Source organism: Capra hircus, chromosome 13, assembly GCF_001704415.2.
Source record: "Capra hircus breed San Clemente chromosome 13, ASM170441v1, whole genome shotgun sequence".
Lineage (NCBI taxonomy): Eukaryota > Metazoa > Chordata > Mammalia > Artiodactyla > Bovidae > Capra > Capra hircus.
In genome coordinates, this window is record NC_030820.1 from 60,007,838 (window position 1) to 60,144,212 (window position 136,375).

The following is a 136,375-nucleotide window of genomic DNA, read 5'->3' on the forward strand; positions in this document are numbered from 1 at the left end:
GCACTTCACTAGGAGACAGAAACCAAAATTTAGGGCCCTGTCTCTGACCCAGGCTGTTTGAAGGCCCTTTACAAGTTGCTTCTGCACCTTTGCCCTAATATCCCTCCTCTGGACAGTGGAGTAATACAATTTATGGAGCACCATGTTAAATGCCTCTCACCTCAAACTTTACTCTGAAGCAGGTGCTATTATCATCCCCATGTCACATAAATGGAAAAAAAGAGTCAGGGTGTAGTTAATGTGCTCAGGGGCACACAGGTACTCAGCAGTGCTATCAGGCTTTGGGCCCAGACATTGTGGCTCAACCCTGATCCTTTTTTTAAATTTTTAATTGAAAGATAATTGCTTTTACAGTATTGTGTTGGTTTCTAACAAATATCAACATGAGTCAGCCATGGTCAACCCTGATTCTTAATCTTTATTAAGGTCAGGGTCAAACTGATGCCCTTGGAACCAGGTGTGCCTACACAAGTGTTTCACTTGGTCCCTAAGGATTTAAAAAATATATCTGAACCAACTTTCATTTTGAAATTGAGATGTTCACAGAAACATCCAGATTTACATCTTCTCTTGAAAAATTTAGCCCCCTGGGCACAGTGGGCTGCACTCCCACAGGGTCACAACTGGCAGGAGGTGAGCCATTGCTCCCCTTGAAGTGGGTCATGAAGCCAGTGTCCACCCAGACTCTCATTCATTCATGTCACCTGCCTGGCCTCTGTAGGGACAAGCCTGCCATCCTTAATGAAGACCAGGAGTCCTGAGACAGGGGGAGCAGAGAGACCTAGAGGGGCCAGGTGCCTCCTTGCCTGGAACCTCGAGCTCTTCCTGCATGGTGCTAAGTCACAGGGACTTGAATCTGTCAGACTGTTTGGGGAGGGTTGAGGAAAGGCAAAGACATGTAGAACCACAGGGCGAGATGGGGCAAATACACTTTATTCAGTCCTGGCGTAAGTCCTGCTGTGGGTGCCAGTGCCCCAGATCAGAGGGACCCCTCCCCTCAGCTACGAGACTAGTTCTCCAAGACCACAGACAGTGACATCTCTTCACTCACATGACGTTTTCTGGGATTTTTCATTGTCTTTTTTTGTTGTTATTTTTCTTTAAAAAAAAAAAAGAGAGAGAGAGAGAGAAAGAGAGAAAGAGCGCGCGCAAAAAGGCCCAGAGCCGGAGCACCAAGCTTAAAGGAGGCAGCTGGTGGCTTTGTCAGCGACGGGAACGCGTGGGGCAGAGCCCTGCAGAGACCCTGGGCAGGGGTCCCGGAGGACTCTGGGACCGTTTGTTCCTGAGATTTGTGTGTGTGAATGAGAGTGTGTGCACACCCGGGAGGGTGAACACACGCCGGTGAGATACAGGTAGTGAGGGTAAAGGGGGCATGGGGAGGCCGGAGGGGCGGAGCTTGAGCGGGGAGTTGGAGGGAGAAGTTAACAGCATCAGGGGCAGGGTTTCCCAAGGCACCCCAAACTGGACAGAGTAGCAGCTGGGCGCCAACAGCACACCACTACTCTGAACCTCCCTTCAGTCTCACTGGCCCAGGTGATGGTCTCTTAAGCCAGCTGCTGAGAAGGGGGGTCTTTTCTTGCTTCTTCATCTGCTATCATGCCTCAGTCTCAACCCCCTAGTTGAGTACCGACGTGTTTGTTTCTCCCACTGAATACTGTCACTGTAGGCAAAGGGATCTGGATGACAGGAAGGGGCGGTGGGCTTAGGAGGGAGTCCAGGCTGGGAGTGTGCCCTGAGGTGATAAGGGCACTTGGGGAGGGGGTGGGGCGGACAAAAGGACCCTGTCCCCACACAAACGACTACATGTCTTGATTCTGAGTTTTCTTTTTCTCTCCTGAAGGATTTCCAGAGAAAAACCCTGCCCCCCAATTCCCAGGTGGGGGAAAGAAAGGTTGGCTTCTTGGAACCAAGACAGGCTGTCGAGGCAGTCAAGCAGTCGGTGTGGGGGGTGGGGGGTTGTGGGGGTGCATATGGGCTGGGCGACCCCGTAAGGGGAAAGGGGCTATGCCACTTGGGAGTTCCAAGCTCCACACCAACCCTTCCGGGCTGGCTAGTCTTTCTCCCCCTTCCGACTGCTCCTCCCATTTAAGGCAGTGACGCCCCGTCGGGTTGAACGGAAGCCGTGGCTCCTGGATCAAACGATTTCTCAGGATCGCTCTATATCCGCCCCCCTTCTTCCCAGAGCGGCTGACCGAGGCTAGTGGTTCAGCAGGGACCAGCCCCCTCCTCCCAAGAAGCATTAAGCATGCGCAAGAAGGGGGCGGGGTCCCAGTGCTCCCGGGGGAAAAGGAGCATGCCCCTCCCCCTCCCCGGGAGGGAAGGGCAAGGGAGGAGGGCGCAGGGCCGCCCAGCTGCAGCGCCCCCCTACACGAGACAGAAGGCGGGCTGGGAGCAGGCGGAGGGAGTCTAGAGCCAAGGGCAGGGGCGTGTCCTCCGGCCAAGAGGAGGGGCGTGTGCAAAATGGGGGAGGGGTACAGGTCTCTCGGAGAGGATGGGAGGTGTATCGGAGGGGGGGGCTGGCTGCTGGTGGCTCGCGGGAGGGGGCAAGATGGGGAAAGGCTCGGATGTCGGAGAAAGGGTGGGGGTTGGGCTGTCTTGGGGTGTGTCTGCGGGGGAAGGGCTTGTCTGGATTTGAAGGGGGATGGGCACGTCTAGGAGGGGGGAGGCTGTGCGGGAGATGGGGTGCCAGCCTCGGCCTCCGAGGGGCCCCAATACCTGATTCCTGTATGTAAACAGCTGGTTTGGGGGCGTGCGCGCCCCGCTGACGATGGGCTCAGTAGGTGAAAACCAGGTCGGCGATGCTAGACGGGCGCCAGTCCCCTGCGATCATCTCGGTAACCTCGGGGGTGCAGTAGTCCGGGAACTCGAAGTGCGACGTGCCCGAGGGGGGCGGCAGGTCCGGATCGCGGTCCAGGGCGCTGCAGTCCAGGCCCGCGGGGCCGGGGGGCCCCCTGGACAGAAAGCCCAACGGCTCCTCCCCCGACGCCACCTTCTCCTCCTCGCCTTCCTCGGCCGCCGCCGCCTCCTCCTCCTCTTCCTCCGGCTCCTCGTCCTCCGACGGAGTTGGGGAGGCGGCGGTGACAGCCGCCCCCTCGCCCGACGGCCCTTGGGCACGCTCGGCTGGTCCTCTGGCGGCCCGCCCCGCCGGGACCATCCTCCACAGCTCGCGTCCGGGGGTCTCCACCAGGCGCACTTCCAGCAGCTCCTCGTCGTCTTCGTCGTCGTCGTCCTCGGGCGCCGCCGCGCCGCCCCCTAAAGGCCCTCCCGCCGCTCGGCGGCCCCCGCGGCCAGGCAGTTGCGGCCCGGGCTTGAGCCTGCTACCGCCGCCGCCGCCGCCGGGGGGGCGGGGCCGCGCCTTGGCGGGCGCCCCCTTGCTCTTTTTGCGCGGCCGGTACTTGTAGTCCGGGTAGTCCGCCATGTGCTTGAGGCGCAGCCGCTCCGCCTCCCGCACGAACGGGATCTTCTCCGAGTCCTGCAGCAGCTGCCAGCGGCGGCCCAGGCGCTTGGAGATCTCGGCGTTGTGCATGTCGGGCCACTGGTCCATGATCTTCCGCCGTTCGTGCTGCGACCACACCATGAACGCGTTCATCGGTCTCTTAATGTGGCCGCTCGGGGTCTTGCACCAGCCGGGCTCACGCGCCCCCTCCTCGGCCGGCCCGGGCCCCGGGGGCGGTGGCCCGCCGTCCCGCTTGGCCCTCGCGCCCCGCTGCTGCACCATCGCGCCTGGGCCCGGGGCCGCTAGACGCCGCCGGGGGCCGTCCGCATCCTCCGCGGCTGGGGGTGGGGCAGGAGGCAGCAGCGACGGAGGGGCGGCCCCGCCCCGCAGCTCAGCCCGGCCCCCGCGAGCTAGGGAGCGAAGAGCTGGGCGCTCCGGCCCAACGGACGGCGGGGGGGAGAAGGTCAGCGGCGCGGTCTCAGGCGGGCTCAGCGCGCCCCCGCCGCCTCCGGCAAGTTGTGCCCCGCAGCGCGCCACACATTGTTTTGCGGGGGGCGGAGGAACGGCACCCCTCAGGCCCCGGCGGGCTCTTCTTGCAGCCTCCTGCTCGGCTGCGGCCCGCGCGCGCCGCTCCCCACCCTGCCGCCTTCCAGTGTCTTTCTCCCCGCGCGGCCCCGCCGGCGCGCGCGCCACCCCTCCCCCTCGCCGTCTGCGGGCCGCTGCGGCGCGCGCGGGGCCGCCCCGTGTAAACACCGAGGTGCCCGCTCGGGCTACGGCCGGGCCACGCCTCGCGCTCGGGCTGCGCGTCACCCGTTGCTGGGCAGAGAACCTGGTATTTGCATCTCCCAATCGCTGGCTGCCGAAGCGGGGCGGGGCTCGGGCTGCCAGGCTGGGCGGTCTGGTGGCTGGGATTGGGGGTGTCGGATGAAGTCGGTTTCTTTTCTTAGGCTGGGGACTAGCGGGAGGGTGAGGGGACGCCGAGCAGGCTTCCCATCTGGCTCCCAAAGTCAGTCCCCGCCCCGCGTTGCCTTTGAAATTTTAGCTTACTCAGTGACACCTGCCGCCAGGTAGGACCTCGGCTCCCTCCTTTTTAGGGGGCGTCTTTTTGAACCGTCCCAGAGCAGAAGGTGAGGAGACGTAGGCTCAGGAAAGCTCTTTAAGGGGACAACCTCATCGTGTCATTGATGTAACCCTTGCCTAGTATCCAGCCACATAGGGGCTCAACAAATGTTTTGGGTCCGATGAACCAAACCTCTTCACATTTTTCTCCTCCTTTGAGGCACCACGCGAGTCCTGAGAAAGAAGGGCACATGCCGCCCACTTTCCAGGTACAAAACACCAAAGATCTGCAGATTAGGACTCATCCTAGGCTCGCGGTCCCAGCTCTCTCTTCCCTGCTCAGCGCACGAAGGGGCCGGGACACCTCGCCTACCAACCGAGGGTCCTGAGTAGGGCGAACTTCCCGCTTTTCACAATTCTTAGGCGAGGTTTGAAGATACGTGGGTGCCCCATTCTCAGGTCCCACACCCACATCGCGGCCAGCCGGGTGCCAGACTGGGGCGCGATTGCCCCTCCCGAGTCTGGAAAAGCGTGCGCGGGCACGGGGGCGGAGCCCGGCCAAGGGGCGTGTACGAGGCGCACGCTCGAGGCGCGTGGCGGGGAGGGGCTGCGCGCTCCCATCTCACCACGTGTGAGCCAGCTCGGGCACTGCGGGGCGTGTGCTGCCCCTGGGGGAGGTCACCTTCACCGCGCGCACGTGGGCCCGGCGATGGGATGGGGCGCTGAAGCGTCGCTCCACGGAGTCGAGAGCTGGGAGGGGTCGGGGTGAGGGTCTGTAGGGTAGCATTTTGCTGGGGGCATAGTGGGCAGTATCCAGGCTGGAAGGTGCGGGTCTCAGGCTGTAGACCTCACCCACCCCTGGACGGGCAGGGGCTGAGAGCGCAGCCGGAAAGTCTGGGGTGGGGAGGAAGGGTCGGGGTGCGGCTCCGCAGATGCTGGGGGGCGGGGTGATGCTCTGGGTGCCCGGGAGGGAAACTGGAGCTTCGGTGGCGGGAGGGGGCGACTCTTAAAGGCACAGGGCACTCGGAAGGAAAAGGTTCTACACCCAGCCAAACTGTTCTTCCGGCCTTTTATTGGAAGCTGAGATCTGACGATCCCCGAGTTTAAACCTTCACAACGGTAGCCTGGACGGTTCAGTGCTCGATGGAGTCAGGACTCCTGTATTCATATCTCAATGCCTCCTTTTGCTTGCCCTTAAAATAGAAAAAAGCAGTTTCTTCCTCATATGGTTATTTTACAGATTAAATGGGCTATAGATATTAGAATTTCAAGTACTTGTCTCCTGAATATTCCTCAAACACAGAAGGCTTGGACCAACCTCAGGGCCTTTATAGACGCTGTCTCTTCAGCCTAGAAAATTCTTCTCCCCCATCCCCACATGGCGGGTCCATCTCATTCTAGCCTCAGTTCACATTGACTCCGGAGATGGCCTGCCCTGACCACTCTCTGCTGTTGCCCACCCATTCCCGTGTCTCAGCTACACAGAATTGTAGGTCTGTGACAGTTTTATCATTGCCCATGATTGGTTGGGGTCATGGTTGTATATACTTATTTGTATATAATACAGTAAAACCTGGTGACATCAGCAGCTCAACACAAGAACTGGAACATGGATAACAACCTACCTTCTCCTGTGAACTCCTTTCCCATCCCATCCCCTGCTTCTTCTCACCTGATGTAATGTTTATCCTAAATCTTCTCTTATACTTAAAAAAAGATGAGCAGCTTTATTAAGATATAATTTATATACTAGACTATTTACTCATTTAAAATATACAATTCAATGAGATATTAATTGAGCTATGCATCCATCACCACAATCAGTTTTAGAATATTTTCATCATTCCCAAAAGAAACTCTACTCATTAACTCCTCCATCTCTTCCTCTTCTGTAACCCCCAGCTCTAGGCAACCATAAATCTACTTTCTGTCTCAATAGATTTGCTGCCCCATTTTACATTCCTGTCAGCAGTGTATGAGGGTTTCAATTTCTCCTTTCTCTTTTTAAAATGTTTTCTTAAAAATACATTATCTTGCCTTTAGTTTTAGCATAAAGGTATGCTGTATGTAATGCAGGAGACCTGGGTTGGGAAGATCCCCTGGAGAAGGGTAAGGCTACCCACTCCAGCATTCTGGCCTGGAGAATTCCATGGACTGTATAGTCCATGGGGTCGCAAAGAGTCAGACATGACTGAGCAATTTTCCCATGCTGTATGTAATACTCTGCTATTTACTTTCTAATTATTATAGTGGTAAGATTCATCTGAATGATTGCACCTGTGTAGGGTTCATTCATTTTTCCATTGCAGGGATGTACTACAATTTTTCTATCTAGTGTCCTATTCCTGGACATTTGTGTTATTGCCAGGTTTTTGGTCTTATGAAGAATGTTCCTGTTAACAATCTTAAATGTGTTCCTGGTGTTCAAGTGCTGGAAGGTCTCCCAGGTATCTTATGGGAAGTGTGGTGGCTGCCTCTGAAATATATCAATGCTGTACCAGATTACTTTTCCACCAACAACATAGAAGAGATCCTCTTCATCTGGACATCTTGTCCAAAGTTTGGTATCTTTAATTTTTGCTTGCATTATTCTAACTCCTCACCCTTTCTCTTTGCTTTATACCACTCACCACATTTCAGAATATTTTATTTGTTCAATTGTTTTTTGCCCATCTCCCCTCCACTGGACTGCCAGCTCCAAGAGAGCAGAGATTTTTGTCTTTTGTTTCCTGCTCTGTCCCTAGGAGAGTGCCTGGTGCACAGTGGGTACTCAATACATATTTATTAAATGAATCACAGTCAGTGGTCAGATTCCTCTGGGAGCCAAGGGAGGGAAGTGAAATTTTGAAACCCAAACCCCAAAACTCCTGGCTGCCACTGAGATGTGGTATTTATCTGTGCACACAGATTACCCTAAATCATTTCACATAGGAGTCCCAGAGTCTAAACCTTGCAGGCCACAGGAGTTCAAGGTCGGGCTCACCACTGAACTGTTTAATCCAGACTGTGGCAGGTAGATGCTAAAATTCTCAGACAGGGTTTTCCCTGGTGGCTCAGTGGTAAGAATCCACCTGCCAGTGCAGAAGACATGGGTTCGATTCCTGTCTGGGAAGATCCCGTGTGCTGAGGAGCAACTAAGTCCATGCACCACAGCTGTTGAGCCTGTGTTCCAGAGCCCGGGAACTGCAACTACTGAAGCCCCCAAGCTCTAGAGCCCTGGTCCATCCGAAGAAAAGCCACCGCAGTGAGAAGCTCCAGCACCACAACTAGAGAGCTGTCCCCACTCATGGCAACTAGAGAAAAGCCTGCACGCAGCAATGAGGATGCAGTGCAGCCCCCCAAAAAAATTATTCTTAAAAAAATCTTTAAAAAGATTCTCAGAGAGATGCTCACCACCACTGCCCTACTAGACCGCCATCATCTCTTATCTGGTACCTGTCCAGCCTCCTTTCTGGTCCCTGTACCCAGCATGTCTCCTTGCATTCCATTCTCCTCCCTGAAGCTAGAAGGATGTTGTTTTTCAGTCACAAAACTGCTTGTGCATCTTCCCTTCTTAAAACCCATCAGTGGTTTTCCCATTACTCTCAAGATAAACACTGGACTTTCACGTAGGCCAAGCATGATCTGACCCTTGCTCACCTATCTGACTCTCCTCTTTGAGTTTCTCAGTCTTGAGTCACCTTCAATTTGTGGAAAAGGCTGAGCTGGCTCCCCACACAGGGTGCTAGGAAGTCCGTTCTCTCGCCTTTCCAGCACTCCTGGCTCGTGTCTGCCTCTTTAGAGCTCTCCTAACCCCATGTTCCTTTTCTTCAGAGCACCAGTGACCTGCCTAGCTCGTCTGATACTTTAACAGAAAATTTAAAAATTAAAAAAAAATTTTTATTTGGCTATGCTGGGTCTTAGTTGTGGCGCACGGGCTCTTTGTTGTGTGCCTGGGCTTTCTCTAGTTGTAGGAAGTGGGGACTCCTCTCTAGTTCGCGTGCTCAGGTTTGGGTTTTTATTTATTTACTTGTTGCCGCTTGTGGGCTCAGTAGTTGAGGTGCATGTCGTTGCCCCAAGGCATGTGAGATCTTAATTCCCTGACTAGGTATCGAACCCTGTCCCCTGTATTGCAAGATGTATCTTTTACCACTGGACCACAAGGCAAGTCCCAGAACAGATAATTTTTTAACACCCACTTTTGTTAAATGACGGTATTTTCAATAAGCATGAAACACAATGAATAATACTAATGGTAATGGCCAGATAAGAAATGTGGATGGTGAAAATATTCCTTTATTAAACTTTGTATATGTAGTCATGTCAGTAAAAGTAAACATTATAGTACAAAAAAAGGGAAAGAGTATTTGATCCATACTTTCCAATTACTTTATTTCCTTGCAAAGAAAAGAAAATAAAAAAACGTACCCACATAGCAGTCTGTTGCAATAATTCCATTACATTAATTACATGAAAATTAAAAAACAAATAAAATACTTTAAAAATAATAATCAACTTTAATGTTAAATATATGATTCAAATTTGGTAAAACATAATTTTTCTAAATAATAATATTGTATATAATACTGTTTTACTAAATAATAAAATTTGCAGTTACCACACTCTGCAGTTCACTGTTTCACTGTTTTGAATTTTAAATACAAAAGCTTCAAGTGGTCACATAGAATGGCAGAATTGAAGCAACTCAAGTTCTGGTTCTTCAGCTTCCTAATCACTGGGCTATCATTGTTTATTTTCAATCTATTGTTTAAACACAGCCATATGTTGTACCAAAGGGGCTAGAGACACAAGTACTCAGGAAGCGAGCTTGAACAATTCTGGACTGTTATGAACTTATTCTCAAAACTAACACGTATAACTGGCTTGGTGTGTGTTAGGGGCTGAATGTATAGCTGGGAGTGTTGTGATATAAATCCCTGGTGGGTGATACTGTCGACTAGTGTACAAGTGATTAAAATATGCCAATTCAAAGCTTATAAATATATCATTAGGACTCAGGTTAGACCAACTACTTGATTTACAGGGAGGAATGTCTTAATCAGTGGCATGGTTTAGAATTGTGGGCACATGGCAATAATAAAATGCAGACAGACATTCAATCAGTTTTATTGTTTTCAGATTCTCTGCAGACAATACACCCTCTCATTGCCTGCAAGGTCCTACTTGGTACACCATGGTAGCGCAGGAGCTCCATGGGCTCAGAGGACCCACCTGATTTCCACTTTCCCCAGCACCTAGCACATCTTGGGACAGCGCAGCCTGTTAATATCCATGCAGTGAAAGGAGGAAGGCGCCAACTCGACTGTGGGCATGGCTGTTACAGCACCATGCAACTCTCCCCACCCTCAGTCTAGTTCTAAAACATCAGTCTTTGAACTGGCATGGTCCTCAAAGACATTCATAATAAAGAGAGAAAGCAATAGGAACAAGGGAATTCATTTTTTGATTCATCTAAATGTCTTCTCTGAAAAATTCAACGATGATGATCATATGTGAATGTGTGTATATATTCCAGGGCTCTTTTACTGACTAACAGGAAAGAACTGCACATGGGAGAACTGCATTGCTCTCGAGCACTTAAATACAGCTCCTGCAAATTGAAATGTGCTCAGTACAAAATTATCACTGGTTTTCAGATAGCACAAAAAATGTAAACTATCGTGTTAATATTTTTGAGATTATAACATTTTGGATATATTGGGTTAAATCAAATATATTAAATTAATTTCACCTGTCTATTTATTTGTGGTTTTTCCTGGTTGCTCAGTGGTAAAGAATTTGCTTGCCATCACAGCTGACACAGGTTCAATCCTTGGGTTGGGAAGATCCCCTTGGAGAAGGAAATGGCAACCCACTCCAGTATTCCTGCCTGGAAAATTCCATGGACAGAGGAGCTTGGTGGGTTACAGTTTGTGGGGTCACAAAAGAGTAGGATACGACTTACCAGCTAAACAACAAAAACTTTATTTTACCTTTTAAAACGTGGTTTCTGGGGTCTTCCCTGGTGGTCCAGTTGTTAAGATTCCAGGCTGTCAGTGCAGAGGGTGCAGGTTCCGTCCCTGGTCAGGGAACTAAGATTCCACATGCCATGTGGCATGGCCAAAAAAAAAAAAAAAAAAAAAGATGAAATGTGGCTTCTGGAAAATTTAAAATAACACTTAGAGCTTGTATTATATTTCTAATAGGCAGTACGAATACAAAAGATGGAGGTTTCCCTGATTTTTACTTGGCAAAATAAAAAGCTGGCAATCTTTTGTCCATCTCCAAATTTTAAAGTAAGTAGTTTTTTTCAAGGGAGGGAGGATTTTATTTTATTTACTTCTCTGTGAAATCACCCAAATCTTAAAGATCCTAATGGAATTATGGGTTGCCAGTCCATGAGATACAGTTTGAAATTCAGAGAAGCACGAGGCAGAGAGGAAAGACCAGAACAGGGAGCATGTTCATGCGAAGAGGATAGCATCAGAGGCATTTCAGTAACACCAACAGGACTGGTGGACTTGGGGAATAATCAGATTGGGAGGAGGAAGGGGAAGGAGACTAGATGAGGAGCTGACTTTATTTGGATATCTGGCACACCCCATTGGCACACTTCCACTTCTCCTAGAATATAATTCTTACTCCTACAACCTGACTCTGAAATTCATTAGATTTTTCCTTTGGAGGTGACCATATTTTTTTTATCATTTTTATATTACTAATTATGCTGGAACAACAGAGATAAACTGAGAGTGCCTGGGTAAACTGGGAAATAAGTCATTCTCCTCTTATTGGCTATATATAGAGGACTCCCATAGATGACTGAGAAGTCAAGCATGGACATACTGGGGCTTTAAACAATCAAAGCATCCAGGATCTGAAGTCAAACTTTGTTCAATATTATGAGATTTTACAAAGTTACTTCAACTCATGTGCCTCAGTTTTCTCATCTGCAAAATGGGAGAGCATAATAGTTTAGGACATGGGACATGGTAAACAGTGAGTTGTAACATGAGCAACAACCAAAATACTCTATTGTGTGTATTCCCTTAAAAAAAAAAAAAAGGTACAGAAAGACAAAATATAGAGATAGCAAAAAGATCTAATGGTTGTCAGGGTTTTGGGGGAGAGAGGGTTGAAAAGGTGAAGCACAGAGAAATTTTTAGGGTGGTAAAACTCTTCTATTAATATATAGTATAACTGTGGATACAAGACCTTACGCATTTGTCAAAACTCATGGAACTATACAATAGAAAGAGCAAATCTTAATGCATGAAAAATTATAAAAAATAATTTAGAACATAGGGAGAATCCCAAAATGGAAGGCAGAATGTGACAAAGCAATGAAACTGTATCACAAACATATGAAACAACCCCACTAAAGGCAGGGGTGAGGTGGGGGTTGGGGGGTGGGGGAGGACCCTGATTTAAGTAATTTTAGAAACGAGCAGAGTCTGTAAAACTAAAAGCAAAAGAAAGTGTACAGAAAGTTGATAACTTTTCCCACAGGGGTATGGGTTAACAATACTGATACTGATATACATATATACTAGAATTAAACAATTAAGTAAATGGCTGGTGGATGATGGGAGCCAGATTTCTCATTGTTGGAGTGGGAATTTACAGATAAGCAAGGGGAGGAGGTTAGAATGATTCATGTGGTAATAGATTAGAGTTGAAAATATAAATAGAACCTCATAACTAATAGCTTAATGTAGATGGTTACATACAGAACTATTCATAGATATGTGTATGTACACAGGTTAGCATATATAAATTTATTTCTTTGTTTTGTTAGTTGGGAAGGCTTAAAAGAAACATCTGAGTAGCAATAAGCACACTTAGGGTCGAAATTTTGGTTTCTAATGCCATTCTCTAATAGGAGGAATCTGGGTTTTTGAGAAACAGCTAATTTAGGACTGGGGCAGGGAATATACGAGATGAGTCTGAGATAACATATACTACCAGAAAGTAAGTAAGTGCTCAACAACAACAAAAAGACACACACAAAGATAGGAATATATCAGAGGGACTCAGGAGCCAACTAAAAAGGCTCCCAAAGGCCAAATCTAGACCAATTTGAGCGACAAAATTAAATAGTACTGGATTATAATCTAAAGTATGAAATAAACATCTGTGAGTCCACTGATGTAAATAATGACTGAATAAATAGAGGAAAAGAAACACACCTTCAGTGCAGAAAATTTTCAAATAACTGAAGTATAATAGATACTCCGATAGAACATTCCTCCTTACTATTTAGTGTGGGCTAAACATAGCTACTTTCTTCCAAAGAGGAGAGCAAGGAAAGGGGTAAAAGAAGAGTAACTTTAAGGTAGAGAAACCTAACAGACACTACTTTAGTCAGGGCATCAAGGTCAATTATCAATTGTGATAAGTCCTGTTGATGTCTGACAAATGGGCACAGCCAAGAAGAATCTAAGGGGACATGAAATAAATGCAATGTGCCATCCTAAATGGGATCCCCGGACAGAAAAAGGACATAAAGTAAAAACTAAGGAAATTGGCATCAGCTATGAGATTTAGTTAATAATGCACCAATGTTGATTTATTAATGGTAACAAATACACCATATTAATATAAGTGAAAGTCACTCATTCGTGTCCCACTCTTTGCAGCCCCATGGACTATACAGTTCTCCAGGCCAGAATACTGGAGTGGGTAGCCTTTCCCTTCTCCAGGGGATCTTCCCAACCCAAGGATGGAACCCAGGTCTCCCACATTGCAGGCGGATTCTTTACCAACTGAGCTATCAGGGAAGCCCATATTAATGTAAGATGTTAATAACAGAGGAAACCGGATGAGTGGAGGATATAGGAACTTTGTATTATCTTCTAACAATTTTTCTGTAAATCTGAAACTGTTCTCAAAAATAAAGTTTGTTTTAAAAAAGATGGCTTAAGGTTTTAGAAACACGTTTAGTTTATTTAGACTTTAGCGTGTTAATTACACAGCTTGCCTTAAAAATGGAATTTCTTCAATGGATTAAAAGAAATATTCATTTATCCTACAGTTTCAGTATGTTTTGTCCAGTAAAAGTCGACTATCATTGCTTAGGTCAATGTCTCAGAACTCAGTAACAAACCTCAGCGTCTTTCATTTGTATGCATTTGAAATACAAAGAAAGAAAGATGACTAGCTTCTTGATCATTTTAAATTAAATGAAAATACCTATAAAGAAAGACATCCACATAGAGATGATATCAACCCCACTGCCTAAATTTTCATTGCCTAAAATTGTTTTAGTAGAGAACAACATATACTGTGTAATTGGAACACTTTTGTTCTCCTTCAATAAAACAGCAGCCAAAGATTATTCAGGCTGCAACTGACAGAGGCGTTACTTCTAGTTCCTTCTAATTTGGAGAATTCCTTCTTTTGAAAAATCGAGTCTGTTGCTACATTGAATCAGGAGGGAGCAGGATCGAAGCTCACTGGTGGTATCCTTAAGCGGAAGGCAGGACTCTAAGCCAAGAGGCCTGCCCATTGGTGGGTTGCTGGGCAGCGCCTGGATGGAGCTCGTGGCCCATTGGCTGCGTCGCTGAGGATGGTATAAAGGACCGCCAAGGCCTGTGCAGCCGGTTTCTACGGCAACGGAGGCTTGAAAGAGCCACTCATATTTCGGCGTTCGTTCCCAACTCCCCCCTTCCGGAGGGGGATGGGCGTCCTGGATTTGAGGGCTGGTGGAGGAGGCGTGGGGGCTGGGAGTTAAGGGGACAGGGCCTTCTTCCGACCAAACCAACCTAGCCAAGCAGCATTTGAACTGGGTTCGAGAAACCTGGCCTGCGTGCTCACTGGAAAAAAAATAATAAATCAAACAGCCCGTTAAAGATGTAAGAGAAAAATGACGAATAATTCCATCCTCCCTTGACCTTTCATTGATAACATTCAGTATGTGAACGAACACAAAGCCTAGCAGACTAGGAAAGCGATACTTAAGTAGGGAGGAAGGAAGAGGACAGAAGGAGGGAGGATCCCTGATGTGGGATGCAACGTGGGTGTGCAACGTGGCGTGAGACACAGCGCCCTGCCGTTGGGGAGGAAAGTCCAAAGACAGACCCGAAGGGGTGTAAGAGCCTGGAGTTGAGCTTGGAGGAGAGAGGGCTGGCCGGTACACTGGAAGGACGGAGGGGGCGGCAGACAGGATCGTGACTAGGCATTTGGGAGACCTGTCTGCAGTAAGACCCTCGGATTCTCATTCCCGCTGGCCCTACCACCTACCAGATGTCAATGCTTCGACTCTCCAGCTCCCAGTGTCTTTGTGTTTGGAGGATGATAAACAGCACCCACTTCGTTAAGTCGGTGTCAGAACTGAGTTGAGATAATGCCTGGCAACCTCTTAATACGGTGCTGGAAACACAGTAAACTGTAGTCACCAGCAGCTATTCCTGTAATTGAAGAAGGGACTGGATTTGGCTAGGTGGAGAGAATAGGAGGTTATCAGTTCATAGGTAACAAGGGAGGAGGAAAGAGCAGTGTGGAAATCTTACATAAGAAACCAGTTTGGATGTCACCTAGAAAATCTTGAGAGATTGAAAAAAAAAAAAATCATGGGAGATGATAGCCAGAGGGCAAAAAGGAAAAAATAACGATGATAGCTACTGTTTACTGAGGGCCTGGCACTCTGCCAAACCCTTTATATGAATCTTTATTTCAATTTCTTATCAGCCCTGATAAGGCAGTTACCATTAAACCCATTTTTCTGGTAAGGAAATGGCTTGTCTGAGCTAAGAAACGACACCACCAAACAGGGATATTTGTAGTGCCCAGGACAAGTGTGCAACTGGAGGCCCATATACCATGTGTCTCTATAGTTAGAAGTGATCCATCAATTTAATGTGTTAAGTTAAATATGGTATCTTCTCCTCCTTGAGGGATCTATTTTCACCACCACCTGGAAGGGCCAGGTTCAAATTAGAATTCCAGGACCCTTGAAGATCAGAGCAGGGATGTGTCTGCCCAGGGAGGGCTTCCCTCTGGATCCTGTTTCTAATCCTTGTCCTGCTACCTCCCACCCCATCAGCTAGAGACCCAGCATGCATGAGTGAATACCCCAGCCCCCACATCCATCTGACTCTTACAAACAGCTACTCTGAGACCTAAGCCTCAGGTCTGTAAGCGGTGTATCAGGCTGCACTGCCCTCAGCTGAGATGAACCCAGGGATGAGGCCATGGAGGCTCTAAATGACCGTAGGGATATTTTGGAAGGGACTTCTGAGACTTCAGAGAATGGTCTGGAAAAGGAGGGCACAGACTCTGGGTGGGCAGTTCCTCTTGTGCCCACAGTTTCCCACCCCAACCCCTGAGGAGGGGCAGGGCTCAGGGCCAGAGCTACTCTTGCCAGGGGTAAGGAAGTGTTTTGTTAAAGCTAGGCATTCACAATCCACTGGGCCTCATAGTGTGGGAGCCATGCAGGCTTAAGTGTCAATGATATGCCTTCAGAGGAATGGGGAGAATGGTCTGACCTTCAGGCTGAAGGAAACTCTTACCAAAGGTGAGAAGACCGAAGAAGTGAATTGCTTTTTTTAAAAAATTATTATTATTTTAAAATTGAAATGTAGTTGATTTGCAGTGATTCAGATATACAGCAAAGAACTCAATTACATATATATATATATATACATACATATATATATAGAGAGAGAGAGAGAGAGAACTTTTCAGATTCCTTTCCATTGGAGGTTATTATAAGTTACTACCCCTTGTGCTGCACAGTAGGTCCTTGTTGTCTGTTGTATATATAGTAGTGTGTATTTGTTAATCTCAAAATTTGCATTTGCTTTTCAAAGATGAATGAATAAGCCCTTATTCAGTAGAGTCAGCAACAGGTGTGCTAAGGGATATTTTGAATGTCATGTACATAGAACAAGGAAGATTACAGACTACTGTATATAAAATAAACAACAAGGACCTACTGTACAGGGAAGTACATTCAGTATCTTATAATAGTTATAATGGAAAATAATCTGAAAAAGAATATATATGTAAAGCTAAAGTCATTTTGCTGTACAACTGAAACTAACACAACACTGTAAATCAACTATACTTCAATTTAAAAAAAGGTAAAAAAAAAAAGATAAGGAGTTACATATCCTGATCTGTAACTGTAGCCAAGTAATATCTAGATTATCCATGCAATAAATATTTATTGGACTTTTACTATATGCCAGGTACAGTACAGATGTTGGAACTAAAACCAAGGGCAAAAAAAAAAGTCATGTTCTTTGCCCTAGGGAACTCAAGGCAGATATTAATCAAACCACAGTGTAAATAAACATATTGTACCTGCAATGACCACAAAAAGGAGGGGAGAGTGTAAGAGGGTTTGGTCTAGGTTAGAGAAGGCTGTTGTTAAGTAGCATTAGCGCTGAGCACCAGGGAAGTCAAAGAGTTAACCATGGGTCTAGAAGGGTGGATTCCTGGAATGATTGTTGGGAGCCCAGCCACGGGGGAGCGGGGGAGGCCCAGAGGAGGCTGGGCAGCCAGGCAAGGCCTGGGGGCACCCCCCAACCCAGGACACAGAGTCTTTGAAGGTCCTTAAGCTGGGCCTTACTGTGATCAAATTTCACCTGGGGGACAGTTTTCCTGGGTGGAAGGAGGCGAAGCTTGGAAGTAGGGAGACAGTGAGTTGGCTGTTCTAGAGTCTTAAACTTTCATATCAAAATGTCTTATTTCTAAAGAGAGAGAAAATGGACTCCTGTTTCTAAGGATTCCACAAGAATTTCTTTCAAGCCTTGTGTTGCCTTTTGCATTTTGTTTTTGTTAATTTTTTTTTTTTTGCCAGAGATAATACATGAAATAGAAACAACCTCCCACAGCCCCTACCAGGGATATACTGTGGAAAATGTTTTCCTTCCATCCCAAATCCTGAATAGTAGGTTCTTCTCAGAGGCCTGGTGTGCTGCAATTCACGGGGTCGCAAAGAGTCGGACACGACTGAGCGACTGAACTGAATTGAACTGAACTCAGAAGCTACAATAGTTATCAATTTCACTAATATCCTTCCAGATTATCTATACATAAATAAGCATGTGTATGTATTTATTCCACCATTTTAACATGTAATATGTATATCAGTTATCATATTGTATACTTTAAATAACTTACAATTTTGTTAATTATACCTCAACAAAGCTGAAAAAAGTAAAATTGAAATGTAAACAGAAGCATACCATATCTTGCTTTGTTCACTTTAAAATGTGTCTTAGGTGGTTTTTAATAGCTGTTCCTTTTAACAACTTCCTAGTTACAGTATTTGAATGTACCATAGCCTATCTAACTGCTATTGATAGGTAATTGATAATCAGGTTGTTTCCAGTCCTTGGTACTCCAAATAATACATCAGTGAATGTCATGATACATAACATCTTTGTGTCCAAGTTTAGCTATATATTCATCTTCTATAAATGACTGCTGTGTTAAAGATTATGTGAATTTAAAGTTTTATAGTGCCACACAAACTGCTTTCCAAAGATGTTGGTCCATGTTTTATTTTACAACTCCGCAAAGTTTGCATTCTCCTCCATAATGTATCTGTTTACTTTTGCAAAACATATCCTCCCCCAAATATTCTTAGTCACACTGACAAGCCAGCAAGTGGTGCTGTATAGATCCACTGGCCTTGCCCAAGGCTGATAATGCTCTCATGGAAGTCTACCTTCAACTTGGTTTGATGAGACCCCTGGTCACCCTTAGCTTCCTCTTGTACCATTCCATACTTCATCATACTGAACTCCTGGTAGCTCTTTGTCAGCCATACCTGGAGTTGACAAAGAATAAGGTAATGGGCACTCTGGCTAAGAACAAGGTTCCAAAGGGGCCCAGAAGCCTTTCGAAAGAGTTGTATGCTAGGCTGACTCCAAGAGCAACAGGGAGTAAAAGAGTTAGAGTGCTAGACTGCATTATAGGAAGATTATTAGTTCCTTAGTCCACCTCTTTCTCACAACACTCTAAAATGCCTTCACCAATAACCTTTATATTATTCAATCCAATGGGTATCCATTCAACAAATATGTGGGTCATGTAAGCATTTATAAAAGAATGAAGCAATAAAAAGATGAGTGCATCACCACCCACAGAGATAATATTCTTTCTATACTTTTTCATTTAAGTATACACATGTATATGTTGGATGGCTGCAATGTAAAATGTATATCCTTCTGTGGAATGTGGGTAAAGAGTTTGAAAACCATTGCTATAGGACACTTGTGTTTATTTCTCAAGCCCGAGATCTGGTTACAATTTAAGACCTGTGGATATTGAACCACACGTTCCACACCTTTTAGACATCCTCTACAGAGACCTCAGACTCAACACAGCCAAAATCAGACTCAAGACCTTCATCTGAAACTTGGATTTTCTCCTCTGTTCTCCATCGCAGGGAATGGCCCCACTATCTATCCACGTGCAGAGGCTGGAAGCTGGGGTGTCATCCTTGATACTTCTCCTCCAGCCCATGTCTAAGTCCTGTTGACTTAACAACTTCTAGAAATCCTGCCTGCTTTTCTGTTTGCATTACCCGGGTCCAAGGTGCCCTGATCTGTCACCTTGGTGGACTTTTTTTACACTTGGGCTTCCCTCTGTCCCATTCTCTACAAAGTATCCTGGATGGTCTTTTAAAAATATAACCCTGAACATGTCACTTCCTTGTTTAAAAATCTTTCAATGGCACCTCATCATTCTTAGACTCAAATTCTAAACGTGGCTGACCAGACCTCCGCAAGAGATCTGCAGTCTTATTTTGCACCATCACCCCCTGCCCCCTCTCTGCCTTATTGCCACACTGGTTGTGCCAGATGTGGTTGGTTAGCAGATAGCTCCCATTCCGACTGTTTAGGTGCCTTCTGTGCTACACGTGCTGGAAAGCGAAAGCATTTCCTGATTCCACTGAAGCTAGGGCTCCAACAATTAGGTATGCTAGCATGAGGTTCAGAAGGTGGAAATAGGCAGAAGTCAAACAATGTTGGCTGTTTTTGCTTGGAAGTAAGGTTGTGGAGACTCTAGGATATGGTTTCTGGCTTCAAGTCTTGACATTTCACTGCTCTAGCAGTAGCACTGGCAGTGACATCTTGTCCTTGGGTAGCAGCTTTTCAATCTTTTCAGTGATGGCCTCCTGGCTCCTTCCTGTGAGAGGTAGTAGCTCCCCTGGTATGTCAGTTCTGTGGTGTTCTAGGAATTCTTCCTAATATCCAGCCCAGAGCCCATTACTTTCCTCAATGTCTAGAGTGGTCTGTTTCTAAACACTGGACTTCACTTGGTTTCTAGAATCTGCCATGCCTCCTCCCACTATAGGGTTGTTATACTTGTTATCCTAATGGAAACCTAGGCTCATATCCTTATGCCACTTAATCTCCAACCCCATCTCTCAACTCCTTATATAGTCTTTTGATCTCAGTTCAAACATTTTGTTTGGGAAGGTATCCCTCATCCTCAAGAACAGATCAATATTCCTTATTAAACATATCACTCTTATAATTACATATTTGCAGGACTCTAGAATTCGAGCCCCAAAGGACTTGACTTTTTTGCTGTAATCCATTGCCTTGAAAGAGTTGGGTGTGTTAAATGAACAGAATGAAGGAGGCCAGAGTGGAGGGTGTTAGGACAAAATCAAGCCTCTTCTAACACTGACAAGCCCTGTGTCACTTCCTCTGGGCTTTTCCCAACCACATCTTCCCGTGACTCTACAGCCAGCCTGAACACACCTTGTGCTCTAGTCTCCAGGTCTTTGCATAGACTGCTTCTGTTGCCTGAATCTCTCTTCCTTTTTCACCTGACTCTTCATCTTGCAGGTTTCAGTCCAGACATCATCATTTCTTCTGCCAGACCTGTTCCTGAGGCAACTCTATACTCAACACAAAAAATACTTAATATTATTTTAAAAATTGCTTATTTATCTATAGCTCCCTCTGCAAGTGCACTTATTCACAGGTGTATAAAAGCACCTTGTTTGGGGCCTTGCGCTAATGGCCTTCAGTACTGTTGAAAGTTGAAGAAATGAATGTCAGCTAGCCCGTCAGCCTCAGTCTGGGGATCTGGACACCCTCCCCAGGAGCCCATGAACAGGTCAGCCTCAATCTGGGGATCTGGACACCCTCCCCAGGAGCCCATGAACAGTGAGGGATTGTTAATTTGGGGACTGTTAGATCAGGAGAGGAAGTCGGGGGAGGTTTGTTCTGTTCCAGCCCATGGCCCAGTCCGGACACCGCCAGGCAGGAGGCCCTGGAGCAGATCCTGGTGGGGGCGCAGGGGGTGGGGAGCATGGGCAGGGAAACAGATTGTTCCTCTGCTCCCTCCAGTTACGGGGGAGGAGCAGAGAGAGGGAAGATTCCTTCCAAGGAGGCTCCTTGGCCCAGAGCCTGCTAGGAGGAAGGGGGAGGGGACTATGATGAATGCAGGCTTTTACCCCCATCAGGCCTCCAGCACTGTGAGGGAGGGAAACCTGTGGCAGAGCAGAAGAGGGGGGTGGGGGAGAGGACAGAGGGAGGGAGGGATGGAGGAGGGAAGAGCGTGTTTGCCTTGGGAGACAGGAAGGGAAGAAGGGCTGAGCTGGCTCTGAAACTCATGATTCCCAAAAGCCATCCAGGCCTCAACTGCACCAGATCAGCTCTGGAAATACCCTCAAATCACTGAGTCAGAGAATCAATACGCTGGGAACAATAATTCTCAGGATCAGATCATCTCATCATCTCAGAGACAGAAATTCTTTCAGAAGGCTGTGTCTAGAGTCTCCAGGGAGGCTTGGAGGAGTTCTATGGGAAGTTTCCTGGACTTTCTTCCTCCCTTATAGCTGGAAGAGACAGCATTTTATTTTTAAGCCCCTGAACAATCTGTATCCAATTTAGTACAATTACAATAACTGTAAGATGTGAAATTGACACCTTACCTTTGTCTACCCCACTGGTTTGTAATCTCCAGAGAGCAGAGTCCCTCTCATTCCTGTTAGTACTATTCAGAACTGTGGTCTCAAACTTGGCTGCCCATCAAGAGTTGCTTGGGGTGCTTATTAAACATATTTCCACTCACTCCAGTGATTCTGATTCCTTGGAGGTAAGGACTTCACACTTTAATTTTATATACTAAGTGATTCTGATGCAGAGGTTTAGGTAACAACTCCCAAGGGCCTGGGACAACATTTGTTGTTGTTCAGTCGCAGCACACCAGGCTCCTCTGTCCTCCACTCCCCCAGAGTTCCCTCAAATTCATGTTCATTGAGTCAGTAATGCTATCTAACCATGTCATCCTCTGCTGCCCCCTTTTCCTTTTGCCTGCAATCTTTCCCAGCATCAGGGGACAACATAGTAGGTGTAAAATGTTGCCTGTGGACCTGGACATGTATTTGCAAGGTAAACAAAGGGTGTGTGGCAAGCCTTGGTTGAACTAGGGCCTGTGAACCTCTGCAGCCAATATTTTGAAAGGAAATAGTGCAGCAGCATTAGCAATACAAAAGATAAATATTTATTCAGAACAAAACTTTAAACAAATCAATTTTACATTCTAAGCCACAAGGAAATAGCAAAACATAAAGCAAAGACAAAAACAGTAAGAAAAGCAGTGTACTGTCTTTTCTACTTTAACTCGGTAACACTTAGTAGACCCAATGCCCTCTCGCTTGGCCTATTTAACAAGTACATTTTAGAGTTAACAGCTCACGTAGAATTCCATTTTCTCCTGTGAGCCAGGAGGTTGCAGATGAGCTCCAGGTAGCTGCTTCTCTAGGGGCTCTGGCTACTGAAGCTAAGGTGCAAACGTAAACCTTTCTTTACTCAGGAGGGCTTCTACTTCTCACTGATGGTGATGACTGGGGAGGGGAAAGGTCACAAAGACCTGGACCACTTTAATCCAGATGTGGTACCCGGGCATCAGAGTGCACCCTGGATTGTGTTCCTTTGTCCCTTCCATATCTCCCAAGTGTTCTGAAGCCCCTGCCAAATCTTTTGCTTCCTCCCCCAGATGATGTCTTAGCATTCCCCTGGGCTCATTCTGGAAAGAGCAGACTTTCTGGGCCCTCAAGTGTTGAGGAAAATGTTGTGAAGTGTGAGAGGTAGTGGAATGAGCACCGGGCTTGGGGTCAGGGAACTCTACTCTAGGCTAGCTCTGGCACCAGACAGCTATGTGATTTCGACCCAGTCATATAACCTCTCTGTTACTGTTTCATCTGTTGGAAAACCAGGGGATTGGTCTTAACCAACTTTTAGGTCCTTTTCAGCAGGAAAACTAGATTCCATGATTCTGTGAAGAATGGCTTCTGAGCCACTGAAAGCGCTGTCACAAAGTCCATGCATTCTAATGCCATAGGAGAGGCCCGTGGCCACCATTCAGAGCTTATTGACTCAGGTTACATACACTTCTAACAACACTGGTTTCACAAAATTCTCAGACCACATAGATTAGAAGCAGCAAATTAAAAGGGACGGGATGAACTGCAAAAGATAAACACCCTGACAGAAGCCAGAGTCAACGATGTTCTCAATTCAACAAACACTGATGGAGTGCCTACCATGTGCTGGGCCCCTACCTAGCACTGGGGCATAAAGATGAGCAAGGCAGCTCCAAAGGTAAAAACCAAGGGAGAAGACAAGGCGTAGGAAGTAAAAAAGTACCAGAAAAAAAAAAATCTCCGAATACAAAAATGAAAATAAAATTTTAAAAAGGGCAGGGCAACATATCTGCACACTACAGTTCTCGGTAGTCATTACTGATGACAAGAGTCACCAAATTCAGGAAAGGCCGAAAGGAGTAAACTCGATTTAGGAAGGCAGAGTGAGATGTCTCTTGTAGGTTTAAGAAGATCTCCTTCAAAAAACTATAAAAAATGGTTTAAAAAAAAGTTTTGGCACTTAAGAGGGCTAAGCTGGCTTTGTGTTCACCCTGGCTGGTAGGCGGGTGTTCAGTGCCCGGCCACGCCGGTTAGCTGAGCTCCCACGGAATTGTGAACCGCTTTGGGACATTGGGCAAAGGCGTGTCCTCGCTTGCCACAGAGGTTACACACGATGCCCTTCCGGCAGTAAGGGCTCAGGTGCCCCTCCTCCCCGCACCTGAAGCACCTGTCCTGTGTGCAGCTGCCGCTCATGTGGGTCCGGGAACCACATTTAAAGCACGTCTTGGGCTGCCCCTTGTACCAGCTGTAGCCCCTCTCGGCCCCCAGGAAAAAGGCTCCCGGCAGGTGCCTGACCCCTCCCTCCCCCTGGCGCAGCTCAATCTCGCACTTGTACTCCCCGGTCCAGATCCCAAACCTGTCGGTCACTTTCACGGGCACGGCCAGCACATCGCAGTGGCGTTTGAGCCAGGTCACGATGTCCTCCACGTCCACCGTCTCGTTCCGGAAGAGAATGAAGAGCGTCTTCAGGCTGGACTTGCTCCGCCCCAGCACCACAAAGTTCTCCCAGCAGTCCTCCTGCTCGCGCTTCTCCTCGTAGACACGCAGGAACAGGGCTAGCTTCTCCGCCGAACGGAAGCTCACGTCGAACTCGCGACTGCCCGGGATCTGAATGACCGCGTAGATGTCGCTCGGGTCCATACCGATGGAACGCAGGATGAGAGCGCCCACTACGAAGTCCCTGGTTGGGCAGGCGCCCTCGTCTCCCTGGAAACAGATGCGCACGAGGAAGCGGCCCTTTCCCGGGCCCGCAGCGGGGCCAGCCGCCGTAGCCTGCTCGTCCTGGGGGGGCCGGTCGGCTGCGTCCTCGGCCGCGTCGGGCCTCGCCGGGGTCGCCATGGCTGCCGCCTCAGCCTTCTTCCTCCTGCCCGCCTCGGCTGCACCCTTTTTCTTGCGGGAGTCCGCCGCCTCTCCAGCTGGGTCTCTCCGGCGGCCCTTCGGGTCCCCGCGGCCGGCTGGGGGGAAGTCGCCGAGGCTCGGCGCCGCCAGACCCGCGGGAGCACTAAGCCCGCCTCCCGCGCCGCTGCCGCTTTCTTCCTCCCGCCGCGGCGGCCGCGACTCACGGAATTCGCCCTTCTTCTCGGCCAGGTTCTTCACCACTTGGGCCCAGCCCATCTTCTCGCGGCCGCCCTCGGCCTCCTCGGCCCTGGTCGACGGGCGCGCGGGGCCCAGGAGCTGTGGCCGCCCCCGCTTCCTCTCCTCCTCCGCGCCGCCGCCGGTGGCCATTTTACCTCCTTCCCAGCATCCTCCACTCGCTCCCGCAGCCAAAGTGCGCCCATCGCGCGCGCCCGCCCGCCCGGGGTTGTGGGGGTTTGGGCTTTTTTTTTTTTTTGAAATTCGATGCTTCTCTTCCCCGCCCCGCCAAAGTATTTACTTGAGGCGCTCGGGCGTCCTGCGGCTGCGGGCCGGGAACCCCCTGGTAAGGGGTGGACCGCGTTTCCGCTAGTGCTCGCTCCAACCCCACCTCCTCGGCCCCGAAGCGGGATGGGGATCTTGGAGCGCGTCCCTGTCCGTCGCGAGGGTTTGGCAGCTTTGCCCTCGCTCTCGAGGATTTGGTGTTTCGCAAGCGGTCCTCGATGATTTCATTCAAGTGGCTTTGCTAACGGCCCACAGTCCGAAGGCGGGACAGAGTTGAGGAAGATTTCGCCCATTTTGTTTTCGTTTTTTGTACCTTTTCGATTAAAAAAAAAAAAAAAAACAGACAAAACTTAGCTCTCCCTCCTCCCAAAGCAGATCACGATGCATTATTTTTGCAACATTGGATTATGGACATTTTCAAACACGCAGAAAGTAGAATTTTGCGGCGAACATTTTACCTTTAACATTTAAACTGTTTTAACTTTCTGTCATTAAAATTTTGCTATACCATATCACGCTACACCTCTATCCGTCACTCATTTTTTGAGACACTTCCAAGTAAGTGACATTGCATTATTATTTTTTTTTAAAAAAGACCTCCATCGTATTCGTGATGGCAATTATATTGAGGGCTTAAATGTCCAATATTGTTCTAAGCACATCGCAAGCTTTATCACATGGAACCTTCCAAAACGGTACTGTAAGTACACCCATTATATAGGAAGCAGGGGGTTGGAGATAGGAGTTAAATCACTTGGCCAAGTGGCAGAGTTAACAGGCAGCTCCACGCAAAGGTGGCTTGTATTTCTTCCACTTTTTTGCTTCTGACATTGTGGAAAAAGGACTCTTTGGATTATAGTCCCTAGAAAACCTCCTTCACACAGATTCCCTAACTAAAGCTAGCACGGGACACAATCTGTTATTCCTCCCTGTTCTGTCTCAACTCGTGTTTGGAAGCAGTGATAAAATTTGAGTGCTGGAAGCCAATGGGTTTAATATCTTTTGTCATCTTGTTTTCTTTACCATAACTGCTTGTATTTCAGGGTGCTTCAGTGATCTTTCTGGGTTTAGTGAAAGAAAAGATGATTTGTGGAGTCAGGGAGACCCTAGTTTGAATCTGACTGCTTTCAATCTCAGCTTTGTCACGTGGGGACAGTGACCTTGGTTTTCAAAGCTCAGTTTGCTCATTCATAGCAAAGGGTACATTAATATCTACTCTCAGAGGACTAAAGTGGGGTTTCTAGGAGATAATCTGTGTCAAAGAGGTTAGTCCACCGTGGGTTTCCAGAAAAGATTATTTTTCCTTTCTGCCAGTATTGGATTCTTTCCTATTTCTCTTGCAGTTCTACCTACCATCTGGGAATCCCTGTGAGTTCTTTAAGAGGGTTCCCTTTACTCCACTTCCAGTACTGGTCTCAGGATCCAACACATGTGCTTCCTATTCCTTCACTTTATAACTCCTGACCTGGTTTCCTCCATCCCTTCTCTGCCACAAATGCCCAGGATCATATGTATTGGGATCATTAACCGGAAGTATCAAAATCTTAGATCCACACACTCCACCTTTTATTCTTTCTGCTTGCCTGCTCATATCTTTTTCATGGTGAGGATATTTACATAACCAAATAAACCTATGTATTTTATTTTTTTTTAAGTTTTTCTTTTTTGGATGTGGACCATTAAAAAAAAAATCTTTATTGAATTTGTTACAACACTGCGTCTTTTTTTTTTTTTTTTTTTTTAAATGTTTGGTGTTTTTGGCCTTGAGGCATGTGGGATCTTAGCTTCCCTCCCAGGGATCAGACCCTGCACCCACAGGATTAGAAAGTGAAGTCTTAACCACTGGACTTCTAGGAAAGTCCTAGAACCTATTCATTTTTAATAATTTCTTTTGTACCTCTTACCCTAACTCCCCACCCCAGGTAACTAGCACACAATAATTTATCTACAAGGCAGGTACTTTAAATAAAGAAATGGGGGAGCTGGAGGGCTCATAGTCTATCTGAAGGGGCAGCTGATAGTCAACTCCAGCTAATTACTGCTCCCACTGTGGCCAGATCTTCCTGTTTTTAAAGTGAAGCCTAACTCTAGTTTCTTTTTTTAAATGGCAAACATTCTTCTTTCTCTTTTTTCTTTGAGGTTGTCTCAGCTATATTTGGATCCTCTGTATAAATTTTAGAACTAGCTTAGTAAATTCCAGGAAACCACTTTTGGGAATTTTAATTGGGTTTACATTGCATTTATACAGAATTACCATATTATAATACTGAGTCTCCCCATTTATGACCCTCTGGGATTCCTCATTTATGTAAGTCTTATTTTATGAATTTCAATAGCAAGTTATGGTTTTCTTCATAAAGATCTTGTATAATTTTGGGAGGGATTTATTCTAAGGCACCTTGGTTGCTATTGTAAATGGTATCTTTTGAGATCACATATTTGATGTTGGTGTTTAAAGGGAACACATTTGAATTTTTTTGTATTGAACTCATATCTGCCAACAATACTGAAATCTTAAGGTTTCCAATGGCTTTTAGAATCAATTTCCTTTTCTTTGTTGACAGTCATATTGTCTGTAAATAATGAACATCTTTCTGTTCAGATCTTAACACTTTTTTCTTGTTTTACTGTACTAGACAGGACCCCTCATGGAATCAAGATATACTGGGCATTTTTGTTTTGTTTCTGACTACTGAGAGATCTGTTTGTATTTTGAAAAGATTTGATCTGTGGACTGGGGTCTGGCTACTTCTCAGTTTTACTAATAGTTATCTTCTTCTGTCATAAGATTTTGCTGGTATGGGTAAAGGCACTTTCCATCAGTGCCTTTTTTCTCGTCAACTTTTGCAGATCCAAGTTTTCTCTATTCTCTTTTGGTCATTTTTAGGTTTTTTTCTTGATGATCACTATCAGCACTGTGAATTGGATAAAAGGCTAAACATTTATATTGATTTCTCACTGAATTTATTAAAAAACTGTCAACCATTCCCCTCAGCACTGTCCAGTAGTCAGCTTGGTCTGACTGTAGACCAAGTCTATAGTCAGAGATCGCTGAAGATGGTAGAGATCGCTGAACCAGAAGCTGTGGGGCCAGGCAGGTATCCTGTGAGCAAAACAGTCCAGATGGGCACCAAAGCCATCTGAAGAGGGCAGCCCTTACTCATTCCTGGCAGATTATCGCCAGAGAGGGTTAGCAGAATTGGTAAGTTTGGCATCTCAGTCTGGATTTTAACGGACAGAATTTTGGAATTTGCACTATTATTAAAAGGCTAGTTAGGAGACTGTGGGGGAGGTGTGATTTGAGATGGCCTTTGAAAAAAGAAGCAGGTTTTGGAGAACAAAAGAGAAAAAAAATCTGTGACTTAGAATTACTGTTCCTATGCACAGATGAGGAAAGTAGGCTCAGTCATGGAAGTGAATTGCCCAGTGTCACAAAGCTTGTAGTAGTTTGAGTGAGTGATAGTCGCTCAGTTGTGTCCAACTCTTTGTGATTCCATGGACTGTCCCCTGCCAGGTTCCTCTGTCCATGGAATTCTCCAGGCAAGAATACTGGAGTGGGTTGCCATTTCCTTCTCCAGGGGATCTTCCCCACCCAGGCACTGAACATGGGTTTCCTGCATTGCAGGGAGATTCTTTACCATCTGAACCACCAGGGAAGCCTACTATTAAGAGACACTTCTAAGTATAAACACAGGGAGGCCTGGAGTGCTGCAGTCCATGGGATCACAGTTGGACAAGACTGAGCGACTGAACTGAAGTAAAAAGACAGATCAAACAAAACAAAACAGGTCATCTTAAAAAGTATCAGCAGATACATGCTTAACTTTATCTTATAATCTACAGAATATGGAATGAATCCATACTCCTTTTCCAAAGGAATGCCTGACAGGAGTAGCAATAAAGTTATAAATGACAATCATCAATCAGATGTAATAATTCAGATGAAGCTTATTTCTCTGGAAGCAAGTGGGTAAGTGGTCAGGAAGGAAATATAATGTGCTTTTAACTTTGTATGAAAAATAATGTTCAGTTCCATGTTGTTTAACATAGTTCTGTTTTTTCGATTGTCAAAATCTGTGCCCCCATCAACTATATAAGCTCCAAAGCTTATATGGTTATTCTCTTATGTACTTCTGCCACATGTCTGTGAAATGGAGATAACGATGCCTACATCAAGGTTACTGTTTACCGACAACTTACATTCATGGTTCTATCAGCACACAAGCTGAGGCTCTTTATTTTCCCAGGTGCTTATTAACATTGTTTAATTAATTAACAATGCAGCAATTTTAACAGGGTAACGTGGTCCAGAGAAAACTGTTACATTACGCACTTGACATTTCATTAAAAATTTTTCCTTAAAACTGAAAGGTTTCATTGTGAGATACATTTCAAATGTACTTTATTAAATCTGATAGCTAATTAGAGCCTAAGCAATCATAAAAAAAATTACACAATAATATTCAATCAAAAGTTATTTTTCTGGGCATATTGACATATGAATATAGTTTTCTTTAAAAAAGTTAATCTCCAGCAAAAGCAGATATTTGTTTGCTTTCTAGGAGAGATCTAGGAGGACAGGAAAGAATGAGGAGTGTTTATAAGAATAGACCAGTAGCTCTTTCCATCAGGGAGGTGGTGCTCATCAATATTGAGTCTCAATACTCAGATGACTTTCTGGTTAAAATCATTTGTTAAGATAGGTGATAATTGGGCTATTTTTATCTTGACAACTGAGATAAAACTATAAACCCGTCAATGTTTAGGGACCCAGAACCAATTTATTATTATTTTAGCATGATTATCCTTTCAAGTTATCATAATGTGTTACTGGCTTCTTGTCTAAGAATATACAGGGCCTTAAGGTGAGAGGTTTTGGGGTAAATGACTAGCAAATAAAAATCAAAGACTGCCTTCAGGAGACCAAAGCCAAACCCACTGCCTGATGGACAGGATTACCTATTAACCCCATCATTTTGGAGTCTGCCTAACACCAGAAAGTCCTTTAAGTTCTGATAGCCACCTGCAGACAAGAAGGGCTGTTGAAATTTATTTAGTTAGGCACATTGAGTTACTATTGCTGTTTGGAGTCTGTTTCTGAAGACTTTCCATTATAGCTTAGTATAATTTTTTTCAGGTAAGAAACTTGGTTTCAACTGTTTCTTGTAGTCCTAAAAGTATTTCCTCTGGGATTTTCTCCACATAGAGAAGTTATCCATATAACTTTTTTTAAACAGTCTTCCTAGCTTTGGGAAGACTTTGCCCTCCCTCCAACACACACACACACACACACACACACACACACACACACACACACACACACCCCCATATGAACATAACCAAATCAGCTGTAAAGTACAGCACACAGAAATGACTGTCAGCCTCCTGTGAGGACACTGAGTGCCATCTCTCCCATAAGTCAGTCAGCAATCTGCATCTATTCCTGAGGAGAAATCAACTGAGTCCCTCTGCTCTTGTGGTTTCTCCAAAGACAGCCCTTCCCATAACAGCTATTCTGGACTTTATCCACCGTGTTCATCTCATCTGCATTTCAATGCTTCCTCCCACTCAACAGTCAATCCAGGAGTTCTTCAGAGGGACTTCCCTAGTGGTCCAATGGCTAGAACTCTGCACTCCCAATGTAAGGGGCCCAGGTTCCATCCTTGGTCAGGGAACTAGATCCCACATGCTGCAACTAAGACCCTAAGACCCAGTGCTGACAAATATTTTTTTAAAAAGAGTTCCTGGGAATTGTTGGAAATACTGATTGCATTTTACTTTGAAAGTCTTTCATCTGCTTCAAAGTTGTGAAGATGAAATAATCTGCTATATCTAAATGTCTGGTACAATGTATTATGAACTCCCAAAGTTTTCCAGATGTGAAGCTGATCACAGCAACCCCACACCATGCATAAAGTGAGCCCCACCCCAGGGCTCGAAAGGTAAGGGAATACCTACACTCCAGTAAGAATGCGTGGCCTTGTTGAGCCATTTAGGACTTTGTCTCTTAGCCAAGGATAATGTTGTAACAAATCCAGCTAGCATTCCTATTGCAGCATCAGTACCAAGGAGAATTCCACCTTTAACCAGGAAAAGCCAGTCATCAGTGGATACTAGAGCCTCCAGCTGGCAGGACAGCTCTGTGATCCCAGTGCCTTCTGTCTCCATGTTTATCTAGTCTCCTTTCCTTTTAAGGGCATGACCAAAAACTGCACGTTTCTTCTGCTCACATTTGCCAAAACCTAATCACATGGCCTCATGTAGCTACAAGGGAGGTTGGGAAATGAGATCTTTATTTTTATTTATATTTTCTTTACTATTTATTTATTGAAGTATAGTTAATTTACAATATTGTGTGCTTTTTGCCATAGCAGTCTCTTCTGTTGACCACAGGGTGCAGTGCTATTTAAAACATTTTCCTGTGATTTTTAAGAGGGGGAGAAAGTTGGGAGCTCTGGCTGGCCTAGTGTTCTCTCACAGAGTGAAGTAAGCCAGAAAGAAAAACACCAATACAGTATACTAACACATATATATGGAATTTAGGAAGATGGCAATGACGACCCTGTATGCAAGACAGGAAAAAAGACACAGATGTGTATAACGGACTTTTGGACTCAGAGGGAGAGGGAGAGGGTGGGATGATTTGGGAGAATGGGAATTCTAACAGGTATACTATCATGTAAGAATTGAATCGCCAGTCCATGTCTGACGTAGGGTGCTGCATGCTTGGGGCTGGTGCATGGGGATGACCCAGAGAGATGCTGTGGGGAGGGAGGTGGGAGGGGGGTTCATGTTTGGGAACGCATGTAAGAATTAAAGATTTTAAAATTTAAAAAATAAAAAAAAAATTAAAAATAAAAATAAAAGAGAATTATAGAGACAAAAAAATAAAATAGATTTTTAAACATATAGAATGATAGGTTTAAACAATTTTATTTATTTTATTTATTTATTTTGGCTATGTTGGGTCTTAGTTACAAGATGCAGGATCTTTTGTTGTGGTGCATGGAGTCTTTAGTTGAGTTATGCAGGCCCCAGAGCATGCAGGATTCAGTAGTTGCTGCACGTAGGCTTCTCTAGTTGCAGCTTGTGGGTTCTCTAGTTGCTCCTTGGCATGTGGGATCTTAGTTCCCTGACCAGGGAGCGAACCCGAATCTCCTGCATTGCAAGGCAGGTTCTTAATTGCTGGATCATCAAGCCTTGCGTTCTATGGAAACATTCCCCTGTTGAAGTGTGACTGATTTCAAATTATTTTCTCCTTCCAAATTATTTTTTAAAACAGGAATGCACTTTTAAATCTGTGCTCTGTCTATCAAAACTGAGGTGTGGAGAGAGAACTGGAGTGGGGTAAGGGTGGGAGCTGGTACTTGTAAGTCTTGGAGTGAGGGGGAAAATGGGGTGTTTGTTTGTATGGGTGGTGGTGGGAGTAAGCAGTCGGACTCTACATTACTTTGAAGGTATTGCTGACAGATTTGGATGTGGGATGAGAGATGAGTCAAAAGATGAGTTAAGAATGACTCCAGGGGAATTCCCTGGCAGTTCAGTGGTTAGAGCTCCGCACTTTCACTACAGGCCACGAGCCTTCCTGCATGTGGCAAAAAAAAAAAAAAAAAGACTCCAGGAAGAGGGTGTCCTGCCACTTTGAGTTGGTTCTGGAGAAATATTGAGTGTTAGTTGCCTCTCAGGTACCCAAATGGAGATGCTGAGTAGGCAGTTGGATGTATGTGACTGGACGAAGATGGAGAGGCTGGAGATGTGAGTTTAGGAGGCACCTGGGTAAAGATGGCATCTGAAGTCACAAGACTGAAAGGGAGCACGAATGGATAGAAAAGAAGAGAGGGCTGAGTCCGAGTCCTGGGGCAACCTGGGCGTAAAGGGAGAAAAAGAGAAACCAGGAAAAGAGAAGAAAATGAGGTGGGAAGCAGCTCTAGAGAGTGGTTTCCAGGACACCATGTTAAGAAAGTGTGTCAAGGAGGGAGTGATCCATTGTGTCAAATGCTGCAAATAGGCTGAGGAAGATGTATACAGAGAAGTTTAGCAAAATGGAGCTCACTGGCAGTGCTGACAGTGGCAGTTTCAGTGGAGAGGGGGAGAAAGCCTGATTGAAGAGGCAAAAAGGAACGGGAAACAGTAGGCAAACCTCTTTAGAAGTTTTGCTTTAAAGTGAAGCAGAAATGGGAGGGTAGCTGGATGGGAACTGTTCGCTTTTCTTAACAGAAGAAATTAAAATATGTTGGTAAAGCAGTGAGAATAATACAGAGAAGAGGGTGATGGAGAAAATGGGGGAAAGTCCTGGGGGAAAGTCCTAGAGAAAATGAGAAAGGACAGATTTCAGTGCACAACAGTAGGAATCGAGGTCAGCAGGCAGTTTACAGAGTCTCAGGAGGGAGGCATGTGGGTGGGTGAATGAGGTGATGTGAACCTGAGTTTACTGATTCCCATGATTTTCCCGGTGAAACAGGAAGCAACGTAATTAGCCAAGAGTAACAATGGAGAAGGACTTGATGGAGGTTTGTTGAGAGGAGGAATATGACATAATTCTTTAGCATGATAGGCGGGGCCAGCTGAGGGGAATTTGAAACCGCGATGCGTGGAATGTGGAGAGAGCTACTTTTTCCAGTGCGATATTGGTCCCTCTAGGCGCTCGGTAGTCTGCGTCCGTTTCCTTGGAGACCGAGACAAGAGAGAAAGCATCAGGTCTCTCTGGAAAGTTTGAGTGGCCTTGGTTACCGCGCGATCCACGCTGAGACAAGGAAGTTGGAGAAGCCGAAGAAACAGGCATCCCCCAAAATCGGGGCCCCAAAGCCTCGGGACTCTTCTTCCATTCTCCCAAATGGCGCGCGACTTTCCAAAGTATGTGAAAAGGGTACGGAGGGCGGTGGAGTGCGCATGCGTGGCCCCCAACCCAGCGCTGGCTGGATCCTCTCCGGGTGTCATCCCGCTCTTTTGACCCCGCCCTCTCCCCCTCCCTTATCTCCCTAGCCTCGGCTCTCTTGCGTGTTCTCCGGCTCCCGCTAGGCTTCTGTCCTTAGTGACTGAGGTTTCGGGTTCGAGACCCCATCCCAGTTTCACGCTTGCTGCTTGCATCCTCATGGGTTGGGACTAATGGGAGTATTTTCCCGCCCCAACACTCTGCAGACGCAGCCACTCTGGGATCGGCTCCACAGTCCCCCAGTTCCAGGTTCCGGTGAGTCCAAGAGGGCGAGGGTCGGTGTGGGGGTGGGGCTTGCTGACCCGGGGCGTGCCTCAGAACCTCAGTTTTCTCACCGTCTTATCAGGAGGTAAGGATATATTATGCTGCTGTATTCTTTATCTCTGATTGCATATCTGCTTTCCTATCGGGTCTTTTCCATGCCTTCTGTTTCTCACAGTTCTTAGCACCTCCCCGCCTGGATATGCTTAGTAAATTCTGGCTGGCTGATGCAAACTTGATAACATTTAGGGAGCACTTACCACATGCTTTACAAATATCTTTTGGAATGTTTGTACCAACCTATGGAGGTCGGTTTTTAAATTCGGTCCAGTTTACAGATGAGAAAATTGAGGCTCAGAGAGGTAAACCCGCTTGGTCAAGGTTACAGATATCAGTAAGGGGTGAAGCTGGGATTTGAGCCCATGAACTGTGTGACTTATTTGTGTTGTGTCTGGTAGGATTATGTTCCATGGCAGCGGTCCAAACAGAGAGCCAGGCCATCTACTCTGCCTCCAATCCCACAGACTGTGAAAAGCAAAAGGAAGACCTGGTCTACCGTCCAGCCAGGTGGGCAGAGGTCCTTGGGCTCTGGAGAAGAAGGTGGGGGCAGGATGGGGTAGAGGTTCTTGGCCCTTGGTGACAGCATTTATATCAGGGCAGGCTAACTGCTATAACAGTCCCTAGATTTGAAGTATTAATATAGATGTTTGTTTCTCATTTATGTCAAAGTACATTTGTGGATCTGGGGGAAGGGGATAATCTTTTTCACATGGTCATTCTGGGGTCTAGGCTCCTTCACCTTGTGACTAGGACATCTTGTAAGGTCCTGAAGTCCTCTGTTGGGTCCTTTTGCATCCAGCAGAAAGAAGAAAGTGAGCAAGAATATGGATGATCTTGTGGACAGTTCTTTTTCAGGGCCTAGACTTGAAGGGACACATATCATGCCCACTCATATTCCAGTGTCCTTAACTCAGCCACATGCCCACCCTTAACCCTAAGGAAGGAAAAGAAAACAGTTTGGTGAACTTGGGATAATCTCTGCCACATCACTGTCATGCCTTCCAGGGGAGTTCTGAGGCCTTGGCTTAGGCAGATATGGATTCAGATCTTGGTTCTCTCATTTACTCTCTTGGGAAAGTCATTCATCTGTCTAAGTTTCTGTTTCCTCATTTTTAAAATGAGGACACTAATACTTACCTGATATGTTTGTTGTGAGAATTAAATGAGAAGATCCATGTAAAGCCCATTGTTATTCAACCTTATGAGACTCAGCACTCCTTTTAATGACACATATTTTATAATATTCCTTTAGTATCCTGAAATAAACTTCACAGATAATATAATCTACCTATATATAATTTAAAAGTTAATATAATGCCCTAACTGTAAAGTAAAGAAAAAATACAAAAAGAAATGAAAATACCAAGAAAAAGAAATGGAAAAAGGCAAAACGGTTGTCTGAGGAGGCCTAACAAATAGCTGAGAAAAGAAGAGAAGCTAAAGGCAAAGGAGAAAATGAAAGATATACCCACTTGAATGCAGAGTTCCAAAGAATAGCAAGGAGAGATAAGAAAGACTTCCTCAGTGATCAATGCAAAGAAATAGAGGAAAACAATAGAATGGGAAAGACTAGAGATCTCTTCAAGAAAATTAGAGACACCAAGGGAACATTTCATGCAAAGATGGGCAAAATAAAGGACAGAAATGGTATGGACCTAACAGAAGCAGAAGATATTAAGAGGTGGCAAGAATACCCAGAAGAACTATACAAAAAAGATCTTCATGACCCATATAACCACGATGGTGTGATCACTCACCTAGAGCCAGACATCCTGGAATCCGAAGTCAAGTAGGCCTTAAGAAGCATCACTGTGAACAAAGCTAGTGGAGGTGATGGAATTCCAGTTGAGCTATTTCAAATCCTGAAAGATGATGCTGTGAAAGTGCTGCACTCAATATGTCAGCAACTTTGGAAAACTCAGCAGTGGCCACAGGACTGGAAAAGGTCAGTTTTCATTCCAATCTCAAAGAAAGGCAATGACAAAGAATGCTCAAACTACTGCACAATTGCACTCATCTCACATGCTAGCAAAGTAATACTCAAAATTCTCCACGCCAGGTTTCAACAGTACATGAACAGTGAACTTCCAGATATTCAAGCTGGATTTAGAAAAGGCAGAGGAACCAGAGATCAAATGCCAGCATCTGTTGGATCATCGAAAACGCAAGAGAGTTCCAGAAAAACATCTACTTCTGCTTTATTGACTATGCCAAAGCCGTTGACTATGGATCACAACCAAATGTGGAAAATTCTTAAAGAGATGGGAATACCAGACCACCTTACCTGCCTCCTGAGAAATCTGTATGCAGATCAAGAAGCAACAATTAAAACTGGACATAGACTAACAGACTGGTTGCAAATCAGAAAAGGAGTACATCAATGCTATATATTGTCATCCTGCTTATTTAACTTATATGCAGAGTACATCATGCGAAATGCTGGGATGCATGAAGCACAAGCTGGAATCAAGATTGCTGGGAGAAATATCAGTAACCTCAGATATGCAGATGATACCACCCTTATGGCAGAAAGTGAAGAAGAACCAAAGAGCTTCTTGATGAAAGTGAAAGTGGAGAGTGAAAAAGTTGGCTTAAAGCTCAACATTCAGAAAACTAAGATCATGGCATCCAGTCCCATCACTGCATGGCAAATACATGAGGAAACAATGGAAACAGTGACACACTTTATTTTGGGGGGCTCAAAAATGACTGCAGATGGTGACTGAAGCCATGAAATTCAAAGACGCTTGATCCTTGGAAGAAAAGCTATGACCAACCTGGATAGCATATTGAAAAGCAGAGACACTACTTTGCCAACAAAGGCCCGTAGTCAATCTATGGTTTTTCCAGTAGTCATGTATGGATGTGAGAGTTGGACTATAAAGAAAGCTGAGTGCTGAAAAGTTGATGCTTTTGAACTGTGGTGTTGGAGAAGACTCTTGAGAGTCCCTCGACTGCTTGGAGATTCAGCCAGTCCATTCTAAAGGAAATCAGTCCTGAATGTTCATTGGAAGGACTGATGCTGAAGCTGAAACTCCAATACTTTGGCTACCTGATGTGAAGAACTGGGTCACTGGAAAAGACCCTGGTGCTGGGAAAGATTGACAGCAGGAGGAGAAAGGGACGACAAAGGATGAGATGGTTGGATGGCATCACCAACTTGATGGACATGAGTTTGAGCAAGCTCTGGGAGTTGGTGATGGACAGGGAAGCCTGGCATGCTGCAGTCCATGGGGTGGCAAAGAGTCAGACACGACTGAGTGACTGAACTGAACTGAACTGAAGGGAACTGTAAAGTAAAGGAAAAGGCAAGTTATTTATATTTAAATAGCATAGGTTTCAGTATGTAAATGTTCAGGATGGAGCCCACTGGAAGACATGAGCAAGTCATCAGAAGCTTACTCATAGATGCGGCGTCATGGTGAATGTAACAGTTGCAAATGCTGACTGACAGACGATGGAAATTGGGGACTCAAATACCAAGGGGGATTTTTCATTGCAACCCGATTTCCAAAGTTGTGTTATCTCTTACTAAAGTTCTAAACAAAACAAGGCACAATCTTCCCCTGATTGTAGCTGCTTCGTTGGAAAATTCAGCATTATGTTGTTGTTTAGTTGCTAAGTTGTGAATGACTCTTTGTGACCCCATGGACTGCAGCACCAGGCTTCCCTGTCCTTCACCATCTCCCAGAGTTTGCTCAAACTCATGTCCATTGAGTCAGTGATGCCATCCAACCATCTCATCTTCTGTCACTCCCTTCTCCTCCTGCCTTCAATCTTTCCCAGCATCAGGGTCTTTTCCAGTAATTTGGCTCTTTGCATCAGGTGGCTATAGTATTGGAGCTTCAGCTTCAGCATCAGTCCTTCCAGTGAGTATTCAGGGTTGATTTCCTTTAGGACTGACTGGTTTGATCTCCTTGCAATCCAAGGGACTACTGGTAATCTTCAATAGCACCGCAATTTGAAAGCATCAATTCTTCGGCGCTCAGCCTTCTTTATGGTCCATCTCTCACATCTGTACATGACTACTGGAAAAACCATAGCTTTGACTATATGACCCTTTGTGGGCAAAGTGATGTCTCTACTTTTTAATATGCTGTCTAGGTTTGTCATAGCTTTCCTTCCAGGGAGCAAGCATCTTTTAATTTCTTGGCTGCAATCACTGTCTGCAGTGATTTTGGAGCCCAGGAAAATAAAATCTGTCATTGTTTTTGCTTTTTTCCATTTTTATAGTTACATGTAAAACAAAATCAGGTTCTGGGATCAGATCATAATCGGATTTTACCTATGTCAGTATCTAGTAGGACTTAGAAAAGTTAAACAAGATAGGAGAATTTTATGTTCTATGGGGTTGTCCTGTCTGGGAGATGTTGGACCCTTAGTATTTATGTGCACCACAGATTCCCCCAGCAGTATATGTAAATACCCCTGTTGAGCTGTTGAGAGTCACTGATGTAAAGTGATGAGCACACGACATTGTGATAGTGACAGAATTTTTGTCTTTGGCCCTAGACCCTATTCAAACAGCATCTACAAGGAAACGCTTGCCCTTTCCTTTCACTGGGAAAGCAGTGAGGTATGTAATAGACACAACCACAACCAGAACAAGAGCAATTAACATATGCCAAGGACATATGTGCTAGATACTATCTGAGCAATTTACGCATATCACTTCATTTAATCTTCCCAATAGCCCTATGAGGTGGGTGCTGATGTTATCACCTCCTCTTACAGATGAGGAACCTGAAGCACAGACAGGTGCAACTCCCAAGGTCACACAGGTAGGAGGGGGCACAGCCAGGCTGTGATATTTGGCAGTTTGGCTCCAGGACCCAGAGTCAACCACTGGAGAAATGTAGACCTAAGCTGGTGTTCCAGTGTCCCTTCTTGCTAGCAATTCTATTTAAGTTACTGATCCCAGCCTCAGTTTCCTTCCCTGTGGAAATGGGCACAAAGATTCCTGCCTTATTCAAGTGTAATCTATGTAAATAACAACAGTTAGCATTTGCTGAGGACTCATTTTGCGTCAGGCTCTATTGTCGAGGCCTTATTTGTTCATTCATCCATTCAGCCACTCACTCATTCATTCATAGGTCCATTCAGCAGCAGCAATTTGCTGAGCCCCCGGTGTACACAGCATTGGGCTGAGTGTTGTTGACTTAGGAGAAAGATTGGTTTCTAGCCGTGGAGAGTTCATAGTCCCAACCTCACACATGTAGTTACACAAAACTTTAAATACACTTGTAGGGACTTCCATGGTGGTCCAGTGGTAAAGAATCTGCTTTCCAATGCAGGGGACTTGGGTTTGATCCCTGGTGGGGGAACTAAGGTCCCAATGCCTTGGGGCAACTAAATCTGCTGTGCTGCAATGCTGCAACTAGAGAGCCCACGAGTCACAGCAAAGGGCAGCTAAAAAGAAAAAAAAAATACACTTATAATCGAAGGAGGTCATGATCTCATTCATGGGCTTCCCTGGTGGCTCAGTGGTAAAGAATCCGCCTACAATGCAGGAGACGCAAATGACCAGGGTTCAGTCCCTGGGTCAGGAACATCCTCTGGATGAGGCATTGGCAACCCACTTCAACATTCTTGCCTGGGAAATCCCATGGACAGAGAAGCCTGGTGGGCTACAGTCTCTGGGGTTGCAAAGAGCCAGACACGACTGAGCAACTGAGCACGTACGCATGATCTCATTCACTTCTGGAAATGGTGTCATCACCATTTTACAAATAAGGACACTGAAGCTTGGGTTGGTAGCATGTCTTGTGGAAAGTCATGTCCTTGAGGGTAGCTTTTGAGTATTAAAGAAAGATAAACCTGCTGATTCCACCAAGATGGAGTAGCCCCATTCCTTCCTGGTCCTCCCTTTTGCAACTAAAAATCTCTGGACACTACACAACAGAGAGAGGCTCTGAAACCTGTAAAGAAAAAAGTGGGCTGCTAGAATGGGGAGCATACACCATCATCTGGCCTTCATGCTGAATTTCAACAGGAGATTGTCTGCTAAAAAGAAGATGAAATAGGATCCAGAGCAGTATCTAAAACATCCAAGATACAATCAGAATCACCCGTCATACCAAGAATGAGAAAAATCACAACATGAATGAGAAAAGACAGACACCAACACTGAGATGAATCAGATAGAATTATTGGACTGTTCTTATTTATAGATGACATGACTGTCTACATAAAAAATCTTAAGGAATCTACTATATCTAAAAAGAAACTAGAAGTAATGAGTTGACCCAGGTTGCAAGATATTAGCACAACACATGAAAACCCATCACATTTCTATGTACTAATAATAAATATATAGAAATCAAAATAAAAAATGCAATACATTTAGTCATACCAAAGAAAATGAAATATTTAGGCATAAACTTAACAAAACACATATAGGATCTGTAAGCTGAAATCTATATAATGCTGATGTAAGAATCAAAGAAGACCTAAGTAAATGGAGAAACATACTGTGTTCATGGATTAGAAGACTCAACATCGTAAAGATGTCAGTTCTCAGACTGATTCATGTTTAATGCAATTCCAGTCAAAATCCCAGCAAACTTTTTTGTAGACATAGACAGGTTTATTCTAAAATTTATACAGAAAAGCAAGGTCCTAGGATAGATGAGACAATTTAAAGTGAACAACATTGGAAGAATCACTTTACCTGATATTAATGCCTACTACTTGGTTATAGTAATCAAAACAGCATCATATTGATAGAGAAACACATAGATCAATAGAACAGAATAAAAAACCAGAAACAGCCACACAAATACCCAAGCAATTTTTGACAAAGGTGCAAAAACAGTGGAGAAAAGAAAGCCTTTTCCACAAATGGTGCTAGAGCAGATGGACATCCACAGATGAAAAAATGAACTTCTATTGAAGTCTCACAACTTATACAAAAATTAACCCAAAATGTAAATTTAAAATGAAATCAAAATTAAACGTAAAACAGTAAAACTTTTAGAAAAAACATGAGAGAAAAATCTTTGGGACTCATGGCAAGTGAAGAGTTCTTTGTTTTCGTACCAACAGCGGATTCATAAAAGAAAAATGGAATAAATGGACAGGTAGGATTTCATAAAAATGTATGACTTCTGTTCTTTTCACAGTCTTAACAGAGATTAAGTATGAAGCTATGTACTTGGATAAAATGTTTGCAAACCACATACCTGACAAAGGACTGCTTTGTAGAATATATTGGGAATCCTCAAACTCAGCAGAAAAACAATTCAGTTAAAGAGTTAAAGGCAAAAGACTTGAAGAGACATTTCGCCAGAAGAGGAAATACATATGGTAAATAAGCACAGGAAAAGATGTTCAACATCATTGTCCACTGCTGCTGCTGCTGCTGCTAAGTCGCTTCAGTCGTGTCCGACTCTGTGCGACCCCATCGACGGCAGCCCATCAGGCCCCCGTCCCTGGGATTCTGCAGGCAAGAACACTGGAGTGGGTTGCCATTTCCTTCTCCAATCATTATCCACTAGGACTATGCAAATTAAACCAAAATGGGGTGTCACTGAACATCTATCAGAATGACCAAAATGAAAAATAGTTATAATGTCAAGTGTTGGCAACAACGAGAGATTGGGTCATTCGTTTCTAATGAAACCAAGCACACATTTCCCATAATGATCCAACAGTTGCACTCTCGGGCATTTATTCCAGAGAAGTGAAAACTTACAGTCACACAAAAACCAAACTGTTGGGCTTTTATTCCAGAGACGTGAAAACTTACGGTCACACAAAAACCAGTGCATGACAATTTCACTGTAGCCTGATTCATAATACCCTCAAACTGGAAACAATCCAGATGTCCTTTAATGAGTGAGTAGTTAAAGAAACTATGGTGCATTCCATACCACATAATACTATTCAGAAGGAAAAGGAAAGAACTTTTGATACATTCACTAACTTCGATGACTCTCCAGTGAATTACGCTGAGTGAAAAAAGCCAATCTTAGAAGCATCATATTGTTAGATTCCATTTGTATAACATTCTGGGAATGACAGAACTGTAGAAATGGAGAACAGATTCATGATTGCCAGCAGTGGGAGGAGGATGGAAGGAGAGGGAAATGAGTATGGCAATACAAGGCCCCAGGAGCAATCCTTTGCGTTTGTGGAACTGTTCTGTAACATGCTGGCTTTCAGTGTCCTGGTTGTGATACTGTGCTTAGTTTTATAAGATGTTACCACTGGGAGTAACAGTTGAGGAAATATAAGATTTCTTTGTATTATTTCTTAAAACTGCATGTAATCTGAATTTATTTCAAAATTAAAAGTTTAATTAAAAAAAGATAAATCAGGGCTACCACCACTAATGAAAAGAAATACTCGTTATTAAACTGACAAATCTTCCTAAGTATTTAAGTTCAACCTACAAATGTGATTTTTAAAAACCCTCATAAAGGAGTTTTTGGAACTTGGTTAATTAAATTCCCTTAAACTGTTTAAGCTACGTTTAAAATTTAATATATACATTTTCACTTTCAAAAAGTTCACTTGTTCTGATTAACAAAACCATTGGGCATGTAATGTAATTCTTGTATATCGTATAAATAAACTTCTAAATGTGAGTAATCTTATGTTCTCTTAAAAGTTGTGGTAATTTATATACATTTAATAAGATTGTATTAAACCTTGCAACTTAAATCTAAATCAAAATCTCATTGATGTATTTTGAATTAGAATCACAAGGGACTTCTCTTGGTGGTCCAGTGGCTAAGACTGAATGTAAGGGGCCCGTGTTCCATCCCTGGCCAGGGAACTAGATCCCACATGCCACAACTGAAGATCCTGCATGCCTCAACAAAGATCAAAGATCCCACATGCTGCAACTAAGACCTGGTGCAGCCAAATAAATAAATATAAATACAAAAAAATTAGAATTTCAAGAGTAATGTATTAATCACTCCATCTCTCAAACTGTTTCAAGTAAATATCAGATAATTCATAACTTTAACTCAAAATTACTCTAATTTGCTTTGTCACCTCTGTACTTAATACTAAATTATGGATATAAATCCATTAAAGAAATAATATTTTTCAAAATGAACTGAGTTGCACCTCTAACAGGGCCTTTGAGGGCAGCATCTGTGATGGTTTGTGTGATTTGCCTCACGCCGGTGCAGGACATGCCAAGAGGAATCAGGGATTCTTGGAACATGCCCTCTGAGTGTCTTCTGCTCTGAATTATTTTCATATACTTCATATCTGGCAGGACCACAGGTTTTACAGGTATTTCAGAGACAGTGTTTTGCTTGGCTTCTATCTTCTCAGGTCGCTGGTAATAACAGTGACAACTGGTAATTTATATTTGCCCTGAATATGTGTTAAGCATTATTCCAAACACTTTAAAGGACAGTAACTTCTTATTTAGTCTTCACGACAATCCTGTGAGGTAGTCATGATGATGATTCTTGTATTATAGAGTAACGGGGAAGTGAGGGGCAGAGAGGTCGTGTGAGCTGCCAGATTCAAACCCAGGCTATCTAGCTCATTAGTTATTGCTTTTAACCTCTTTCCCTCCTGAGCTTACCATTGGCCAGCTTGATGGGAGAGATGAGGGTGTCTGGCCATCTCCCGCTGCTACCCCTCACTGCCCCTCTGTTCAGCCGCACAGTCTGTGTGGTATGTGGAAGTTCCCTGGGCTTCGCTGTCCTTTATAACAAGGACCTGAGCAAGGCCTGGGAGCTTATGGATGGATGTAAGCTTTGGCCTCTGTCTCGCTGTCATACACTATAAGGCCATGAGTGGATGCATTTGGGGCCTGGGCTGTCTGACTCTCTCTTTCTCCTGACTCTCTCTCTGTCCTTTCCCATGCCCTAGGGTGGCAATCCAAGCCTACCTTGTGGATGACAAGCCAGCCGAGGAATCCAGTAGAGCTGCGCAGAGGAAAGCTGGACTCTGGGAAGACACAGGCCACAATCCGACTAATGAGGGTATGAGCATCTCCCACAGGCGCGGGGCCGGGGGTGGGGGATGGTGACAGCAAACATGCCCTGAGCGCTTCGTGGGTGCCTGTCTGCAGTCTTGCTCTCACAGCAACCCCATGGGCATGCTTATCATCAGCCCTATTTTACAGAAGGGAAAACTGAGGTGCATGGAGATAAATGACTTGCGCCAGATCACACAGTTAGAAAATGCAATACCAGGGGTCAAAGCCAGTTAGGCAAAGATTTGCCTTTGTGTTTTAGATTCAGGAAAATGATTGGAATCATATTATTTCACTGCATTAGGAATACAATCTAGTGGCTTGTTCATTTAAAAACTCCGGGAAATTAACCTTTCATGAAATACAGTGCATCTTGAAGCAAGACTTAGGAGCTTCCTATTAAAACTTTTCACATCAACTGACAGAACTTTTGATCATTCATTTTCTCAAAATCTATTGTTTATTGTGGCTTCTGAACAATGTTTCAAAGTACTTGAAATGAACTAGAAGAAGTGGGGGCATTAGTGTCCATAGCAGAAAGTAACATACCAAATACTATAACTACTACAAAATATTATAGAAGAGTTCCTAACTTCTTCAGGAAGGTTTTTAATAGCTCAGTGAACAATGACTGATAAAGAAATAGGGAGAAATGTATTTGCCTTGAAATCATTTTTTCCCTTTAACCTTCAATTTTGCAAAAATGAGTTATTAGAGGCAGCCCAGTATTCTTAAAGGAGGAACTCATATTTCTGGTGTTATTTTTATCCTGACTTTAGAAGGGTTATGTGTTTTTGTTTGGTATGAAACATGAACCTGGATAACTGGCTCTAAAACCTGTGCTCCTAACCAGTTCCTAATACTCTTATAATCATTCATTTGTTTAGTCAACAAATATTTGAGCATCTACTGTGTCCCAGACCCTGTTCTAAGTGTGGGAATTCACCAGTGATGTGGCCTCTGACCTTAGGGAGCTTCCAGTCTACTAAGGGAGACAGATAACAGACAAGATAGATAAAAATATGATATGTGTAGTGAAGATAAGAGCTATGAAGAAGTATAAAATAAGGTTTGGGGGCTAAAGGGGCACAGAGGAGGGGGTAGCCATGACCATTTTAGGAGGGTGGTCAGGGAAGGCTGTCAGGGTGGTGACATCTGAGGCAGGAATGCTCCAGGCAGAAGAACTGAACTGCAAAGGCCCTGAGGTTCATAGGAGTCCCGGGGCTGCTGTTGCTGTGTGCAGAATGGGCTGTGGGGACAAGGGGGAAACAGTGCAAGAACGCAGAACCGACCCAGTTGGTTTGTTCTTGGGGTTGGAGTAGGATTCTGTCTCTGGCCGTCAGCTTCAGGACAGTTTTTTATTCAAGCAACAACTCCTGAGAGGGCCAGCGATGTGTCAGGCACCAAGCTGGGTGCTGGGGAGATAGCCATGAACATGACCCCAGAATCTGTGCTATGATGGAGCTTATACTTTAGTGCGGAGACGCATAACAAATTAAAAAACCTCCAAAGAATATTTACTCATCAGTTGATTTAGCCCACCCTTATGGAGCTCTAGGCACTGTTCTGTGTGTGTGCTGGAGATAACAGCTGTGACAAGACAACCAAAGCCCCTGCCCTCCTGGCTGTAAAATTCTAGTTGGGAAGACAGACAAGAAAGAAGAAAATAAGAAAAATATGCTTAGTGGTCCAGCGGTTAAGACTTCTTTCAATGCAAAGAGGGTTTCCCTGGTGACTCAGGGTAAAGAATTCGCCCGCGATGCGGGAGACCATGATTCCATCCCTGGGTCGGGAAGTTCCCCTGGAGAAGGGAATGGCAACCCACTCCGGTATTCTTGTCTGGAGAATCCCATGGACGGAGGACCCTGGCGGGCTACAAGTCCATTGGGTCGCAAAGAGTCAGATACAACTCAGCGACTAACACACACACATAGATTCACTGATTCTAAGAAGCCACTGGTAATAAGGCGCACCTTTATCTTAATAACTAATTAAATATTTTTCAACTAGACTGTAACACGCCACCAGCTGTAAGATACAGCTCCACCCCAGAGTATGAAATTATGGGAAAATGGGTGTTTCAGAAAGGATGAAATAATTCAAGGTGCTCTGACCCGCAGACAATAGAGAACAGCCGCCCAGCTCGGGTGGCATTTATCAGTCGGGGCCACAAGGGGGCGGATTGCGGCGGGAGGGAAGTGGTCCCTGGGCTCCCCGAGGTGCCGGCCGGCCCCGCGCACCGCCGCCTCCTTTCCTTGTCTCTCCGCCCGCAGACAATGCTCCGGAACCGGCGAACCTCGTACCAGGAGCTCTGCGACCACGAGGACTTCCTCACCAAGCTCTCTGGGGAACTGATCAAGACCATCCAGGACACAGAGGACGGCGCGGCCCTGAAAGTGCGCATGTTGCTGCAGCAGCAGGACGTCTACACGGTGATTCTCCCCGCCTTGGCCCCGCAGCCCCGCCTTGGCCCCGCAGCCCCGCCTCCGCCCTGAGCCGCCGTCCAGCCCGCGACACCGCCCCTGCCGAGCCCTCGGGCGCCCTCTCCTGCTTTCTCCCGGCCTCTCCCGGCCGGTTGCATAAGCTCCTTCCTCCGTCTGGAAGATAGCATCTTTTACACACTCCGCTCTCCCCGCCCCCCGCACCCCTACCTGGTCCTTGGAATCAGACTGGGGGTAGGGTGGGGGCTCATCCCAGTTCAGCACTAGTTAGCTGGAAGGCTCTGAGTCAACCTCTGAGCCCCATACAAGTGGGGCACAACGGAGTTGCACCTGGCACACAGGAGGTGTGGGCCCCAGTGTGGGGTTGGGTCTGGGGACTCCTCTGAGGAAGTACTGAATTCTCTGACAGTCCTTGCTTTGGCAGCACCAGTGGAAGCGAGGGTGGTGGGGTGGCAGTGGTGGTGAGCTAACCACCCCCGCTCCCCACCCCCCACCCCCCACCCCCCACCCCCCGCAACTTCCACAGACCATCACTGACATCTTGGAGTACTCCAACAAGAAGAAGCTGCACCAGATGAAGTGTGAGCTCCAGGAATGGGAGGAGAAGGAGGAATCCAAGATCCACAGTAAGAATATCTCCGCGGATTAGTTGACCCTCACCTGGCTCTCTAGGGGAAGCCATCAGGCCCACCACCTCGCTTCTGAGGCACAAGCCGACTGCTAAGATGGACAGCGACAGCTTGCTTATCACTTAGCATTTGCAGGCCCTATGTGCTTTGTTTTTATGGGCATACTTTCAGTCCTTACAACTCCCTATGAGGCAGGGGAGTTTTTCTTTTCTCTCATTTTACGGATGAGGAAACTGAGGCTAACGGAAGTGAAGTAGCCTGCTGAAAGTTATACAGCTAGGAGCCAGCATCCAATCCCAGCCTGTCTGTTTCCTGCCAAGGTTCCTCTGGGAGTTGGTGGCTAGGCAGGTCACTGGTCACAGATTTGTTGAGCCTGTGGTTTTTTTCCCCCTGGTGTGTCAGGCAGCTTCAGACACTTGGGATCCCCTCTGTGGAGGGTGGCAGGATAGACTGCCTTTTTTTTGGCTGCTCAGGGTCTTTGTTGCAGCTCGTGGTCTTTCTCTAGTTGCAGAGCACAGACTCTGGAGTGCACAGGGCTCAGTAGTTGCAGTTAGGAGGCTTCTCTAGTTGTGGTGTGTGGGCTTAGTTGCTCTACAGCATGTGGGATTTTAGTTTCCCGACCAGGGATCAAACCCTCATCCTTGCAGATTCTTAACCACTGGACCACCAGGGAAGTCCCAGGATAGGCTGTCTTAATCCTGCCCTGTCACCCCATCTCCCCAGGCTTGGTGCCGAGGATTGGGCACCGGGATAGTTTGTTTCCTCTTTTGGGTAGGTTGTTGCTTCTTCTCCTGTGAAGGCAAAGCTCTTTCTGGGGGCTTACCCATCCATCACCTCCCAGCTGTGTTTGGGCTCGTTTCAGCCCAGACCCCCAACCTGATGAGATCAGGAGCGTTCAGGGTGGTACAGCCGTAGACCCAGACCCCAATCCACTGGCTAAGGAGAGCTTTGCTTCTCGGGTGGCCCTGGAGCTGTCCTTGAGGGACAATCCTGCCTTCTGTCCCTCCTGATCTCGTCAGACCTAGAGCAGCAGGTGGAGCAGCTGGATGCCCAGATCAAGAAGGTCCGTGAGCAGGTGAGCTTTGTGAGCACATACAAGGACCACGAGTACCCCATCAAGTTGGTACAGGTGGCCAATCTCGTGCGCCAGCTGCAGCAGGTGAAGGACAGCCAGTTGGTAGGTGAGCCCCTGGTTTTGCCTCACCTGACCTTGTGCGAGGCAGGATTGGTGGCCAACACCTTCCTGCCGACCCCTAGGATGAGCTAGATGAACTCAGTGAGATGTGCAGAATGGTCCTGGCGTCTATGTCCAACCAGATTCAGAATAAGAAAAAAAACCTTCTGAGGTCTTTGGTGGTGGTGAGTAGCCAGCCACTGTGGCAGGTATCCGGGTCCTGCCCCCAGCCCTGCTTTCTTAACCCTTTCCTCTGCCCTCAGGCCCACCACATGCCCATCTGCTACCCAGGGCAGGGGTAGACACTGGGGCCAGTCTAGGGGGCCAGACTTCTAGGGGGCCCCTTCTAGGGGGCCAGAAGAAGATTTTCCTTCTTCCACAGAAAATCCAGCGTGCCAATCAGGAGACTCTCCTGCAGAAGACCTGGAATACCCAGGTTATACTGAAATACATGGACAAGTTCCGAGAAGTGAGTGGGTGGCGATGGTGGTGGTCCCCCCTGTGCGAGAGCAGGGGGAGTGGGTGGTCCCCAGGACCCTGGGCGGGGTCAGGCTTGTGCTGATCTGGGGCTCACAAGGTCTCTGGTGTTAGTCTTCCTCCTTGGCTGTGCCATTAATGCCACTCATCTTCCATCTGAGAAGAGAGTTTGTCCTGGACTAGGCCTTGCCTCATTAACCAACACCACCAGCCGTGACCCATCGGCAGCATCACCAAGCTTCACCCACACAACCATCACTTTACTATCACTACCCACTCCTTGTCTTCACCTCTTCATTCTCGACATTGACCATCACTCAAGACCATGTTAATGAATTCCATGATCACCACCCTCTCACGGTAATTTTTGTTATCTTGCACCTTTGTCAGTTGTCTGCGTGAATGACCTTCATCACCTCCACCAGCCCCCACTAATTCTCACTGTTGAGCACTGCCACCCCCTTGCAGCCTGTCTCCCTCACCTTTTTCAGCACCATCAAACGTTGTCAGTAACTCATGAGCCAGCCCTGCCCTGCAAGGAGAGAGCCCTGCTTTGAAGTCCAGAAGTCCCAATGACAAAGCCCAGGCCATTTCCCTAGATGTTCTTATTCACGCATTTTGTCCTTTTCTTCTATTGGTTGGGGGATGTTTGGTTTCTCACTTTCCCCTGCTTTCCTCAGTTTATAGACCGTTTTGAGGAGGAAATACCCAGATTAAGGGCTGAGATGGAACAGCTGGAATTTCAGATCTGGGAACCCCGAGAGATCGTGTTTGCGGACGTTCTACTTCGGAGATCCAAGTAGGTGGTCCTTGAGCAGCGCCTCTTGCACTAGACATGCTCTGGGCTTGAGCAAGCTCTCTGTTCTTGGGGGCAGCCTAGGGGAGAAGGCAGGACCTGTGCAGGGGTGCAGGAGACTGGGTGTTTGCCACTGACCATGTGGCAGCTGTGACCTTCTGCCATCTCTTGGCCTGAGTGTCCATCTGCACATAGCAGGCTGAGTTAGGTAATCTCCCTGGCCCCTTCCAGTTCCAGATTCCGTGTCTCAACCAAGTGGGTGCACCACTGAGCTCCCAGGCTGTTTAGGAAGACGGTGTTGAGTAGGGTGGTTAGCTCCAGGGAAAAATGGGCTGGAAGGCACCCTGCGAGGAGAGAATGGTGTTCTCTCTGTGGGGCAGACTTCTGGGACCCAGAGGAAGAACTTCCTTCCAAAATCAGTTCCCTGCCCGAGCTCCTAGAGGGCAGCCCCTCCCTGTTTGAGCGTGGGGATCCCACCAGGCCATGCCTCTCCAGGTGGGGCAGTTCCTGCCATCTGCCAATTATTTTCCTTCTCCTTAGCTTCTGTGTCTGTTTCCTTCTCTTCCTCTCCCTTCCCTTCTTCCTCCCCTACCTCTTCATTCTTCTCTTCAGTTCAGTTCAGTTGCTCAGTCGTGTCCAACTCTTTGCGACCCCATGAATCGCAGCACGCCAGGCCTCCCTGCCATCACCATCTCCCGGAGTTCACTCGGACTCACGTCCATCGAGTCCGTGATGCCATCCTTCTCTTAAATTTCCTTAAAAAGTGCTGTCAGATCTACGACGGGCCTATGGAGCACCAGGCATGGTGAGGGCAAGCAGTCCTTGGCTGTGCCACCGCAGAGCCGAAGACAGGACCAGACATAATTGATAATGAGCCACAGATAAATGTTGTAGCTGAGATGAGAGCTGCTGAAGAAGAGGTGTGGATGTGGTGACAGGAGAGCGTGGCCTGGACAGAGAGGTGTCTGGAGTGGCAAAGAGGTCTCCCTAAAAATGTGACCTTTTTTTTTTTTTGACTGTGCTGAGTCTCCATTGTGGTGCACGGGCTTCCCTAGTTGTGGTGCGTGGGCTTAGTTGCCCCATAGCACGTGGGATCTTAGTTCCCAGAACAGGGATCGAACCTGCATCCCCTGTATTGGCAGGCAGATTCTTCACCACTGGACCACCAGGGAAGTCCTGAGAATGTGACGTTTTTAAACTAAAGTCTGAGGGATTATTCCTAGAAGTTCACTGGGCGAAGGGGGCTGAAGGGGAAACTGAAGGAAGAGCATTTCTAGGTAGTGGTGTTGGCATCTCGAGATGTGCTACGTAGGCTCCATTGTCCCTACCTGAGCTCTGGACACACTGAAATAAGAATGAAAGGGGCAAGGGTGACATGGGCCAGACTCTCACTTTTATCTGATAGAGCTGATTTTAGAGAATGTAGCTTATATCTCCAGGCATGTTTGCTTCTGAATACTAACGCAGAATTAGGCAAATGGAGTTCTGTGGTCAGCTGCATGGAAGCAAAGGAGACTGTAGTCCTTGCAGGCTGCTCATTACTGAGAGAGAATTGGGCAGGGCTACCCAGGTCCCATTCCTCTCTCTAGACTCTGTTCTGGTTGTTATACCTCCTTCCCGGGCAGAGTGAGTAAAGAGATGGAGAGAAGCCAGGAGCAGTATGCCCACTGATGATGTATGCCCATTGATGACAGTATGCCCATTGATGCCCTTCCATGGACAGGGAGACGCCAGGAGTGGGAAGACGCTGTCTCCTCCTAGAATATGGGAATGGCACGCTGCTAAGTAGAACTTTTCCATCCAAAACATGCACTGGAATCACCTGGAGATCTTGTTGAAAAGCAGATTTTGAATCAATAGGTCTGGAATGGGGCTCAAGAGTCTACATTTCTAAGAAGCTCCTGGGAGATGCTGAGGTGCCAATCCCTGGATCACAGGCTGAGCAGTGAGGCTGTAGATGTGTGTTGGAGGGAAGTTGGTGTTTATGGGGAGCTGAGTGAGGTTGGACTGCAGAGTGATGGGGAGAGTAATGACAGGCCCACCCTTCCATGCAGGGCCCTGTAGACCAAAGCTATTTGATCCTGAAAGCAAAGAACTTTTTTTTTTTTTGCCCATACTACTTGGCATACAGGATCTTAGTTCTCCAACCAGGGATTAAACCTGTGCTCCCTGCAGTGGATGTGTGGAGTCTTAACCACTGGCCCACCAGGGAAGGCCTAAGTAAAGACTTTTCAAGCTCAGTGATGACATCAGATTTGCATTCCAAGAAAAGACACTTTGAAAAGAATATGGAGAAGATATTGGAGAGGCCATGTTGAGAGTCCAGTTGGTGGTGATGGCGGTTGTGTGTGGAGGGGGTGGTTGGGAGTGACTTGGCTAAGATGGGTGGCAGAAGAGAGAAGAGAGATGGACGGAGTGGAGAAATATTTAAGAAGGTAAATCTGTAGGACTTGGTGATATTTGGATATGGGAAGCACAGTACAGGGAGGTGTCAAGAATGACCCTTGGGTTCCTAGCTTTTGTAACAGGGTGGGTAGTGGTACCAAACCCAGAGAGAGGGAAGACTGGGACTAGGGGTGAAGGATGCATATGTAGCTCAATCAGCAGTTGATTTGGACATTGAGTCTAAGTTATGGAGACCTGAGCATGGAGCTGACAGGTAGGGAGCTGAGGGTATAAGTGTAGATCTCAGAAGACAGACTTTGGCTGGAAATGGAAATTTTGGCAATGCCAGTACAAGCTGGAATAACCTCAGATAGGTAGATGACACCACCCTTATGGCAGAAAGTAAAGAGGACCTAAAGAGCCTCTTGATGAAGGTGAAAGAGGAGAGTAAAAAAGCTGGCTTAAAACTCAGCATTCAGAAAATAAAGATCATGGCATCCAGTCCCATCACTTCTTGGCAAATAGATGGGGAAACAATGAAAACAGTGACATTTTATCTTCCTGGGCTCCAGAATCACTGCAGACAGTGACTACAGCCATGAAATTAAAAGATGCTTGCTCCCTGGAAGAAAAGCTATGACAAACCTAGACAGCATATTCAAAAGCAGAGATATCACTTTGCCGACAAAGGTTCATATAGTGAAAGCTATGGTTTTTCCAGTAGTCATGTATGGATGTGAGAGTTGGACCTTAAAGAGGGCTGAGTGCCGAAGAATTGACACTTTTGAACTATTACTGAGTGACTGAACAACAGTGCAGAGATGCTTTTTTTTGAGCGATTTCCAATGTATAGAACAATTGAGAGAATACTATGAGGAGTACCCAGTTACCCATCTAGATTTAGAATTTGTTATGTTTTGGCCATATCGTCTTCATCTTCATTTCTTCCAGACCCTCCCCATTTGCCAGGTGAGGAAACAGAGGCTTGCCTGGGGTCTGTCCCCAGTGAAGGCGGGAGGCTCAGAGAGGAAAAGCAGTGTTTGAGGCGACACAGAGCCAGGCTTCCAAAACCGTCATTCTGACTCCAGAGGGAGCGCTCATCCTGAAGGGCCCCAGCGCTTGAGAGCTGAGCTCCTGCTCCCTGTTCACCTCAGACCTCTGTAGCGGAACACGAGTCCTGCCAAACCAATTCCTGTTTCATTTTGATGTGCGTGTGTGTGCGCGCGCACAGGTTGTTTTGGAATGGGGCTCCCCAGTACAAGTGTTCTAAAGAGCAGGGTTCCCCTGAGGCCATGCTCCCCTACCTGCAGCTCTAGTGCCTGGCCTCTTACACCCCCGCTTTGCTCTTCCCTACAGGTGCACCCCCGACATGGACGTCGTCCTCAACATCCCTGTGGAAGAGCCGCTGCCCTTCTAGATGGCGGGGCTGGGGGCCAACCCTCCTTCCCCGGTCTCTTCCCCTTCCCCGGAGCCTTGAGTTCTCCCCTAAGGCCACGTCCCCATTCAGGTCCCCTCTTCCTCCTCCCCGGAGCCTTGAGTTCTCCCCTAAGGCCACGTCCCCATTCAGGTGCCAGTCTGCAGTTCCTCCCCTCCTCACTCCCTCCCTCTTTCCCCCCTTTCTTTCCCTCTCTCCCTTCCTTTCTTCTTTCCTCTCCTGCCCCGCATTCTTTCAGAGCTGCTACTTGGGCCAGGTAGGAATTCCTAGGCGAGTCCTTTTTACCAATAAAGTTGGGCTTTCCCTGGTCTTTGCCAGTGCCTGGGGCTTCCTAAGGCATGGTAGGAATAGATTTTGTCTTAAGAGGTGGATAACTGTGCTGCCTGCATCTGGGGCTCAGAACTTCTCAACAAGTGCTGGAGGGACCCCCTGCCTGAGGCTCCATGGTTCTGTGGCTCCAGCCGCCCCCTCCCTGGTGCAGTGGGAGCCCAGTTTTCCCCCTGATTTGTGCCCAGATCTTTTGAGACCAGTGCCCAGGTGGAGGGGGGACGCCTGGAGTTTGATACCCCTGGGAACTTGTTGAATCTTCACTGCTGCCTGTCCATCTCTCTTACAGTCCAGTTGTCTGTCTGTCTACCGCCTGTATTCTCACTGTACGTGGACATGAACACCAACTCACCCTCGGGTGCCCGGTAGGGCACCATTCCCCATCACATGGGCTTCCAAGGTGGACTTAGAGGGGTGATGCTTGGACCCCCTTCAAGCAAGGGCTTGTTGCTGGGGTTACTGGGAGGGGCATTGGCAGGTATCCTCCAGCTGCCAGTCCCATCAGTGTTTGTGTGAGGTGGAGAGAGCCCCGGCCCCTTCCCACTTCTGATGATGCTCAATGTGCAAACACCAAAGGCGCCTCTGGCTCCACAGCTCCCTGGAGGGTTGGCAGAAACTGCCCCTGGGTCTGCACTGTAGCTCAACTTCCTTGTCTTCCCAGCCCTGCCTAGCCCTCTCTTCTCTCCCTCAGCTGATCCCCAGGACATGCAGTAATCAAAGCTTGTACCTTGCGCTGTCTCAGAGTTGGCCTCCCTGGGGACCTAGTCTACCTCCTACTCCCAAGAACCTCTGACTACTCACAGATCCACTCTGTGTTGGGAGATTTGGGGTTACAGGCGACAGAACACCCAAGTCAAATTGGCCTAAACAGTGAAGGGCTCAGGTACATATTTCTAGATGAGGTGAGGCTTTAACCAGAAATCAAGTGATGACACCAAGGACCTGGTCTCCTTTTTTCTCGTTTGTTTTCCACGTGTTTCCCCTTGCTGAGGTCGGCACTCCCTGTGGTCCCAGAATGGCTGCCAGCATCTCCTAGGGGGTTATGATTCTTTGTTCATGTCCTGCTAGAAAAAGAGAGTGTCTGTATCCCAGAATTTTCAGCCAATGTCTTTAAGATTCACTATGGCTGGATCAGATCACAAGCCCACCAGGAATCAGCCTAGGAGGTGAACACCTGCTAGTTTAGTCTAGACCCCTGGAGCAGGGGAAGGTGTGGACGGGCTGGGCACATGACCCAGGCTAAGCCAACAGGCGCCCCCAGAAGCTCATGGATCTCCAAACAGAAATGGACAGTGTTGAACATCATCATAGCAAATGCTTAACTGGAACTTCTTACATCTGTCAGCTTATCATATCGTCACAAGAACAACCCTAGGAGGTGGGTATTGTGAGCATTTTCATTGTTACAGAGGAAGAACCCAAAGCATAAAGCTGTTCAGTGGATTTTTCGAGGTCACCAGGCTGAAAGTGGTAGAGGCAGTTCACTTTTAATCAGTGCACTGTCAGGAGCAGAGCCACCAGGTGTCATAGGAGCAGAGCCACCAGGTGTCATAGGAGCCAATTAAGTCCAGGACTTCCCTGGTGGTCTAGTGGTTAAGAATCCTCCTGCCAGTGCAGTGGACACAGGTTCGATCCCTGGTCTGGGAAGATCCCATATGCTGGGGGGAGACTAAGCCGGTCAGCCACAGCTACTGAAGCCCGCATGCCTAGAGCCCCATGCTTCACAACACAAGGAGCCACCACAGTGAGAAGCCCGTGCACAGCAGGGAAGACCCAGCACAGCCAAAAAAAGGGTCCAAATGAAAGTAACGGTCCAGCTTCAATTGCTCACTTCTGTAGCATAAGGAAGAGGCTGCTAAACTGGAGAAGCTCTGGCATCGCTCCCTTGAGTTTTCTGCTTGGGATGAATGGTGCCATTGGGTGGGGTGGGTCAGTACCAGGGTGTTCTCACTGCTGGGGCCCTGTGAACCTGGGGGCCGGAGCTGGGGATTGGGGTGGGGGTGGGTGAAGTGGGGAAGGGAGTGTAGGGATGGCTAGGAGCAGGAAGGTCCTGAGTCCTCAGTCAGAGTGGAGACAAGTGTCTTCAAGGTTTCTCCTCTACCCCTGATAAGGGGGAGGCACCTGAGGAGGGCCTTGGGCAAAGGCTACCCCCTCCCTTGCTGAAGGTCTCCGAAGGAAGCTGGGCTAAGAATGTAGGATGGGCCAGGGGCTTGAGTTCTTGGCTGTGACCCCTCAGAGACTGCGTGCACTGCAGGGGAACCACGCTGGTGTGTGGGGGGCAGGCAGACTTCCCCACCAGGCCTGCTGGGGAGAGCCTTTGTAACGGCCTGTGGTTGTGCCTGAGAAGTTACAGGTATGCACTTCTCTATGGGGCTTCCATGGTGGCTCAGCATAAAGAATCGGCCTGCAGTGCAGGAGAGGAGGATTCAGTCCCTGGGTTGGGAAGACCCCCTGGAGGAGGGCATGGCAACCCACTCCAGTATTCTTGCCTGGAAAACTCCATGGACAGAGGAGCCTGGTGGGCTACAGTCCATAGGTCGCAGAGTTGGACAGGACCGAAGTGACTGAACATACACACATAGATATGCATGTGCACACACACACACACACACACACACACCTGTGGGCTTTCCCTGGTGGTGCTAGTGGTAACACACACACACACACTGACACACACACACACACACACACTGTGGGCTTTCCCTGGTGGTGCTAGTGGTAACACACACACACTGTGGGCTTTCCCTGGTGGTGCTAGTGGTAACACACACACACACACTGACACACACACACACACACTGTGGGCTTTCCCTGGTGGTGCTAGTGGTAACACACACACACACTGTCACACACACACAGTAGGCTTTCCCTGGTGGTGCTAGTGGTAACACACACACACACACACAGTCACACACACACTGTCACACACACACTGTAGGCTTTCCCTGGTGGTGCTAGTGGTAACACACACACACACTGTCTCACACACACACACACACACACACACACACACACACACACACTGTAGGCTTTCCCTGGTGGTGCTAGTGGTAAAAACCCACCCGCCAATGCTAGAGACATAAGAAAAGTAGGTTAGATCCCTGGGTCAGGAACATCCCCTGGAGGGGGGCATGGAAACTCCCTCCAGTATTCTTGCCTGGAGAATCCCATGGACAGAGGAGCCTGGTGGGCTACAGTCATGGGGTCCCAGAGTCAGACACGACTGAGGCGACAGCACACACACACACACACGCACACACGCACACTCTATAAAAATAGATGAACGACAAAGACCTACCCTATAGTACAGGGAACTATATTCAATATCTCCTAGCAACGTTCGATGGAAAAGAACCTGATACCTATAAATATCATATATATATATATACACACATACACATATATATGCATGCATATATATATATATCTCACTTGGCTGTACACCAGATACTAATACAACATTGTAAATCAACTATACTTCAATCAAAAAAAATACTTTAAAAAAGTCAGGCATAAGTTTTTGGCCAGAAGCTAGATTCTTTGTAGTGAGGGGATGAATGAGTTTTGAGGGGGAAAACCAAGAAAGGACGACTGACCACATGGATTCCCTGACGTCACGCACAGCTGTGGTGCCTTCAGTTGTGACAGAGAGTGACCCCATACGTGCACAGGTCTATGTGGATGTTCTCTCACTTTACAGAGCTTCACATGGGTGGATCCTCATGTGCACATGTGCACACAGATACACACCAGGACTGCCCTTATCAATAAAAGGACCGATTGTGTGTCTTGTCTAGAACTCTCTGTTAGTCAGCTTTGTCCCCATTAGCATGGCTGCATGAGAAGCACCTGCAGAACTCAGTGGATGGCGGCAATGCAAGTTTATCCTCTACTCAAGGGCCTCAGGTCGACTGCACTTTGGCTGAACCCAGCTGGGCTGGTTGGGCAGCTGTGCTTCAGGTTGTGGGTCAGCTGGGTTTGGCTCCAGACTGTGGATCAGGATACTCGATCTTGGGTGTGCTTTTCTCAAGGAGGATCCCCGGAGCAAATGAGTCAGGTCTTCACTTAAGACCTCTGCTTTCGAATGTTCGAGCATTTCACTGGGCAAAGGAGGTCGCAGGTCCAGGGCCCAAATGACTTAGGGAGGGAGGTAGATCTCTCCCCCACCACCTCCCTTCACCTACCCATGGGAGGGTAAGGGGAATGGATGTGTGCTGAACTGTAAACTAGACGGTCATGCTTTTCTCCCTATAGAGCCAGGGACTGAGCTCCTGGCATTAGTTTTCTGTTGCTGTTGTAATGGATTGTTGCAATCTTAAATAAGGCACCACAAATTTATTATCTGACCTATCTGTAGGTCCGAAGTCTGACACAGATCTCAGAAGGGTAAAATCTAGGGGTCATCAGGGCTGTCTTCTTTCCTAGAGGCGCTAGAGGAGAATCTATTTTCTTACCTCTTCCAGTTTCTAGAGTCCACCTGTGTTCCTTGGCTTGTGGGTCCTTCCTCCGTCTTCAAAACCAGTAACAGCAGGTTGAGTCCTTCGCCCATCACATCACTCTGGCCTCCTCTTCTGCCCTTTCTTCTACTTTTAAGGACTCTATGATGACACCAGGCCCACCAGGATAATGCAGAGTAATCTGTCCATTATAAGGTCATTGGCAAGCTTAGCTTTATCTGCAATCATAATTCCTCTTTGCCATGTAGCATAACTCACTCCCAGATTCTGGGGATAGTATGTGGACATCTTTAAGGGGCTATTTTTGGCTCAGCTGGCAAAGAATCTGCCTGCGCTGCGGGAGACTTGGGTTTGATCCCTGGTTGGGGAAGATCCCCTGGAGAAGGGAAAGGCTACCCACTCTAGTATTCTGGCCTAGAGAATTCCACGGACTGTATAGTCCATGGGGTCTCAAAGAGTCGGACATGACTGAGCGACTTTCACTTTAGGGGGTTATTATTCCTCCTACCCCAAAGATTCATGTCTATCCTACAGGCAAAGTATACATTCACCGCTTCCCAAAGTCTCATCCTGTTATTGCATCAACTCAAAGGAAAAGCATCTCATCTAAAACCCATTAGTTCAAAAGTCCTAAATATCATTTAAACCAGGTAAAGGGAGGCTCTGAAAAGACTTTATTCATCCCTGGACACAATTCCTTCCCATCTGTGAACCCGTGAAACTAAAAAAACAAGTTATTTGCTCACAAAATGCAGTGGTGGGGTAGACATTAGATAAGAGTTACAGACTTTCTCATTCAAAAGGGAGAAAATGAAAGGAAAAAAGGAGTCACTGGTCACAAGCGATTTCAAAATTCAACTGCTTTCTAGGCCTGGGAATAATCCTCTAGGCTTGTATCATCACAGAGTCCTTAAAAATGGAAGAAGGGGAAGGAGGAGAAGCTGGAGTGTTTTGGGGAGGCCATGCGGGGGCAGGGCAGTGGTTGACAGTCAAGCGGTCCTTGATAGCATGCAAAGAATGGAGGGTAGAGGGGCAAAAGTCATGGAAATTTTTAATTTTTGGAAATCATCCACCCAGGAGACAGTCGCCACTGATTTGCTCTTCAAAGGGTGGGGTTGATCTAGATTATTCACAACAGTCCCCAGCCTTTTTGGAATGAAAGCTCGGTTTCGTGGAAGACGGTTTTTCCACGGATGATGTTTCTGGATGATCCAAGCACATTACGTTTACTTTGCAGCTGCTCCCCAGCACTAGCATCATGACCTTGGCTCCACCTCAGATCACCAGGCATTATGTGCTCATAAGGAGCACACAACCTAGATCCCTCGTAAGCACAGTTCACACATATGAGACTCTAATGCTGCTGATCCTACAGGAGGCGGACTCAGGAGGTAGTGTGAGCATTGAAGAGATTATGAATACAATTGCCTGTCGCTTGCCTCCTGCTGTATACCGCCCCCCCCCACCGTCCGCATTCAATATGGATCAGTTGCCCAGGGGTTGGGGACCCCTGATCTAGAGAATCTACCTCTGCCTCCAAACATTTAAAAGCCCTCAGATCTTGTGGGGTAGATTTATGAAACAGGTTTGTGTAAAGCTCTCTAGCAGGGAGTTGTCAGCCCGAGTGGGTCTGCTTCGTCCATTTTCCTCTCTGCCTGGGGACTGCTGTGTTCACGGAGGGGTCCATCAGAAAATTCAGGATTTTGCACAGAAGAGATTAGCTTACTCTGGGTGGGTAGGCAGACACATATTCAGAGGCTAAGTGCAGAAGCCAAAGCTTAAATACACTGGTCCAGTGCATCAAAGTTTCACTACTGATCTGAGGCAGCAGGGCTGGTGGCCAGTTGTGCCTGGATTCTGCTTGTCTTAACTGAATGTGTTTATGCTGGGGTGTGTTGGGGGCCATTCACCATCATCAGAGATGTGAGACCCGCCTAGATTGGTTGAGAACAATGCTGGGGCGGTCTCAGTGCTGCAGTGGTCCCAGGGTGTCATCTGGTGAGCAAACCCAACAAGAGGAAAGACAGAGTTTGCATGGGGCTCACGTGAGGCAGGGTCTGTTCTGTGCCAAGGTTGAAATTAGGGTCCCAGCTCATGGTGGTGTCCTAGGCAATGCTGTCTCCCGTGGAGTCTTCTGAAGGGGTGATGCCACCTTAGGTGAAATCCTGTGGAGAGGCGATGTCCTCTCATCTGCTCAGGTGAAAGAGGGGAGACACCCTGAATTGAGGCCATTAGGGCCTGGTTGAGTCCAGAGTGTAGTTATAATGGGAAATTGGCCTCTGAAACAACCTTGAGACAGAGCCTTGTTGGGCGGAGGTGGGGGTGGTCGCAGATCCATTAATATTTACTCCATAGGTTAGTGTCCCTATTTGACTGGGGGTGGGGGTGGGGCTTCCTTGATAGCTCAGTTGGTAAGGAATCTACCTGCAATGCAGGAGGCCCCGGTTCGATTCCTGGGTCAGAAAGATCTGCTGGAGAACGGATAGACTACTCACTCCAGTATTCTTGGGCTTCCCTTGTCGCTCAGCCGGTAAAGAATCCACCTGCAATGTGGGAGACCTGCGTTTAATCCCTGGATTGAGAAGATCCCCTGGAGATCTTAACTGTGGTCAGGTGCGTGGGAAGGGGCCAGGGGCCAGGGCAGTCACCCTGGGCTCAGCACAAGTACATCCTGAGTGACACCACTTGTGGGGTTTCCAGACCATATTATTTGACTAGCTATACCATATTGTCTGCGGGGCATTACCTCCTCTTCCTGTTGAAGTTCATAGTTATTACTGGCTTGAGTTGGCCCTTGTATCCTGAATTTAGGGAAAGCTTCTGTCTTAAGCTGATTAGGATTCCAAATCAGCATACTTGGGGCCGTGGGTTGGGGGAGGTGGAGCACTCCATAATGAAAGAATCCCACCCTATTGTCTGTCCATCATCCTTTCCTGGAGTATTGGAAGGTGGCAGGAGCGAGAGCGGATGTGTATGAGGAACCAGGGGAGGGGAAAAACCTAGGTATCACCTTTGACGACAAGAACAGACCATTGGGGGTGTCTTCTGAGAGTTTTGCTGGGTGTCTCCGAAGGGGGAGAATTTAACAAGGTGAGAATTGTGGGCAGGCATGAACCAGATGCTAAAATATTAGATGACCAGGCACTGTTTTTAAGTTTTAGTAGGGGTTGTTTGAAAAGCCTATTCTGGTACTCAGTGGGGCCAGCTAATTGGACAACAGGAAGTTTCCTGTTTGTTTGTTTTTTAAAATTATTTATTTATTTGGCTGCACTGGGTCTTAGTTGCGGCATGTGAGAGACCTCATTCCCTGACCAGGGATCAAACTCAGGCACCCTGCATTGGGAACAGTCTTGATCACTGGACCATCAGCGAAGTTCCAGAAGTTTCCTGTTTAAAGGCCCATCTCTGTGTATATTGTAAAGTGCATTGTGAGCTTTGATCTGAATCTAGTTTAAGGCACATGTGGAAATTAGAGGGGCCCCAGAGCAGTGGTGAATGTCAGATTATCCCCACAATAAACCCGTGTGTTGACCATGGCATGTATATACTGAATATCGCCAGCAGATGGCGGTACAGGCCCAATAAAATGAACCTGTGGCCAACTACAAGGGCGTGATCGGAGAGAACGGCAGAGTATATCACCGGAAATGCTGGATTGAATAACTCACAAGCTGGAATCAAGATTGCCAGAAGAATTATCAACAATCTCAGATATGCAGATGATACCCCTTTAATGGTAGAAAGTGAAGAGGAACTAAAGAGCCTCTTGATGAAGGTGAAAGAGGAGAGTGGAAAAGATGACTTAAAACTCAACATTAATAAAACTAAGATCATGGCATCCGGTCCCATCACTTCATGGCAAATAGATGAGGAAAAAATGGAAACAGTGGCAGATTTTATTTTCTTGGGCTCCAAAATCACTGTGGATGGTGACTGCAGCCATGAAATTAAAACACGCTTGCCCCTTGGGAGAAAAGTTATGACAAACCTAGACAGTGTATTCAAAAGCAGAGACATCACTTTGCTGACAAAGGTGCATATAGTCAAAGCTATGGATTTTCCAGTTGTCATGCACGGATGTGAGAGCTGGACAGTAAAAAAGGCTGAGTGCTGAAGAATTGTTTTTGAACTGTGGTGCTGGAGAAGACTCTTGAGAGTCCCTCGGACAGCAAGGAGATCAAACCAGTCAATGCTAAAGAAAATCAACCCTGAATATCCATTGGAAGGACTGATGCTGAAGTTTCAATACTTTAGCCACTTGATGCAAAGAACTGATTCACTGGAAAAGACTCTGATGCTGGGAAAGATTGAAGGCAGGAGAAGGGGATGACAGAAGATGGGATGGTTGGATGGCATTACCAACTCAGTAGACATGAATTTGAGCAAACGCCAGGAGATAGTGAAGGACAGGGAAGGCTGTTGTGCTGCAGCCCATGGGATTGCAGAGTCAGACACGACTGAGTGACTGAACAAGTTAAAGATTTTAAGGCTTTCCTACATATGGGAAAATGCAATAATCTAAGCCTGCTGATAGCATTCCTTTCATATGCATCTCAGCTATCTAGGGCCAGTGCTTACAGTCACCATGCGAATGGCTAATGGCTGCCAGATAGATGGCATTGTTCTCCCTGGGTGCCCTCTGGGCTCAGAAATTCACTTTTGGAGAGCCTGAATCGCAGATGGCTATGACATCCTCCTTGTTTATTGATATGGCAGTAAATAACTCCGTTTCATGGGGGCTTCCCTGGCTCAGTGGTAAAGAATCCGCCTGCAATGGAGGAGCCACAGAAGAGGTGGGTTCAGTCCCTGGGTCAGGAGGATACCCTGGAGGAGGCTATGGCAACCCATTTCAGGATTCTTGCCTGGAGAATCCCCTTGGCAGAGGAGCCTGGCTACTTAGCATGCATACATGCACTCCGTTTCATCATCCTCAGGAATCCAAGACAGAGTAGGGGAATGGTAGAAAACCGGAGGACATGTGGCCAATTTGAGTTGTGGTATGCTTTATAATTATTGTGCCTCTGTTAGAATATTACTTTTTCCTGTTAATGTGTTTACTGTAGAAAAGTTATACATATAAGTTATCAATAAAAAACACTATTCATAATTCCATATCTTTGTATCACTTTAGGGCCTCTTGCTATCAGAAATGCATTTATATGATAATGTATTTATAATGCATGCTCTTTTCTAAAAAGATTAAATGCTATGAAAGGTTATTGTTTGCTGATCTAGTTATGAATATAAGGATGTGACTAGGAGAAGCAGAGAGAGGGCAAAATGGCAAAAGAAGGGGAGAATCTGATGGGGTGGGGGTACCGAGTGGAGAAGTAGAGTGACTTCAAGACCTAGGGTCCATGGGCCGAGATGTCAGTGGCTAAAAAGAACTTGAAAAAAAAAAAACAACAAAAAAGCCAAGAAACTTGAAAGGGAATTGTTATGAAATTTTGTTGGGTAGGGGTGATGTAAAATTTCTCCCACATCTCCCCATGGCATCTTCAGTACAACTTGTATTTCTCATGACTCTATTATTGTGGACCTGAATCTATTTTGGGATACCCTGTATTTCATCTCTGAGGAGGGTGTGGAGCAAAAACTAGCTGTTGAGAGCATCCCACTGTTTTGGGTACTGGTTTGCATGTGTGCTTGAGTTTTTGTTGTAAAATGGGATCAACCTATACATATGATTTTTTAAACTGCTCTTTAATAGCACATCAAAGTTATTCTCTATGACTGAAGAGAACTCTAAACTTATCCTTTAAGAAAAAAATTGTTTCTTATTTATTTGGCTCATCAGGTCTTAGTTGCTTCATGAAGGCTCAGTAATTGCCCCACAGTGTGTGGGATCTTAGTTCCCTGACCAGGGATCAAACCTGCATTTCCTGCCTTGCAAAGTGGGATTCTTAACCACTGGACCACCAGGAAAGTCCCTAAACTTATCCTTTTTAAGAGGTGCATAGTATCCACATTATGAATCTATAGCTATTTACTTCACATTTCCCTCATCCCTGGGCATTTAGGCAGCTTCCGGTTTTTCATTATTTTAAACTATGTTGTTAAGATTATGCCTGTTCACGCATTTTTATTTTACATTTATTTGGTTGCACCGGAATCTTAGTTGCAGCCTGTGGGATCTAGTTCTACATTGGGAGCATGAAGTTTTAACCAATGGACCCCCAGGGAAGTCACCATCCATCATTTTTAAACACGGATTCTGGTTATTTCCTCAGAATACAGTCATTCCTAAAATTAGAGTCTCTCAGCCAAAGAACATGAACAAGGTTTAAGGTTTTGAACTTTTAAAACATTTTTTAGAAAGGACATAGATTTCCAGAAGTAGCATTAACTGGTTTAAATGAATAAAAGACTTGTTTCTTTGTACTTGTTTTTGCTCGGCCTTCTGATAGGATTATGCCAACTTTACATGATATGGCTATCACTGACTCGACGGATATGAGTTTGAACATGCTCTGGGAGTTGGTGGTGGACAGGGAAGCCTGGTATGCTGCAGTCCATGGGGCTGCAGGGTTGGACACAACTGAGCGACTGAACTGAATTGATATGATATATATATGATATGGCTGGGCACATTCAAGTCACTAGCATCATTGCCTTGCTTTCAGATACTGCTACCAATGTCAGATCTATGTATTTTGTCCATTTCATTATGCAAATGAGTACCTCATCTGTCGATCCACATGGAGGCCAAGTATCCACATTCAGCTCCTTTCCCTCCCATGCTTTGTGGCAGGCATGGGGTGCCACACTCAGATCTCCTGTCAGGAGAATTGCCTTGAAGATATAGTTGGTGGAGAGCCTTCAGCTGCCATATTTCCAGATGGGTGGTAGCATTCTCCCCAAGGTTGTGTTCTCCAGGGCCTGCCCCCAGCCAGTGACTGAACCCAGTGCCTAGCCATCCCTGTCCTGGGTAGGGCTCCTTTGAGGAGCAGTTCTTCTTCTGGGGCCTTGATGGTCTTGGCTGAGACTTTTCTTCAATCTTCAGCCTCAGGCTCCTTCTAGCCAGTCCCCTGTCTGTCCATCTTTCCTTTTACAGGTATCAGACCAGTAATGTAGTATGAGGACTCTCCCTGTCTGCTCCTTCTCACTGCCTTGTGTCACCGGTATTCCCCCTTAATAAATGGTTTTGTGTCTAATTCTGTCTTGGCATTGGCTCTTGGAAGACCCAAGCTGACGCACACCCCATGGATGAGTCCACAGAGCAGCCGTTCCTGTAGGATAGATACAAACTCCAAACTCTTTACTGAGTGAAAGATGGAGAGATAGAGAAAACAGGAGCTTTAAGTCATGATAGTCCTTCGGCTTCTTGAAGATTCTATTGTCTTACCCATTGGTCCTCGGTTTAGCCAACTGTGTATTTTCTGTATGGTTTGTTAGGTTTCTGGGTGGGTGGTTGCATCATGGGCTTTGCTATGAAGAGGCCTTTGACACAACACTGTTTGTACCTGTCACACATGAATACCGTTTTTTCCAGGGAGCCGCATTCCAGCTTGCAGTGTCCCGCGATCTTACGCCCACAAATTGTCCCGCCTCCTTTGGCTGCAAGGGAGAAGAAAAGATGGAGAATCCAAGGTTAGAAACGATTGAGGGACTGCCAAGGAGTTGGGGCTTTTTTTTTTCCCCACTATGGCCATGTGGGATCCTGAACTCTGACCAAGAATAGAACCCTCACCCCACTAGACTGCCAGGGAAGTCCCTAAAGGGGACTTTTTATCCTCAAATGTATGCTTGAGATATCAGTCTTGAGAAGGACTCAGGAGGAGACAGAATTTCCCCTGATGGATGGCCTCTGGGAATGTAGAAGAACTCTTTGTCTTTGTCAGCATCTACATCTTTGCAACAGCTAAAGCCTCTCATTTTTGCTGTAGTTGGTACCACAGAATGTCTGAATAAAAAAGGGACTGGGGAGCCAGGTCTTCATTGTCAGGGAGGCATTTGAACACTCCGAGGGGAACTTGTGGCTGTTCTTACTCATCCCACATCTCCTTTTTTTTTAAAAAAAAAATTTAATATATTTTAATTGGAGGCTAATTACTTTATAATATTGCAGTGTTTTTTGCCATACATTGACATGAATCAGCCATGGGTGTACATGTGTCCCCCGTCCTGAACCCCCCTCTCACCTCCCTCCCCATCCTATCCCTCAGGGTTGTCCCAGTGCACCCCACATTTCCTTTTAAAGGTGTTCCTGCCTCACTTGTTCTTAGGGAATATGAACTTGTCAATATCAATCAACCCAGAGTGGGGGAAAAAAAGTTGAATCATTCTCCAGAAGCATTAAAGAGAAAATAATGGTTGCTATGACAGGCTATTTTGCATTACCAAGTACAACCTTCTCATCAAACCTGAGGGCTTCGTCTCTGTGCTCTGTCCACCATGGGCCCACAGCCCAGGCATCTGCTGAGAGGCTTCTCCTCTGGTTCTTCACACCCATTGCCTGGCTCTCTGAATTTTCTCTCTGGCTCTTCAGTTTCTTCCCCCAGGGTTTGAGCTGAGCACCTCGTTTGACATTTTATTAAGTAAACTTACCTTCTTAAGAGGTCTCCTGTTCTCCCTGCCAGCCCTCTTGGGTGTAGGCAGGTGCTCCTGAATTTCTTACCCCAGGGCTTGGTCTCTCCTCTGAGCACAAACCTGGGTCTGATCTCAGAGGATGCAAATGTGGAAGAGAGACACCTTCTCAGCGATTTAGGAGCTTAGATGTAGAGAGCTTATGTAAAGGGAAAAGGGAGATATTTTGAACCAGGTTGGGGCTGACTCTTGTTTTATAATGGGAAAAAATTGGGGTGGATTGGTTTTGGTATAGGGTTATAGAAAGCAATGGGTGGATAAGGGGTATTGGGGCCAGTGGTGGATGCTGGGAGACCCCCACTTCAGGTCAGAGCTCAGTGGGCTGAGCCCTGCCTACTTCCAACCTGGCTTGTCTGTCACCAGAGCAACCAGATCTGCTGGTGTTCCTGGCCCCTAGTCCCTTCACTCTTCTCCATCCAGTTTACCTGGGGTCACCAGGAATCCCAGGGCTGTAAAGACGAGGAGCAGGAGCTTCATAGCTGAAGGGCAGCCTGGGGAGTAGGTGGTGGTTGAGTGGGGTCAGGGCCCTCTACTGTCATATGCTTGGAGCTACTGCCTTTATAAGGTCTACACAATGCCAGGCTCCTGGGCAGTGAACCAGGAGAAGTCTCTGAAATCCAGAACAGACAGGTTAGATCAGAGTGTCTAATAGACTATAGCCTGGATTGATTTATTGAGCACCTGTATTCTAGGCTATTAGCAGGGAGAGAGAAACAGATCAAAGAGCACCCAAAGAGAAACTTGTGTTCTCTCGAAATGTTGCTGGGAGTTTTGCTTTTGTAGAGCAATTTGGCATCAGAAGTCTTAAAAATAATGCATTTGTTTTGACTCAGAGACTCTGTTCCTTGGACTTCTGTCTGATGAAATAATTAAACAAGTACACAGAGAGGTTTATCTCAACGTTGTTCACAGTAGCAGAAAACCAAAAGCAACCTAACTGATGGTAAAAAAAAAAAACAAAAAACAAAAAAAAACTATGGAAACAAAATACATATCTAGTATGATTTACCTATAGGAATATTACTTTTTGCCTGTTTCAATATGAATACATGTGTGCTTAGTCACGTCTGATTCTTTGTGACCCTGTGGATAGTAGCCTGCCAGGCTCCTCTGTCCATGTAAGTTTTCCAGGCAGGAATACTGGAGTGGGTTGCCATTTCCTACACCAGGGGAATCTTCCCGACCTGGGGATAGAACTGGCTTCTCTTGCATCCCTTGCTTTGGCAGGCAAATTCTTTACTACTGAGTCACCTGGGAAACCCCTTCAATATGAATACTCTCATTGAAACTGAGCAGGGCCCTGAGGGGCCCTCTCAGATACAAAGCCCCTCTATCCCCTGCTTCTTATAAAAACATAGCTTTAGTGTCCTAGCCTTTCCTGAGTTCCAAAGAGCAGGCACAGGCCATCTACTACTCAGGGAAAGGAGGGAATGCAGAAAACACAGGAAAAGCAAGAAAACAAGAAATGTAATGACAATAATTTAGCAATTACAGAGTCCTAGTTCCTCCTCAAGGGATATACATAATAATCTAATACATATCTTTGTGCAGTTCTTTGAGAACTAAGATAGACTACATACATCCCCCAGACCCCCTATCCTGGACTCTAGTTGATCTTTATTTTGATTAATCTGCCTAACCTTTGTCCCAAGGGACTGTGGGTCAGGTTTCCCATTGTAATATCTGCCTTCCAGCTTTTAAAATTATACCATACTGGGATAAACAGAGAAGACTTGTTTGGGGTCCTTAATGTTGGGGGACCAGCAGTGGGTCCCTTTGTCTCACTCAACCTTTGGTAGTGCTGCGTTAAACCTTTGTTTTAACTCATCCATGTCCATTTTAGTCATTCTGATGTTGGCCGAAATCTTGGCTTTTTCTGAAAACCGAAGCCAAATAAAAAAATGCAGAGACAAAGTTTACAAAAAAATAGAAAGGGGGCTTTAATTCTCAGCCGACGGAGAGGGGAACACGGTTGGCTCGTGCCTCAGGAACTGTCCCCTCGCTCCGTGAGGAGTCTAGAGGCTTATATAAGGCAAGGGCTTGGCAGTCAGGAATCAGCTGGAAGTCGTGATGAGGAACAAATGTGATAGGATCTTGAATTTTCACTTTTGCATTGTTTCAAAGACAGTCATAGACTGGTGTCAGTAACCCGTTAATTGAGTCTGGCAGTTTGGCGGCTCTGCGGCCTTCTTTCTGATATGTAACTACAAGGGAAAGGGTGTTGGTAAGGGTAAACCCCAGATACAGGATGTGTTTAGCATAGAGTCCAAGGGAAAAATGAGAATTATAGCTCCTGCAGAGCTGGGGGGCAGAAAAGGAAACTTAGTTACAGACATTCAGAGTTAGGAGCAGTTAAAGTAAAAAAACAAGAAATCAGGCCTGCTCACTGTTTTCTTTATTTGTGTTCTCAGGAAAGGGAAAGAGAAAAACTCTTTCCTCTTTTTTCCTTTTTACTGCAACAATTCTATTTCTTAATAGTCTAAAGTCTATTTCTTAACAGTCTATTTCGTAACAATCCACCTGCTGGGATGAGTCCCAAGACTCTTCTCTGTTTCCTGTTTGTTTCGTTGCTATCGATATTTGCTTTGCTCACCTTATTTTTAAATAACTCTTAAAAAATTTCAGTCTTGTTGGGAAGCGTCCCCGGAACTTCTCCTCAGCCTCTCCCCATTCTCTTGTTTGTCAATTGAATGTTTTTATTAGCGTCTGTTATACCTATGAGGGGGATTCCCTGGTGGCTCAGCGGTAAAGAATCTGTTGCAGGAAGGGGGACTGCTTTCAGGGCCCGAAGCTGGGCTCTTGTCTAACATTCGGAAATGAACTGTCTGAGGAGACACATGTGCTGACAAGGCAAGAGATTTTCTGGGGAATAGGGCGCCCCGGTGGAGAGCAGCAGGGTAAAGGAACCCAGGAGAACTGCCCAACCACGTGGCTTGTATTCTTGGGTTTTATGGTGATGGGATTAGTTTCTGGGTCGTCTTTAGCCAGTCATTCTGACTCAGAGTTCTTCCTGGTGGTGCACATCTTGCTCAGCCAAGACGGATGCCAGAGAGAAGGATTCTGGGAGGTGGTTGGACATATGGTGTCTCCTTTTGAATTTCCTGAACTCTTCTCGCTGGTGGCTTATTAGTTCCGCGTTCCTTACCAGGACCTCCTAACAACTCATGCAAATGGTTACTATGGTGCCCGGCCAGCATGGGCTGTTTCAGTCAGTGTGCTTCCCCTAACAAATCTGCCTGCAAGGCAGGAGCCAAAGGAGATGTGGGTTCAATCACTGGGTCGGGAAGATCCCCTGGAGGAGGGCATGGCAACCCACTCCAGTATTCTTGCCTGGAGAATCCTATGGACAGAGGAGCCTGGAGGGTCGCAGAGTCAGACACTACAGAAATGACTTAGCATGCAAGCATACCAATGGGGGGAAACTGAAACAGCAAGTTTGAACTGTTTCTGGTTTTGCAACAAGTTTATATTGGGTGTCCATGTGAAAGGGGCTCCCTGTCAACAACATATCGGCAACTGCCGTCTGCCTTTACAAGGATTAAGTCCTATGCTGCTGCAGCTGACCCATCCCCTGAAAGGAGTTCAGTGTGGAGAGCAGAAATGAGAGACTCTGTGCTCAGGGGAAAGCCTGGCAGAACAGGTCTTCAGAGAGTTATTTCCCCCAATGTATAAAATGATATGTAAAGACAGTTCATAGTTGCTTACTTCTTAGTTTTACTAAAATTTTCTGGAAGAGTTTAAGCAGGAAAAGTTTAGCAGGATAGGTTTAGTTTGCTGTGCTGTGTCCTTAGTCGCTCAGTCATGTCTGACTCTTTGTGACCCCGTGGACTGTGGTCAACCAGGCTTCTCTGTCCATGGGGATTCTCCAGGAAAAAATACTGCAGGGGGTTACCGTGCCCTCCTCCAGGGGTTCTTCCCAACCCAGGGATCCAACCCAGGTGTCCTGCATTGCAGGTGGATTCTTTACTATCTGAGCCACCAGGGAAGCCCCTAGGTTTAGTTTAGCTCTTCTCTAAACTTTTGGTAGAATTTGCCTGTGAAGCCATCTGGCCCTGGGCTTTGTTTGTTGGAAGATTTTTTATTATAGTTTTGATATAAAATGAATTATGAGAATAGTAATTTAGGAGCTGTGTTTTGGTTTGGACGGTGCAGAGTGGAATAGTATATTTGGGTTGAGAGGTCCCACAGCTCACTACAGAAAGGGTAGCAGAGTTTGCCACCCCAAAATATATCTCTTTGACAGAAGGATTACTTTAGGTTAATTATTTTTAAGAAAGCATCAGACATATGAAAAGCTCTAAGAAGTTACCCTTTTGTAAGAGACATTTACAATTCTAAGGGAAATTTTAAGGGTATTTCCCTGTCCCAGCTTTAATTACCTTTTAGAAGTAGAGATAGCTCATACATATAAAGTGTACACGACATAAACAAACCAGAGTCTCATGGCTTTAGTAAAAGTTTAGATATGAACCAGGTATCACAATATTGATATAAACTTACTAGTTAACAAACAGTTGGAATATCTTAAAGTTGCTTGCTCAGATGATTAAGGCCTACTATCTGTAACAGGGAAACCTGGCAGGTTGAAGTCCATGGGGTCGCACAGAGTGGGACACAACCCAGAGACTATCTGTTACCATCATCTGTAGCACTTGGCAGTGGGAACAGTCCCAGCAATTTAGATTTAAAATTGCCACGTTTCCCCCCCTCCCCCCCACCTTGGTCTTTCGGGTCTTGCCTGCTTAATTGGGCTTAGTCTAGGTCCTCGTGGCCTATATTCATACTCTGGTTTAGACATTCATGAGACAAAGGCAGTTGCTTAGTTTTTCAAATAGTTTTGTTGCCTAAAGTTACTAAAATCAGTGGCAAGATTTTTTATCAAATTGAAATGTAATTTACGAAGTTCTATGTTTTATAACTTTAGAGCTTTAATTTATCACATCTTCAAAGGTTTGTATTAGGCATTTGGCAAAGATCTTCCTGAGTTTATAAATTAAAGCAAAATCACTATTTTTATTTTATGAGCCCTTGTATGTTAATTCTCAGTTTTTGCTTATTTTGTATGGCTCAGGTTTCCTCAGTACTTTTAGTTAATATTTCCTCAATGCAATTTATATGCCTTATTTATCCCACAATATAATTAAGTATGAGCTGTAAAATTCCACCAACTTTTTCTATACCTTTAACTTTAGTTTTCATAAGGATCCAATCAACAAGCTTTGGTCTTAGGGGAGCATTTAGAAGGCTTTTTGGTTTTGTTCCCTGTCTATTTTACTTTACTTTTATATAAAAGGCTCTGGGATCCCCAGAGATGGGTAAAGCTGAGGAAGTCAGGCCTTTTGGCCTAACTGTCCCAAAATAATTGGTAGGATATCTCAGTGTAAATTTTTCTAGTCCCTTAAATATATAACTTAAACTGGGGTAATAGAACAGACTTGGTTAGTTTTTATTGATGGGGACCAGTAGGGTGTCCCTCATGGCTCGTTAACTCTGGGTCGTGTAGTAATATCAAATCGTTTAATCACATAAATGTCTATTTATCCCATTCTAAGTAATCATCCAAATAATTTTTTATTCATTGTAGGTAATGCCTTAAAAAAATTTTTTTTTTACCTTGTTGAAATAATAGCTAGACTTTTTTTCCTCCTCCAGGTTGTTTGTTGATATTCTTACTGCTCTTATTAGCATCTGTAAGGCCCGTTGAGGGGAAAACCACAATGAGCTTCCTAAACCAATTTTTCTTCCTCAAGAAAAGTTCTTCAGTTAATTTGACTTTTATCCGTACCAACAAAACAGTTGTTTACAATGAGAGCACTCTAGATTTAATAACTTGTTAGTTTCTCTAATTTTTAAAGGATATATCATTTCACCACCAATAAATGTCTCCACAGAGTTGCCAACGATTAAAAATGCAAAAAGACTTCTTATAGGCTAACACGGACAAACAGAATAGAACAACCTTAGGAAGGTCAGATACATGTCAAAGACACAGAGAAGTCTGAGCTTTCCCCTAGAAGGCCTTGTTTAAGGTTTTACCGAGCCAGCTTTTAATTTTTAACTGCATACGCATTAAAGAGCCCCCTCAATATTTAGAGCGAGATTTAATCTCTCCCAATTGTTACCTACAGAGTCCAAGCTCACTCTGCTCCCTGAACGAAAGACCAATGGACCCAAGAGACAAGGTGTTGAGGCAAGGAAGAGACTTTAATCGGGGAGCTGGCAAAATGAGAAGATGGCAGGCTAGAGTCTCAAAATAACCATCTTATTGGGGTCTGGATGCCAGGTTCTTTCATAGATCAGAAAGAAGCAATGAGGAACTAAAGTCAAAAGGCAGAATAGAGAGAGAGATGCAGTGGGAAACTAAAGAGAAAGGGTCTTCAGTCTTGCAAAACATCTCCAAGGAAACGGCCAGCCTTTGGAAGGGGTGTGTGTTAATCTCTTCTATTCACGGGTTGGTAGGGACAAACTATCCCTCCATGAGCTGAACAAAGGTGCTTTAGTTTACAGTCAAGCAGAGGGGCGGGGTCCTCCAGGCAAGCCATTGAGTATGATTATAATAAAAGCAAGTCAAAGAAGCAGTTTCCAACAGGGAGTCAGAGTTGGTTGCCTCCCTGTAACACAGTTAACTAGGTACTTGCAAGTACTGTCTTATGTCTTTCTACAAGGGAGCCACCGAGGTGTCTTCCAACCCAGCCTGGGGTATTTCTTGGTAACTTCCAACCAAGCCCCACCCAGTATCTAGACCTTGGGTGGATATATCTACCAGTGCCAGGTATCTTTCAGCCAGGTGTCTCCTCAGTACCTTGATGGGAGGGAGCAGGTACCTGCTATACCTCATCAAATAAAAAATTCAAGATCGCAACTGTCAGGTGAGTGTATGCTCCTCGGTTCTGTCTCATCACAACAAAGATTTGGAGTGACGGACATTAAAGCCCTCTCGGGTCTTGGACAGACCGTGTTAAAGCTCTCGGGTCTTGGACAGACCTTGTTATAGCTCTCAGGTCTCAAACAGACCGTGTTATAGCTCTTAGACCAATCAGTGTTACAGCTCCATGTTACAGCTCTATTCTATTTAGAAAATATTAGGAAAATCCATCCTGGAGGCCTGAGGGCACGCCGACCCAAAGACAAAAAGAGAAGCGTGTCCCTGCATGCTCGGGGCGTTGCGGGGAGGTAGGAGTGAGAGAGAGAGAGAGAGAAAGAGAGAGACAGACCCCCGGCCCTTTGGCTCCTCTTTTTATATGTTTTTTCCTCCCCCTGGGCCTGCCCTATGTAAACTGGGCTAGCCAGGAGTGCTGTTTGTTCTACCTGAGGGCCTCACTCCAGTCCTGGACCTTCCTTTGTTCTGTTTTCGCAGGCTTTTCCCTTCCTTGTCTTTTAGCCACCGCCATTCTGGACTCCTGTTTCCTATTCTAACTACCTAACATCAACCAATATGGGAAATCTGAGAACAAGGAAAGACTTACTCAAATCCGTTTGGAACTCCCAAGGAAGCAGATGGGCACAAGGGGCCTCTGCTGGTACAATGGCTCTGGTTTCTCGTAAAGTTCAGACAGAGGAGAAAAATCTACTCTGGGTCCCTTCAGTTCAGTTTAGTTACTAAGTTGTCTTTGACTCTTTGCAATCCCATGGACTGCAGGCTTCCCTGCCTATCACCAGCTCCCGGAGCTTGTTCAAACTCACGTCCATCAAGTCGGTGATGCCATCCAAACATCTCATCCTCTGTCATCCCCTTCTCCTCCTGCCTTCAATCTTTCCCAGCATCAGGTTCTTTTCCATTGAGTCAGTTCTTTGCATCAGGTGGCCAAAGTATTGGAGTTTCGGCCTCAGCATCATTCCTTCCAATGAATATTCAGGACTGATTTCCTTTAGGATGGACTGGTTGAATCTCCTTGCAGTCCAAGGGACTCTCAAGAGTCTTCTCCAACACCACAGTTCAAAAACTTCAATTCTTCGGCACTCAGCTTTCTTTATAGTCCAACTCTCACATCTATACATGACTACTGGAAAAACCATAGCCTTGACTAGACGGACCTATGTTGGCAAAGTAATGTCTCTGCTTTTTAATATGCTGTCTAGCTTGGTCATAGCTTTTCTTCCAAGAAGGAAGCGTCTTTGAATTTCATGGCTGCAGTCACCATCTGCAGTGATTTTGGAGCCCCCAAAAGTAAAGTCTGTCACTGTTTCCACTGTTTCCCCATCTATTTTCCATGCAGTGATGGGACCGGATGCCATGATCTTAGTTTTCTGAATGTTGAAATTTAAGCCAACTTTTTCACTCTCCTCTTTCTCTTTCATCAAGAGTCTCTTTAGTTCTTCTTCACTTTCTGCCATCAGAGTGGTGTTATCTACATATCTGAGATTGTTGATATTTCTCCTGGCAATCTTGATTCCAGCTTGTGCTTCATCCAGTCCAGCGTTTCTCATGATGTACTCTGCATATAAGTTAAAATAGCAGGGTGACAGTATATAGCCTTGATGTACTCCTCTCCTGATTTGGAAGTGGTCTGTTGTTCCGTGTCCAGTTCTAACTGTTGCTTCTTTATCTACATACAGATTTCTCAGGTGGCAGGTAAGGTGATCTGGTGTTCCCATCTCTTTAAGAATTTTCCACAGTTTGTTGTGATCCAAACTATCAAAGGCGTTGGCATAGTCAATGAAGCAGGAATAGATGTTTTTTTGGAACTCCCTTGCCTTTTTGACGATCCAACAGATGTTGGCAATTTGATCTCTGGGTCCTATGCTTTTTCTAAAACCAGCTTGAACATCTGGAATTCACTGTTCACATATGGTTGAAGCCTGGCTTGGAGAATTTTGAGCATTACTTTACTAGCGTGTGATGAGTGCAATTGTGTGGTAGTTTGAGCATTCTTTGGCATTACCTTTCTTTGGGATTGGAATGAAAACTGACCTTTTCCAGTCCTGTGGCCACTGCTGAGTTTTCCAAATTTGCTGGCATATCGAGTGCAGCACTTTCACAGCATCATCCTTTAGGATTTGAAATAGCTCAATTGGAATTCCATCACCTCCACTAGCTGTGTTCATAGTGATGCTTCCTGAGACCCACTTGACTTCCAGGATGTCTGGCTCTAGGTGAGTGATCACACCATCATGATTATCTGGGTTGTGAAGATCTTTTTTGTATAGTTCTTCTTCGTATTCTTGCCACCTCTTAACATCTTCTGCTTCTGTTGGGTCCATACCATTTCTCTCCTTTATCGAGCCCATCTTTGCATGAAATGTTCCCTTGGTATCTCTAATTTTCTTGAGATTTCTAGTCTTTCCCATTCTATTGCTTTCCTCTATTTCTTTGCATTGGTCACTGAGGAAAGCTTTCTTCTCTCTCCTTGCTATTCTTTGGAACTCTGCATTCAAATGGATAAATCTTTCCTTTTCTCCTTTGCCTTTCGCTTCTCTTATATTCACAGCTATTTGTAAGGCCTCATCAGACAACCATTTTGCCCTTTTGCATTTCTTTTTCTTGGGGATGGTCTTGATCCCTGCCTCCTGTACAATGTCATGAACCTCCATCCATAGTTCTTCAGGCGCTCTGTCTGTCAAACCTAATCCCTTGAATCTATTTCTCACTTCCACTGTATAATTGTAAGGGATTTGATTTAGGTCATACCTGAATGGTCTAGTGGTTTTCCCTACTGTTTTCAATTTAAATCTGAATTTGACAATAAGGAGTTCATGATCTGAGCCACTGTCAGCTCCTGGTCCTGTTTTTGCTGACTGCATAGAGCTTCTCTATCTTTGGCTGCAAAGAATATAATCAATCTGATTTCGGTATTGACCATCCAGTGATGTCCATGTGTTGAGTCTTCTCTTGTGTTGTTGGAAGAGAGTGTTTGTTTATTGATATGGCAGGACACATTTTCATTTCACACTGACAACATTAAGTGCTGGCAAGGATGTGAAGCAAATGGAAATCTCACCCATTGCTGGTGTTGACCTAAAACTGTTAGAGGAAACACTGACTGAAACCAGCTGCCCTGGCCACACAGGATAGTAGCCACTTGCCTGAGTTACCTTCAAAGGAGGTCCTGGTAAAGAATGAAGAACTAACAAGCTACCGCCAAGCAGAAAAATTTGGATAGATCAAAAGGAGAGAGGAGTCTCCAGTCCATTTGTCCTACCAACCTCCTGGAATCCTCTCTGGAAACCATCTTGGCTGAGCCATGCACACGCCCAGAAAGGACCCTAAATCAGAGTGATTGGCCAGAGACAACCTGGAAATCAATCCAATTACCATAAAACTCAAGGCTGCAAGCCTCATGGGCAGAGTAGTTCCCCCGGGTTCCCCTATCCTGCTGCTCTCAGCCTGGGCATCCCTTCCCAATAACGTCTCTTGCTTTGTCAGCATGTGTGTCTTCTCAGACTATTCATTTCCAAGTGTTAGACAAGAGCCCACTCTTGGGCCCTGGAAGGGATCCCCCTTCCTGCAACAAAACAATAAAACAGCCAGTTGTTTTACAAGCAAAATGGATTTATTCAGAACAGCAAAGAATTACAATGTGAGATGCATAAATCAATTGCAAACCACAGGCAAGCCCAGAGAACAAAAGTAGAGAAAACATTCTTTTATAGAGAAGAAGGGGGAGTTGAGAGAGGCTGTTAAAATCAGTTTGTGAGAGTAAACTGGGCACTGAAAGGCCACTGAAAAGCGTAGTGGCTTTTTCATTGGCTGAATAGTGACAGTTTTGTCATTGGTAAGGCTATAGCCAGGCAAGGAGAAATTCTTTCCTTTTCCTGTTGGGTAGTAAAGTAGTAAAGTATTAACTTTCTTCTTGTGGATAATGCAATTAACCTTGAGTGGTCGAGTAGGAGGGCTCCCCCTTCTGACCTCTCAGCTCCATTTTGCAAGATGTTTCCATTGATTAATTTTCAGGGGTGGCAATGCAAAATTCCATAGTCACTCTGGAAACTGGTTTTCAGTTTCCTTTAAAGTTAAACATACTTTACCATAGAACCTAGCAGTCTTACCCTTGGGTATTTACCTTAGTGAAATGGAAACTTTTAATAACACAAAAATATATAAGCAAATGTTTATAGCAACTTTACCTATGTTGGTCAAAAAAACTACAAACAAACCAAATGTCCTTTAGTGAGTGAAAGGATAAAAAAACAGTATTAAATGTTTAGAATACAATACTATTTAGCAGTAAAAAGGAATGAATTATTGATATTAATATATTTGGGAAACTTGGATGAATCTTAAAGCCATGTTAAATGAGAGAAGTCAGCCTCAAACATTCCATTTTTGTGATATTCTCAGAGAAGGCAAAACTACAGGGATGAAAAATAGATCACTGGTTGCCAGGAGTTATGGTGCAATTAGAGTTTGAATACAAAGTAGTATATTTTAGAGTGATGAAACAATGTCCTGTTTGTGGTGATGGTTGCATGAATCTAAAGATGTTAAAATTCATAGAACTGTACACTGAAAGGAAAAAGCCAAATTTACCCTATGATATTAATAAATTATGGACTTCCCTGCTGGCTTAGATGGTAAGGAATCCGAGAGAATCTGCCTGCAATGTGGGAGACCTGGGTTCAATCCCTGGGTTGGGAAGATTCCTTGGAGAAGGGAATGGCTACCCACTCCAGTATTCTGGACTGGAGAATTCCATGAACCGTACAGTCTACAGGGTTGCAAAGAGTTGGACATGACTGAATGACTTTCACGTCACTTTTTATAATAAATTATAGAAAATAAATAATTGCATCATCCTATACTTATTGTTCTTCAGCTTCCTTTTTAAAATTTAACATGTCTAAGAGCTCTTTTTATATCTAAAAATATAGATCTCCATTATTTTTTTCTAATTTTATATAACTTTATATATATGAACATACAGTGGTTTAGTTAAACCCTTTTGATGGACCCTATTGGGGCTTCCAGCATAGCTCAGTTCGTAAAGAATCTGCCTGCAGTGCAGGAGACCCAGGTTCTATCCCTGGGTCAGGAAGATCTCCTGGAGAAAGAAATGGCAACCCACTCCAGTATCCTTGTCTGGAAAATCCCATAGACAGAGGAGCCTGGTGGGCTGCAGTCCATGGAGTCACAGAGTCTGGCATGACTGAGCAACTAGTACTTCCTATTGATGAACACGTATTTTACTTTTCCTATCTTTTCTTTTTACAAACAGAATGAGAGATTATTTCAAATGTCTGTTACTTCAAATAGCTCTTCTATTTGTGGTTATGCTATCAATTCAATACACACTTTACCTGTTTATATTAGGTAAAATATTTAAATAATTTCTAAGTCAAATCTTCAAAACAGGATATATTCAGAGAAGTCTAGCTTCTTTTAAAAACCTCTCCTCTTTCTCATTTCTTCCTCTTCCCATAGATGGGCATTTAAAAATTTTCCTCCCACTTAAAAACAGATGTACCTAGTGCTTTTGTTTCTGTCTCCCCTCCCCTCCATCACTCTCTTCTCAATATGGAGAATTTCAGGTTACTTAAGGTTATTGAAGTGAGGAACAAGACAGCAGCAAAAGCCAGAGGCAAGAACTTCTTGCCTGAAGGATGGGGACATGCCTGGGGAGAGTGCAGTGGGGTGGATAGGACAGCGCTACCTGTGTTACTCGCCTGGAGCTCCAGTATTTATTAGACTTCAGATGAGATCTGAAGTTGGGCAGTGGGCAGATGATAAAGCAGAAAGCTCTGCCATCAGGTCAAACAGATTTGGTTAGACTGTCTAACTGGCTACTGGGTAAATTTACTGAGTACTCATGGAATATCTAGAAGATTAGCTCCCAGTCCTTGAAAATAGGCCTTCTAGCTACTTGGCAAAAGTGAAGCAAAACAGGGACAGCTCTGTACTGTTCCTGTGATTTTAACTTGATACAATATACTTTAGAGAGCAGTTTGTTGATAAATATCCAATCTCCAAAGTGAAATTAAAGAGAACAAAACTATGACAAACCTAGACAACATATTAGAAAGCAGAGACCTCACTTTGCTGACAAAGCTTATTATTCTAAATTTAAAGAAACCACTACCATATAGCTTTTATTTTCTAAATCTTCAAGTTAAAAGCATATACTGTCTTGAAGTTGTTTTTCTGGTTGTGAATGCTTACCATAGATTTGCTGCAGTAATCTTAACATAAAATCTTTTGTCAGCTAGATAGCCAATTGCAGCTGTTCCCAAAGCAATGATAATCGCTGTGGTCCTTTCAACTCCTAGTGCTTCCCAGGTGGCTCAGTGGTAAAGAACCCACCTGCCAACACAGGGGATGTAGGAGACGTGGGTTCAATCCCTGGGTTGGGAAGATCCCCTAGAAGAGGAAATGGCAACTCACTCCAGTATTCTTGCCTGGAAAATCCCATGGACAGAGGAGCCTGGCAGGGTACAGTCCATGGGGTTGCAAAGAGTAGGACATGACTGAACACAATTTAACCCATATGCTGGAATTTGAAGTCAAACTCCAATTGCTGTCGCTTGCAAAGTGTGTGCACAGGGTGCTGAGCACAAAGGGACTCCTTTATCTTCACCCTAAAATAGCAACTTTTGGTATTTATTAGTAAATTCAAACCCAGTTTGTGTGTAAAAATTCAAATTGTCTGACAATTGTTAAACAATTGTTCCATGCTTCTTGCCTTTTACTATGCATTCTGTGGCTTTTATTCTCAGAGTTAACAATAAAACAGTCACATCTTACTATAAAAGTGAATGAAAAGTGAAAGTCATTCATCTTCTACACATCTTACTGTAACTTTATATAAACTGGTATCTTCGATTCAAGTATACAAATTCTACTAAGGTTGCTCAATTTTCCTTATTGACAAACCCAGAATGAAGGCAGAGAGGCCTGGAGTCTTTTAAGAGGCATCTGTTGTTCCTACCTTTAATTTTTACCCAGAGCTCAGCAAGAAGGAGGAAAAGGATATCATCTCTCTCTTACTCTTTTCAATATTTATTTTTATTTATTTATTTGGCTGTGCTGGGTCTCAGTTACACCATCTGGGATCTTCGATCTTGGCTGCAGCATGCGGGACCTTTAGCTGTGCCATGTGAACACTTAGTTGTAGCATGTGGGATCTAGTTCTCTAATCAGAGACTGAACCAGGGCTGCCTGCTTTGGGAGTGCAGAATCTTAGTCAATGGGCCATTAACGAAGTCCCAATACCATCTCTTTATGTCTCACTAGTCTGCCTGGGCTGCTATAACGAAATACCATAGGTTGGGTGGCTTTAACAAGAGAGGTGGATTTTCTCATAGTTCTAGAGGCTGGATTTAAGCCACACGGGACTCTTGAGCACTTGAAATAAGACTAGTATGATGAAATATGCTGTAACAGTAATATACATAAGAAATTTCAAAGACATAGTACCAAAAAAAAGGCAAAATATTTCAAATAATTTTTACATTAATTGCACACTGAAATGTCAATGCTTTGAACTTACTGCATTAAATAAAATGTTTCATTAACATTCAATTCACCTATTTATTTTTACCTTTTTAATGTGGCTACTTGAATATTAAAAATTACCTCCATGGTTTGCATTTGTGGTTTGGAGCCTGTATCCACTGGAAGCACTGCTTTACCTGTCGTCCCTTTGGGAATCTGGTTGAAAATGCCTTGGATCAGAGACAGAGTCATATCTTCCCCTTCCCCCCACCCCATATTTTTATCTTAAGTGGCCTCATGAATTTCTTCTGTGGAGAAAGTAAACTTGGTCTCCCCACCTTATATGGGTCTTTCTATGGGGAAAAAAAGAAAATCTATGGAAAAAGAAAATATGTCTGCTGTTTTCATTCCTATCACCCCAAGAAAAACACATAATATGAGAACCATGAATTTTTATTACAGAGGCTTACTTTGGCCCATCGATGGGTTAAATTCAACACAGTCAGCATTTCTGTTGCTCACTTTCTCCTGAGCATGTAAACTAAAATTCTATTATTTCCTAGCTCTGTCTCTTCTGTGAGGCTCCTGTGAGAAAGATAAAATTATATAAACTGTGGGTGCTTGAACAGTGTTTATTGAATGACTGATAACAGAGTAAACAGTTCTATGTCTCAGTTTATAGATAGAATAGATAAAGAGGAACTTGGTGTTTTAAGAGAGAGACCCGAATCCTTGCTCATCTGCTTCTCCAGCTCCAGTCATGCTGTTGGAAGTGTATACGATGGAGGTGGTGCTGGTGGTGGGGAGTCAGTGCCTGAATCTCTTCTTTTTTTGGTAGGAGTAGCAGTGTGTATTATCTTCCCTGAGTTCACGGGGTTGGTGGTGGCAGAGTTCACAATGGTGGCATTTGGGATGATAATGGTGTTGACGTTGGCAAAAGCATTGGCACTTTTGATTTTGGGCAGAGCAGATAAATTGTGATGTTTGGTCTGCATCATGACACTAACGTTTTTGGTAATTTTTAGCACTTCCTGAGAGTCCTCTTTAAGCATGTGGAGCATTTCGTTTTGTATGTAGTTTTTTATCAGTTGAACCACTTTTGATCTAATACAACATTTTTTCTTCTTGCATTTATCTAACTCTTTTTCATCCATGTTGCAGTGCTCTTTGCATCTCCCCAAACCCATTACGCATCTTCTCAAGCCAAAATATTCTGCACAAATAAAACAGAAAACAATGTGCTAAGGTTAATAACTAGATGTGATATTAAAATTGCTAGAGCGAGAGGAATAGAGTCAGAGTGAATTTGTTAATGCTAAATTTAAAGTACAGTGGTTAGGGAAGTTGATGGAGGCAACAGGCAGGCCAAGAGAGTCTTTGTATATCTCTGAAATCCAAAATAAATCTCTAGTCTCTTCTCATTGAATAATTAAAACCTTAAGAAGAAAAGGAAACTCATTTGCTTCAGGGTTAAGATTTTAGATCTCCAATATATAACATCTTAGGCACTTGTTGAGTGTCATTATCTCTTCCCAGGATCCTAGGAAATACAGAGAAGAGTAAAATCTCTCATAAAAGTAACCCAAGAAAGAGTTTCAAAAGAGAATCAACTGGACTTTTCAGAAGTTCTGGCTTCTTGCCAAACTCAGTGGTCTATGACCTCACCCTCCTCGACAATCACTTGACCTGTGGTTATTGCAGCATGGTGTTCTATCATTTTCATCCTCTCTGGACACTATGTCCCTCAGAGATCTTATTTATTATCACAGCCTTAACCTCATCTCTATGAAGATAATTCCTGCATTGTTATCTCTATCTCTAAATCTCCTGCTTAGTGTAGTGTCTCATCTTCATCTGTTGGATGTTTTTCCATCCTAATGGTTCATCTATTTTTTTTTTTTCCAAATCCAGAAGCTTCTCCTTCACTCAACAATTCAACAGATTTTCCATAAAACACAAGAGATTTATGTAGCACCTACTGTTCATAGGCATTTCAATATTGTTTCTCACCAGAAAAAACACAGTAAAATGCTTGTATTTTAAGCAGCTACACTGATTAACCTTATCTTATGTGGGATTTGAGACTCAAATTTGACTTTACCGGAGACGACACAACCATACTTACTTATATTATAACCCTTTTCTTAGGGTCCCAAGATAAAAAAATTAGACAGGTCTTTGACTACTCTTTTACTTTCCCTTCCTTGACCCCTTGCCCGTTTAAACTCTGGATGATTCTTGTATTCTGAAACAAGTCTCAATGCTTCTGTCTCCATTGCAGAAAACAATGGCCAATCTTCTGACTTAGCCATTTGCCCTGATGTGTTCCTAGAGGCTCTTGTGGGTAATTTGGGGGTTTCCAGTAAAACAAAGGCTGAGAAAAGGAATGGAACTCTGTAGAAGTCTGAAAAAGTTGAGATGGAGAACATAGACCTGTTCACTGAATCCTGAGAGTAGATTTTTTTTTTTTTGAGCATAATTTTAAGGTCTTCCTTCTTATTACACCAAAGTATAAACTGATCGAACCTTTTACTTAGAGATAGTTTAAATTAGAAATAGAGCAAAAATGGGGTAGACTTGGCTGGAATCCCAGGTGATAGCTATGTAGGGGGCAAGGAGGCAGTTTTATATACTGAATAATTTCTGAGTTCACAAACAATACCCTATTTCCTTTGTAGCTCCATGTGTATCCCCATCAGACACAGTCTGGGTTTGGAGCCTGTGGGGACTACATGACGGATGGTGAATGACTGATGTAATATAAAATTTTCAGCTGTATCTTTGGGCATCTCATTTTCAGTGTCTCTTTGGGTTTCCATTATCTAGGACTGCCAAATCTCTGCTTCCTCCAACCACTCCCTCTTAGACCCAGGATTTCACATTACCTGTGTTCACCTGCCACTGTAGCATGAGGCTGGCAAAGATAGGGAAAAGGAGCTTCATGGCTGGGTGTCAGAGAAGAAGCCTTGGATCTGGGTTCATATTCTTGAGCTCCAGCCTTTATTGGCTTCTTCATGGCCTTAGGCTCTGAGCAGTCAAGTGCAGCCAAAGCTCATGGCAATTGTGTTTTCTATGAATCTGTTTGAGAATCAGTTCAGTTCAGTTGCTCAGTTGTGTCCGACTCTTTGTGACCCCATGGACTGAAGTACGCCAGGCTTCCTTGTCCATCACCATTTCCTGGAGCTTGCTCAAACTCATGTCCACTGAGTCAGTGATGCTTCCCAAACATCTCATCCTCTGTCGTCCCTTTCTCCTGCCTTCAATCTTTCCCAGCATCAGGGTCTTTTCCAATGAGTCAGCCCTTCACATCAGGTGTGGCCAAAGTATTGGAGCTTCAACTTCAGCATCAGTCCTTCCAATGAATGACTACCTGAATACCTCACAAGAAATTTCTTGTTCTTAATCCTGGGAGGAATTATAAGACACGTAAGACAGGAAAGAAAACACAAGCTCTTTACATCTCTTAAGATTTATGTAAGGTATCTGCTTTGCCCTTTGTGAGCCTAGAGTTAGGCCTGAGGCATTTAATGTATGAGAATCAGAAGAACAGGGCTTGCTATAGCCATAGACTCCTGGAGGATAGAGACTTTGTCTTTTCTGTACTGTTTTCTCCATGGGTGCTGAATTAACATGAGAACTCAATACATGTTTGTTGAATTAGTTTGTGGGAGGCAGTTCTTGGCATAACTTTAGCTTCTTAAAAAAAAAAGAAATGTAATTAACATATAACGTTATATTAGTTTCAAGTAGCAGTGAAGATGTTAGTTGCTCAGGCATGTCTGACTCTTCGTGACCCCATGGACTGTACCCCGCCAGGCTCCTTTGTCTGTGGAATTTCCCAGGTAGGAACACTGGAGTGGGTTGCCATTTCCTTCTCTAGGGGATCTTCCTGACCCAGGGATCAAACCCAGGTCTCCTGCAGATTCTTTACTATCTGACCCACCAGGGAATGATTTGATATCTGTATATATCCTCAGAAGTGGAATTGCTGGACTATATGGTAGTTCTATTTTTAACTTTTTGAGGTACTTCTATATTATTTCTAGAGTGACTGAACCAATTTACATTTCCACCAACAGTGTGCATAGATTCCCTTTTCTCCTTACCGTTTTTATCCTTGCCAACATCTATCTTGTTTTCTTGGTGACAGATATTCTAACTGATGTGAGGTGATATCTCATTGTGCTTTTGATTTGCATTTTCCTAGTGATTAGTGACGTTGAATGCCTTTTCATGTGCCTGTTGGACATCTGTATGTCTTCTTTGGAAAAATGTCTATTCAGATCCTCTGCCCATTTTTTAATTGATCATTTTCTTTGGCATTGAGTTGTCGACTTTACACATTGACATCACCAAATTGTCAATACCAAAATCAGATTGATTACACTCTTTGTAGCCAAAGATGGAGAAGCTGTATACAGTCAGCAAAAACAAGACCTGGAGCTGACTGTGGCTCAGATCATCAGCTTCTCACAGCAAAATTCAGGCTTCTTAATAAATAGTGGTCCAATATTTCTAGTATTCAGCTGGTTAGAATATATATATATATATATATTTACACTTCTTTTTGGAACTTGACCCATTATTTCTTGCTGAAATATTTCAGAGTGAAAGTCGCTCAGTTGTGTCTGACTCTTTGCAACCCCATGGAATTCTCCAAGCCAGAATACTGCAGTGGGTAACCTTTCCCTTCTTCACGGGATCTTCCCAACCCAGGGATTGAACCCAGGTCTCCCACATTGCAGGCGGATTCTTTACCAGCTGAGCCACAATTCAGGTAAATTATAAATATAATATTCCATTTCTATACATTCTAGTAAACATTTTTTGGGAAAAAAAAGGGTTATTTTCCAACATAGCCAACATAATATCATCACACTAGGCAAAATTAATAAAATTTCCATAATATTTAACAATTACTACTCAGTCTATTTTCAAATATCTTTTATTAGTCCAAAATTTTTTTTAAACAACTGATTTGTTCACACTAAAATTCACTCCAAGACCAGTCAATTTGAAGCTTTCTCTAAATTAACATCAGATTTGGTTGACATAGGTGTGTCAAGAAGTGATTTTTTTCTTTTGGCTGTGCAACATGGCTTTTGAGATCTTATTAAATAGTTCCCCAACCAGGGATCAAACCCAGGCCCTCAGCAGTGAAAGTTCTGAGTCCTAACCACTGGACCCCTGGGGAATTCTCTGATGTGATTTTTAATCTTGGAAGATACTGTGCACATGCATTTTTTTGAGAGTTGCCCACACAGGGTAAAAACTGTAACCGTCTCTACTTCCTTTAGAATTTTTAAGATTTTCCTTGATACTAGAGAATTCTTTGGTCAGTCTTTTGAAGTCTTACAGAACAATTATGAAAGTATGATGTTTGTCATTTCCTAGGAGTTCTTTTAAAGTTTTGAAACTTGTGATATTTGGATAGCTAGTAAGAAAATTTGCTTTGTCCACTAGGTGACACTTGAAATCTGGAATGCATGAATTTAACATGAATGGAAGTCAATGGAAACCAGAGCTTAGCCATTCATGGAGCTTATGATTGAAGAAAAGGGGAAATATGCATGACTGCAATGGGTTTTTCAAAGTCTGCAGAACTACCAAATGGAGTATTTTAACTGGGAAAAATGCCTAATATCCTTTATTGCCTTAGTCTGATATGATGGGTAGATTAAGAACAGAATTTTGACTAACCTGAAAATTTATCCATAATTTATGAAGTTTATTAATTTTATTGCTCCAAACATTTTCTAATTTGTTGTTGCTCAGTCACTCATTCATGTCTGACTCTTTGCAACCCCATGAACTGCAGCATGTTAGGCTTCCCTGTCCTTCACTGTCTCCTGGAGTTTGCACAAACTCATGTCCTTTGAATCGGTGATGCGACCCAACCATCTCATCCTCTGTCTTCCCTTTCTCCTCCTACTTTCAATCTTTCCCAGCATTAGGGTCTTTTCTAATGAGTTGGGTCTTTGCATCAGGTGGCTGAAGTATTGCAGCTTCAGCTTGGGTCCATCCAATGAATATTCAGGGTTGATTTCCTTTAGGATTGACAGGTTTGATCTCTTTGCTATCCAAGGGATTCTCAAGAGTCTTCTCCAACACCACAGTTCAAAAGCATCAATTCTTCAACACTTAGCTTTCTTTATGGTCCAAGTCTCACATCTGTATACGACTACTGGAAACATCATAGCTTTGACTAGATGGACCTTTGTTGGCAAAGTGATGTCTCTGCTTTTTAATATGATGTCTAGGTTTGTCATAGCTTGTCTTCCAAGGAGCAAGCATCTTTTAATTTCGTGCAGTTACCATCTGCAGTGAGTCTGGGGCCCAAGAAGATAAGATTTGTCACTGTTGCCATTTCCCCCCCATCTATTTGCCACGACGCAGTGGGACAAGAGGTCGTAATCTTTGTATTTTGAATGTGAGTTTTAAGCCAGCTTTTTACACTCTCCTCTTTCACTTTCATCAAGAGGCTCTTTAGTTCCTCTTAGCCTTCAGCCATTAGGGTATTGTCATCTGCATATCTGAAGTTATTGATATTTCTCCTGGCAGTCTTGATTCCAGCTTGAGCTTCATCTAACCTGGCATTTTGCATGATGTACTCTGCATACAAGTTAAATAAGCAGGGTGACAATATACAGCCTTGATGTATTCTTTTCCAGTCTGTTGTTCCATGTCTGGTTCTAACTGTTGCTTCTTGACCTGCATACAGGTTTTGAAGGAGGCAGGTAAGGTGGTCTGGTATTCCTATCTCTTTTCCACAGTTTGTTGTGATCCACACAGTCAAAGGCTTTAGTGTAGTCAATGAGGCAGAAGTAGATGTTTTTCTGAAATTCCCTTGCTTTTTCTAGGATCCAACAGATGTTGGCAATTTGATCTCTGGTTCCTCTGCCTTTTCTAAATCCAGCTTGTACCTGTAAATATTGTTTTATACTTAAAAAATCAGAAGTAACTCTACCTGAGCTAAGTATTTTGTTGAGCCCGTCCCTATGTATACAATTTTCTCTCAATGGATAGCTTTTCAAGATAACATATTTACACTAAAATTATTTATTAAAAACAATAATTTTATAATTTTTGACTGCATTAGATCTTTGTTGCTGTGTGGACTTTCTCTAGTTGCGGAGGTTGGGGGCTACTCTCTAGTTGTGATGTGTGAGCTTCTCATCGCAATGACTTCTCTTGTTGTGGAACATGAGTTCTAGAGTGCACAGGCTTCAGTAGTTGTGGCACACGGGCCTAGCTGCCCCATGGCATATGTAATCTTCCCTGATCAGGTATTGAACATGTGTTCCCTGCACTGGCAGGAGGATTCTTAACCACTGGACCCCCAAGGAAGTACAGAAATTATTTTTATAGGAAAATTTTTTTCTTCATTTTTCTGGACATCTGAAGGTATATGTGGTCCTTCTGGGATTACAAGCTTTCCTCTCTTGTATCCAGCTGTATTTTGGCCTAGAGATAACTCTGATTTCTCTGGAGTGTCTTATCAAAGAATGAAATGTATCTCTGGTTTAGATTTTAAAACCTTAGGAAACTCTCCAGAAAAATCCCCAAACTGAGTTATCACAGGATTTATTTTCTAGACTAGAAGATATTGATTATCCTCTGTGAATAGAGTCTCAGTTCAGGCTTGGAAACTTGTGAAAAATATTGTCCTTTTTGACAATACATGTTTTTTTTTCTTTACTATCACTTGGACCAGTCATGAAGCTTTTCTAGATCATTGTAAGGAATGTTAACGTTTTGGTATGAAATTTAGGACTTCCCTGGTGGCTCAGATGGTAAAGCATCTGTCTACAATATGGGAGAACTGGGTTCGAGCCCTGGGTTCGGAAGATCCCCTGGAGAAGGAAATGGCAATCCACTCCAGTACTGTTGCCTGGAAAATCCCATGGACACAGGAGCCTGGTACGCTACAGTCTATGGAGTCGCAAAGAGTTGGACACGACTGAACGACTTCACTTCTTGCTGCTGTTACAAGTTACAAAAGAAAATTAGTGGCTTCAAGCAACACAAGTTTATCATCTTATTGTTGTGAAGGTTATAAATCCCAAATGAATCTCACTGGGTTTAAAAGCAAGATGTCAGCAGGGCTGTATTCCCTTTGGGGAGCCTACGAGAAAATCTTTCCTTGTTTTTCCAGCTTCTAAAGGATTGAATATTTGAACTCATGGACCTTTCCTCCATCTTCAAATCTAGTCAGGTGACATTGTCAAACTTTTCCTGACACTGACTACCCCAACTCCCCAATGATCCTTGTTATTATACTGGATCCATCCAGATAATCTAAGACAATCTCCTTATTTTAAGGTCAGCTGATTAGCAGCCTTAATACCATCTACAGCCTTAATTCTCCTTTGCCATGTAACATAATGTATTCATGGGTTCTGGGTTCTAGAATGCGAACATCTTTAGGGGACCATTATATTCTACCTATCTTTAAATATCAATATCAACACACTTTTATTTTTCTACATTTAGAAGTGGCTCAAAATTGTACATATAACTTATTTGTTTTTACTGCTGTAAATTTTTTATTGTTGAGAGAGGAAAACAATATTTAATTGAGCTTAACTTGGGTTTCGATATATAGAGGCTGAAACATGAAGGCATCTGACATATCACTTGTTGATTGACAGGCCTGCTTTGTTCATGTTTTTATTTAACTAGAGTCCAAAATACAGAATTATTTAGAGAAACTAGCCCTGGGCACAGCCTACCTGTCATGGACCTGTATGTGATTTTCTGTTCAAATCATACTATAAACAAAGTCAACCTAAGTCACCCAAGACTAATCTATGATCTTTCTCTTTACTCTGGCAACTTTCATCAGCCAGAGAGTAAAAGTCAGGCAGACATGGGCAGACACACACACACACACACACACACACACACACACACACACACCTCATCTCATTTGGAGAAAATTCTTTCTTTGTCATGCTATGGAATTCTGCATCAAGGCCAGGGTGCTATCTTTTCTACTTTAGATCCACCTATCATGGTATTACTCAACTATCAATACTAAAAAAACCCACATCAAACCTTTGATTCATTTTGATTTAATGAAATAACCTGAAACTCACTGTAGCATGGAGACAAAACCATGACATTGTGTATTTAAAAGATTTAATCCTTCAATAGCTCTGGGCGAAAGGAGAGCAATAGTTAAATCACGTGTGTGTGCACAGTCACTTCAGTCGTGTCTGACTCTGTGTGACCCTATGGACTAGAGCATGCCGGCCTCCTCTGTTTGGAAAGATAACATCTTAAGTAGGATTCAGAGAATATTTCCGAGTAATGAAACACATTAAAGGTCATTTATAAGTAAGGTATTAAAAGCAGTTTGTACTGCTACGGATTTCAATGGGAGCTACAGTAAACTGGGTGATTTTTTTGAACTGATCATGACTAGAAAGCAACATTTCATTATCCATTCCAGCCTACTCAAAGGGAAAATCTATTGTTTAGCCACAAAGGACCTTGAAAATGAGGAGACTATGGGCTTTTTGTGCCTAGCCAAGATTGCATAAAGCCTCTTGGATAATAAAGAGTTGACACAGCTGAACAGATCAACAGACTTAGGAATCTGTTGAAGTAGGTAGGTGATACCATTTTCAGGAAGTAGTAATGTCATCTTTGGAAATCATCAATGTTAGTTCTCTCAACACAGGATTTTCTCTAAAGATAGGTTCCTCTCTGAGTTGTGAGTAGAATATAAGGACATGGATGGGGGAAGGATGTCCCACCAAGTGCATTACCAATAAATTTTGTGAACAAAGCAATATCTTGTATTTGAATGTTTTGTCTTCAGTCTTCCAAAGATTGACTCAGAGAAGGCAGCCAGTGAGATAGGTTAGGATAGGTCAGCACAATGGCTAAGACCTTTACTTTAAGGTTTATGCAGACCTGTGTCGATCCTAGCTCATTCCTCACTAGTTGTGTGACATTGGCCACCTTACTAATTCCCTAAATTGTGGCTTAACAATTTTAAAAAGAGATGTTAATATTAATTCCTACTTCATAGTGTTCTTGCAAGGATAAAAGTAAGTAATGCACATAAAATGCATTTGTCATCTAGTAGACCCAGATTGGGGCTTCCCATGTGGCACTAGTGGTAAAGAGCCTGTCTGACAATGCAGGAGATGAGGTTTGATTGATCCCTGGGTAGGGAAGATCCCCTGGAGGAAGAAATGGCAACCCAGTCCAGTATTTTTGCCTGGAGAATCCCATGGATGGAGGAGCCTGGTGGGCTACATTCCTTAGGTTGGTCCTTCAGAGTTGGTCATGACTGAAGCAACTTAGCATGTGTGCATGCAGACACACATTAAGAGGTTGTGGACTTTTTAAACCCTCAAGGGACTTCTCTGAAGTCCAGGATTTAAGGTTCTGTGCTCCCAATAACGTGGCATGGGTTCCATCCCTGGTCAGGGAACTAAGATCCCACATGCTGTGTGGCATAGCCAGAAAAAAAAAAAAGAGGTGGAGCTGAGAAATGAGCTGAGACCAAGTGGGATACCAATGAGGCAAGTGCAAATCTGGTGGGGCCATTGGTCAATTCTCACTGCTCATCTTGACCTATGAGCAATATTTGACAATCTTTCCTCCCTGACAAACTTTTTTTCCTCCCTGACAAACTTAATTCGCTCTGGTTACTGGTCAACATAATAAGCTATGTGCTGTGCTGTGCTTAGTCCCTCAGTCATGTCCAACCCTTTGTGACGCCTTGGACTGTAGCCCTCCAGGCTCCTCTGTCCATGGGGATTCTCCAGGCAAGAATACTGGAGTGGGTAGCCATGCCCTCCTCCAGGGGATCTTCCCAACCCAGGGATTGAACTGGGGTCTCCTGCATTGCAGGCAGATTCTTTACCAGCTGAGCTACCAGGGAAAACCATACTAAGCTATACGTAATACTTATTCTTAACCCTGATCCTAACTTTGTGCTATGATACTAGTTTAATCATCTTCAACATATATTTATATTGCCTTCACAAATTTCAAAATTCTTCCAGGTACTGTCATAGAAAGATCTTTGGATGGGCCCTAATTACTATAAATTCAAGCTTCTGGTGTCCACAAATCATAAAACAAGGTAAGCAACTTTCTTTAGGAAACGTCTAAATTAACTTTATTACTGTCTTGGGGGTATTTTATTTAGCAATAATTTTTCAGTACTTTGAAATCATCTTGTAATTATATACTGAAAATAGAGTGTGAGTTTTGTGCTGTGTATTGAGAACTCCAAACTAGACCAGTGACCTGCCTTTAAGGGGTTCATGTGCGTGCATGCTCAGTAGCTCAGTTGTGTCTGACTCTGCTATTCCATGGACTGTAGTCCTCTGTCCATGGGATTTTTCTGGCAAGAATACTAGAGTAGGTTGCCATGCCCACCCAGGGGCTCTTCCCTACCCAGGGATCAAACCCGAATCTCCTGCATTGCAGGTGGATTCTTTACTGTTGAGCCACTGAGGAACCCCCTAAAGCAGCTCATATTCATAGATTATCGCAAATAATTGGAACATGACATGGTGTGACCAGCAACAAAAATACTTACAAAACACAGTGGTGGCACGAAAGGGAGTCTGCAGCTCTATTTCACTGGGCTAGGGAAACTTTCACAAATGTAGAGATAATTGCACTTGGTCTTAAAGGAAAATTAGGAGCTCAACAGGGACAATTAGGTAGATGAGGTAGGGCAATATTTGTAAAGAGAGATTTAAATGTGCTGGAATCAAATATCAACAATCTCAGATATGCAGATGACACCACTCCTAATGGCAGAAAATGAAGAGGAATTTAAAGAGCCTCTTGATGAGGGTGAAAGAGGATAGTGAGATAGCTGGCTTGAAACTCAACATTTAAAATACTAAGATCATGGCATATAGTCTCATCACTTTATGGCAAATAGATGGTGAAAAAGTGGAAACAGTGGCAGATTTTATTTTCTTGGGCTCCAAAATCACTGCAGATGGTGACTGCAGCCACGAATTTAAAAGATGCTTGCTCCTTGGAAGAAAAACTAAGACAAACCTAGACAGCGTATTAGAAAGCAGAGACATCACTTTGCTGACAAAGGTCTGCATAGTCAAAGCTGTGATTTTTCCAGTAGTCATGTACAGATGTGAGAGTTGGACCAGAAAGAAGGCTGAGTTGCTGGAGAATTGATGCTTTTGAACTATGGTGTTGGAGAAGACTCTTGAAAGTCCCTTGGACAGCAAGGAAATCAAGCCAGTCAATCCTAAAGGAAATCAACCCTGACTATTCATTAGAAGGACTGATGCTGAAGCTGAAGCTCCAATACTTTGGCTGCTTGATGTGAAGAGCTGATTCATTGTAAAATACCCTGATGCTGGAAAAAATTAAGGGCAGGAGAAAAAGGGAGTGACAGAGGATGAGATGGTTGGATGGCATCACTGGCTCAATGGACATGAGTTTGAGTAAATTTCAGGAGAGAGTGAAGGACAGAGAAGCCTGGCGTGCTGCAGTTCATGGGGTTGCAAAGAGTAGGACACAACTTAGCAACTGAACAACAACAGGTTATGGAAGTAACAAGTTGAGTTCGGGGCATCAACACTAGTTTGGCAGAAATGTAACTGGTTCCATAAAATAAAAAGCCCAAGAGAGGAGAGTGAGAACCAGTTCAGAGTGAGTTGAACACCGTACTAAAGAGACTTGATTTTTGAAAGATTTTAGTTGTGGAATTGAATTTTGTTGTTGTTTTAATCGCTAAGCTGTGTCCGACTTTTTTGGGACCCCATGGACTGCAGCCCACCAGACTCCTCTGTCTTTCAGATTTCCCAGTCAAGAACACTGGAGTGGGTTTCCATTTCCTTCTCCAGGGGATCTTCCTGATCCAGGAATCGAATCTACATCTCCTGCATTGGCAAGTGGTGTTTTTTTTTTTTTTCCCAACCACTGATCCACCAGGGAAGCCCTGGAATTGAGCTTTACTGGATGGGTAAGACATTATGGGAAACTGAAATAACATCAATATATCTAGTCAAGCCTAAAAGCAATCTTTCCCTTAGAGAATTTTCTGAAAGTTTCATACATTAAAAAAATTATTCCCGGGTGGTCCAATAGTTAAGAACCCACCTGCCAATGCAGGGGACACGGGTTTGATCCCTGCTCCAGGAAGATTCCACATAAACCATGGGGGCAACTAAGCTTGTGTGCCGCAACTACTGAGCCGGTGCCCTATGGTCCTTGTGCTAAAACTACTGAAGCCTTCATGCTCTAGAGCCTGTTGCTCCACAACAAGAGAAGCCATCACAATGTGAATCCTGTGTACTGCAACTAGAAAGCATCACCCCTCATTGCAACTAGATAAAGCCTGCAAGCAGCAATGAAGACCCAGCACAGCCAAAAATAAATAAATGAATAAAATTATTATTGCACATGCTTATGTGTTTACCTGAATCAGTTAATGATTCAACTTTTCAGATGAATTACCTTCGTGAGTGAAAGGTGGTACTGGTTGGATGGGACATTGGAAGAGAAGGAATAAACTAGAACTGACCCACACAAACCAAGATGTATGGCCAGCCCACTCTGACCCGAGTGGGCTGATGGCCCAGGCGGAGAAATCACTGTTCTTGTTCTCTGGGAGCTCATGTCCTGAGGAAGGGGGAGTAAATGTGATGTGATGAAACATTCGGTGACTGTGAACTCCATATTTGGGAGTGAAAGTGGGGGTGGACTTGAATTTCATCTTCTTCCATGTGGATTAAAATTAGAGCTCAGAACGTTAATAGCATCCAAAGCCATGTCTCATCCTGAAAGACTCTCTGTGACTGTGTGACACAGATCACTGGACAAAGAAATTCTGCTGCCTGGTTGTCTTGGGGAGTCTGTAAACATGAAGCTGTTTCTGGTCCTCCTTATCCTGCTGTTTGAGGTATCTGAAGGTAACTTGTCCAAACGCACCATGAAATTCGAGGAAATATTACTATTCACAGGACTAGGGGCAGGGCCTTCAAGATAGTTGATATCTTGCTGAGATCATCTAAAGGACCCACTGCCATGGGTGCCTGACTTGAGTCTGTCTTAGAAGACAGGTTCCAGAAAGGTAAGAAATTGGGGCTGAACTCTCAGAAGTCCTCTCCTTCCATCATCTAGCATTACCTTTACGATGGTGAACATAGTTTTCACCCAGGAATCTGGCCATCTCTTTTTCCATTTAAATTCATTTTCAGCCTATATTTCAACAGTAGTGTGAACAGTAATGTGAACAGGACTGTGGAGTCCTGTAGATGTGAGGTTAAAATACGTCTTCCTCATTGCCTAGTTGTATGACATGAGCTAATTATTCCCTTTGAAAATCAGTTTTTTCATCTACCACATAAGGATAATGACTCAGCTCCACAATGATTGTATTTATGCAAGGATTACATGAGCTTACTAAAGTGCAGCACCGAAGTCATAGTGGGGGCTCTGACCCTGAGAATTCTCTTCCTTGCTGTTGTAGGAAGGTAGGTTGTCTTTTTGTGGCCCTATAAATGTCCTTTTAACCTTCAAAGATGATCCTGGCTGTGGAACTTAGAATATGGAGAATCATATCTATGTTTTCATCTTTATAAGGGCAAAGAAAGAATTAGAAAAGGAGCTTTACAACCTCCATGCAATACTCTGAATAGGTGACAATTTGAATGTGTGGGAGAACAGCCAAACATGGAATTGAGTTTGATCCGTGGACAACATATTTATTTGAGATCAAAAGGAAGATGGGAAGAGAGAGAGCGAGAGCAAGCAAGAGAGAGAGAGAGAGAGAGAGAGAGAGAGAGAGAGAGAGGGAAGAGAGGAGATAGGAGGAGCCATGTTGTGAAAAGAATGAAGGAAGTTTTCAACAGCAATATGCTGAGATCCATGAAGTATCAGCCAAGGGAGACTTCTACTGCCCATATCAATGAGTGTGAAGCCTAACGACACTGTTAACTTTAAAAGTTCTATCTGCGATGTTCTTTTAAAGGCTAGTTTGACTCTGAATTGTGCCCCGGTGACAAGTTGATACTGCCTAGGGCTGATGGGGTGCTGACTCTGAACATTGGCTAGGAACCTGGGATTTTACGTGTCTGAATTTGGGATGACTTTCAAGGAGGAGACTGAGTTTTCTCTCATCATAAGGTTCACTTTGGGACCACAGGAGGCCATAACTTGTGGGGAATCACATAACTCTTCTTCTCTGTCTCAGGAACTAATCTGGTTCATTGCTGTTTCCTGTGCACAGACACAGCGCGGTCCAGAAAATGCTTTAGTACCATAGCAGGTTACTGCAAGAAGAAATGCATGTTGGGGGAAATATATGACAAACCATGTACAAAAGGAAAACTATGTTGCATCAGTGAAAGCAAAAAGAATACGTATCAGCAGGCCATACAACAACCTGAACCTTCAAGCAAGCCTGATTTGAAGTTGGACTATGTTATCTTACCCACTGTCACACTTGGCACAATTCCACAATAAACCGAGTGCTGTTCCACTGGTCTCCTCTCTTCTTCTTAAATCAAAAGGGCCCCCTAATCCGATGGGGAGGGGCAAGAAATTGAGCTACTACTTTTGTGAACTTGATTTTCCACGTAATAAAGTCTTATACTTTCCCCTGGATTTATTTGTTCATTTTTTTGCTCATTTCTTTTAACACTCCAAACTTAAATGAATATTTTCCATGTTTTGGGCCTTATGCTAGCAACATGGCTGATACAGATATGAAGTGAAGATATTGGTAGAAGTGGCAGTTAGTCCCTCCATTTTCTATGTGAGGTCGTATTTCATAGCATTTCAGGTATTACTGCTCTTTTAAATGAAATTTCTTAGGTCTAAACAGCTGCATGTCTCAGCTTTGTGTGTTTGGGAATGAATACAGAGAGCTTGACTAGCAACCAAAAATTTATTAGGAAAAGGCAAGACGTTTGAATATTTTCACAAATAGTTTTTGGGGCAGGTGTAATCGCCAGTGATAACAGCTAATGATAATTCCAATACATCATTTGAAGCCCATTTAATGTTCATGTGCCATCTCCCTTTTTAGTAGCAATTTGAACATCCAGTTGACACAATTGGGAAAATATTACTCTTGGGGTCTCTGAAAGAATTTCATAGTCTGTTTCAATACTGTGAAATTTATAAACTTTTAGCTATTTGGATGAATGATGTCTGCACTTCTAATGGAAAATACTGTGACTATAGTTGACAATGCTGTACTGTATAACTGAAGTTTGCTAAGAGTGGAACTTGTATTCTCACCAAAACAAACAAAAGAACATGAAGGTGATGGATGTATTAACTAACTAGGTGGGAGATTCTTTTCATAATGTATACATATATCAAATCATCACAATGTACACTAGAAATGTCTTACAATTTTATGTCAATTATACCTCAATAAAGCTGAAATTAAAAACTTTAAAAAAGGAATGAAATTTAAAGCCTTATAAATTGAGAAGGACATATTTAAAAAGCTCTTCATGAACTAGGTAAAATTTTTAGTAAGTCATGCCTGTAGGAAATGCTTTCTAAATGAACAGAACTGAACCTTTTGTGGTGACATCCATTGATGTTGCTTGGTTGAAGTATTAGTCATAAGTAGCTTTCATGAAGCTAACATTTACTCATCTTGGATAAAGAAATCAATAAGCCTTATCTCCCCATGTGTGTGCATGCTAAGTCACTTCAGTCGTGTCCAACTCTTTGCAACCCTATGGAATCTTCTGTCCATGGGATTCTCCAGGCAAGAAGGATGGAGTGAGTTTCCGTGCCCTCCTCCAGGGGATCTTCTTGACCCAGGGATTGAACCCGTGTCTCTCTCTCTCTTTTTTCTTTTTGTAAACTCTGTATATTATTATTACTTTTTTTTTTAACAATAGAAAGGTAAAAATCAAGACTTAGATTTACTATACATTTCTTTTTCTTGCAGATTACAAAGTTTATATTATATAACTGGGGTTCCCTAAATCGAAGTCCTTTTTAAAACAGTCCTAAGAGAGACCATTCTGAAGGAGATCAACCCTGGGATTTCTTTGGAAGAAATGATGCTAAAGCTGAAACTCCAGTACTTTGGCCACCTCATGCAAAGAGGTTGACTCATTGGGAAAGACTCTGATACTGGGAGGGATTTGGGGCAGGAGGAGAAGGGGACGACAGAGGATGAGATGGCTGGATGGCATCACTGACTCGATGGACTTGAGTCTGAGTGAACTCCGGGAGTTGGTGATGGACAGGGAGGCCTGGCGTGCTGCTATTCATGGGGTTGCAAAGAGTAGGACAGGACTGAGTGACTGAACTGAACTGAACTGAACTGAAGAGAGACCAGAAGTGAATATAAAAGAACTAAATGAAATTTTTAAAAAATGAGTGAACCTGTATCTCTTATGTCTCCTGTACTGGCAGGTGGGTTTTGTTTTGTTTTGTTTTTTATAACCACTAGTGCCACCTGTATACTGTCACTCTGCTTATTTAACTTATATGCAGAGTTCATCATGTGAAATGCCAAGCTGGATGAATTAAGATTGTTGGAAGAAATATCAACAAACTCAGATATGCAGATGATAGCACCCTAATGGCAGAAAGCAAAGAGGAACTGAAGAACCTCTTCATGAAACCAAAAGAGGAGAGTGAAAAAGCTGGCTTAAAACTCAACGTTCAAAAAGCTAAGATCATGGCATCTGGTCCCATCACTTCATGGGAAAATGGAAACAGTGACAGATTTTATTTCCTTGGGCTCCAAAATCGCTGCAGATGGTGACTGCTGCCATGAAATTAAAAGATGCTTGCTTCTTGGAAGAAAAGCTATGACCAACCTAGATGGTGTATCCAAAAGCAGAGACATCACTTTGCTGACAAATGTCCATATAATCAAAGCTGTGGTTTTTCCAGTAGTCACGTACAGATGTGAGAGTTGGACCAGAAAGAAGGCTGAGTTGCTGAAGAACTTTTGAACTGTGGTGTTGGAGAAGACTCTTGAGAGTCCCTTGGACAGCAAGGAAATCAAGCCAGTCAATCCTAAAGGAAATCAACCCTGACTATTCATTAGAAGGACTGATGCTGAAGCTGAAGCTCCAGTACTTTGTGTGATCCTATGGACTGTAGCCTCCTAGGCTCCTCTGTCCATGGGATTCTCCAGGCAAGAATTCTGAAGTGGGTTGCCATGTCCTCCTCCAGGGGATCTTCCCAGCTCAGGGATCGACCTGGGTCTCCTGCATTGCAGGCAGATACTTTACCATCTGGGCCAGTAGGGAAGCCATACTTAACATTTACCTACCCCGTTAGAAAATACGGATGTGCATTTATTATAATGTTACACAAGTGTGCAGTATACTATTGTATAGGTACAATATCACACAGAAGGTCTTTACAACTGATTCATATTATTTAATTGAAACTTTATGCCTATTGTTTAGTAACTCATTTACCCTTTCCTCATTTAGGGCTTCCCTAGTAGCTCAGCTGGTAAAGAATCCACCTGTAATGTGGGAGACCTGGGTTTGATCCCTGGTTTGGGAAGATCCCCTGGAGGAGGATATGGCAACTCACTCCAGTATTCTTGCCTGGAGAATCCCCATGGACAGAGGAGCCTGGCGAGCTACAGTCCATGAGGTCACAAAGAGTTGGACAAGACTGAGCAACTAAGCACAGCACAAAGCAGTATTACTGTATTTGTCATTACAATTAATTGAGAAAATTTTGTGGTCAGTATTTGTCCCTATAGTCTTTATGTAATCTAGGTTCTATTTATGTACTCTTATCTAAGAACAGTGAGAAGGTTTTTAATATAATAATAAACATATACTATCTGCTAAAAATTTGTGGGATATTGCTAATGCTTTGTAGAGAGGGCAATCTATAGCTTTAAAATTCTCATGTATGGGATGAAGAAAGACTAAAAATAAAAGAGATAAACACTCATCTAATAATGTTAGAAAAAAGGGCATATTAAAATTTAAAAAGTAGATATAAGACATTGTATTTCACACAGGTAAAATGTAGTGAGGTGGATGCACCTAGCGCCTCTTATACAAAATGAAGAAGTCAGAAAGAGAAAAGCAAGCATCATTTATTAATGTATATAAATGGAATCTAGAAAAATAGTACTGATGAACCTCGTAGAGCATGGACTTGTGGACACAGAGGGGCGAGGTGAGGGTAGGATTAATGCAGGAAGTAGCATTGACATATACACTATCGTGTGTAAAGTAGAGAGACGGTGGGAAGTTGTTATGTAACATAGGGAGCCCAGCCTAGCGCTCTGTGACGACCTGGAGGGGTGGGATGAGGGGAGGGGAGGGAGGGTCAAGATGGAGGGATTTTATATATATATAGATACACATATTAATTATGACTGATTTGTGTTGCTTTATGGCAGAAGCAAACACAGTATTGTAAAACAATTTTCCACCAAATAAAAAATAAAACACAGGTGATTTTATTGCGTGTGAAGTTGTTTGAAAAACAAGGGAAAGTAAGAACATAAGTAAAGACCTTGAAGAAGTGGAAGCTCAACTAAAATTCATGAAGAAAGTTTGTTTAATAAGTGAATAGTGAGACATGAGAAAAGCAAAGACATAAACAATGGTCACAAAGCAGACGGCGATCACCATGTATCTTACAGATGTTAAAAAGAAAACTTTGCAAGTTATTTTAGGCAAATACATCTGAAAATCTTAAAAAATAGGAAAAACAACAAAGTAAAAATACAAAAGCTGACTAAAAGAAATAGAAAGTGGGAATTATCCTTTAAGCCTTCAAGAAACAACCTATAATTTGTACACTTCCTATACAGAGGTGAATCTTAGTTGATTCTATGAAATGTTTAAAGATATAACATAAGAGGCTCTTAGACAAGTAGGAAAAGAGAGACTACTGTCAGATTGATTTTGTGTTTAGTTTTTTAATTGAAATACACTTTTAATTTTAGACCAACTTTCTATTTATAGAAAAGTAATGCAAAGACAGTATAGGGAGCTTCTGGATACTCCTCATCCGGTTTTCCCTGGTATTAACATCTTACACGACCCTGATGCATTTCTCACAGTTAAGAACATTGACTAAGCTCTGCTTTTATAACTTCAATAGTTTTTCTTTAACATTTTTTTCTTGTTTTAGGAACCCACACAGGATATCACATTACCTTTAGTTGTCATGTCTCCTTGATCCTCCTCTGTTCTGTTACAGTTTCTCAAAAATTTTTTGTTTTTGGTGAATTTCACAGTTTTGAGGAGTACTGGTTGAATATTTTGCAAATTGCCACTCAATTTGGGTTTTTCTGATCTTTTTCTCACTGTTAGACCAAAGTTATGGGTTTTTGGGAGGAAGACAGCAAAGGTGAAGGCCATTTTCCTCACATCATATATGTTCATGCTATCATGCTTTTCCCATGAAACCTACAGCATGATTTCATTAGGTTTACCCACAGTAACGTGACTCTTTGCTCCTTTTCATTCTCTACACTTTGGAAGCAACTCACAAAAACAGCCCATATGCAAGGGAGAGGGAGGTGAAGCTCCACCTCCTCAGGGAGGAAGTATTTATATTTTACTTGGAATTCTGTGCAGAAAAATCTGTTTCTTCTCGTTTATTTATTCATACCAGTATGGACTCATGGATGTTAACTTCTGCATTGTATTTATAATCCAATGTTATGTTATTTATTTTATTACTCAAATTGTCGCAATTTTGGTCATTTAAAACTCTTTCAAAGTGACTCCTATGTCCTATTAACATGCCTCATCCTTCTGATTTTTATAGCATGTCCTTACTTTCTGGCACTACAAAATACTTTGGGGGCATCTTGTATACTCTGTGCTCCAGTCCTAGGACAGGAGAGAAGAGGATAATTGAGAGAACATATACCACAGATTCATGATGGATATTACAGTGGTGAAATAACATAAGAAACAAAACTGGAAAATAGTGTGGAAAGGAGTTGGAAAGGGAATTTTTCGTGTTCAGTTCAGTTCAGTTCAGTTGCTCAGTCATGTCTAACTCTTTGCGACCCTGTGAACCGCAGCACACCAGGCTTCCCTATCTATCACCAACTGCCGGAGTCTACCCAAACCCATGTCCATCGAGTCGGTGATGCCATTCAACCATCTCATCCTCTGTCGTCCCCTTCTCCTCCTGCCCTCAATCTTTCCCAGCATCAGGGTCTTTTCAAATGAGTCAGCTCTTCACATCAGGTGGCCAGAGTATTGGAGTTTCAGCATCAACATCAGTCCTTCCAATGAACACCCAGGGCTGCCCTCCTATAGGATAGACCGGTTGGATCTCCTTGCAGTCCAAGGGACTCTCAAGAGTCTTCTCCAACACCACAGTTCAAAAGCATCAGTTCTTTGGCTCTCAGCTTTCTTTATAGTCCAACTCTCACATCTATACATGACTACTTGTGTTAATCTTATCCAAAACGTATATCTTTAAGAATTAGGTGGAATGTGTAAATGGATTGTCATTATGTCATTCTGCATATCAAGACAGCAGTAAGTCTCATACAATAGTGCAATTCAGACCAGTTCCTAGGTTCTTTACATTTCCTCCGAACTCGTAAGCGCCCCAGTCACAGATAGGATGCATTACCAATGGTAACGCATTAAACAACGACAACAACAAAGAAAATAAAAACTTTAGTCTTGCAGTTATATACTTGTGTCTGTCTCCTCCTTATATAGTGAGCTCCATAATAGTGGAATCTTACTCATTTCCATCTTCCCAGTTCATTGTTTTTACACACTAAAGAAACTAGTCTTACCCATAGTTCAACTTTGGGTACTCTATTCTTAAATCAAACAAAGTGCACATATATTCTCCTAAAATGTCCTGTCCTTTCTAATTTCCTTCTCTTTGTTGATTTCATGTTGTTGACTCAAATTACCTTCTGTACTAACTCTCTGATGTTGAAATCCTGCATATTTCACAAGGCACTACTTTAATCCAAATTCACTCACAAATTCTCTTGAATACTCAGCTTCGTATTTCTTCTCCTGAATTACATGTCTACTTGTCTCCTTCCAGTCTTCCATGTTATAGATTTTTTAGTGTATTGATTATATCCCCCTTTCAAGGGTAGGTTCTCTGTTGCCCTTATCAATTCATAATTTGATATGTTGAGTTTTCAATCTCTGGTTAAAGAATAATGAGTCAGAAAACTGGCAATGAGCTTTATTAGACTATTCTTTAAGGTCATTATGGGGATCTAGGAACAGGAAAGGAGAGGATGTGGACCACTTCAGCTTAGATCAATGGAATAGGCTGAGAAACGGACAGAAAATCGTGTTTGATTTATGTAGGCTTTCTGTGGGAGTGTGTAGAATTCTGTTCAATTAAATAATCTTGAGAAAAAGTAAGTGCCAACGTCCTTAGCTTTGGACGAGGTGGTTTGGTAATTTTTTTACGTTCTTCCAGTTCCGCAAGATTGATGCAACAATATCTTCCATTTTCACATAGTACTTCACGTACTTCTGTTGTTCTGCATATTTTCCTGCAGTATCCATGTATATATTGATTCCAGCATCTCTTAAGTTGTTCGGTTACTGTGCACATAAAGAACAATAGGCCAAGGTCAGAGTTTGAGACAAAAGGTAATTTTGGTCATGGGGAAGACAGGGGATGTTTGTAAGGATAAGGTGTATGGGAGACTCACCGAGCATATATCAGTAATGTCCCACAGATATTACCCTCTAAGAGGGTGAACCTCAATGTTTATGTCTAGCTGATCACTCATGTTTTGTTCCTCTAGAGTTCTGGGCATCCACCCAACATCTGATGGACTTCACCAAGAGCAGTGGGTCTTATTTACAGAAATAAAGAAATCGAGTTCTTGAGTTCAGGCTATGGAACTATGCTATGCTCCATCTGAGAACCTCAGTAAATCTGCCTCTATTTGATAGCTTCTAAGGTACTACTTCCTGGAGGAGGAAATGGCAACCCACTCCAATATGCTTGCCTGGAGAATCCCATGGACAGAGGAACCTGGCAAGCTACAGTCCATAGGGTCAAAAAGAGTCTGACATGACTAAAGTGACTTAACATTAACATAACAATGTACCACTTCTTTACCACTGCTCAGAATACAATAATTTGTTACTATGTATTTATATCTGACTCAGACTCTTCTCTTGGGTTCACACTTGCTATAATGATAAAGAATGACTTTTTTTGGGTCCGGTCAGATGTTTCCCCCTCAACATTCTTCCTCCTCTGTTGCTTCTCAGTATGTACATTTTTATCAATGCATATCTTCCTTTGGCTTCTATGGCATCACAATAATTTTAGATTTGTTTTATTCCTCCATGACTCCCCATTCTCTTTCTACTTCCAGAGGAAGGAATTCCTCCAGACCTTTGCTCACCATGATATGTCTTCTATCCTTCAGTGATCCTAAGTATTTTCAATAATCTCAGAGTTTAGGATGTTCATATTTTGGCTTCAGGGCTGGTACTATCCTCTGGATACTAACCCCAGAGGATGAAGGCTGAGAACAAAAATGCTGCCTCCAACACCAGGTTCTAGAGTTCCTTTGACTGGTAGAAGTTTAAGGGGCTAGAAGTAGGCCATTCTTGCTCTATCATAACAAGCAAATACAAGAGATCTGGCTGTGAAAGAGGACAGGAAGCTAATTTTTAAACTCTTACTATGTGCCAAGACTTACGCTGGATGTTTTATCACTTAATAAATTCCCTGTGAACCAAAGGGCTTCCCTGGTGGCTCAGTTGGTAAAGAGCCTGCCTGCAATGCAGGAGACCTGAGTTTGATCCCTGGGTTAGGGAGATCTCCCAGAGGAAGAAATGGCAACCTACTCTAGTATTCTTGCCTGGAGAATCCCAAGGACAGAAGAGCCTGGTGGGCTATAGTCCATGCGGGTCTGAGCAACTAAACCTACCTACCATGAACGAGGTGTCATCTCCACAAATGGGGAAACTAAGGCTCTGTGAGTCTTCACCTTTTATCTAAAGTTGATAAAGTGGTAGATGTTGAGGCATGTTTCTTAAGACTGAATCCAAAGTTTCTTCTTCCACTATTCACACATGCTAGTATAATATTGATAGATTAAAAAATGTATATACAGTATCAGAGTGGAAGAAAATAAGGCTGGGTGCTAGAGTAAAAACTGTATCCAAAGAAATAAGGGTATTCCCAGTTATTGGTCTTATGTCTTTCTGTAGTCTTTGTCAGAGGAAATTATGACCTCTTTTTAGCTCTATGAATACTCCTTTTAAGAAGAGTACCATAGTAGAAGCACTCAGGAAGAGGGAAATTTTGATGACATTTGATAGACTTCAGCCATTCCTAGGGCCTCTTTTCCTACTGTGAGTTATAAAATTCCCTTGAGTTCTTGAAAGTACTCTATCCATTATTGATTTGAGTGAGCCCCTGGAAAGCATCTACACTCACCACTGTACCGCCAATGTGGTTTGAGTGAGCCCCTGAAAATCTCTGGATTACCTGTGAACTTCTGGAACAGCAGAATTGCAATGATCAGGAGGAGCCTCATGGCCAAACTTCTCAGAGGAGGTGACAACCAGGTCTCTTGGTCCACTATGTCACCTTCCTCAAAGACTTAGATTCTTATACAATGAACCAGAACAGATGGTATGATATGAAGTGTGCCCCCAAATTTCTGAATTGCGGATTTTGCAACATGTGGGCAGACACAGGAAATGTGGTTATTCACTTAACCCACACATGGGATTCAGAGAAACAGTGTGTTCCATCTCATCGCACCTGATGCCATTCTGCAGGCTGTAGACTGGTGGTGAGAAAAGTCTGTGCTTTCTCTACTTTGGCTGTCTGCCTAGATAGACATGTAGACCTATACTTATTTCGAAGAATGAATAAGGACATAAAACAAATGAAGCTTATTCTGTTGACTGCATTCATCTAAGTCTCTGACTATTGTGTCTAACACTTTAGCCAGTCCAAATGGTAGCCAATTTTTATCCCTATATCCTAGCTAAATATAGTTACTCACAGACAAGCAATATGGGCTTCCCAGGTGGCTCAATGATAAAGAATCCACCTGCCAATGCAGATGCAGGAGATGTGGGTTTGATCCCTGGGTCAGGAAGATCCAGGAGCAGGAAATGGCAACCCATTGCAGTAATTTTGCCTGGAAAAATCCCATGGACAGAGAGCTGTAGCCTGGAGGGCTACAGTTCATGTTGTCACAAAGAGTCGGACACAATTTAGCGACAGAACATGCAGCAGGGCAAGCAATATACAATGATGGAAGAAAAAAAGAATGGCTACAATAAAATTTTCATTTAGAAACAGTAAAAATGGGGAGAAAATACAGAGATAACATAGCATAATGTATCATCTTGATGGACCATAATGGCAAAAGTTTCTTTTCTGCAAGTGTAGAGAATTCTTTAGTTTGTATCTTTCTGTTCTATTCTCTGGGAAGACTTCCCTGTCCATTGATCTCTGTGGAGGTATCTTGGAGGAGGTTGGGAGAGAATTCTTCTGGGGATTGTTCTACTTTAACAACACTTTTCTTATTAATGCAGGTTTAGGAAACTATGTTGCCGGGGTCCAGCCCCGGTGGATCCAGGGTGATTCGAAGGTGGGGACGGAGTCGGCGTCCTTGGAAAAATACATATTTAATCACAGATATAGAGAGATTAGAAATGGATAGTGTAGTAGGAAGATTAGTGGAGAAAAGGAGGCTGAATAACTTGGATTACGTGGAATAGCATCCATGCTCCAGATGGGAATTCAGCCAGAAAAACGGGAGCAAGAAAGAAGCGACATGGGGGAATCAGTCTTTCCGGAAACTGATCCGATTTCTTTATTTTGGGGTTTGCTTATATACCTTTTGTTACACATAGGGATGAATACAGAGTCACGCGGGAGTCAGCAGTCCTGACCTTTGTCAAAATCAGGTGCTTCACATAAATGTATAAAAAGAAAGGTCTTAGGAATATTACATCATCTTCTGGCCATGAGTGAGACCTGCTGACATTTTATGATCCTTTCTTTCTGATAACCAAAAAACTTATTTCTTCCAAGGGTGTTTTTTCTTAAACCAGGCACCACCCTCCAAATAAAGTTACATTCCTATAGGGTGAGGGTGTAGTGAGTTACAATCAAGAAAGGAATTTATTTAACCCAAGGTTAACATAATTAGTCTTAAAGGTTAATACTTATTTCTCCTATATTCTTAAAGGTTAATACTTATTTCTTCCTATATGCTAGTTATATTCATTACAAGGGTAGGGAACATGGAGATTTAGCAGCAAACATCAGCCCAACAAATGAAAATCCTTTCACCAATGCTCCCCTTAAGATCTATTTAGTCTTAAGATATGATAAAGTTACATTCTTACATAGCAAGGACACAGTGATTTATAACAAAGTACAGTGATCTATTACAAAAGAGAAAATCCATTAACTCAAAAAGTCTAGTATTGCTAACATCAAAAACTACTATATTTCCTTTGCTATATTCCAAATACATTGATTAATATATTCCCAGGTGCCTAAGGATATAGAGGCCTGGTGGCAATCATTGACTCAACAAGAAGAAAAAGTCCTATGCTAATTAAGACTCTCAAAGTACTCCAAAACTCTCTGTGCTGTTTACGGTTGAGAGGTAGTAAACAATCATGTGCCTAGTGGCAGCAGTATGGATAATCCTGTCACACAAGCTAGTCTGTTAGCAGAGAGGTTTGACCTGAAACATCCTTGTCCCACCCAGAGCAGGGAATTAGCAGCAATTATTGACACAACAAATGAAGAACCCTTCACCAATATAATTCCTAACCAACACACTATACTAATAATTTCCAACTCCCCAAAAGATTTTGCCTTTAGTAAGTCTAAAACATCTCGTGCCTCTCAGGTTGGGAGGCTGTAAACAATCACATGTGGCCGGACAAACCTATACAGGTGGGCTAGATAACCTTCAGAGGAGTCCGTAAGCTGAAACACTCTTGTCACGCCCAAGAATTTTTATTGCCTTGGAGCTGCACGTTTACTCCTCCGAGAGAAACGGTTATGGGGGAAAGCCCCCCGTAAAGTCAGAGGTGTAGGTGAGAGCATAAAACAGACTCTGGTTTTGGGGTTAGATGCTCGGGAACAGGGGGTTTCCTGAGGCTTGATCACGCCTTTGCGTATGCCAAGCCTCCTTCCTCATGACCTTTGCCATGGGCGGAGTTCCTCACGCTGGCCCCCAGCACTATGTGAATGATTTTGTTATTCAGGCTTTGACTTCTATGACATTATAACTCTTCGGAAAGATTAGCAGAAAGTTAACAGACTTTCCTTTCAATTGCTTTCAGTCATTTTCATGTCTAAGACCCAACTCAGAAATCTTTTTGAATCATGGCAACTCATTTTAGATCCCAACCAGGACACTAATATCATCTATGGAATAAACTTCTGGAGATTATACCATCTCTACCACCCCTAACAATTTCTCGCTCAGGCTCTGGCTGTGAGCAGATACAATATAATAGCTTCTGGACAGTGTAGATGAACTAGCTGAGATTGATTACCATTAATTTAAGTAGTATCAACACACTCTTCTGTGTAATACCCCCAGCAACACTGGTCTATCTAAACACAGAAATTTACACAACAGATAGTTGGGTCAATACAGGTTTATAGTGTGCCCAAGGACTGAAACAACTAAAAGAAGAGGAATAAAAGAGTCCTAGTTATTAGCTAAAGAGTTATTGAAGTAAATCATGGACTCTATTCTAGATAGGGAGAGAATATAAAGAGGGAGGGGCTGAAAAATGATCTTTGAGATTTTGAAGGTGAAAGAGATTATTTATATTAATAAAATATATTGCCTCTACAATGGGGAGAACATTCTATATCTAACCTGCATTGTCTTCTTCACCAACTTTTTGATTAGAAAACTCACATCCCTTTGTCCCACAGGTAATATTAAATGAGCATCTTAGAAAAAAATGATGTCTCTTTACTTTCACTTCAATAATGTATGTGTGTGCTTGCATGTGCAAATGCACATATGTATGTGTATATCTATTCTAGTCCCTGCTGCCAGACAGCCTATGCACCTGGAAAATCTCTTGATTGATCCCATAAAGTAGGGAGTCGTTCCCATGAGTGAGGTGGAAGGATAAAGAACATGATGTTTCTTAAAGAGGAAGACATCACTAATCAGTACTAAATCTAAATACCTTAAAGTCCACTGGAGGTTTTAAAAGTACAGATTGTTTCAATATACTACTTAAAAAAGGACATGAGTGTAATAAATTTCTGGATAACTCATCCACCAAGCTCTACTGAGTTAGGAGTTAAGAGAGCACATTTGATTGTTTAAGTGGGTCAGCCAGGAAGCATGTTTGAAGTTTTCACTTTTTTTTCTTCTTATGTCAATTAAAATAGTATTTAAAGATAGTTTTATTGTATAACATACATTATTAACAAGAATCTGGAAATATAAAGACAGAGAAGAAAGAAAACAACTAGCACCTTTACTACTATCTAAAGAAAACACCTGGGAATATTTTGTATACCATTCTACATTTTTCTTTAGTTGAACTAAAATTACTTTATTGTTTAACCTAAATATCCATTTATGGGATTTTCCTGAATAATAGGAAAGATGCAATAAAACTGTCTCAAACTTCCACCAATTGCCTGACTTTTGAAAGCCTCTGCTAGTTTCAGACCTCTGCTAGTTCCAGAGATGTTTACATTGTCAGGGATACACTGGCCTTCAGAATTCTGTGTTCATATGTTAACTCTGATCTGCACTATATCCACCCTCCTTGATGTAAAGCTCTTTAACTTCTAGCAAAAATAAAATCACACATACTAAACATTTTGGAATTTAGCAGAATTTATACAAGACTTTGGGAAGAAGAGCTACTGAGAAGATAATTACTCGGCAGTAACATAAATAACTTTCTATAGGATGGAAGACATCATTGAACTTCTTTTTTTTTAACCTGACAACTTTATTGTTATTTTTTAATTAAAAATTTTTATGAAGCTCGCTCTTTCTTTCCTTTTTTCCTTTCTCTCTCTCTTCCTCCTTCCCTCCCTCCCTCTTTCTTTCCTTCCTTCCTTCTTATTGAAGTATAGTTGATTACAGGATTATATTAGTTTCAGGTGTTCAACAGTTCAAAAAATTTTTGAGATTTTTATACATTACAAAATGATCACTGTGATAAGTTTCATTACCATTTGTCACCAAAGTTATTACCATACTATTTTCCTAGAATGTACATTACATCACTTATTTATTTCATAATGGGAAGTTTGTACCTCTTAATCTCCCTCATCAATTTCTCTAATCACCCAAACCCTCTCCCCTTTGGGAACCACTAATTCATTTTCTGTATCTGAGTCTGTTTCTGTTCTGTTTGTTCATTTGTTTTGGTTTTTAGGTTCCGCCTATGAGTGAAATAATATGTCTTTCTCTGTCTGAGTCTTTATTGTGACTGAGTAATATTCCTTTGCCTAGATATACTACATCTTCTTTATCCATCCATTTATTGATGAATATGTTGCTTTCATGTCTTGGCTATTGTAAGTAATATTGCAAATAATGCTATAAATAACAAACTTGGGGTGCATATGTATTTTCAAACTAGTGGTTGTTTTTCCTTTTAAAAATGCCCAGAAGTGGAATTGCTGGATTGTATGGTCGTTCGGTTTTTAATTTTTTGAGAAATCTCCATACTGTTTTTCATAGTGGTTGCACCAGTTTACATTCCCACCAACAGTGTACAAGGGTTCCCTTTTCTCCATATCTTCACCAACACTCGTTATTTTTTGTCTGTTTGGTAATCTTTCTGACATCTGGTATCTCGTTGTGGTTTTCTTTTTAAAAGTGTTTTTAAATAAATAAATAATTAATTAATTATAATTGGAGGCTAATTACTTTACAATATTGTAGTGGTTTTGCCATGACATGAATCAGCCATGGGTGTACATGTGTCTCCCTGTCCCAAACCCTACTCCCACCTCCCTCCCCATCCCATCCCTCCAGGTTGCTTGTTGTGGTTTTGATCTGCATTTCCCTGATGTTTTGATGTTGAATGTCTTTTCTTGTGTTTATTTGTCATCTGTACATTTTCTTCAGGAAAATGTCTATTTAGGTCCTCTGCCCCTTTTTAAATCAGGTTATTAGTTTTTTTTTGTTGTTGAGTTGTATGATTTCTTTATATATTTTGAATATTAATCATATTAGATACATGATTTGCAAATATCTTCTCCCATTGGGTAGATTGTCTTTTCATTTTGTTACAGTTTGCTGTGTAGGAGTTTTTTAGTTTGATGCAATCTCATCTGTTTCTTTTTACTTTTGTTTCTCTTGCCTGATGAGACATATCCAGAAAGTACTGCCAAGACCAACATCAAAGAGAGTACTGCCTATATTTTCCTATGACCCAGGCTTTTCCCTGGACACCCTCAGCTGTGTCATACTAGCCCCCTCAGAATATCTTCATAGCAGTCAATCTTGGTCCTCTCTCTGGGGTCCAACCTCTGAGGCCTGAGTTTTATAGTTGTAGATTTTACATTCACGTCTTCAATCCATTTTGAGTACATTTTAAAAATACGGTGTGTGATAGTGTTTCTACAGTTAATAATTTTTTTTCATATGACTGTCCAGTTTTCCCAATACCATTTTTGAAGACACTATCCTTTCTCCATTGTATGTTCTATTCTCCTTTGTCATAAATAAATTGTCCATATATTCATGTGTTTATTCCTGGGATATCAACTCTGTTCCATTGATTTATGTGTCTATTTTTTTTTCTGCCAATACTGTGCTGTTTTGATTATTAGAACTTTGTAATACAGGAGTTTTAAAACAGGGAGTGCGATACCTTCAGCTTTGTTCTTTTTTTCAGGATTGCTTTGGCTGGCATATGCATTTTAGAATTTTTCATCTACTTTTGTGAAAAATGTTTTTGGAATTTTGTTAGGGATTGCACTGAATCCGTAGATTGCATTAGTTACTGTGGACATTTTAATAAGGTCAACTCTTACAATCCATAAGCATGGGATATATTGTCTGTGTGGTTCTCACTCCATTCAGACTGGGAGAATTCACTTAGGGCACTTGTGAAGGCAGGGTCCTATGTTCTACAAGCACTCAGAGTTACAGTGTTCCTGGCGCAATGATCTCTTGCCTCTCTGGTGGACCCAGACTTTTCCCTGGACTCTCTCAGCTGTGTCATACTAGCCGCCTCAGAGTAGCTTCATAGCAGTCAATCTCGGTCCTCTCCTTGGGGTCCAACCCCCGAAGCCTGAGCCTCAGCAGCCAGCCTCTACTTGCTGCGAAAAGCTTGCAAGCCACTTCTTGGCTGGGAAGTGCTGTGGTGAATTCTCTCCACTTTACCATCTGATCACCTGTTGCTGCCTTCCTCTCTGAGGCTCTGAAGCTCCCCCCTGACCCCGGCCATGATCTGCATGTGCTCCCTCCTTGGGGCACAGGTCCTTGTCTTGAAATGCTTTGTCTCTTTTTAAGATCTTCCTCTTCTGCCCCACCTCATTCTGCGGAGACTGGCTTGCCTTTTTGGAAATCTGGGGTCTTCTGGCAGTGTTCTGAAGATATTCTAAAGGAGCTGTCCCACAGTGCAGATGGGTTTTTGATGTATTTGTTGCTGGGGTTGGGGAGGTGATCTCCCTGTTTTATTCCTCTGCCATCTTGAAGGTCTTTCCCATTGTATAACTTTCTATAATATATTTCACAAATACAAATAACCTACAGGGTTTTGTTTTTTCTGCATTAAGTCTTTGTTGCCACATGTGTGCTTCTCTAGTTAAGGCACATGGGCTTAGTAGTTGGGGTGTGTGGGCTTAGTTGCCCCCAGGCATGTGGGATATTAGTTCTCCAACCAGGGGTCAAACCCACTTCCCCTGCCTTCTGCAGAGATCATACTTGAGAACTATGTGGCTATGCAGAATTTCAAGGTAAATCTTTGAGGATATCTTCAGAATTGGCATGAAATAGCTTACAGATGTTGTAGCCTTGAAAGCAGGCAGAGATGCCTTCAATATGTGATTGTGTTTGTGAAAGATTCTCTTCCTCCATGAATCTCAGACTTTTCATATTTTAAATGGGAATAATATATCTCACTAGTATAAGTCTTAGAATTCCACAGGTGCAAGAGACCATGGTATTCTATATGTCTTAACTATTTTAGTTTTCAGAGTGATTTTAGGATAGGTGTATGATTATACCTGTATTACCAGTCAAAAAATTGAGTCAGGTGTCACATGATGAGTAAAAGCAATGTGAGCAAACCTAGATATAATCCTGCTGCTGCTGCTGCTGCTAAGTTGCTTCAGTCGTGTACAACTCTGTGCGACCCCATAGACGGCAGCCCACCAGGCTCCCCCGTCCCTGGGATTCTCCAGGCAAGAACACTGGAGTGGGTTGCCATTTCCTTCTCCAATGCATGAAAATGAAAAGTGAAAGTGAAGTCGCTCAGTCGTGTCTGACTCTTAGCGACCTCATGGACTGCAGCCTACAGCCTACCAGGCTCCTCCATCCATGGGATTTTCCAGGCAAGAGTACTGGAGTGGGTTGCCATTGCCTTCTCCAAGATAAAATCCTAGATATATTTTATTTCAGTTTATTCAGCTTTAATCATGTTATCATAATTATTATAAAATGCTCTTATTTAATGAGATTGTATATCAACATGCTCAGCATGTTTTGAGTTCTCATACCACAAAGACGCCTTTTCTCTCTCAAACCCTGAAACAGTTAAAGATTATTTACCACCTTATTTCAAGCATGAGATGAAGAGGGAATGGACCGAAGGCATGAGACAGGAGTTTCATGTTGCAGCTCTAAGATTACATTTCTCCTCTGTAATCTCAGTGATCACAGCTCTGTGAGGTTGTCAAGGTAGTGATCAAGGTGATTATTGAGGAGAAAGCACAGTGAGTTCTACCACAAGCCTTTAAACCCCATCTGGCTGTTCAAAGAGATTCTATGAGCCTAACTTCTGTCACATTTTTCTCTGCATAGTAATGAACTTCCCCCCCAGGTGAAACATGGCTTATAATCACCCATAACCACACAGAGCAGCCAAGGTCCAATGGGCAGAGACCTCAGGCAATGTTCTGTTCACCCAGGAATCAGCAACCTGCTACAGCTATGTCCCTATAATGTGAGTAAATTTGAAGATACTACTCTAGCCACCTTCAAAGTACTCTGAGGAGGAGTAAATGTTTCTCTGTTCTTCAAGTTTGTAAACTGAGGCTCAAAGATGGAAAATCATTTGTCCATAGTCCAAGACTGAATACACTCATAGTGGCAACATGAAAGACCTCAATATGTGTCTGAGCATAAAATTCATTATTTTCTCTACTATCCATCTCTGCTACAATGACCTACCTCTGTCCTCCCACTTTCCAGAGTGAGTTCAAGACTTCTAGCTACAGTGATAGCCATGAGTATATAAGACCATGATGTTCTACTAGTTGGGACCTTTTACTAGATAATGACATATCATAGATTTATCTCTTGAAGGAGGCAAAGGCCTGTTTCCTGGTGACGAGAATAAATGAAGGTGGTGTTTCATTCTGATTACTTTCTCTGACTTCTCTGTGCAGAACTCTTATGGGAAAAGTCCTATGGCTAAATATAAGTGTCTATCCCAGTATTTAAGTTATAGTACAGAGCTCTTGATCTCCCTTCTATCCTAAGTTGGCAATTTATGTGAATGTAGATTTTCAGGGAGAGAAGAGAATTGCATAATATCAAAGTTCTCGTATTAGACAATTGAGTCTGTCTCAGTTTAATAGCTACAAATCAGTATTTTTTTTTCTCTAAAGTGAGGTCACAATACCTACATCCCAAATTTGTTGTGGGAAATCCAATTAGGAAATAAAGAAAGCACTCTATAGAAATGATTTTGTATGATTAACCACTTCAAAAGCATGTAGCAAATGCCTTCAATCTGTAGGAGAAGGCCTTCAGTTGTTCCATATTATGGAACAGTGGTTCTCAAAGTGTGGTCCTTTGGTCACCAACATCAGCATCACCAGGGAACTTGTGAGTAATGCTAAGTCTCAGGCTCCATCACAGAATTAGAAACTGGAAGTGAGGATCATAAATTTGTGTTTCAGCATGCCCTACAGATATTTCTGATACCTTTGAAAGTTTGATAATTACTGGTAAGGCAGCTTGTGGGCCTATGGACTGGGAACTGTTTTCAAGGATGACACCATTTCTGTCCATCAGTCAGACAGAATAAGTGTTTTACACTAATTTGTGCCTGGCTTCTATCTTATTTTCATCCCTACCATGGAATTGTTGGCACTACAGAGATGTGATGCCCTTCCAAACAGGGCTGAGCTCAGGGATAGTGGGAAGGGAGGTATAGTGAAAAGACTGACACCAAAATAAGGCCCTTTGCTTTAATAAATCAGGGACCCTAGGTCAGGAGACAGAGGCTGAAATGTTCAAGAACTGCCTGTTGTAGATCCTTCTGTAGCTGCAGATATCATACCACTACCGCCACTAGGAGTGTTTTTCACTGAAGGTGTAGAACAGCCATCATCCAGAATGCAGCATAATTTTTCTTTGCTGCACATCCCGGTAGGAGGATTTATCATTTTCTCTCCATTTCTGCATGTGCTTCTGCAATTTCCAGCTTTGTTTGCACACTTTCTCACATTCCAATTACCTGCATAAAGGAATTATACAGATTGTTTAAGCCAGAGATCTATCACAAAAAGATTAAAATAACAATCAATTCAGTTCAGTTCAGTCGCTTAGTCGTGTCTGTTTCTTTGTGACTCTATGGACTGTAGCTCGCCAGGCTTCCCTGTCCATCTTCTCCCAGAGCTTGCTCAAACTCATGTCCATCGAGTTGGTGATGCTATGCAACCATCTCATCCTCTATTGTCCCCTTCTCTTCCTGCCTTCAGTCTTTCCCAGCATCAGGGTCTTTTCCAATGAGTCAGTTCTTTGCATCAGATGGACAAAGTATTGCAGCTTCATCTTCAGCATCAGTCCTTCCAGTGATATTCAGGACTGATTTCCTATAGGATTGACTGGTTTGATCTCCTTGCAGTCCAAGGGACTCTCAAGAGTCTCCAACACCATAGTTAGAAAGCATAGTTCTTTGAACTTTGATTATTCAAGTCCCTTAACTTGTTGTATTATATTTTTCCAAATCATAAAGTCCTGCTCTGAGAGTTACATGGGATTTTATAAATATGTATATGTAGAGTTTTAAATATGTAAATTATGAGCCTTTAAGAGATAAAATTCTGCATATAAACACTCACCAGGTATCTATTTCCCATTATTTTAAATGGAAAATATATAACACATTATTACTCATGAATACAAAACAGCTAACCAGTTTCATAAGAAGTACCTAAACACACATAAACACCTAAATAGAAGTAAAAAGCTATAATTTTAAAATAATAAATGCTCAGATTGATGTATAATAAATGCTGTAATGCTTCTATTTACTACCTTAACCTACATGGATTTTGTTGATATTCAGTGAGATTTTAAAAATATCTTTACATGTTTCTGAGGCCTTACAAATTGTATATGAAATGTAACTCTAGACTTGCCTTGTATATTGTCTTCTTAAATGTAATTGTAAAAATTTCACATATATCTCTCTATATAGACATCTATATATCTATGTAATATTAAGATGTAAATATATTCTGTAAATTTTGGGGAAGGCATTCTGTAGGATGTCCCTGTATATTTGTACACATTATATACATATATATCTCTCATCACAAGGTATAACACAGAGAAAGCACTGAAGAGACAGTTGAATCATTTCTTTCCTTACTCTATAAATTAGTTGTCATTCCTATACTCACCAACAAATATATAATGCATGCCTAAGTCTTCCCTGGTGGCTCAGCTGGTAAAGAATTCACTTGCAATGTGGAAGACCTGGGTTTGATCCCTGGGTTGGGAAGATACCCTGGAGAAGGAAAAGGCTACCCACTCCAGTATTCTGGCCTGGATAATTCCATGGACTGTATAGTCCATGGGGTCACAAAGAGTCGGACACAACTGAGTGACTTTCCTTTTCACTTTCACCACGTCAAGAACTCAGCAAGGTAATGAGAATAAAATAATGAACAGGAAGACAAGGTCAAGAAGCTTATATTAGAGAGGGCGAGAAAGAAAACAAGCAGCACATTAATAAACAAAATAACTACAGATTGTGATAAGTGCAGCAAATGAAAATGATAATGCTATGTGCTGCTGCTGCTAAGTCGCCTCAGTCGTGTCCAACTCTGTGCGACCCCATAGACGGCAGCCCACCAGGCTCTCCCGTCCCTGGGATTCTCCAGGCAAGAATACTGGAGTGGGTTGCCATTTCCTTCTCCAGTGCATGAAAGTGAAAAGTCAAAGTGAAGTCGCTCAGTCGTGTCTAACTCTTAGCGACCTCATGGACTGCAGCCTACCAGGCTCCTCCATCCATGGGATTTTTCCAGGCAAGAGTACTGCTGTGTAATAGAGGGTAAACGAATAGAGTAATCACTTTTGAGTGCTATTGCTGCTACCATTATCTCTTAACTGCTGCTTCATCTTCCTCTGAGAATTAAATGAGATTCTCTTGCATGATATTTACATGCATACATTTATATCCATAGACGTACAGATGCATGCATGGGCCTCTCACACCTAAAATCAGAATTCTACGTACAGTCACTAAGGAAACTATACCTCAAGAAGTGACATTCAAACCCAGATATAAAGGATCAAAAGTTTCCAGCTATTTGAAGAGCTGGAGGAAGAGTATTTAAAGAAGAAATAACAAATGTGAAACCCATGGGCCAGGTAAGAACTTGATATTTCTGAGAAACAGAAAGATTGCTTGACTTCTTTTGTTTTCATGATTTTTCTTACTCTGTCTCGTCTTGTTATCTTTCGTATTCTGCAGTGTCTCTCCATAATGGTCCTTGGCCTTAAGCTTCCTCTCTAGTCATTCCCTCTGTGATCCCCTTCTGTCTCACTCTCCCAAACATCTCCATGGAAACGTTTTTCTTTAGCTTTCTTCAGCTAGGACTTGTGGATGGAGACCTCTGAACAAGGCTCCTTCCTTTCCATCCTGATTTTCTTTGGGCCCTGATGTTTGTTGATTCTTCCTTCCAAATGTCCTAAGAGTTGCCTTTCTAATGCCTTCAGATTTTGGATTAGACTTGCATACTTTCACAGAATAATCCTCAATTGCTTGTGTTTGTCTGTTAATAGAAAGGGAACTGAGGAATTTTCTCAGGGCTGTTTGTTTACAAAGAGGACACCATGCGACCATGTATTGTACATAATCAAAATCCCAGAGACAGAGGGAGAAAGCATGCAATCTAAACCCAGAATTTCAAGGATTCCATAAATCTGAACCATCTTCTGAGAAACCCTCATACTGTTACTAATTTTCTCTTATCTGTCATCAGTTTGAATAGTTCGGCAAAAATCTGAGGAATGTAAAGCACTATCTCTAGAGGCAGGCTGTAGAGTTATACAACTTTCTACCTTCTAGTAAATTCTACCTCAAAAAAGTTAGTTTCTCACTTTATGTCCTAATTAAAATGTGGGGCTGAGTCCAGTGTAAAACACAGAATAAAAACCGATGGTGGCGCTTCCTTGGTGGTCCAGCGGTTAAGAATCCACTGGTTCCATCCCTGGTTCAGGAAGATCCCACATGTCATGGAGCAAGGAAGCCTGTGCACCACAGCTACTGAGCCAGTGCTCTAGAGCCCGTGAGCCGCAACCACTGAGCCCACGCCCAGCAACTACTGAAACCTGAGCACCTAGAGACTGTGCTCTGCAGCAACAGGAGCCGCTGCAATGAGAAGCCCGCACATAGCAGTAGAGAGCAGCCCCCGCTTGCCACAACTAGAGCAAGCCCACAGGCAGCAACAAAGACCCACCACCGTCAAAATAATCATAATAACTATATAAATAAATCTTAAAAATCCAGCGCTAAACATGAATGAATAAACTTCTCAACATGAAGGAAAACTTCCTAAGCTAATAGGAGAATGCAGAAAACTACCAATAGATTCAACAACGTGAAAATAAAAAACTTGTTCCTTAAAGAAATCAATAAAATTCTTTTTAGAAATAATCAGTATCTTGCTAAATATTGGGGAGAAATATGAAATAGAAATACTGAAAATATTCATACACTAGTAAGACTTGGAAATACATGCTAGTTTCCTAGGACTCATTTAGATACCATTTGAGCAAGCAATGGAACTTCTAAAATTTGCCCATATAACTAGAGAATCTCACAATGATATATTAACAATATCACCTATAATAGTGACACACTGGAAAAAAATAATCCAAATGACAAACAATAAGGGATTCTCCAAGTTAATATTGGTACAGAATACAACAAAATAATAGGCTTCTACCACCAATTGTACTTTCAAGAAATATTTAAAGATCTGTGAAAATTTCCCTGATAAAACATTAAGTTAAAAAAGGGCAGGTCCTAAGCTTATACATCAGTTGGTTCCGATTTTCAAAATATAAGCAATGAAGAAATGGTGGTATTTATTTCTAAAATGCCTTCAGTGTTCTTAATTTTGTAAATATAAACTCTAGAACTTAACAAGAAATGTTTACACAAATAGAAATAAAATCAGACATACAATTTCCAACAGTCTTGAATTCTTTCCCCATGTTCACTCAGAATATTTTTCTTCCCTTTTCCACATTATATTCCTATAGATATTTAGCAGTAAACTTCCCTGTTCTAATCAAATCCAAGAACAAAAAAAAAGAGAGAGAGAGAGAGAGAGAGAGAGAGATCTTCTTTAGAAGACCAAGAAAATTGAGAGAAGTATTACAGAATTGTAAAATGAAGTGAGACAGGGCTGGACCGAACTGGCCTTAAGCGATAGAATAAAGGGAAGTTTGGAATGTCTTTGGAGGCAACTTTACAGGTTTCCTCCTTCCCTCCTTCAGCTTCCATTACAGACACTATTCTATCATGAGAGTCTTGACGTCTCTTATAATAGAGGTGTTCTGAAGAAGTAAGGCAAATCTCAGCCCACCTCTCCCTGACAGTGGAAGCCCTGCCTCACTCCCATGGATGTTTGGTAATAGGGACTGCACATGCAGGACCCTAGTTCAGGCTAACATTTCTACTTCCCCAAGATACAAACAGAATCTGTTTTACCTGAGACCAACTGGACCAGAAGGATAAAGAGTATAAGAGTGAACAATAGAGACTTCATTGCTTCTGAAAGACAGTAGGCAGTGGGTGCTACGGAATCGAGAACACTCTATATAGTGTGACTCTGAACACAGGTCTTAATTGTCCTCCCAAGGTGGGGTTGGGCTTAACCAGTGTACCAGAAGGATATAGGATATTGTGCCAAACATAACCTCAGTCCATTGGCCAGCAGCTCTAATTGAGGCATCACTATTCAAGAGCCCTGTTCTAGGCATGCCTTGGGGGAAAGAGAAAGACTCAGAAGAGAAGGTGCACTCCCTGCTGAAATGTGTGACAGCAGAGAAAGACACTTACAGGAAGAATTTACGTGGATACCCTAAGGCTGGGTGCCCCATCTGTTTTTTCTTTTCTTTTTTTTTTTTTTTTTACAGTTCCCTGTGTTGTTTCTGCCAGAGTATTTACCTTAGCACATAGTGACAATCTTGTCATCTGTCTGTCTCTCTCCCCAAAATGCAATGTATTTTTGAACACTGACTACTTATTATTATTTCCTGTATATTAGTTCTGGGCAATAGAGAAGTATCTAAGTCATTCTTTGAGGAATGAAAAAGTTGGTATTTTGTTGATAATCTGGCAATTTATAAAATGTTTTATTTTTTAAAGAAATAAACAATACTCAAAGATTGTATGCTAAGATTTCTTTAAATCCCCACTTGGGTCCAGCGACAGAGCATCATAAATTGAAGTGCATCCATATGATATAATGCTGTGTATGTCTTAACATGAGTGCAGCAGGTTTTATCTCTATATTTCTGAATGAAGAAGCCATACTGTAGAACATACATAGTCACGATTCAATTTATGTGAAAAAGTATGTGTTGTATTAGTAAATGCTTTAACTAGAATGCAAAGCAGATGTTCTAATAATAGTTGTTTTCTGACTGAGTTTAAGGCAGTTGTTCAAAGAGGATTTTATTTGTGTTCGAATTTTTTTAGGAGCAAGGGTTGCCCAGTGGATTGTGACTGGAAGACATGAAGTCCTAGAGATTTTATTCTTCTTGTGGTTTTTATTTTTCCTTTTAAAAATTACTGAGATATAACTGGTGTACAGTTGAACTGAATTATTTAAAGTGTACAATTTGATGAGTTTAACAAATTATACGCTCTTAAATCAACACCAGAATCAACATAATAATATATACATTCATCCTCAAAAGTTTCATTATGTCCCTTAGATAGTCACCCTTTCCTCTACCTTTTTCTCTTCTCAGCTCCATGACAACCAGTCCCCTCTGATCTACTCTCTGTCTTTATAGCTTTGTTTACATTTTCTAGACTATTATGTAAATGAAGTCATACAGTATGCATCTTTTCCTGCCTGGATTCTTTCATCCAAGGCAATCTTTTTCAGATTCTTTCTCACCATTGTGTGTATCAGTAGCTCTTTCCTTTTTATTGTTGATATTCCTTTTTATAGCAATTTTATAACAATGTTTGCCATCTCTTAGTGGATGTTTTGATTGTTTCCAGCTCCTAGCTGTTGCAAATAAAGCTACTATTGATCATTTTTGTGCAAGTTGTTCAGTGGACGAATGCTTTTATTTCTTTCTGGTAAATACCTAGATGTGGAATGACTGACTCATTGGGTAGGTACATATTTCACTTGCTAAAATACCAAATTGTTTTCCAACTAGCTGTGCTATTTTACATTCCCACCAAAAGTATATGAGAATTCATTTTTCATCAACACTTGGCACATGTAGTTTTCTTTCTTCTTCTTCTTTTTTTTAATTTTAGCCATTTAGTGAGTATGTAGTTAGTGATGAAAATATTTACTAGGTTTTCATGTAATGTTTATCATCCACATATCTTCCTTGGTGATTTCTATTTATATCTTTTTCCCAAATTTTGCTTAGGTTTTAATTCTCATTAATATTGAATTCCAAGTGTCCTGTTGCATTTAGATAGAAGAATTTTGTTGGATTATATAATATGTAAATAGTTTTTCCAAGTCTGTGACTTGTATTATCATTTTCACATCAGTACTATATTTTGATAATTATTTTTATTTTGATGAAATCCAATTTATTAATTTTTAATTTTATAGTTTTGTCCCTTTTTGTGTTATAGTTATGAAATTGTTGCTAAATCCAAGGTCACATACATTATCTAGATTTTCAGAAGAAAACTTTAGAAAGAAGTTTTTTCTCTTTTAAATCACCGTTCAGTTTTTGAGTTAATTTTTAAAAGACATGAGGTAGGAGTAAGGAATCTTTATTTTTTCATTTATGATTATCCGATTGTCTCAGTATGATTGCTGATAATAGTATCCTTTCCCTATTGAATGTGTGGGTCTGTTTCTGTACTCTCTATTCTGATGTATATATGCACATCTACCTATCATCTCTATTAAAAAAACCATCATAATTTTTTTATTATTGTAGCTTTTTGGGATCTAGTGCTTCTATGATATTTTTCACATTTAAATATGTGATCCAAGGACTTCCTTAGTGGTCCAGTGGCTTAGACTCCCTGCTTCCAGTGCAGGGGGGCCGGGTTCTATCTCTGATCAGGGATCTAGATTCCCACATGCTGCAACTAAGAGTTTGCATGCCACAACTAAAGATCTCACATGTTGCAACTAAGACCCTGTGCAGCCAAATAAAATAAAATAAATTTATTTTTAAAAAGTACAGGGAGAATAGTAGGAATTGAGCTATTCTGTTTCTTTCTCCTACCTCCTCTCCCTCACAAAATTTATTACGTAAATAAACATTTAGTCCAGTTGAACTTGTTTATACATAGGATATAAGGTATGGACCAAAATTTATTGATTTTCCATTAAATGTTTTCCAACCAAATAATCCATTCACTTAATATACCATCTTGGTCATTTATTAGATTCCCATGTACATTTGGGTCTGTTTCTTGACTCTCTCATCTATTCTCATAATTCTATTTTTCTATTCCTAAACCAACAGCAGCTCATTATTTATGATTTTTACATGCAGAACTTCTGAATTTTTAATCTAAACTTATTTGATTTCTTCTATTTAAATATTTAACACATCTTAAAAAATTATTTTATTGTGGTAAGAATGTGCTGTGCTAAGTCACTTCAATCATGTCAGACTCTGCAATTCTATGGACTTTAGCCTCCTAGGCTCTTCTGTCCATGGGATTTTCCAGGCAAGAATACTGGAGTGGGTTGCCATTTCCTTCTACAGGGGATCTTCCCAACCCAGGAATTGAACCCAGGTCTCCTGCACTGCAGGTAGATTCTTAACCGTCTGAGCTACTAGGGAAGCCATACTTAGCATTTATCTACCCTGTTAGCAAATATGTGTGTGTACTTATTGTATTGTTACAAAAGTGTACAGTATAATATAGCACAGGTACAATGTCATACAGAAGATCTTTACAACTGATTCATCTCACTTAACTAAAACTTTATGCCTATTGATTAGTAATGCCCCATTTACTTACCCTCTCCTTAGCTCTTTTGAGGGCTTCCCTGGTAGCTCAGCTAGTAAAGAATCCATCTGCAAAAGCAGGAGACCCCAGTTTGATTCCTGGGTCAGGAAGTTCCCCTGGAGAAGGGATAGGCTACCCACTCCAGTGTTCTAGGATTTCTCTGGTGGCTCAGACCATAAAGAATCAACCTGCAATGCTGGGAACCTGGGTTTGATCCCTGGGTTGGGAAGATCCCTTGGAGGAGGCCATGGCAACTCACTCCAGTATTTTTGCCTGGAGAATCCCCATCGACAGAGGAGCCAGGTGGACTCACTCACTCACTCAGTATGACAAGCTCTAGGTCCATCTATATTGCTGCAATTAGCATTATTTCACTCTTTTCTACCGATGAGTAATATTCTATTGTATATATGTAAGACTTCTTTATCCATTCCTCTAGTGATGGACATTTAGGTTATTTCCATGTTCTAGCTATTGTAAATAGTACTGCAACGAGCATTGGGATACACGTATCTTTTTGAATTACGTGTTTGTTTGTTTTCCCCTGGGTATATGCCCAGGAGTGGTATTGTAGGATGATATGGCAGCTTTATTTTTAGTTTTTAAAAGAAACTCCATACTGTTTTCCACAGGACCTGTACCAGTTTACTTTCCCACCAATAGTATAGGAGGGTTACTTTTTCTTCACACCATCTCCAGCATTTATTGCTTTGCAGATTTTTTGACAATGGCCTTTCTGATCAGTGTGAGGTGATGCCTCACTGTAGTTTTGGTTTGTCTTCCTCTAATAATTAGTGATGCTAGCATATTTTCATGTGCTTTTTGGTCATCTGTATGTCTTTGAAGAAATGTCTATTTAGATCTTCCACTCATTAAAAAATTATATTATATATTTATTTATTAAAAATTGATTGATTTATTTTAATTGGAAGCTAATTACTTATGGTGGTTTTTGCCATACGTTGACATGAATCAGCCATGGGTGTACATGTGTCCTGAACTCTGCTTCTATCTCCCTCCCCATCCAATCCCTCTGGGTTGTCCCAGAGCACCGACTTTGAGTGCCCTGTTTTATGCATCAAACCTGGACTGGTCATCTATTTCACATATGGTAATATACATGTTCCAATGCTATTCTCTCAAATCATCCCACCCTCACCTTCTCCCACAGAGTCCAAAAGTCTGTTCTTTATCTCTGTGTCTCTTTTGCTGTCTCACATATAGGGTCATTGTTACCATCTTTCTAAGTTCCATATATACCCGTTAATATACTGTATTGGTGTTTTTCTTCCTGACTTACTTCACTCTGTATAATAGGCTCCAGTTTCATCCACCTCATTAGAACTGATTCAGATGCATTCTTTTTAATCAGCTCAGTTCAGTTCAGTTCAGTCCCTCAGTCGTGTCCGACTCTTTGAGACCCCATGAATCACAGCATGCCAGGCCTTCCTGTCCATCACCAACTCCCAGAGTTCACTCAAACTCACGCCCATCGAGTCAGTGATGCCATCCAGCCATCTCATCCTCTGTCATCCCCTTCTCCTCCTGCCCCCAATCCCTCCCAGCATCAGAGTAATAGCTGAGTAATATTCCATTGTGTATATGTACCACAACTTTCTTACCATTCATCTGCCAGTGGACATCTAGGTTGCTTCCATGTCCTAACTATTGTAAACAGTGCTGCGATGAACCCTGGGGTACACATGTCTCTTTCAATTCTTGTTTCCTCAGTGTGTATGCCCAGAAGTGGGATTGCTGGGTTGTATGGCAGTTCTATTTCCAGTTTTTTAAGGAATCTCCACACTGTTTTCCTAAGTGGCTGTACTAGTTTGCATTCCTACCAACAGTGTAAGAAGGTTCCCTTTTCTCCACACCCTCTCCAGCATTTATTGTTTGTAGACTTTTGGATAGCAGCCACTCTGACCGGTGTGAGATGGTACCTCATTGTGGTTTTGATCTGCATTTCTCTGATAATGAGTGATGTTGAGCATCTTTTCATGTGTGTTAGCCATCTGTATGCCTTATTTGGAGAAATGTTTGTTTAGTTCTTGGCCCATTTTTTGATTGGGTCATTTATTTTTCTGGCATTGAGCTGCATGAGCTGCTTGTATATTTTTGAGATTAATTCTTTGTCATTTTCTTCATTTACTATTATTTTCTCCCATTCTGAGGACTGTCTTTTCTCCTTGCTTACAGTTTCCCTCTTTGTGCAAAAGCTTTTAAGTTTAATTAGGTCCCATTTGTTTATTTTTGCTTTTATTTCCATTACTCTGGGAGGTGGGTCATAAAGGATCTTGCTGTGATTTATATCAGAGGGTGTTTTGCCTATATTTTCCTCTAGGAGTTTTATAGTTTCTGGTCTTATATATAGATCTTTAATCCATTTTGAGTTTATTTTTGTGTATGGTGTTATAAAGTATTCTAGTTTCATTCTTTTTCAGGTGGTTGACCAGTTTTCCCAGCACCACTTGTTAAAGAGATTGCCTTTTCTCCATTGTATATTTTTGCCTCCTTTGTCAAAGATAAAGTGTCCATAGGTGTGTAGATTTATCTCTGGGTTTTCTATTTTGGTCCATTGATTTATATTTCTGTCTTTGTGAAAGTACCATACTGTCTTAATAACAGTAGCTTTGTAGTATAGTCTGAAGTCAGGCAGGCTGGTTCCTCCAATTCCACTCTTCTTTCTCAAGATTGCTTTGGCTATTCAAGGTTTTTTGTATTTCCATACAATTTTTTTCCCTATATTTCCATGCAAATCGTGAAATTATTCATTCTAGTTTTGCGAAAAATACCATTGGTACCTTGATAGGGATTGCATTGAATCTATAGATTGCTTTGGGTAGTATACTCATTTTCACCATATTGATTCTTTTGACCCATGAACATGGATCCATAATCCATGATCTTCTGATCCATGAACATGGCATATTTTGCCATCTATTTGTGTCATCTTTGATTTCTTTCATCAGTGTTTTATAGTTTTCTATGTATAGGTTTTTGTTTCTTTAGGTAGATTTATTCCTAAGTATTTTATTCTTTTCATTGCAATGGTGAATGGGAACCAAGATGAAATGGAAAATCTTAACAGACCCATCACGATTACAGAAATCAAAACAGAAATTTTCCAACAAACAAAAGCCCAAGACTAGATGGCTTCACAGGTAAATTCTACCAAAAATTTAGAGAAGAGCTAACACCTATCTTAGTCAAATGCTTCCAGAAAATTGCATAGGAAGGTAAACTCCCAAACTCATTCTATGAGGCCACCATCACCTAATACCAGACAAAGATGCCACACATTAAAAAAAAAAACAACAACAAAACTACAGGCCAATATCACTGATGAACATAGATGCAAAAATCCTCAACAAAATTCTAGCAAACAGAATCCAACAACATATTGAAAAGATCATATATCATGACCTGGGCTTTATCCCAGGGCAAGGATTCTTCAATATTTGCAAATCAATCAATGTGATACACATTAACAAATTGAAAGATAAAAACCATATGATTGTCTCAACAGATGCAGAGAAAGCCTTTGACAAAATTCAACACCCATTTATGATAAAAACTCTCCAGAAAGCAGATGTAGAAGGAACATACTGCAACATAATAAAAGCCATATATGATAAACCCACAGCAAACATTATCCTCAATGGTGAAAAATTGAAAGCATTTCCCCTAAAGTCAGGAACAAGACAAGGGTGCCCACTTTCACTACTACTATCCAACATAGTTTTGGAAGTTTTAACCACAGCAATCAGAGAAGAAAAAGAAATGAAAAGAATCCAGATTGGAAAAGAAGAAGTAAAACTCCCACTGTTTGCAGATGACATGATCCTCTACATAGAATACCCTAAAGACATCACCAGAAAATTTATTACTAGAGTTAATCAATGAATACAGTAAAGTTGTAGGATATAAAATTAATACACAGAAATCCCTTGCATTTCTATACACTAACAATGAGAAAACAGAAAGAGAAATTAAGGAAACAATCCCATTCACCTTTGCAATGACAAGAATAAAATAATTATGAATAAATTTACCTAAAGAAACAAAAAATTATATTTTAATTGGAGTATAATTACTTTGGGGCTTCCCTGGTGGCTCAGATGGTAAAGAATCTGTCTGCAATGCAGGAGACATGGGTTTGATCCCTGGGTTGGGACGATCTCCTGCAGAAGGGAGTGGCAACACACTCCAGTATTCTTGCTGGGAAAATTCCATGGACAGAGAAGCCTGGCTGACTCCTGTACATGGGGTCGCAGAGTCAGATACAAGTGAGTGACGAAGTGCACACATATACACACACACATAATTACTCTGCAATGTTGTGTTAGTTTCTGCTGTACAATGAAGTGAATCAGTTATATGTAAACATATATCCCCTCCCTCTGGGACTTCCTTCCCTCCAGTTCCACACATCTACGTCATCATAGCACCAAGCTGAGTTTCCTATGCTTAACACTTGGTTCTCATTAGCTATCTGTTTTACACAAGTGAGTATATATATGTCAATCCTAATATTCCAGTTGGTCCCACACTCCCCTTGCTCCCCCTCTGTATGTTCACATGTCTGTTACCTACATCTGCATGTTTCTTCCTGCCTTGGGAATATGTTCATTTATACAGTTTCTCTAGATTCCACATATATGCTTTAATATATAATATTTGTTTTTCCCTTTCTGACTTATTTCATTCTGTATGACAGATTCTAGGTTCACATATAAGTGACCCAATTTCATTCCTTTTTATGGCTGAGTAATATTCCATTGTTTATATGTACCACATTCTCTTTGTCCATCCATCTGTCAATAGACATGAAAATTGCTTCCATGTCTCAGTAATTGTAAACAGTGCTGCAATGAACACTGGGGTACATGTGTCTTTTTAAATTATGGTTTTCTCAGGATATATGCCCAGTACTGAGCTTGTTGAGTCCTGTGGTAGTTTTATTCCTAGTTTTTAAAGTAGCCTCTTTACTGTTGTCCAAAGCAGTTGTATCAATTTACATTCCCACTAACAATGTCAGAAGGTTCTTGTTCCTCCACATCCACTCTAGCATTTATTGTTTGTAGATTTTTTGATGATGGCCATCCTGACTGGTGTGAGGTGATATCTAATAGTTTTGATTTGCAGTTCTTTAATAAACTGTGGGAAATTCTGAAAGAGATGGGAATACCAGACCACTTGACCTGCCTCTTGAGAAACCTGTAGGCAGGTCAGGAAGCAACAGTTAGAATTGGACATGGAACAACAGACTGGTTCCAAATAAGAAAAGGAGTACGTCAAGGCTGTATGTTGTCACCCTGCTTATTTAACTTATATGCAGATTACATCATGAGAAATGCTAGGCTGGAAGAAGCACAAGCTGGAATAAAGATTGCCGGGAGAAATATCAATAACCTCAGATATGCAGATGACACCACCCTTATGGCAGAAAGTGAAGAGGAACTAAAAAGCCTCTTGATGAAAGTGAAACAGGAGAGTGAAAAAGTTGGCTTAAAGCTCAACATTCAGAAAACTAAGATCATGGCATCTGGTCCCATCACTTCATGGGAAACACATGCGGAGACAGTGGAAACAGTGTCAGACTTTAATTTTTTGGGCTCCAAAATCACTGCAGATGGTGATTGCAGCCATGGAATTAAAATACACTTACTCCTTAGAAGGAAAGTTATGACCAACCTAGATAGCATATTCAAAAGCAGAGACATTACTTTACCAACAAAGGTCTGTCTAGTCAAGCCTATGGTTTTTCCAGTGGTCATGTATGGATGTGAGAGTTGGACTGTGAAGAAAGATGAGCGCCGAAGAATTGATGCTTTTGAACTGTGGTGTTGGAGAAGACTCTCGAGAGTCCTTTGGACTGCAAGGAGGTCCAACCAGTGCATCCTAAAGGAGATCAGTCCTGGGTGTTCATTGGAAGGACTGATGCTGAGGCTGAAACTCCAATACTTTGGCCACTTCATGAGAAGAGCTGACTCATTGGAAAAGACCATGATGCTGGGAGGGATTGGGGGCAGGAGGAGAAGGAGACGACAGAGGATGAGATGGCTGGATGGCATCACTGACTCTATGGACATGAGTTTGAGTGAACTCCGGGAGTTGGTGATGGACAGGGAGGCTTGGTGCGCTACAGTCCATGGAGTCGCAAAGAGTCGGACAATGACTGAGCTATTTGAGCATCTTTTTGTGTGTTTATTAGCTATCTGTATATCTTCTTTGGACAAATGTCTATTTGGGTCTACCAATTTTTGATTGGGCTGTTTGTATTTCTTATATTGAGCTATATGAGCTGCTTATGTATTTTGGAGATTAATCCTTTGTTATTTCCTTTGTTTGCAAATATTTTCTCCCATTCTGAGGATTGTCTTTTCATCTTGTTAATGGTTTCCTTTACTGTTCAAGAGCTTTTAAGTTTAATTAGGTCTTATTTGTTTATTTTTATTTTCATTACTCTAGGAGATGGGTCAAAAAGGATGTTGCTTAATTTATGTCAGAGTGTTCTGCCTATGTTTTCCTCTAAGATTTATGTCTTTAATCCATTCTGAGTTTATTTTTGTGTATGATGTTAGGGAGTGCTCTAATTTCATTCTTTCACATGCAGCTGTCCAGTTTTCCCAGCACAATTATTGAAGTTTTTCTCCATTGTTTAATCTTGCCTCCTTTGTCATAGGTTTATCTTTGTGTTTCTATTCTGTTCCATCGATCTATATTTCGACTTTTGTTCTAGTACCATACTGATCTCATGACTGTAGCTTTGTAGTACAGTCTGAATTTAGGGAGCCTGATTCTTTCATTTCCATTTTTCTATCTCAAGGTTGCTTTGGTTATTCAGAAACTTTTATTTTTCCAAACAAATTTTATTGTTTTTTTTTGCTCTAGTTTTGGGAAAAATGCCATTGATAATTTGTAGAGATTGCACTGAATCTGTAGATTGCTTTGGGTAGTACAGCTATTTTGATAATGTTGATTCTTCCAATCCAAGAACATGGCATATCTCTTGACCTGCTTGTGTCAGCTTTGATTTCTTTTATCAGTGTCTTATAGTTTTTTGAGTATAGCTCTTTTTCCTTCTTAGGAGGCTTATTCTCAGGTATTTTATTCTTTGTGATTCACTGATAAATGGATTTGTTTCTTTAACTTCTCCTTCTGATCTTTGTTTGTTTGTGTATAGGAATGCAAGAAACTTCTGTATATTTCTGTGTATCTTCTGTGTATTTCTGTGTATTCCTGCAACTTTACTGTATTCATTGGTGAGCTCTAGTAGTTTTCTGATAGTATCTTTAGAATCTTCTATGTATTAGTGTCATGCCATCTGTAAACAGTGACAGTTTTACTTTTTATTATCCTATTTGGATTCCTTTTTTTTTTCCTATTTCTTCTCTAATTGTCATGGCTAGGAGTTGTGAAACTAAGTTAAATGAAAGCGGAGAGACTGGACATCATTTTTTTTTTCTGATTTTGGTGGAAATGCTGTCAGTTTTCCCCTGTTGAGAATGATGGCTTTGAGTTTGTTGTATATGACCTACATTATGTTGAGGTAAGTTCCCTCTCTGCTTACTTACTGGAGAGTTTTGTTTTGTTTCTATCATAAATGAGTATTATATTTTGTAAAAAACTTTTTCTGCAGCTATTGAAATGATCATACGGTTTGTATTCTCCAGTTTGATATGTGATATATCACATGATTTGATTTGCATATATTGAAAAATACTTATATCCATGGGATAAATCTCACTTGATCATGGTGTTTGATGCATTTAATGTGTTTTTGGACTAGATTTAGTAGCATTTTGTTGAGGGCTTTTGTATCTATATTCATTTGTTTTATTGGCCTGTAATTTTCTCTTGTAATATTTTTGTCTGTTTTTGGTATCACAGTAATGGTGGCCTCATAGAATGTGCTTTGGAGTGGTTCTTTCTCTGCAATTTTTGACAAGAGTTTCAAAAAGATGGATTTTAACTTTTCCCTAAATGTTTGGTAGAATTCCCCTGTGAAGCCATCTGGTCGTGGACTTTTGTCTGTTGGAAGTTTCTTAATCTCAGTTTAAATTTCAGGACTCAGGATTCATCTGTTTGTAGTTTCTTTTTCTTCCTGGTTCAATCTTGGAAGGCTGTACCTTTTTAAGAATTTGTCCATTTCTTCCAGGTTGTCTACTATATTGATGTTTTGTGGCTTGTAGTATTCTTTTATGATCCTTCGTATTTCTATGGTGTCCATTGTAACTTCTTTTTTATTTCTAATTTTATTGATTTGAGTCCTCTCCTTTTTTTTTCTTGATGAGTCTGGCTAAAGATTTATCGATTTTGGTTTATGTTCTAAAAGAACCAGCTTTCAGTTTCATTGATTTTTTTCTATTGCTTTCTCTGTTTCTACTTCATTTATTTCTGCTCTGATCTTTATGATTTCTTTCTTTCTGCTAACTTGGGTTTTTATTGGTCTTCTTTATCTAGTTGCTTTAAATATAAGGTTAGATTGTTTTGCCTTCTCATACTCTCCATGGGGTTCTCCAGGCAGGAATACAGGAGTGGGTTGTCATTTCCTTTTCTAGTGAACCACATTTTGTCAGAACTCTTCATTATGACCTGTCCATTTTGGGTGGCCCTGCACAGCATGGCTAATGGTTGTTTGCTTCACTGAGTAATGCAAGCCCCTTGGCCATACAAGGATGTGATCCATGAAGGGGAAGATCAGTTTTCATTTCAATTCCAAAGAAGGGCAATGCCACAGAATGCTCAAGCTACGATACAGTTGCACTCATTTCACATCCTAGCAAGGTTTTGCTCAAAATCCTTCAAGCTAGGCTTTAGCTTACATGAACAGAAAACTTCCAGATGTACAAGCTGCGTTTCAAAGAGGCAGAGGAACCAGAGATCAAATTGCCAACATTTGTTGGATCATGGACAAAGCAAGGGAGTTACAGAAAAACATCTAATTCTGCTTCATTAACTATGCTAAATCCTTTGACTGTGTGGATCACAACAAACTGGAAAATTCTTAAAGAGATGGGAATACCAGACCACCTTCCCTGTCTCCTGAGATACCTGCTTGTGGGTAAGAAGCAACAGTTGGAACTTGTCATGGAACAAGTTCCAAAATTGAATGTTTCAAAATTGGGAAAGGAGTACAAGGTTGTATATTGTCTCCTTGCTCTTTAATTTATATGCAGAGTACATCATGTGAAATGCTGGGCTGGATGAATCACAAGCTAGAATCAAGAGTTCCAGGAGAAATATTAACAATCTCAGATATGCAGATGATACCATTCTAATGGCAGAAAGTGAAGAAGAAATAAAGAGCCTCTTGATGAAGGTGAAGGAAGAGAGTGGAAAAGCTGGCTTCAAATTCAACATTCAAAAAATGGAGTTCATGACATCCAGTCCCATCACTTCATGGCAAATAGAAGGCAGAAAAGTAGAAGCAATGACAGATTTTATTTTCTTGGGCTCCAAAATCACTGTGGAAGGTGACTGCTGCCATGAAATTAAAAGACCCTTGCTCCTTGGAAGAATAGTTATGACAAACCTAGACAGCATACTAAAAAGCTGAGACATTACTTTGCTGTCAAAGGTCCATATAGTCAAAGCTATGGTTTTTCCATATAGTAGTCACATGTGGATGTGAGAGTTGGACGATAAAGAAGGCCGAGCACTGAAAAATTGATGCTTTCGAACTGTGGTGTTGGAGAAGACTCTTGCGAGTCCCTTGGACTGAAAAAAGATCAAACCAATCAATCCTAAAGGAAATCAACACTGAATATTCATTGGAAGGACTGATGCTGAAGCCGAAGCTGAAATACCTTGGCCACCTGATGTGAAGAGATGACTCATTGGAAAAGACCCTGATGCTGGGAAAGATTGAAGGCAGGAGGAGAAGGGGACAATGGAGGATGATGAAATGTTTGGATGGCATCACCTATTCAATGGACATGAGTTTGAGCCAGCTCTGGGAGATGGTGATGGACAGGGAAGCCTGGTGTGCTGCAGTCCATGGGGCTGCAAAGAGTTGGACATGACTGAGGGACTGAACAACAACAATATATATAATAAAATAGTGCCATTTGCAACAACACAGATGGATCCAGAGAATATTTTACTTAGTGAAGTAAGTCAAACATAGAATGATAAATATTATGATATCTTCTATATGTGAAACCAAAAAAATAATACAAAAGAATACATATATAAAACAGAAAGAGACTCATGTATGTAGAAAACAAACACGATTATCAAAGTGGAGAGGGGAGAAGGGACAAATCAAGAGTATAGAATTAACAAACTACTATATATAAAATAGATAAGCTCAAAGATATACTGTATAGAACAGGGAATTATATTCAATATCTTGTAGCGACTTGTGATGAAATATTATCTGGAAAAAATAACAATACTTTGCTGTACACCTAAAGCACATAGTATTACATATTAACTACTATAATTTTATAAAATTTGATTAAAAATAGATTTAAAAAGAAAAGTTCCTGAAACAGTAATATGTATAACTTTTTAGGAACTAACTTACTTTTGGGCATTTATTGAATTTGCCTCAAAGAATGAGGGAAATAAAATAAGATTGACATCTGAAATGCATGTTATGTCTGGGTAATGTCAGAGAAACACTATTAAGCAAGGTGTTGTCTCTGCTGCTGCTGCTGCTGCTAAGCCGCTTCAAACCCAGAGATAATGAAATAATTGTAACAATATCTGTCCATAATAATATCTTTATTTTATTTACTGGGTGTACCATGTGGTGTGCAGAATCTTAGTTCCCTGACCAGGGTTCAAATCCATGCTGCCTGCAGTGGAATTGAGGCGTACTGGCCACTGAACCACCAGAGAAGTCCCCGTAATTATCTCTTTCATATGGGCAAGTACCATTTCTGTTGGGAAAGCATAGTTAAGATTTCTTCAATTCTTACTAATTTGTTCTGTAAATGAAACTAAATTGTATTATGATCCACTGTGAAGTGGTGTAACATTGGCATTGTTAATAATGTTCAATTATCTTATTGATTAAGTCATGAGATAATATTGATATTGATGATCAGATATATTGAGGAGTAGAGTTAAAGCATCCTGGGAATATATTAGCAATGTAATATCACTTGCCCGAGGAAAAACTGGATTTAGTTAACCATTGGCTAGTTTCTATGCTAAATAGTTCTGTACAAATTTATCATAAAGTAAAAGTCATAGATGAAGAGGGAATAAAGTAATATATTAGTACACAAATATGAAAAATTATGTAATGGATTTACAGAGTGATTGCTTGCTTCTTGAAGTCCATCCCTAACCCACGTTAGCTTCTCTGTGTTAGGAATATACGTGCAAGTGTGCTAAGTCACTTTAGTTGTGTCGGACTCTTTGCGACCCCACTGGACTGTAGCCCACCAAGCTCCTCTGTCCATGGGATTCTCCAGGCAAAAGGTGGAGTGGGTTTCCATTTTCTTCTCCAGGGGATCTTCCCAACCCAGAGATCAAATCCCCATCTCTTTCGTCTCCTGCATTGGCAGGTGGGATCTTTACCACTAGCGCCACCTGGGAAGCCCAGATCCTGATGTTATTTTTATACTCATAATGTAACTGTTAACCTAATTGTGGATTCTTACAGAATCAGGATCGTTTTTCTGTAAGAGGGCCTGCGTAAAGGGCCATGGATGTGAACTATGAACTAAATAACTAACTCAACACATTTGTGATTGCCCAAGCCTACACATTTCAAAAGCCATCAGAATTGGTCTATAACCAGAATTGCAAATAATTTTTGAGCTCTTAAAATATCCTGCCTGAGAAAATGTCTCTGTAGAACTGTGGCTTGGGCCATGCCAATCACATGATATATATTAATAATAAATACTTATTTTTATAAGACTGGGGCTTTTAAGCTAAACTGTATCTGTATGAACACTGGAAGAAGGGATTGAAGACTGAGTAGCTAATTTCACTCACATGGATGCTCCAAGCCTATGTAACTGATCCCCAATAAAAACCCTGGACACCAAGGCTCTAGTGAGCTTCCTTGACTGGGAGCACTGTACATGTGTTATCACACATTATGACTGGGAGAATAAGGCTATGTCCATGTGACTTCACTAAGAATCTCACACCTGGTTTCTCCTAGATGCATCCCATATCTTTTTCCTTTGCTGATTTTAGCCTGTACTCTTTAAATGTAATAAATTGCACACATGAGCTTATATAGGTCTTATGAGTCCTGGTGAATCATCAAACCTGACACAATGGGGACTATCCAAAACAACTAGATACATGTATCAGTGGAATAGAATTGAGGGTCTGGAAATGAATCTTAATGCTATGTCAACTGATTTTCTATAAGGATTTCAAAACAATTAAATGAAGAAATAATCATCTTTTTAACAAACAGAATTGAGGAAACTAGAGAACCATGTATAAAGGACCAGATTTAGATTCTTATGATATCATACAAAAATTAAAATGGATCAAAGAGATAAATGTAAGAGTTAAAATTAAAAGTTATCAGAAGAAAATGCAAGAGCAAATCTTCATGATCTTGAGTTTAGCAATGAATTTTTAAATATGACACCAAAAACAACAGACAAAAAATGAAAGTTCATCGACATTTAAAACTTGTACTTTAAAAGTTACCATCAATAAAATGAAAAGGAAACCTTGAGAATGGAGGATGTGTAAATGTAAAATATGTCTAATGTACCAGATCACATGTCTAACAAGTATAACTTAAGAGATATAGTATTTCAGACTATAACTGGAATCTATGCAAAAGGG

General features: G+C 42.7%; 7 protein-coding genes across 12 annotated transcripts in view; 1 reads left to right on the plus strand and 6 right to left on the minus strand.

Annotated features, from left to right (window-relative positions):
• SOX12 (SRY-box 12) overlaps positions 1-4,125 on the minus strand; it is a 4,917-nt gene extending 792 nt beyond the window's left edge. Inside the window, exon 1 of the mRNA XM_018057669.1 lies at positions 1-4,125. This exon is cut by the window's left edge and continues 792 nt beyond it. Within this exon, the coding sequence (XP_017913158.1) occupies positions 2,774-3,718 (945 nt within the window). The 5' untranslated portion in view covers positions 3,719-4,125 and the 3' untranslated portion in view covers positions 1-2,773.
• Positions 21,930-26,364, minus strand: ZCCHC3 (zinc finger CCHC-type containing 3). The gene has a single exon (XM_005688338.3). It carries the CDS (start codon positions 24,597-24,599, stop codon positions 23,385-23,387), a length of 1,215 nt encoding a protein of 404 aa, XP_005688395.2. The 5' UTR covers positions 24,600-26,364; the 3' UTR covers positions 21,930-23,384.
• Positions 32,348-53,587, plus strand: C13H20orf96 (chromosome 13 C20orf96 homolog). Of its 6 annotated transcripts, XR_001919050.1 has the most exons (12): positions 32,350-33,584; positions 33,870-33,918; positions 34,383-34,491; positions 43,825-43,937; positions 46,204-46,362; positions 46,898-46,997; positions 48,020-48,177; positions 48,258-48,359; positions 48,557-48,643; positions 49,332-49,450; positions 53,189-53,339; positions 53,400-53,587. XR_001919050.1 is itself a non-coding variant. In XM_005688339.3 (11 exons), the coding sequence occupies exons 1-11, from the start codon at positions 33,565-33,567 to the stop codon at positions 53,247-53,249; spliced, it is 1,077 nt and encodes a 358-aa protein (XP_005688396.2). In that variant the 5' UTR covers positions 32,350-33,564; the 3' UTR covers positions 53,250-53,576. The 6 variants fall into 6 exon arrangements, 4 of the variants coding, with proteins under 4 accessions (XP_017913159.1, XP_005688396.2, XP_017913161.1 ...); XM_005688339.3 differs by having other exon boundaries at positions 53,189-53,576; XR_001919051.1 differs by lacking the exon at positions 48,258-48,359 and having other exon boundaries at positions 32,352-33,584; positions 48,020-48,075.
• DEFB132 (defensin beta 132) lies at positions 65,118-67,231 on the minus strand. The gene is made up of 2 exons (XM_013968730.1): positions 67,063-67,231; positions 65,118-65,608 (listed from the first exon to the last, which is right to left on the minus strand). Exons 1-2 carry the CDS (start codon positions 67,112-67,114, stop codon positions 65,412-65,414), a joined length of 249 nt encoding a protein of 82 aa, XP_013824184.1. The 5' UTR covers positions 67,115-67,231; the 3' UTR covers positions 65,118-65,411.
• DEFB129 (defensin beta 129) lies at positions 81,761-83,945 on the minus strand. The gene is made up of 2 exons (XM_005688341.2): positions 83,888-83,945; positions 81,761-82,215 (listed from the first exon to the last, which is right to left on the minus strand). Exons 1-2 carry the CDS (start codon positions 83,943-83,945, stop codon positions 81,761-81,763), a joined length of 513 nt encoding a protein of 170 aa, XP_005688398.2.
• On the minus strand, positions 103,281-105,492 carry LOC102181793 (beta-defensin 127). Its single transcript, XM_005688446.1, has 2 exons — positions 105,444-105,492; positions 103,281-103,531 (listed from the first exon to the last, which is right to left on the minus strand). The coding sequence occupies exons 1-2, from the start codon at positions 105,490-105,492 to the stop codon at positions 103,281-103,283; spliced, it is 300 nt and encodes a 99-aa protein (XP_005688503.1).
• DEFB126 (defensin beta 126) lies at positions 115,351-120,255 on the minus strand. The gene is made up of 2 exons (NM_001293062.1): positions 120,125-120,255; positions 115,351-115,630 (listed from the first exon to the last, which is right to left on the minus strand). Exons 1-2 carry the CDS (start codon positions 120,180-120,182, stop codon positions 115,407-115,409), a joined length of 282 nt encoding a protein of 93 aa, NP_001279991.1. The 5' UTR covers positions 120,183-120,255; the 3' UTR covers positions 115,351-115,406.

Coding starts and splice junctions, on each gene's coding strand:
- LOC102181793 (XM_005688446.1), bottom strand. CDS start 105,492: ATGAGGCTCCTCCTGATCATTGCAATTCTGCTGTTCCAGAAGTTCACA. Junction 103,532..105,443: donor GCTGTTCCAGAAGTTCACAG/GTAATCCAGAGA, acceptor TTATGTGCACAG/TAACCGAACAACTTAAGAGA.
- ZCCHC3 (XM_005688338.3), bottom strand. CDS start 24,599: ATGGCCACCGGCGGCGGCGCGGAGGAGGAGAGGAAGCGGGGGCGGCCA.
- C13H20orf96 (XM_005688339.3), top strand. CDS start 33,565: ATGGCGCGCGACTTTCCAAA. Junction 46,363..46,897: donor AGCAGCAGGACGTCTACACG/GTGATTCTCCCC, acceptor CAACTTCCACAG/ACCATCACTGACATCTTGGA. Junction 48,644..49,331: donor ACATGGACAAGTTCCGAGAA/GTGAGTGGGTGG, acceptor TGCTTTCCTCAG/TTTATAGACCGTTTTGAGGA.
- DEFB132 (XM_013968730.1), bottom strand. CDS start 67,114: ATGAAGCTCCTGCTCCTCGTCTTTACAGCCCTGGGATTCCTGGTGACC. Junction 65,609..67,062: donor GGGATTCCTGGTGACCCCAG/GTAAACTGGATG, acceptor TCTCCCTTGCAG/CCAAAGGAGGCGGGACAATT.
- DEFB129 (XM_005688341.2), bottom strand. CDS start 83,945: ATGAAGCTCCTTTTCCCTATCTTTGCCAGCCTCATGCTACAGTGGCAG. Junction 82,216..83,887: donor ACAGTGGCAGGTGAACACAG/GTAATGTGAAAT, acceptor TTATTTGTGCAG/AATATTTTGGCTTGAGAAGA.
- DEFB126 (NM_001293062.1), bottom strand. CDS start 120,182: ATGAAGTCTCTATTGTTCACTCTTATACTCTTTATCCTTCTGGTCCAG. Junction 115,631..120,124: donor TCTGGTCCAGTTGGTCTCAG/GTAAAACAGATT, acceptor TCCTTTATGCAG/GTAATTGGAATGTGAGAAAG.